Source organism: Falco rusticolus, chromosome 10 (assembly GCF_015220075.1).
Source record: "Falco rusticolus isolate bFalRus1 chromosome 10, bFalRus1.pri, whole genome shotgun sequence".
Taxonomy (NCBI): domain Eukaryota; kingdom Metazoa; phylum Chordata; class Aves; order Falconiformes; family Falconidae; genus Falco; species Falco rusticolus.
The window spans coordinates 21,442,114-21,577,434 of record NC_051196.1 but is presented as its reverse complement, the minus strand read 5'-3'; the positions used below and the strand labels follow the sequence as shown (position 1 = coordinate 21,577,434).

Below are 135,321 nucleotides of genomic sequence, written 5' to 3'. Positions count from 1 at the left end.
CCCAGCCGTGGTGGGCAGGAGGGCTGCAGCCCCCTGCCTGGATGCCCAGCCCTGGCCATGTGCACGCAACACCCAGCTCAGGGTGTGCAGAGACCTGTCTGCCAGCAAATACTACCTGTCGGCCTCTTCTTGGGGCCTGGACACAAAGTCGTGGGTGTCTCTTGGTCATCTTGAGGACCCCTCACACCATCACCTGCCCTTGGCTTTACTGGGGCTTTGTCCTGGCAGTGTTCGGGGGCTCAGGGTGATTCGCCCATCGATGCCTGTGAACTCCGCATGCACCACATTGTGTGTTTGTGCATCGGCTCTTTCCTACAATTCAGCTGCCTGCTGAAGCGGTGAAGCCTTTGCTGATGTAAAGCTCTGAAGCTGCCTATTGCTCCTGGGGTGAAAGAGAAGGCTGGGACGGCTGTAATGTTGCCACCTTTGAGACTTGTCCTGCCCCTATCCAGTCCAGATCCACCCTGAAAACCACCTAAAACCTCAGACTTGGGTTTTTCTGTCATCTTTCATGTTCCTTTTCCCTTCCCCTCTGTATCTATTTCCCCGTTTTCTTTTATTTGTTGTCTCTCAAGCCTCCTTTATACTGTCAAGATCTCTCTTGGAGGCACAAGCCATCTCCTGCTTACCTCTGGGTGACAGGCAGTTTTTGCAGTGCAGCTGGTGTACCGTAAATCCACACACTCTTTAGTTTGCGATAACTTTCTTTTGTAATCAACCTTGTGCTGTTTCTGTACATAATTAGCTCATTGGGAGGTAACTGCTCACCTCTCACTGCCCTCAGATTCTCATGCTCTGCTGAATGTGATGGAGCATCCCCTGGAGCAGAGCTTCCCCAAACAATCCCTGGGACCCCCTGCTCAGCCAGAGACCTGGGAGCATCCCCAGCCCCTGCCACATCCCTCTGCACCCCACTGAGGTTGTCTCCCAGGAACCATGGTGCTCAGGGATGCTCTGTGGTCTGCATGTCCTATGGAAATTCGGAGGTGTGGGGAGAACAAGGGATCACGGATTTCCACCTCTCTGCCTTGGCAGTGAGGGCTGCCGGGGGCCGGCCACTACTGCTGCTGTAGCTGTGAGTGGTACCCGCTGCTGTCTGCAAAGCACAGCGCCATCCTGCACCACAGCTGCGGTTCTGGTGGCTGCCCTTGTGGTGGGGTCTGCACCTTGCAGAGGGCTCAGGGGAGCGGGGAGGATTTGCAGCTGGGGGCTTTTGGGTGCCAGCACCCTCCTGCTCTGCTCTGAGCTGCTTTGGGAGAGCAAAACGAGAGAGACACTGAGCAGCTATGAGCAACAACCTGTGCCACAGCCTGTGTCCCTGTCACGGCCATGGCCAGCCACGTTGGGCCACATGCAAGGGCCACATGCAAGGCGCTGGGCTGATCCAGAGCATCCCTTGCCCAGGGACGTGAGCTCCTGCCCCAGCACCCAGGGGCTGCCTTGCTGGACCCCCAGTCCCGGCACAGCTGCCCCAGGCGTGCACTGTCTTGAAAGTCCAAGGGGGCAGGAGGGGAAAAGCCCTGGGGAGCAGGGGTGCAACATGTCCTGGCCCAGCAGGAGAGCTGGTGGGCACCTAGCCCCAGGGGAAGGGGCGAGCAGCCAGGCTTGCTGGGTGCTGCTGGCCATGGTCCAGCACTGCTACGTGAAGGATTTGGGGTCAGGCTGGTGCAAGGCTCACACTCCACAGCCAGTGACGAGGAACTAACTCTGCTTCATCTTTCCCTGGACTTTCCTTGTTCCTGCAATTCGGGTATATAAGAGCTGCTGCTGTCAGTCACCACTGAGAGGCCGTGGGCAGCTGCACCGCAACATCAAAGGGCTCCAGGTAAGTGGCATTAAGGTACCGTGGCCACCAAGCTCCTGCTCCCATTAGATGACCTACAGCAAAGTGTAACTCAGCTTTAAAAGCAAGAATTTTAATGATGTTTTCCTTTGATTTCTGTAGCAGCATTTAATCATTTATGAAAATTAATTTTTAAAGCTAGTGGAGCTCTTGCTTGTCAAATCCCATGTTTATTTTTGTTGTTGTTAGGTTTGTTATAATGACTAAGCTAGAGGAATTGACTAGGATTCTTTTCATGGTCTTGGTGACCAGAATTCAGAACAATTTTCAGCTTGTCAGATCTCATCCCAGCTGGTATAAAATAAACGTTTATCTGCAAAGCCACACATGCATTTTGCATGTGCAAGATGTTGAGCTCACTTAAATGCGTGTGACCAAGAAGGTAGCAACCCAATAGATATTGTTAATAACTGCATAGATAGTTGTCTGCTTTGTCACGCATTCTCTCTAAGAGCTCTTCTAAAAGACCTGCCAACCATTTTGGTATCCTTTTACAATGCTACACACGTCTTGCAGAGACCCTCCAACAAATCCTACTGATTTTATTTGACATGATTTTCAATAGGAGCTGCTCAAGCCTCTATCTTTCTCTCCTGTTCAATAATCACAGCTACAGGAGCTGTGCATCATTACATGCTGATCAAAGGGAAAATGTAAAAGACAGTCTAGTGAATTAAAGTCTAATTTAATTGTGCCAAGAACTGTCATAGAGGGATTTTTTTAAAGTATCTGGAACAGATAAAGAAGTTGTTCCATCTGACCTAAATAATATTATTTCTCAGTGCTGAACCCCTGTAATCTGCAGCCTGTACATTGTTTTTCTTGGGAGAAAAACAGAAAAAAAAAGGTGGAGTGTCCAGCCAGGGACATGGGCTGTGCAGGCAGGCACTCCCTTAAACCAAGACCTATGGTAGTGCTTCAGCCTCTTTTCACTCATTTGCAAACACCTTTCTGTGCATAGACAAACACTCCACAGCACTGGTTGCAACCTCAAGAAGCCCAGCTCACGCGGGAGCATAAGGTCCTTGAAAGTGTTTTCTATTGAGTAGGGGCAGTTCAAACACAGGGCAAATGGGCTCTTTTCATAGCCTGAATGGAGCAAGATGCGAAAAACAAACAACCTGCCCATGGAAAATTGAGTGTGATTTTGGCTGGGCTTTGAGCTTTAATAACACAAGGCATTCTTCATAATGGGAAGAAGGACTTGACTTTGACACATGCCAATTCTTATCCAGCTGTGCCTCTTAGAGCATTCTTCTTTCAGGGCCATTTTGGAGGAGTTGGAAGCCATCTGTGTCTCAGTACAAGGTCCTCCTGCCTCACCTCCATCCCTCTTGCTCTCTTTAAAATGGCATTTTCTCCCTCCAGCCTTCCCTGCGATGTCAGGCACCCAGCTCTGCAGCGCAGTAGCCCAGTTGGGCACGGAGCCATCAGTGACTCAAGCAGCACATCCCCATGCTTCAGTTGCTCCCTGATAACCAGAAGCAGTTTGACCTTTCTGAGTGGGAAAAACGTGCTGCGGGTCTGGGGTGGTCCCCTGGCACTGGGGGACAGTGCCTGGGGGCTGTATGTCCAGGGGCGACCTGTCCCACCACCCCAAGGTGGCGCATGTGAAGGATGGAAAGCTGGACTGGTTCCCAGGCTACCAATTCCCATGTGGTGAGACTGGTGTTTGGGCTGATGTGGGTCTCTCCACAGGTGCCAGGTCAGAAGATGCTGCTCTTCTTGTATCTCATCCTTCTTGGGGGCCTCCTTTCCCCCTCCCAGGGCTTCCTCAACCTGGACAGTGTCCTCGGGCTGAGCCCAGCACAACCCAAAAAAGGTAAGCTTGGAGGTTTTCCGTGTTTCCCAGGGGAGTGTCATGGCACAGGCAGCCATGTGCCCATCTCAGTCCCAGTGTGTCCTGTGCCACGTTGGGCTCATGAGGCATCCTTCTGCTCATCAGGGACCTGCCTCCTGGCAGGCTCGGCTCCATGGAGAGCCCAGCTTTGCGCAAGGGTCCTCAAAGGTCCCCGTGAGACCTCATGAGCAGGTCAGCCGAACGTAGCTGAACCAACTTCTCTTGTCAATGAAATCTTTCCAACAGTGGAAGTCTGATTAGTAACTTGGTTCAGGTCTGCTTGGAACTGGTCTTCTCGGCAGTGAAGGTCTCACCGGCGGAAAGGGAGGACTGCTTGGGACAGGCCTTCTTGGTGAAGGTGGGCTACTTGGCACCGGCCTCCTTGGCAGAGAAAGTCCAAGTGGAAAAGAAAGTGGAGGCTCCCTTGGTGCAGAAAATGCATCCAGCAGCTCTGGGGTCCTTGGCACAGGCCTTCTAGGTGAGGAAGGCCTGCTTGGCATAGGTGTGCTTGGGAGAGGAGGGCTTCTGGGAAGTGAAAGCAGGAACAGTAATGGAGTTGTGACTGTTGCAGGAGGACAACCTGGCAGCAGCGGTCTGCTTGGCACAGGCATCCTTGGTGGGGAAGGTCTTGGCGCAGGCATCCTTGGAGGGGAAGGTCTTGGCACAGGCATCCTTGGTGGGGAAGGTCTTGGCGCAGGCATCCTTGGAGGGGAAGGTCTTGGCAATGGCCTCCTTGGCAATAAAAGCCTTCTTGGAGAGAAAGGTCTGCTTGGCACAGGGCTGCTTGGAAATGGAGGTGTCCTAGGCAATGGAAGTCTACTTGGTCTCGACGGTGTGCTGGGTGGTGGAGGACTGCTGGGTGAAGGAGGACTGCTGGGTGGTGGAGGACTTCTGAGTGAAGGAGGACTGCTGGGTGGTGGAGGACTGCTGGGCGACGGACTCCCTCACAAGTCAACAGGCCTCACCTGGTAAGTCCGAGCAGAAGCACAGTGGTGGTGCTCACTGCAGGGTAACAACGCCCAGAGGATGGGCTTCCCCAAAGTGGTGCTCCAGGGGATCAGAGCCTCCCTGTTATACAAACCACCAGTCCTGGGATCGCAGCTCATGTGAAGAGCTGCAGCAGGGGAAATTCCAGCCAGAGACGGGAAAAGTTTTCCCCATGGGAGTGATGTGACACTGACATGGCACCCCAGGTGGTGGGGGAATCTCCACCCTTGGAGATGGTCAAGACTCAGTGGGACACAGCCCTGAGCAACCTCAGCCTGCTTTGAAGTTGGCTTTTCTTGGAGCAGGGGTTGACCCTTCCCCACCTTCACTTTTACCTGGGAGTACCCACACAGGTAACAGGTCAAATGATGAACAGGAAGAGATGGGACTGTAGGCTCTGCTCCTGCTGATCCTGTAGTTCAAGGTGGGTTTGCTTCGGTGTTGACCCCCAGGTGGAAGATGCTGAACCTTGAGAACATCCGGATGTCGTGGAAGGTCCTTCATGGACGCGAGCTGGTGCTGAACCTGTACTCGAAGCTGGTGCTTCGCTTGCCAGGGTGAGTAGGGCTGGTGAGCGAGACAGCAGCATCAGGCCATGGGGGCCTGAGGGTACTGGGGAAGACAGGACGTTCCCAGATCCTGGAGAAACATCCCCAAACGCTGAGCAAGCAGCTGGTGAGCAAGATCTGCACTGTGCTGCTGCCTCTCCCTGGGGACATTTCCAGCTGTTCTCATTCCAAAGGCATGATCTCAGTCTGTGGTAGCCAGCAGAGGCAGTGACCCTCCTGTGGACATGGTGTTGGAAGCAAAGTGCCGAGAAGGCTCCATGCTCCTTCATGTCAACTTGTCCTTCCTCCCCTGAAGTAAGAACTGGCCTGGAAAACCCTCTGTGCCTGTTTGCACCCTGGGACTTCAGTGGTCCGCTAACAATATCAGGAGCCTGACACAAGTCCTGAGACTAAAACTTTGTCCTGGTTGAGCCCAAGCTTGCGACTTGGCCACCGATACCACTCGTTTGTGCTGCTTTGGTTTCCTCCATAACCCTCCAAGCTACTTCCTTATTTTTCAGGATTTTTCACTTTCTGAGTGGATCCTCGGTAGAAACAAACATCACCACTCACATGGTGCTGATGCAAGACACCCCCGGTGACCTCAAGTTAGTGATGAAGGATTGCAGCAACCTGCTCGGGGGCTTCAGTGTCAACCTGCGGAAGGGGTGAGTGCAGGAGCGTCTACCACCACTGGGCTCACCTTGCCTTCCGAGCAGCTGCTCACGCAGAAGTCCCGAGGTGGTTTGCAACGACAGATCCATCACATGCAGGAGCTGAGCCTGGGCTCACCTGGGCTCAGCTGTGGCCCCCGCGTGGGGCTGCATTTTGCGCTGCAGACAGGTTTCTGCCCCCTGCGCTGCCCAGCCAGGCTCTGGGTTCCAGGCTTGAGACCACCCAGCACTTCACAGGCAAGGTTAATTCAGTGAAAATCTCTGAGGCAAACGGCAGCTCCATTATCCAGGCATGAGGGATTTTCTCATAGGAAAGCCAATTTTTTTTTGTTTGTTTGTTTTTGAGAAACCTGCAAGGGGATGGGGTATTTATATGTGCACGGGGAAATGGTTAATGTAACAGGTGGGACTAGCCGTGCGTCAGCTCTTTGTGTGTCTACGGTGGGGCAAAATTTCCATCTTGGATCTGGGCACAGATTTACACCTTAACAATCAGAGTTTGAGAACCAGGTAAGAGTCCTGAGCGTCTATAATTCCTGCTAAAGCCTGGGGGAGCTGTGAGCTTGCAGCATCTTTTAACCTCAGCTATAAGAGAAGACAATGGGCTCATCTTGGGCACTCATGGTGTTGCAGACCAGCAGAGGCGTTCAGGTTTGTCTTGATGCTGAGCTCTGGGTTTTGACAACTTCCCTGGTAATTTTTGTTCCAGCTTCTTCACCAACCTGGTGAGCAGATTGCTGAACTCTTCTCTTAAGTCTCTCGTGCCTGCGCTGGTGAGTGCCTGAAAGTCCTTTGCTGTAAGAAGCTGCATTTCAGCTGACATTAGTGCTCTTGCCATGACTGCCTCAGCAGATTTACACACATGTACATATATATATATATATGTGCATGCACAGACACACGCCCACGTCCCATAAGAGAATTCGGCAAACTTCCTTGATCTTTCTTACAGTCAGGATTTATTTGTTAGAAGTAATTCAAATTCCATCATGCAATGTTATGGGATAATTTGTGACCAATTGCTTTCTCAAACACCTTCTGGTACCGCCACGGTGCAGTAAGCAGAAGTGACAGCCTCACTTAGAGAAAAGGTGCTTGTTAGAAAATCTTTTATTCTGTTAAATAGAACCTGTGCCATTTTGAGAAGAGGGCTGAACAATTTATATTGCTCTCTTTCCATGGAGGAAACTATGTTCTAGGACCTGATTGTTCCAGCTTGATTTAGAGTCAGTGAAACACAAACGATGTTAGGGAAACGTGTTGCTACACCCACAATATTCTCACCAAGATTGTGCCACTTGTTACCGTTGCAGCTTTGCCCATTAGTGAATATTTGGGTCAGCATCATCAATATTAAGCTACAATTCCTCAACCGTAAGTCATTACATTTTCTTTTCTATGTTAATTTTTGCAGTGATACTTGAATTTTGTGTGTCTAGCTATCTTAACAGGCTGTGGGTGTCCTCAGGAGAGCTGGAGTCATGGGAGAAGGGGAGCAAGAGCAGCTCCGCTTGGCCGGCAAAGCTGCTGTGGGGGGCACAGTCCTGGCTCACCCTCTTGCTGCCTGACATCATTAAAGCATTACGATCCTGCTGTTCCCACGGTTGTTTTTCTAACTGGGGCCAAATCCAGGCTGCTGCCAAGAGAGGCGGCTCTGCCGGGACCCACCAGCTTGCAGCCCCACAGAACTGGGGGCATTCCCCTCTCAGGGGGAAGTCCCTCCCCAGCTGTGTTTACTTCAAGTCCCACACAGATGTAATTGCTGCTTCTTTGCAAGGAGTGTTGTCCCCATTTACCCAAAACATTTCCCGTATGATGCGACGTGCACCAGCTGGCTCCAGGACAGCAGCTTCCATGGGAGCCCTCGAGCCCTGGGAGGGGTGGGACCTGCAGGAGGGACGAGGGGTTTCTCCTGCTCTGGTGCTGGGGACGTGGCTGGGCAGGGGCTATGCCCGCCCAGCTTCCGCCAGATGCTCCACTTGCCAGCGCGGCTCTGGGTAGGCAGAGTGCTCCAGTAGCCAGCTCTGCCCAGCCCTGACGGCCTCCCCCTCTCCCCAGGTGTCATCTCCTTTGGGCTCCTTGGGAAAATCCACTCTGCCCTCTCCAGTCTGCCACTGGTGACCGGGCAGTTCGTCGAGCTGGATTTACAGGTACGGCCACGTCCCATCCCTGGTCCCCCAGCACTGCCTGCCCTCCTACCTGCTGCTGTCTCCACAGTCACATGCCTTAAACACCTTATTTTTTGCAGAATTCCTTGTTCCCAAATGCCTTCATCAACTGGCTCCTCCAGAGTAAGTCCAGCCCTGATGCCACGATGGGGATCCCCACTGGTGTCTGTGAGCCAGAAAGGGGCAGCAGGCATGGCAGCGGGGCTGCTGGGGGGGATGCAGCCCTGGTGCAGGTAGTGACCAAGAGCAGGGAGGGGGTCCCCGTTCGGGGTGCAGCCAGTGCCATGGGGTGCTGATGCAGCTCAGAGCAGCCCCACAAAGCATTTCACCCCACATGGCTCAGTGGTGCTGTGGGGCAGTCAGGGTCCCTGGTCCTTGGAGACATCCCCCAGCTCAGGTACGGGCAGGTTTACCCCTAAGCAGTGGCTGCACTTGGTGGCTCCAGGCATACGGTAGCAAGACAAAGTCTGTGCGCTCCTGCTTACGCCCTGCACAGCCCTGGAAAAGTCACTTCACCTCTCATAAAAGGATTTAATAATATTTACTTAATAGAAGTGAATAATGGTCCTCAGGATGCTGTGAGGATTAATTAGTATTTGCAGAGGTGATTGGGAGAGCTTTCAGCTTCATATGCAAGCAAAGTTAATATATAGCGGAGGGAAGGAAGAGCTGGAAGCCGTCCCAGCTTCCCCAGAGGTGTATTCCTCAGGGCACTAAATCACCTCTGCCCATAAAGCTGGGGCTCTCAGGCTGCCGGCACGTCGGGCACTGCGGAGCCTGGCCCCATGGGAGGGGGCTGCTGGGGCTCAGAGGGGCCGGGGCTGGGGTGCACTGACCTGGTCCCTCTTCCCCAGTCGCAGGCATCGACCCCAGGAGCACTGCATAGCCGCGGGGCCGGCAGCGCCGTGGGGTAAGGATGATTTGCTGGCTGGGAATCTGGCCTAGAGCTCTGCTGCCAGATGTGCCGGTGCCAGTGCCTGGGCTGGGCTGGGTAAGATGAGCCCACTAGGGCTGACCCTGCTGCCTGGTAGCGGGATGTGGTGGGGGGAGCACAGAGCTGCCACTCCAGGCTCCCGCGCTGCCCAAAACTTCAGCTCCGGCCTCCCCCCAGGTGCCCCCGCAGGTGATTTCCACCATTTTGCCCCGACAAAAAGGAGCGAGGGGAGGAAGATGACTCAATACACAGACAACAGACATGAAAATGGAGAAACCTATCCAAGAAAATACACTAAATACACTATTTCTTCTGCATTGTATTTCAGCCTTATCAGACTTTGGTGTCTCTGTCCAGCCCAGGGTTAGCTGTGCCAGTGGTTAACCACACCGATGGTTAGCAGCACCAATGGTTACCCATGCTGGTGGCTAGCTGTGCCAGTGGTTAGCCATGCTGATGGTTAGCCATGTCAATGGTTAGCCATGCTGCTGGTTAGCCATGCCGACGGTTAGCCATGTCAATGGTTAGCCATGCTGGTGGTTAGCCATGTCAATGGTTAGCCATGCTGGTGGTTAGCCATGCTGATGCTTAGCCATGCTGGTGGCTAGCCATGCTGATGCTTAGCCATGCTGGTGGCTAGCCTGCTGATGGTTACCTGTGCCAACAGTTAGCCGTGCTGCTGGCCCTGCTGGCAGTGGAGCCAGAGGCAGGAGCCCCAGGTGATGCCCACATGCCCTCCCGGCTGCCATGGCCGTGCGTGGCTCGTGGTGGCAGTCAGTGACAAAGGCACTGCCCTGGCCCTCCCGTCCTTCCTCACACACCCGTGTGCTGCCCAGAGCGGGGCTGTGCTTTGGGCCAGGTAATTGCTTGGCACAGAGGACACTTTCCTGGTGCTGGACCAAGGCAGCCCAGCTGGTGGCAGCGATTTGGCCCCCCACGCAGCCGCCCCATGGGAATTCTGTAAGTTTGCACCAACGGCACCAAATTCCTCTCAAGGGAAGAGAGAAAAGGGACAAATGCTGATGAAATTAAATGCCGTGTCTTTGCTCTTCTTCTACTTCTTGATTAGTTTACCATTTCAAAAGCAAATTTTGCTGTTTCCAGTGATTTCATACTGTTAAAAAGAAAGCAAAAAAGGCCTACAGTCTAATCCAGACGCACACTTAGCTTATTTGTTCCCCAACAGTTGTGCTTTGAACTGATCAGAGTAAATGCTATCCTGTCTTGTAATCTCCAAGTGGATTTGGATGTGTTGCATTGTGGGTGAGGTGGATTCACATCCCTTCTGTTACTCCTTACAATAAAAAGGACTTTTCTTCATCTGCATTCAGCACATGATTTGGTTTCTTTCCAAACTGCCGAAGGATTTTTGCATTTGCAAGGATTTTGTTATTTATCTCCCCAATCAGCTACAGGAGTAACTCACATGCAAAGAATATTTAATAGATAGGTCTGCTGGAAAGGTGGGGAGCCATGATGAGCTGTGGCCCCGGAGCAGAGCCTAAGCCCTGCCAGACCTGTGCCTCTCTCACAATTTAAAGTACCTACAGAAATGTGGTCAACACGAGAAATAAATATTCCCTTCGTTTGTATTTATGCAGATTTATTCTGCCCTTGTCCCTGAGCTGCTGGTTCTTTTATTCTCTGTTCCTGCTTCCTGCTTGTTGCCAGCAAGCTGGGAGCTGTTTGACATGAACAAACACGTCCCTCGTGCCCACCCAGGGCAGCCCCCCCAGGCTGGGGCCAGGACCCCTGGGACCCTGGGGGTGAGCAAGCGGCGATGGAGGCGCAGGAGGAGCTCACTCCAGCCATGGCAGCTGGCTGGCTGTGCACCACCTCCAAATGTGTCCTGGGGTCGGCTGTGCCGCAGCCCCCGCGCCCTGCACAGGAGAGCTGCTGGGGCCAGTGCCAGAGCCCTGAGCCCTGCAGCCTCCAAAGCCACCAGCACGGTACCACGTGCCGCCAGCCACTTCCCAGCACTCACGTTGGCTTTGCTGGGCATCCCTGCTGGAGTGCACCAGCACCCTCCTCTGCCTCTGCCCATCATGGGCCCCTCCACTCCCAGGGCCCCAGGCAGGGGTCCCGCAGGTGCAGGGGAGACCCAGCAGGTTTGCAGCCAGGGCTCCCAGGGCCAGGGCTCCTGCTCATGTCCCAGTGCCTGGGCCAGAGGACGGTACCTGCTTCTCACCTGACATTTATGCACAGCTTTGCAGTTTGTCTTTCCAGCCGGTGTCTGTGGCTGGCAGCAGTTGGCAGCGTCCGTGCCACCACACGGCCAGATGCCCCAGCCCCGGCTGCAGGCACCGCCTGCTCCTAATGAGCTACCTTCAGAAGGAAAGGTGAAGAGAAGCAGAACGGCTCAAGATGTTGGGAAGTGAGGAACGGTGGTAGCCAGCTGGTAGCCAGAAAAAGCAGCACATGCAGCTGTGGTGCCAGCTCAGGGTGAGTATTTCCAGCACAGACCCCAGCCCACACCACCGTTCCTTGGCTGTGGCTCACCCCCTACCTGTGCCCTGGGCTGGCTTCTTGTCCCCAAAGCACTGATCTGATCCCATCGGATGCAGGGCTGCTGAAGAGCCACCGGCTGGCACGTCTCTGGCCCCTGCAGCTGGCATTAGTGGTGTTCCAAAACTTCAAACCTGAACTGATTTTGACAGAAAATGTTTTTGGTTTTTTTATTAATTTGGCTCTGTGCAGAAACCACAGCTCTGCCAAGCAGCAGCAGCTCTGGGGAGGAAAGGCTCAACTGAGTGAAGAGCTCCTGGTGCAGTCGCTCCAAAAATCAAATTCCCCGTAGAACTATTTCAATTGTGAGCAAAAGCTGTCAGTTTTCTCTCTTTTTTTTTTTTTTCATGAAAGAACAAAATTTCCATTGTGGAAAGACCATTTTCCTGTAGCCTAACCTACAGCTCCTGCACATGTGGCTGAACATTCAGGAGTCTAAATGTTCCTCTAAACACCTCGGAGTCTCCTGCTGCCCTTTTCTCAAGTTGATGGGGTACCCGAGGTGCCCGGGGACTCTAACCCAGCCTCTCCTGCTGCTCCTCACTCCTTTTACCTGGCTGCTGCAGCCTGCGAGTGAGCGGTGCCCCTAGCAGCCTGACCTTGGTGGAGGGCCCAATGCCACCCCTACCCTGCCAATTAAACACAGAGATAACGATGCTATCGAGATGTGGTCATTAGGCACCGCTGGGCTGCAGCTGGTGCATCCCTCCTGCCTCTTGTGCTGGCTGCAATAAACACCGATGTGCTGAGTGCTCCAGGAAACTGAACTTTAAGCCAACGAGCTGTGTGTGCTCTGCGGCACAGAGACGATGAGCAGACGGCTGGGTGTCCTTTGATGGCCGCGGCAGAGCTGTGAGGGGAAGGACAAGGACTGATGGCATTGCCTTGGCCCAAGCTGTTTAATACGTAACACCTCGTTGGGCACGTTCGGTTTCCAATTCCTAAGGAAACAGAAGGAGCAGGATAAAAAAAGTGCCAAATCCCAACCCAGGCTCACTGGCTGTGAATAATTACAAAAAGACAGGTGTAAAGGTTTCCTTATTAATCCTAGAACCAAAATGCCAAGAAACCCAATCCTTCCAGCTGGCATGGTGCCATCAGGATGGTTCCCACCTCTGCTTTCGCAGAGCAAGGAGGTGGGCAGCCATTGGCCACCATGAGCCCTGCGGAGCCAGCAGCAGTACCTGCCTTGCCAGCCCGCACCAGTTTGCCATACCAGTATTGATGTGAAATGGTGCCACGGGGAACAACCCTGCCACTGGCACTGCCTGGCCCTGGTGTGCGAGTGTGGGCAACTCCAGGACAGCTCAGACCCCTGCGAGCCCCCCCAGCAAGGCCCCCAAGGTGGTTTTGTGCAGGATTTCCCCAGCTGGTGCCCAGGGGTGTCACTGAGGGTGAGGGGGACCCAGATCCCCCCACAGCAGCTGGGATGTGTGTGGGGAGGGGACACTGCACGGACAGTGCGTGGTGCCTGGCCGAGCATGGCTCTGAGTGCTGCCAGCTCCCCCCGCACCGTGTTTGCCTTCATGGGGTTTGCTCTGCCAGCGTGCCATCCCGCTCTCATCTGGCCCTGTTTGCACAACAGAAAAGCAGGAGGCTGGGGTTGCCGGGTCAGGGTTTACTTTGGCCCATCTCAATGCAAAACCGAAGCCCTGACAGCAAACAGCACCCTCGGCTTTTCCTGAGGCGCTGCTTTCCTCTTTCGTAAGCTGTTGTACAAGAGTGCCCAGCCCTATCCCAGCCCAACACGGGTGGGACAGCAGGAGGGGCAGGTCTGAGCCTCTCCCAGGATTTTCCACCCAACAAGGGGAGCAAAGAGCCCGGGGAGGGTGGGGAGAAGCCCATCACCTGTGGCCAGGGCTGGGAAGGTGCTTGGTGAGGAGGAACACTGGGGAAGCCAGCTGCCCAGCTGCCGGGGTTTGGTTTGTCCCCCGAGCCCCGGGGCATCTTCCTGCTGCCCACAGGATCCCGGGTCTGTGCCAGCAGGTACCGCTCCTTGCTCCCAGCAGGACTGTGCATGGAGTGGGGAACATTTTCCCACCAACAGTAAAAGGGTTTTTCAAAATGGCGTTTTGATAAGAAATCATGGGAAGAATCTTTTTTTTTAAATGCCAGAACATTTCCCTTAGCAAAACTATTTTTTGAAATACCTACTGTTTCGTTCTGATAGCTTCAAAGAAAGCCTCCTACTATTCTTTTTTAAACTTCCTGTAATTAAATAACTGAAAGATGACATTAAAAAAGAAAGAGGAAGCAAGTTAAAAGATGAGGCTAAATAATCCAAAGAGAATGAAGTATCTTCTTTAGGCTCAAACCCCCTCTATCAACTTGACCAAAGTGAACCTTGTTTTTGCTTCTGTGCTTCAGCCATTACCCTTGGCATCTTCATGGATGCAGAAAGGGGAGGAGGACAATTCTGTCTGGCTTTTCATTTTCACAGCAGTGTGCTGAATATTAATCAGCCTAAACCCAGTGCTGTAGGCACTGCTGCAAATTACCCATTCTGCAGTTGGTTGTAGTTTGCTGTGTAATTTTTGCATGCAAGCCAACAGCAGGGGCTGGGCAAGCTAATTCTCCTCTGTGACCTGACTTTGCAGATAGCAGACACACCATGAACAGGAGCATCCCTGAAGCACCCTGATAGCTCTATTAGAAGTGCCACTGTACATCAGGCTGTTGTCATAGCAGGGTTTCCTTTCAAGGAATTGGAACCTTTTTCCTCCTTGTTAATGCAAGAAGTATAGTTAGGGAAATGAGGTTTGTTCGTACATTAATCGCTTCCCCACACGGCCAACCCAGCCCCACTTCCCACCCCTGCCCTGCCTTGCTCCATGTAAGCAGTGCCTGAAAATGAAGCCCAGCGAATGCATTTTCCTGGTCTTAAGGAGACTTTAGAGATTTGACTGTTTTCAGCACCGATGGGCTTTGCTTTTGACACTGCTGAAGATACAAAAAGACAACCCCTGAAGCCAAGGGAAGCCAGCCAGACCAGCAGCCCTGCCTGTCCCCGCGCTTCTGCAGCAGCTCCCACCACTGGGGAAGGCAGGGGCCCCCTTGCAATAACATGAAATAATTTCCTTTTGCTTCCAGTTTCCTAGAGGAAGTTCTGCTAATAGGGATGAGAAGAGGCACACGAAGCCCTGCAGCCAGTACGCTGCAACATTCCACGCACACGGATCCCCACGCGTGGCACTGGGACCGAGGGTCCTGCTGCCAGGGCAGGAGAGCGCAGCTTTGGCCACGCTCTGATTTCCTCTCTGCGGGTCAGCAGCAGACGTCAGCTCAGCCAAATTACCGTGTGCAGTGCTGCACTCCCTGCCTTCTCCCCAGTGGAAAACAAGTTCCCGAATTTCCCTGTTGGCAGTGGTATTTGCAGGCAAAAGAGAAGCTGTGGTATCTCTTGCACAGCAAATGTAGCCAGGCCAGAAAGGGCCTGAGTGCTCCCCACAACACAGGGGGAGGCGTGGGGTGAGGGGGGGGCTCTGCACGGGGCAGCTGTGCTCCTGCTGCGTGCTGTGCACAGCGAAGGGCGGCCGCCCCCCGCCGAGGCCAGCTCAGCTCTCTGAACACTGGCATTCTAGGCAAAATGCTGGTTTGAATCCTACTTTGTTGTTTGATCTTGTGAGATCTCCAGGTAAAACATCAACATTCCTGTTAATGTCCACGCTGACCACTGAATTGTGGATCATGAGCTTGGCCCGCGTTCCCATGGTTTGCTGCTGCTCCAGCTCTCCCGGTGTCCCAGTGCCACCCTGCCCGGTCCCATCCCCGCTCGTGTGGCAGAGCAGCCCAGGGTACCGCTGCGAGGATGTCCCATATGTGCAGCACGTCCCTGGGGCGTAACCCAGACGAGATTTCTGAGTGGGAAGGAGGATGTAAGGGGATTGTATGGGGAATGGGAGCTGAGGGGTGCCCCGAGCCCTGGGGCTATTGCCAACGGGCCGGAGACAGTGCCTGGGCACAGGAGCGGGCAGGCGGGGGTTGGAGGGGAGGGAGCCTGCAGGAGGGGCACAGAAAGTCATCCTCTCTTTTTCCTGGAAAGTCCAATACAAATGAGTGGCAGCACCTTTGCCCCACAGAAGGCATTTTAATTACTCTGTTGACTTGTGCTCTTGAGAGCACCTGGTGCGGCACAGCCAGCCTGGGGTTAGAGGGATGCAGCGAGGGAGCGCGGAGCCAACCTTGCCAGCCCCATTGCAGCCCCATCCATCACCCTACCCTGCACATGCAGCCTGGGCCACTCCACGCATGCCTCTGACTGGCATCTGGCCATCCTCGCATCGCTGATCTGTGCCTGACTATGAAATAACTCATGCAGCAGGGGAAAAAAAAAATACTTGAAAAAATATCTGGAAGATATAGAGCCATTAATGAAAAACATCAGAAAATAGATATCAAGTAATGACACCACAATGAGAGCTTATTAATAGGAAAGTCTAAAGATAAAACTAATTTAAACCTGATGAGACAGGACATCTCATCTTCAGGAGAACGAGAAGTCAATAGTTAGCTGTCAGTAAAGGAAATAAATTGCTCACAAGGGAGGAGGGAAAGCTGCAGGACTCACAAGCCCCAGAGCACAGCAGCTACTGTGACAGGCTTGTGAGATACACTCGGAATTCACAAACCCCTGAAAAATGGGAGATGCCAGTCACCATCAGCGCCGCTGCCATTGACATGCAGCGCACAGCCCAGCGGCGCTCCAGGGAGGCGCATTGCTATGGGGAGGGTCTGGGGGCAGATGGAAATGCCAACCCCAGTGCTGCCAGCGGGAGGGGGTTCTGGGTGGGCTGCAGAGCAGCGTGAGGCTGGCCCAGGGAGGGGATATCCATGGGGGGAGGCAAGCAGGGCCTGGCAGTTGCCTGGTGGAGAGCCCAGTGCATTTCCAGCACAGCAGAGAGCTCGGCATCAGCTGCGAAGGAGCCCTTAGGGGCTGTCGTAACCTTCCAGCTGGAACCTGACCACAGCCAGTTCCAGAAAGGAGTGAACTAAAGCTATAACTGAGTTTAGCAATGGAAAAAAAAAAAAAGTTCTTTATGTTGCATTAAATCCCTAAGCTTTACGCAAAGAGCTGGCTTCAGCAATGATGATGACAATCTACAGAAGGAAACCTCCATGGACCCCAGCCCACAGCAGTAGTGGTGGAGGAAGAGGAGGCAGCCTGGGGGAAAATGGCTGGCAAGTACATGAAGCCTGCCGGCTGAAGCAAAAACCCACGAGAAGAGGGCAGGAAAGCATCTCAGCCCCGGTGCATCGCTCCGAGGCAGCACCTCTCATCACCTGCCACCACTTCAGCAGAGCTGAGGTCTTCAGCTGACCTGAAGCAAACTGTGCTTACAAGCTGCCGTCAGGGAAACCGTCCATCTTTCCTTCCAGCTTCACTGATATGCAGAGGGAAAACAGATTGCAGACCACTGGGGGTTCTGGGGAAGGACGCGACACTGCAGCCAGCTCTGGCACTGGGAAAAGCCCAAGTGCCCTGCCTTAGCTGCTTAGAGAGTCTTGGAGAAGGAGGCAAGGCTGGTGAGGGGTAGCGTCTATAACAGTGGGCGCCTGCTTTGAGACTGTCCTCAGGCCAACAACCGGCAGCGATGACCTGGTGAGTGCTGGCCGAGAGCGCCCACTGCCACCTGTCCCTCCTCCTGTAGGCACAGCCCAGACCTGAGGACAAGCAGGTTTGTTCTTCAGGGCTGTGTGATGGGGACCTAGAGAACAAACAGGCTCTTGTTCCCTCTGACAGCAGCCTTTCTACCATGTGGAGCTACTTTTGTGTTCACAGAGATGTCCAGCCTCACCCAATGCACATGCAAGCAGACAAGGAAAGCGTGCAGGCTGCATGTTATGAAATCCCAGTCAGGAGATGCCTCGGAGCACAGCTAGCACTTGAAATTAAATGTCATCCCAGTACCTTAGGCCTGCGCTCAGACAACCCAGCTGCCAAATGCCTTGTTAGGTGTTTGCCCATGGGTGTAACTGGGCCACTACAGGCTGCCTAGAGGCAAAAAAAAAGTTTGTGTGTTGTCCAGAGTGACCCTGGGAGAACTGTCTGGGAAGGAGGGAGCTGCTGGAGTGGTGAGGCTGGGCAGGGCTCTGCGCTCCCCAGAAGGACTGGCCGAGCCTTCAAGATGTTGATGTAACCACAGTTCAGCCCACCCAGCACAGGAGACAGGACACCACATAAATCCCGATGCTCTGCAGCAGTGGGACAGGCTGCAGGGGCCAAGGCACCTCCTGGCTCACGCAAGAGGCTGCGTGATGCCAGAGCACGGGCGCTGCCATTACCAGTTTGGTAGAATTGGGCCCAGAGTTGCTGCGTAGCACCAAGATCTGACACCACCTACAAGCCTGGCCCCATCCTGCTGTAAATCAGGGGGGACTTAAGGGAGTCAGAGAGGTGCGAAGGAGAACAGGTCCCCAGCGCTGCTTAGCTCTGACAGCAGGGGCTGCGCTCGGAGACTCCGCTTTAATAAGTGACAAGATTAAAACAAACCGAGCAGCGATGTTGCAGGGCAGGGGCTGCAGAGCCCGGCAGTGCTGTCCAGCACCTGAGGCAGGAACACTTGCTGTCGCTGCAGCCCAGCCACCCTGGGCATGGAGGACAGCACAGACCTGTTGTCAGCACCAAACCCCAGTTTTTACCACTATGCATTGGTAAGGCTGGACCAGGCCAGCGCCCCCGGGCACAGGTACCCACACCGCTGCAGCAGTGACCCCCTGGGGAGGGCTCCCAGGCAGTGCCACAGCCGAGGGCTGTTTTGTGTCTCATTTACGCACCTGACTGAAGTCCCCAGAGGCTGGCACAGGCTGGAGGCTGCCACCTTGCTTCTGAGCAAAGGGAGTTTAATCTGTTTTCCAGCAGGCTGGTTTGCTGGCCGATGGGCTGTCACCGTCCCCTGCAGTGCCCCCGCCACCCAGCCCTGCAGACAGCAAGCGAGGGTTGACTGCAGGCTCCTAATGAGCCTAGTCTCTCGTTTTGCAGGTAGCAAGAGTGGCTCTTGGGCTCCTCATTTTTATGCTTATGCTCCTCATATACGTGCATTTCACATACATCCCATTAATCTCTGGGCTCTCAGCTGAAGATCTGCCTCAGCAAAGGACTTGAACATAGATGGCTGCTGTGACTTTTTCTGTACCTTTTCCAGGGTGTCCCCTGAACACAGTATTTTGTGGGAATGGGTCAGGGCAGGATTGGTCTTCTTTATATATATCTGTATCTATATATATATAAGAAGACCAAAAGGTGGTTTGTCTCCTTATACTGGGAATATAAACATGGAACCACAGGAATATAACGAGCAGAAAGAGCAAGCAGATAACCCCAAACCCATGTGAGTTAATATTTCCATTGCTCTGACATGCTTTTTTTTTTTTTTTTTTTTTTTTTCCTTGCTGAGGCTGGTGACTTCTAGTCTGGTGATGTTATTGCCAGCAGTTTCCATCCCAAGCAAGTGGATACAGGAAGGCTGAGTGCACAGGACACCAATAGGGCTGTACATTGAGGAGAGATTTAGTTATGGGTCTGACTTGAGAAAGATGCTGGAGTCATCCCTAAAAGAAAATTGCACCCAGCATCCAACTAGTAGTGTTTTACCTCTGAGGAACACCTCCCAGAAGTAAGTGGAGCATGGCAGGTGCAGATTGCAGCTCTTTTGAAAGAGAGGATGAGTAGAATCCAGCTTTCAAATTGTAACAGGGCTGCTGTCTCCTGGGGCCCCTCAGGAACACACCAGAACTTGTTCCAAGAGTTTGGGATACTAGAGGTGAGGGCTGAGCTTCATTACAAAATGTGTCTCATGAGGACACTTACAAAATTGGTTGAAATTAAGGCTTGTAAACACTGCACTTTGGATAATAAAAATCTAGGAGGCCTCTTTAATGGTAACAAATCCCAGATAGTCATGTTCCTACCCAGCCTGAGTACAGATTCCTGGATCTGTGTTTCCCTACAGATCAGGGATACAGTGCATGCTTACATCAACCAGAATTTTGGTCTGGACCCACAGCTGCCTTACAGCAGCAATCCCAGCAAAACAAATCCCTTCCATCCCTGAGGTATGCCAAAATACCGCAACACTTGAGCTCAGTGTGGGAGATGCGAAGTCCTGTGGCATTGGCAACTCTTGTCCCTGCTCAGGCTAGGAAAAGAAACGTGCAAGAACGAGCACAAGGCAGAATGAACACATGACACAAGTTCAGCTTTCCCAACTGCCGAATTCAGGGAGCAAATCTTCTGACAAGCGATACAGAAACGACATCCCACATCTAGCCCCTAAGACAAAACCATTCCACCTCTAGCCCCTGAGACAAAAACATTCCTGCTTTCAGGCAGTGCCAAATGACTAACTCAGCCTCCAAGGTCACTGCAAGCACTTCCTAATGGATGCTTCGCTGCCTTAAAACTTCAGCCTTCATTCCCAAGGCCTATAAAAACTAAGGAGGCGAGGCAAATGGTAAGCACTATGGCTCCTTGGGGAGTCTGTGCAGTGAGCATTATCACCTTCTCATCAAAATGTAAAACCCAGCTCTCCTCCTCATTAGTCTCTTGCTCTTAAAATAATGATTGTAAAACGACTGCAGCTGGCCTCAAAGCTGGACGGAGTGGGGAGGGTGCACTGCGCTCTGCAGTTCTCACTTGCGATAGGTGTTTGCAATGAAGTCAAAATAAGCACTGAAAGGTGGGTGTCAGCCCTCTTCAGAGGGTCCTGGCTTGGGCCACAGTCTCAAGATGCATGGGAAACATGAGCTGCAAGAGACATTGCAGGGCAGTTAAATCTGGGCCACTCACCCAGATGTTTTAATTAGCAAGCACATGTTAGCTTCAACGCTTGTCACTTTTGAGGGATGATGCTTATACATCCTGCTGCTTCCTTCAGCATTTCAACCAGCTTCTCACTGCCTCTCGCTTAAAAACCCACTGGTCAAAGGCTTACACTCACTAGGCAGCAGAGAATTTGTGAATTTGGTTTGTGAATTTGGGCTTAAGATGCTTCCTCACTTGGAGGCAGGAGAGCAGGATGGCACTCTGTATTCCTTAGCACCTCAGAATCCACACTGACTAGCACGGATTGTGCAGATTCACTGCTATGAGAAGAGAATCAGCTCAGAAATAATAAGCAAAATGCATTTGTTTCTTAAACTAAGGTCCAATGAACATTCAGTGAACCATGATGGTTTTTTCGAAGAGATACAACTACATTGCAGAAAGAGCTGAGCAGGAGAGAAGGTTTTCTAGCAAAATCCTCTCGTGTTTATTTAAAAATTCTGCAAATTCATGTGGTGACTGCTCTATGACAAATTGATCAGCTATTCCTTCAAAATTTGTCACTGGATAGATACTTTTACAATGACTTCTTTTAACAACGTTATTAACTGTATTAAAACCAGTGAATATTTCTCACATCTCCTAAGAGAGAGTTTCCTTACAAGTGCAGGTTACAGATACCTGTTTGTATTTAGCAGACCAGGCTGGAATGTGACACAATGAAGCCAGGATTAGCTGCAGGCTGATAAAAACAAGGAACTGTAAGATGTGCTTAAATAACTTTTTGGCCGCTTAAATCAGCACAACCATTTCTCTCTGGTGAGCAAAGGGAAGGACACCCACAGACATATGGATTACAAAATTGCACCTAAAGTTTTAACAGGCTAGAGATCACCCTTGGCTGGCAGCCAGTCCTTACTATGCATCCCCTTAGGCGTGGACAGGGAAATCCTCTCTAACCTAGATCCAAATATCCTCAGTACAAGGGTGAGGCTGCATTCCCTGAGCCTTGGGTACAACAAATTAAGCATCACTCATGCACATTAAACATCATTTTATATTCCACAGTTCAGTGCCAAATTCCATTATACAGGCATGGCGCAGGTTCTTAGTTCCCCTTTCCAAGCATTTTGCAAATAGGGAAGTTACCGATATTTGGAAAGAATTCATCACAATCTTCTCCTGTTCTTTCAGTTCTTCGTCCCCTTTGGCAGTACTTCTGCCATTCTCCAGCAGTTACTGGAGCTGTATTTTGTAGGCACGACCAGTTTTTGCAGCTCCTAAACTCAGCTGAGCTAGTATGAATGACCTGCTCTGCAGACACACATTTCTCCAGCTGGGCTGCAGTACAGGACATGATCGCAGCCAGAGGACAGACCTGCAGCACTGCAAGGGTGGGCCAAGCCTGAGAGCAAGTGAAAATATAAGATCACACAGTCCCTGGGTTTGGCAAGTCCCTACACAGCTTCCATCCCTTTTGCCTACAAACTTGCACAGATCTATGAGGGATAGGTTGCTGCCAACACAGTATAGATCATTATTACTATTATTGCATATATATATTCTAATATACATACATCTCCCTGTTTCTACCCTGTCTCCACCTGACCAATTGTCCTTGTTTCTTCCTGGAGAAAATGTGCTGCTTCTGTCCACTGGCAGCAGGGACACCTCAACGACAAGCCGCAGAGCGGGAAAGGGTAGTACGACAGAGCAGAACTCCCTTCAAGGTCTGAGAGCTGGCAGAGGTTACCTGAAACAAACAGTACAACAGTCCTCAGGAACAGAAAGTCTGAGGAGGATCCATTCTAATTTATCTAGTGCTCTCTAGAGAAGAGCACTATGCAAGAAAAAGAGCCCAAGGAAACAAGCATTGCAGACAGGTCACCTTCACCAGGACATAGTCGCCTGGTTGGGCTCTGACCAGAGCCTTGCAGCCCGCAGCATCCTCTATCTCAGCATCAGGGAAGATCACCTTGATATTGCCGTCATTTCTCCCACACAACTCGGAGGCAGAGCGCTTGCTGGGCTGAAAGGAGGACAGGGAAAATTACCTGCATGGCAATAGCTCTGATCCCCTGCTGGGCTTTATTGACTCGGGAATTAATTGAGCACTATTGTTTTAAAATCCACATTCCACACTGTTAAGCATGCCATGTAACAAAGGGCTATGGCCAGTGCTGCTGTGGTGACATTCACACCAATGCCAATGTTTCAGTCTGCACTAACTCAGTGCTTGGCCAGAGACGCATCTCTAACCTATTCCACCCCCCTGTGCTCAGCTCAGTGCTCTGGAAAAATCAGGCTGGCTGCTTAAGTGTGAAGACAGTGTCTTGGAGTCCTAGGATTGTGAGAAGAGAAAGTAAGAGAGGAAGGTAGAAGCGATGATTGCTGTGTATGACCTAAGAGCCTTTTGGCCAGCAAGAGGGGAGAAGGACAACTCTGTTCCAGGCACACTCACCCCCTCCACCAGCACCAGCTGAGACTGGCCCACCATCGCCTTGTTTGCCCTTGCAGCCTCCTCTCGAAAGACAGCAATGAGCTCCTCCAGCCGCCTCTTTTTTATGGCTGCTGGCACATCGTCTTGCAGCCGGTGATATGCCCGGGTTTTCTGTAAACAGACAAAGCAAATGTGGCCTCTCAATAACCAGAGCCTGAGATCAGAACCTTGTCTGACCCCAGCCAGCTTGGGTGCTCTCAAGCAACAGCCTTGCACACATTACAGTTTATATTTACAATCTCAAGGAACATTCTGAGGTGGTAAGGACCAGAAATGTCTTTGAGTTCCTCACATTCTTTCGGCATCACCTGTTTGGCAGAAGGTCTGATGTAGGGCACTGTATTGGTGGCTTTGTGAAGCAGTTCTGCAGCTCCTGCGTGAGATGGGTCTGTTGCCTGTCTGTCCGTAAGGACAAGCAATGGATTCTACTACTTCCAGTCCCATGTGCTGAAAAGTGATCCATATTCCTTTCCTCCTTTATGTTTCCCAACCTCCTGTCCTTTCCCCCATCAGCATCGTACATTTTGGAGACCATTCTAATGGAGACTTGTCAACTATCCACTCTTCTCATGGAAACGCCTTCTGAAAATTCACCACTTCTCTCCAGACTCCATTGATAGAGTCTCTACAGCTGGGCTCCAGCCCAGCTACATCTGCACAATTTCTCATCAACAAGTACAAATATACCTGCAGCCAGGCCTCTGCAGACATGGCTGCTTCACTGCAATCACTCTGGAGCATCTGCACCAGGTCACCCGATCCGTAACCAACCCCGACACACAAGGGAGCTGGAAGCCTTTCAGGCACAAAGATGGCCCCTGCAGAACCACATACCCTAGAAGTGCTGCATACAAGCAAAGAAATCTACCCATATGCCAAGTCTTTAGGTATTATTTTCAAGAGCTTTTTTTTAAAAAAAATATCTTATTGTGAGAAACACCACTCAGGAGCTAGACGGGATGCCCAGAGAAAAGAGTCTTCTCCATCAGGTCCTGCACTCACCTGTCTCATGCTGTAGGCAAACAGGAAGCCTATGTTGTAGCGGACTTCCTGCAGCAAGGACACAGTCTGCTGGTGATCTTCTTCTGTCTCTCCACAGAAGCCAGCAATGAAATCGCTGCTTAAGCTCACTCCTGTAACAGTGACGCAGCTTTACACTTCCTCCAAGGAAGAGAGGAACACTTCACTCAATAAAGGACAGTGAGTCACAGCTGTGCTGAGCTGACACCAAGAACACCTACCTGGAATGGAGTCCCGCACGTGGTGTACAAGCTCTAAATATGCTTCTCTTGTGTATCTGCAATGAAAAACATATGGATTTGCTAATCAGAAAACCATAGCACCAGTGAGGAGAAACCAGCATCCTAAATCAGAGGGCAGGGCACAGGACACCCCGTGGCGGTTGCTCACCCTCGTCGCATGGCCTCCAGGACTCTTGTGCTTCCACTCTGAGCTGGGAGGTGAAGCTGTTTGCAGATGTTGGATCGCTCCTGGATAAGTTGCAGGACCTGTGATGAGCAATTAGGAGAGCAACATCACAGACAGCTCAACCCTACCAGGATGCCAAATGGAAGAGTCTTCCTCAGGTAAAAGCCAGCTAATTACAAACCTGCCAGATTTAGGACAGACACTCCCCCTCCCAGGAGCTACTGTCCCTATTCTGGGATTCCATGTTCCCTTTGGGAAGGAAGCACAGCTCACACCTAGCAGTTCAGAGCTGCCTGCAAGGAGAGGTCCAGGTGTTGATTTTACACTTGCCTCATCAGGAAAATCCTTGGGGTGTGGAGAGGTGAAACGGATCCTCATTTCTGGATCAATTCTAGAAACCTGGTCTAGAAGATGTGCAAAGCGCAAGCCTCCTGGTTTAGCTTTGTAGATTGTGCTAAAGCCACGACTGAGGACTGGGGCAGCAGCTGACTGAAACTGCACCACAGACATGTCTCGAAAGCTGTTGACGTTCTGACCCAAAAGGGTCACTTCTTTCACTCCCTACAAAAATAAACAGAGAGGAAAAAAAAAAAATATAACCCAATCAGGATGGCTAAGCTGCAAGGGCAGCCACAGTTTTACTCTTACTTCAAGGAGTCTCCAAGGGAAGCTCTCCCTTCCCTGTCTGTCTCAGAGTATTACAAGGGGAATCAAAAAGCCACTGTGGTAACCTCATCTCCACAGACAAAGGTGGTGTCATTAGTTAAAGGTATGACTGAAAACACTGTCACTGAGAACAATCGGGCCTCTCATGGTTTGGGACTGGTGGGAAGGAGGCTCTGCCTCACCTGATCTGAGAGCATCCTCACTTCCTGCAGGATGGACGCGATGGGGCGGCTCCTTTCACGGCCACGGGTGAAGGGCACAATGCAATAGCTGCACATGTTGTCACAGCCCCGCATGATAGATCTGCCAACAGGTAAAGCGCAGGTCATGCTGCAATCGCTCCTGAAGAATCATCCATGTTGCACCCTGTCCTGATTTGACCTGGCCCAGCACTGCTGCCTTCAGCCAACCCCCTCGGCCTGCGGCACACACAGCATCAGCTCTGAATGCAGCTCTGCAGCCTCCCTGTATGCACCATGCCAGCCAGAGCTGGCTTCTGCTTGCCCCTAGCTAACTCCTCCTAATTCTTCATGCACGTTTCCAAGAAACTTGGAAAGCAACTAATGAAGCATGGACTTGCACTGCAGTCTGGCAGTGATGAAAGATCCTTCTGCATCCTGTTCCCACAGAAGGTGATACTGTCCTTCTGTACCCTACAGCCACACTGAGCAGACTTCCGATTTCATGTTTGGGAATCTTATTATCAAAGCTAAACAAATGGAAACAAAACCAACAGAAGTTACAACGCATGGGAGCATTAAAAGAATTAAATATGGTAACCTGGGGCAGGACACAGCAGAAGGCAGAGGATGAGAGAGGCAGACTTTAGAAAGGCACAGATGTCAGTGGGACAGAAATCACTTGGTGCAGCATCAGGCTCAGACAATCAAGATTCTCAAAGGAGCGTAAGAGAAGCCCGCAGACAGCCAGAGCATGGGGCAGTCTCTCCAGGGCTCAGTCAGGCAGCAAAGCAGCAGTAAACACACAGTCTGGTAGGCTCATGCCTCTGGGCTGCCAGAAACAAGTGCAACCAGGCATTGCATCTCTTGGGTAGCTACTGTCACTGGCATGTCTGCTCTGCACAGCAGTATTTCCAAACCAGAACCACAGAAACATGCACAGAAAAAAAATGGTACTTACACAAATGCTGTCGTGCCACCTGCGCTAGTCTGGACAGGCAGAATATCTGCATAAGTCTCATCTAGCGATAGCAGAACATTAGCAGCTTGCTGGCCAGACTCTGCCACAGCCAGCAGCCGGGGAAGGTCACGATACGCATCAGGGCCTGCCACAATATCGACTAGCTTCTCCCTGTGCAGAATCTCCTCCTTAAGCCTCTCAGCCATGCATCCTGCCGCCAAAGGAGAAGGGTCCTTGTAAAGAAGTGCCCACCCTCATTACACCTCTGCACCCCTTCACTAGCTGCTTTTATCCTGCAGAAAAGGCTTGGTGCTGTCAGAGGGCAAGAGGAAACACAACAGGATGACATGTGGCACAACAGTGTGTGCTATCCCCTGCTGCGCATCCCACCAGGTACCTAGAATCCCGATGCGGAGAGGTAAGCGAGCCCGCTGCCGTTGGGCTTTCAGCGCCTTGAGATGCTGCAGGCGATTCCAGATAGCCTGCTCTGCCTTCTCCCTGGGAAGCCAGGAGAACAGAGATTATTCTGACTGCTGTGCTTTCACAGTCCCCCAGCCTGAAGCGGCCCAAGTCCTTTGAGAGAAGAATTCAACTAAAGACAGGGAATCGTCCACCTGATGGCACACGGAAGTGATTCACGGGGTGTAGGTTATGTCTTGACTCTATCTTATCTACTATCCTTTTGCTCACTTGGGAGCATCTGCACTGGGGAAACAACTTGGGGACTAAGCTCTTGTGGAGAAAAAGTCTGCCTTAGCCAGCCAATGTGAGCTACTTTGCAAGTGATAATGAGCATTCAGAATCTTCTGCACACAGAAAAAAACAAGTGAAGTTCCCTATATATTTATATCCCAAATTGCCCCTAAACGTATTTCCCAAATCTCTGAAGTACAGACCCTGACCTAGATGGACAGTCACATCAAGAGAAGACAAAAGAATATTTAAAAAAAAAACAAAACAAAAACAAAACCACAAAAAACCATAACAAAAATCATTCAAGCATAAATCTGTGATCTTTAACTGCCCATGGCTTATACACAGAGCTTACACTACCAAAGAACTTCTTCCTGCTATACAGAAAGGCAATTCACAGCACAATTTGTGTTACACATTGTAGCAGCCATTAGCTCTACTCTCCACTAAACAGGCAGTTTCACATCTGCATGCTCTTTTCCTCATACACTTACTGCCTTGGTTTTCAAAGGGCAATTCCTTAAAAACTGTTCAAGCCCAGCAATGACAAAAGTTTCCTTACCTCACAGAACAGGTGACAAGGAGAATCACATCTGCCTGAATTGAAAACAACAAAAAAGGAGGAATTTGTAAAAGCCAAACAGTAAGTCCTCATGCCCTGCACAGATAACCTGAAAAGGCAGACTATAAAACTCACTTAACTCAGTGAAAAAGATTTGCCCAAGTATGCAGTGGATTTCAACAAACAAAGATGCAAGAAAATAACACAGGACAAGCACAGTCTCCTGCTAAATGGCAGAACTAAACTCAAAGATGAGTCAGGAGCATCCTGCTGTGTCCAATCCCTCTCCCACTGAGAGCGATCCCAGCAGTTTAAAGAAAAAAAGGACAACCCACAGCTTTCTAGCACACTTGTTAAGTAGTTCCCCTTACTCCACAGAACTTAAGACTGCAAAAATCAAGTGTCCTGCAGGACTGTGCTCGAGACAAAAGCTGGGACTCACAGGCATGGCAGCAGTGTGATGCCCTCGCAGGCAGCACCAGAGCGCTGCCAAGGTGCCTCACCTCATCCAGCTCCTTTGTCCTCGTGTAGCCATTCTTCTGCAGGATGGCCCAGGCGACCTCCGTGTCATTGACGTTCATCTGGCAGCCATACGTCTCCAGGTACACTGCAACAAAGGCGTTTTGACAGGCGGTGTGACCCAGAAGCCTGCTTCGGCTCTCATCTACAACCCGTTTCTATGACCTTTCCCACAGGAAGGAAAACTGTCCGACCACTGGAGAGCACAGGGCCAGCAGCACAGAGACTACCCTCACTCCGGCCCGCACAGAGAGGACACACCAAAAAGGGACCCTGGGAGGCCCGAGCGCCTCGCTGCAACCCTCATCACTGCGACCCATGTCACTGCGACCGCCAGGTCTGGGCTGGGGCTCGCAGGGAAGCAGGGGCTGTGTTATTGCTGAGACGTGGCGGTTACCGCCGTGACCCCCCAGCACCGCAGCCCCAGGCCCTGGCGTAGCCCCAGGCCCTGGCACAGCCCCGGCCCCGGCCCTGCCGAGGGGTGCCCGGGCACCCGGCTCCGGCGCGGGGACAGGCCGCTGAGCCTGTGGCCTCCGGGCTGCCCTTCCCCCAGCCTCAGACCCCCCTCGGGGCCCCCACAGCACCGACCCACCCGCTACCCCCCTGCCCCGGCCCTCGCAGCGGGGCACGGCTGGCCCCCAGCCCCCGGCCGGCCCAGCCCCGCCGAGGGGGGAGGCACCACACACCCACAGACCTTTCCCGGTCCCGGGGAAAGAGCCCGGCTGCGACTCGGGCTGCGGCCCGGGCCCGGGCACCGCCGCGGCGGCCCCTCGCAGGAAGCGCGGCAGGTCCGGCCCGCAGGGCGCTCGGCGGGGGGCGGCCGAGCGGAGCAGCCCGGCCGCCCGCAGCGCTGGCCCCCACGGCAGCATGGCGCGGCCGGGCCGGGGGCGGCTCCAACGGGGAGGAGGGGGCGGCTCCGCCGTGCGCCGCCGAAGCGGTCCCGGCCGCCGGCCCGGCCCTGAGAGCAAGGTTCCGCGCTGCCGCCGTTCCGGTAGCGGGCGGAGCTCGGGGCCGGCGGGCGGGCGGCCGGGCCCGGCCCCGCCGCAGGGAGGTGGCATGGCGATAACGCAGCCGGTGCTGGGTGCTGCTACGCCGCCTCCGTAACGAGCCGCACACACGGGCGGTCCCGGACGCCTGCACCTCGCGGGGCGGGGGGGCCCGGCAGCCCCGGCGCAGGCCCCGGGCCGAGGGAAGGAGGCGCAGCCTCGACACAGACAACCCCGACACAGACAGCACCGCCATGGCCGCGACCCCAGCGCCTTTATTGCCGCCAGCTGCCCCGGCACACGGGGGAGGCGGGAGGGGAGGGGGGTAGGGTAGGGTAGGGTAGGGTAGGGTTGGGTTGGGTTGGGGGCCCAGGGACCCCCATCTCTCAGCAGGCCCGGTGGGGGCCATGGGGCTTGGACGAGGCAGGCGGTAAGGGCCGCAGCGGCAGGGCTTCAGCTCCGGGTGTTTGGCTCCAGCGGTGGGGCCGGGGGCAGAAGGAGCAGGAAGGGGCATTTTTGATGCTCGTGGCCCCTCTCTTGCCTTATCACCGTCCCCGGGGCTGGTAGTGGACGTCTGCTCCGAGCAGCAGGAAGTTCTGGGAGAAGGAAAGCTGGCGTGAGGCTGCAGCCGGCCCTGGCGGCACGCGCCGTGCCTCCCCGTCACTGGCCGCGTGCGGTTCCACCGTCCGCCGCCCTAACGCCAGCCCCGGAAGGGCTCTGAGGGCACCTCTGAGGGCACCTCACAGCCGCCCCTCGCAGTAACCCTGCAGCATGGCACGGTGTGGTGGCACCCTCCGGGGCTTCCCAGGGCCTCCCACACTGTGTGGGACAGCGGTGGCACCGGGCAGGCACTGCCACCCGGGGAGGGCTGGGGCTGGTGCTGCTGCGGAGCTGCATGCGCTTAAAAAAGCGTCGTGGGCAATTCAAGCCCCGGGTGTGAGAACTGGAGAAGGACACAGTGCTGCCCTAGAGGAGCGGAGCCCAGGCCCCAGCACTGCGCAGGCGGGCGAAGCGAGGCTCTGGTTTGCAGCTGTGCTGCGGAGATCCCGGACGAAAGCACCCTCCTGCCTGCTGCCCTCCAGCACGGGCTGGGGAAGGGGCTCTGCACGCCATGCTGGCAGGCGGGGGGCACAGGGGTGGCAGATCGGGCTCCGGCCAGGGCCAGGTGCTCCCCCTCACTCACCTGGTGAAACCTCACGAGGATATTGGAGAGCGTTATTCTGTCCGGCAGTGGCAGAGGGAAACCCTGTTCTAGCCTGGCTGGAAAAGACAACACATGTGGCCACATTGGGTTGGGAACGGGAGCAAAAGAGGGAGCACGGGCCATGCAAAGCAGGTGGCCACCTCCTCCTTCCAGCACTTTCTTTGCCCCTGCTGCTCCCGGGGTAGGTAGAGGGAATTCCTCCTCAGCTCCACAGAAGGGCTGGGGGCTGCGTGTGCTTTGCCACCCCTCCCCCGGTCCCTGGCAGCCACCAGCCCTGCTCTGGCCCAAATTGGTGGGGAGTCACGAGAAGCCCTGAGCAGGGGAGAGACTGGAAAGCATTAGGATATGCGTCGTGCTCATTTTTTCCATTGTGTTCACTGCTGGATGCATGTCACAGCACCAAAAGGCTCCCGCACGCTGCTGCCTGCGGCCTGCCTCCGCCAGATGCTTTTACTGCCTTCTCCTGCAGGCTTTACCCACCGATCAAGCTTGGGAACAGGGATTTAATTAGCAAGCTGGGCCTGCTTGGACCGAGCAACCTGGCCAGCAATGGCTCCAGCACCCCCATTCCCCCCAGCAGCTTCTCACCATTAAGACGTGGGAGCAGGATACTGGAAGTGAAGATGTTCATTATGGACTGCAGCATTCGCACCTGGGGAGTGGAGAGAGGGGGAAGGAAAAGGGCTTTAGCCTGCAGGAGAGCAGGTGACTAGGCACTGGAGGACAATTAGAAGAAGCAAAAGAGACAAGGAGTTAGGATAGGCACATGCTTCACCAGAGACCAGCGGCTTTGTCTGGTCACAATGGCAGCCTAGGAAGTGTAGGGCTGAGAGGCAATGGCATCTGGCTCTGCATCCTCTCCTAGTCTTGCAGGCTGAGGCAGCAGGTGTCTATGGGGACCTGAGTACACCCCCAGGTCCCATGTTGGAATGAGCCTTCTCCCTGCCCCCCCAGCAGGCTCTTTCCTTCATGCTCTGATCATGGTCCAGGATCACTCACCTGGAAAGTGCCAACATCTGAATTCTTCACAGAGAGCTTCATCCTGCACAGACAGAAGCGGTGCTGTCAAGGCCGTCCCAATGGAAGGAGCAGTTCCCACCACAGTGCCACCCATCGATGGCCACACAGATCCTGCTCCCTCCAGCCCCAGCTCATCCCCTCCATGCCAGATCCACATCCCTGGGACCCCCCCACCTCACCTCTGCCCCCAGGAGCCCACCCAGCCCCCTCACCCAGCAGCAGCTGCGCCTGGGGCACCGGGCGAGCCAAGCCCTGCGCGGCGCCCTCACCGTACCTGCCCACCTTCAAGCTCCCAACTATGTGGCCAGATTTCACGTCGACCACAGCAGACACGTTGCTTGTCTGGGGAAAGAGTGCAAGAGAGGTGAGTGCTCACCCCACCTCACCCCAAACCAGATGCCCAGGGGAATGGCTTTGATCCTCTGAAATGCAGCAGGACCACTGCCCATGTTTGCACGCAGCATTAAACCCAGCATTTGTCAGCTCAGGTGTTTTTCTGTTGGGGACACCCCCACCACACCAGGACTGGGCTGGTTTCAGGCAGCATGCAGCAACCTCCCCTGCCAGGAGCTTGGCAGCAGTGGCTCAGCTTTGCTGAATGCAGGAGGAGGATGGTGCACAGCTCATACTCCCATCTTTGCCCAGCTGAGATGCAGGGGAGAGCTCACCGACACACCATGTCAGCTGGAGCTGTGGCTGCACCCAGAGCTGCCCAGCCAGGAGCGCAGACATCGCTGCAGGCTGAGCACAAACTCACCAGGCTGAGGAGGAAGAGAGGAACCAGGCTGGTGTTGGGAAGGATGGCGTAAGCCTGGATATCCACAACAGGCTTGAGCGAGAGCCCCTCTGGTCCAATGTTCAGGAATGGGGCAGAGGGGGTGGACAGCCTGAGCTTCATCGGCATGTCTGGGTACATCTTCTCGAGCTGCAGAGGAGCAGGGTGAGTGTAGGGGCAGTGGCACAGACCCCCATTCCTGGGGGAGACCACCTTGCCCTGAGCAAAGGCTGTGCATGGCAGGAGCCCTGGGGAGGCAGAGCTGGACCACTCACCTGGGGAATAAAGGCTGAGAAGGTGGTGGTGTTCAAGTGGAGGTCAACGCCCTTCGGGATCTGTGGGAGGAGAACAGTCATGCCGGGGCAACGCAGCATGGCTGAGCCCCCGGCGAGATCAGCCCCAGCGCAGTGCCCGGGCTGACAGTGCTTTCCCCATCCCACAGGCCCCGGGCAGCTCGCTGGGGGAGTCCTCTGAGCCCACAGACTGTCACCAGGGCTCCTCTGCAAACGGACCCGCTGCCCAGGGGCACAGGGACAGCCCCTGTCCCACCTGCGCTGCTCACCGTGGAGTCCGTGATTTCGAAGACCAGTGCCCCGGCGGCATGGTAGGTGAAGCTGGCTGTGTTGAAAAAGTAGCTGGAGGCCCCAAAGTAAACCATGCGGTCGTGATCCGGGGGGAAGGCCAGCGGCAGCGGAGGGAAGGGGACAGCAGAGCGGTGGGCCAGGGAGAAGAATTCACCCTGGGAGAAGGGAGAGAGGTGAAGCAGGAGAGCAGAGGGTGGTGGGACTCCGACGCGGGCTGGCAAACAGTTGCAGGAGGTACCTAAACCTGGTTCCCCACCCACCTGTGGCAATGGCATCAGTCAAATCAAGCCTTCCCAGGGCAGCCTCTCACCTTCAAGTCCGCATCCAGGGACTGCGCGGTAGCAGTTGGGGGTGCCACCAAGGAGTAATCGATCCCAGCCATGGCATCTATTCTGGCTGTGACTGTAAAACACGAGACAGACAGATGAGCGAGAGGGAGGTGGCACAGGAGAGCCGGGAGTGATTGCCTCTGCCAACAGCCAGGCAGTGCTGTGCCCGGGCTTCCTGGTACAACAGCTCAGAACCAGCTTCATGTGTGCTTGCTTCTGTCACATTTCCCTCCTGACTGTGTCTCAGCTGTACAGACTAACTCCTGGACCCAAGGAACAGTCTGGATCCCCTGGCTAAGGCAGCCCGTGTCCCTGCCGGCACTGGGGCGCAGCTTGATGGAGGCCATGCAGATGAGTGGTCTCTGTGGCTGGACAGGGTGCACAGTGGCAAGTCTCTGCTGATGCTGTGTTCCCCAGCTCCCAACTTGAGTGCAGAAATACAAGGAAATGGGGAGCGGGTACAAAGTACCCCCCTGTCCTCATGGCTGGGAAATGCTGGGAAGAACTACTCCTAAAATCCCGGGCAATCCTTCTGGTACCTGGCAGGGTCTGGACGTAAGGGTGGAGATTGTTGCGCACAGACGTGGCCACCATCTCACAGACCTGCGGGAAAGAAAGGCAGTGAAGCTGAGCCAGGGCAGCTCTGCCAGGGGCAGCTGGTTCACATCCCCTGGGTCAAAGCCTCAGCCACGCTCTCTGCTTTGCTGCCTGGTGCCGTTTTTATTCCTTGCAAAAGCCTGCTTAAATAAAAGAGCACACGATGTTGGTCTCTATTCATCAGGCAGCACATTCATGAAGTGGCCAAGATACAAGTGCGGTTTATACCTGCAAACATCTGCTTGCAGCAAGCTCCCCATGCACAGTTCAGCTCCATGAGGCCCTTGGAAGGAATCTGTGTGTGCCCTCCGTCTTTTCCTATGACCCATGCTGGAACGAATTGTGCTGAGCTGCCAAAACTTAGTCAAAGCAGAGCAATTAAAAGAGAACCCACAGGGGCAGGAGCACTAACTGGACCCACAAAGCAGAGCCATCCTGAATGCCTACAGCTCTGTGCTGCCAGGACAGAAGAGCAAATCCCTCTGCCACTGTCATCTACTGGTGAAGCCTCAGCATTAGTGGGGGATTTCATTGCAGGCTAAACACTAGCCCAGGAAATTTACTGCAGGATGCAGTCCTGCAGACAACTGAGATAATCTGCACAAGCTCTCTTCCAGTGCTTTCCCCATAATGGCAGGGAAACCATCAGGCAGGATCAGGCCATCACCTGTCTGACCGGGCATCCCGCCTGCAGCAGCTGATGGCAAGGTGCAGAGCTCTGGAGGAACAGCAACCACGCTGACAGCAGTGCAGGCGTGCAGCACCAGGAGGGAAGAGCAGGGACAGAGCCTTGAGCATGGCCTTATCAACACAGGGCTGCTGCTCTTCCCTGTGCCCAGCCGATAGTCCTCTGTCTGTGCTGGAAACACCCCATCGCTGCCTGGGAGGGTGAAGCTGCAGATGTGCAAACATAGCCCCAGTCCCCATGGCTGGAATCTCCCCATGACTGGGATGAGAACTGCTCAAGCATGTGCAGCGAGAGCAGGAGGCAGACACGGGATGCCAGCGCTGGGTTGGGACCAGGCTGTGCCCCAGGTCCCTGGTGCAGTGCACCCCCAGCCCCTGCCCCCTCCTGCCCATCACCCCTCGCACCATTTCATACATGGAGAAAGTCACTAAGGAAACATGCGTGGGGCAAAGGGGGCTCGAAGGAGGCACAGAGGGCAGCAGAAGTCCCCTCAGAGTCCCAGAGCTGCTCTCCTTCCAGGAGGCAAACCAGCAGAAAAGGCCTTTGAGCCCCAGCTTCACTCCTGCTGCCAGACCATCTGCTGCCACAGCTCCCAGGAAAGCCATTACATGGCATCGGGAATAGCGCCCGGGCAGGATGGGATATGCCACGGGAGTGGGATTTGCCTGTTCTCCAACTGCCTCCTTCCTGAGCAAGGTTCACATCCAGGGAGGTTGTAACTCGTGCCAGTTAGCCTTGTAGTAATTATTGCTAACAGCTTGTTTCCATGTCTTGTTGCAGGTCTCCTGCATGTAGGCTTTTGTACCGGGTGGCCAGGACCAGGGCCTCCCTGATGTGCCCTGCTAGAACAAGGCAGCACGTGTCCGAAATCCAGAAATGTGAATTTCTCCCCCAGTGCTCCCCGAAGTGCACAGGATTGCAGCCATTTAAAGGACAGCTCTGATCAGGTTTCCTCTGTTAGAGTGAGTTTGGCCAAGGAATAAGATCTAATTAACTGGCCACATGGAAAGAAAAGTCTTTGTTAATTAGGAACCAATTACACTGGACTTTGGCAAAGGCTGCAGGTTTCAAATTCAGCCTGAGCCACATGACGCTATGGAGACTGCAAGTTAGCGATGCCCATTCCTCTGGTTTTCACCACATTGGCAACACACCTGTAAGATCTGGATCTAGCTAAATCCCTACATGTGCTCCAATCCTTCCAGCACAACAGCTACAAGTGACAGCTAAAGACCACTGGAAAAACCCGGAGCTCTGCCCTCCTTCACTCACATACCTTGCTCTCCAAGATCTTCCGGAATCTGGACTCAATAGCGCTGTGGAAGAGGTTGTAAAGCCATCTGCAGAGAAAATCGGAGAGGAGGCCTCTTTCTCTTGCTCAGAGGCTGCTGCAGAAGTGTTTGCCCAGGAAAGGGAGATACTAGAGATGCAGGACCCTGAGGAACATCATTCCTATACCAATTTGGCTTTGCCTCAGGATTTACATTTGCAAGCAGACCTGCTTGCAACCATGTGCACGCAAGTCTAGTGACTGCCTTAAATCTCCCTTAAATGTGCAGCCACAGCAGGATAAATTCAGGCCAGATTTAAGTTCATTCAGTTGCATTTCGGGATGAGAGGTACATCACAAGGGTCCAGAGCCAGCTGACCAGTGGTGTGCCAGTGCAGGCAGCCTGTGGGCAGAACGGGCAGCCTCCAAGGGACAGGAGATCTGCCACCAACAACTTGCTCCTTGCACCAGGGCCTGGAAGCCACGTTCCTGTGGCAAGTGGGCTAACACACAGCATTTCTAGGCCTCAGAGTGAAGTTACATACCCAAACTTGCCCGAGAAGTGTACCCGGACTTTGGAGATGCGGGTACTGCAGTCAGAGGTGTCAACGGTGGGTTTCCCAGCAGCGTCGCTACCCAGCTTCAGGCTGATCTTGATATAGACATTCTCCACCTTCAGGTCAAATGAGCCATGGTCCCGGCTGCAGGGAGAGGAGGGCGAGAAAGGGACATTTCTCAGTGCTGAGTCCTGGTGAAGGGATCCCAAATCAGCTTCAGGATGGATCTCTCTTGCTCAGACTCCCCCCTGTACTGAGCATCCAGAGGAGACTGGGAAAGTTTTCAAACTCAGGGAAACCAAATTTCTCTGGAACATAAACTAGGAGAGGTAACCTTTAAATAGAGAGGATCAAGAACAAGTAGGGGAGATGGAAGAGGGACGGGAGAGTTCACGCACAGCTCCTCCATCATCCACCTTTTCTTGCCTCCCACCTTGTTCTATCCACGTCAGTGGCTGTACGAGTGGCAGCGACACCTGCCCACCCCCTGTCCTGGCTCAGGTCTGTCCCTGTGGGTTCTCAGGAAGGTGCCCCCCATGCAAGCAAGTAGGAGTGGCTGTCCCTCGCCCCCACGTGCCACAAGAAGGGGTATGGCTTTCATGTTGTCTCCCCAACCACTGGCAAGCAGGATAAACGCTGCCTGGCCAGCTCTGAGGGCTCCTGGCATGGAGGGGGCCTAGCTGGGCTCCCCCAGGGTGCGGGGCTCCCAGGCATGCATCAAAAGACAAATCAGCACATCTGGAGAGAGCAAAGCATCAGCTGCCCAAAACATGAGGGAGAGGGAGAGGAGAAAAAACCAGTTCAGACCCAGAGAGGGAGATGCAGAGCAAAGCGCCTGAGCAGGGAGAGGGGAGCGGGGCACACACATGAAGTATAACTTGATCCGCCAGTTTCCATCCAGCTCAGCGAAGGCGTTGGAGATGGAGACCTGCAGACCCACGTTGGGGACCAGGGAAATGCGTGAGTATGGCAAGTTGAAACTGCGAAGGTCCAGCCTAAAAACAAACAAACAAACAAACAAACAAACAAACAAACAAATAAATAAATAAATAAAAAGAGAAAAGTCACATTCCAGGGGTGCCTTGCCCCTGAGCACATTGCTGGGGAGGAAGGGAGCAGGGCCACCACACCAGCAGCATCCCCAACTCCCATCCTGCCGCGGCAAAGTGATGCCTGGCAGGGATGCACAGAGCAAAGCGGTGCCTTCGGAAGCACAGTCCCTGCAGCCTGTGGGCAGGAGCATCTCTGCCTGCACCGAGGGCAAGGCCAACATCTCAGGGAGCTGTGGACAGGACAGGACAGCCCTTGCTGCTCCGGGGTATCCTCATCCTCCTCCACTCCTGCTCCTCGTGTGGGCTGGGGGTGCAGTGAGCTGTGCTGGGACACTGGCAGGGCTCACCTGGAGATCTCATAGTACACCTTTCCCACGTGCCGGATGCGAAAGTCACCCGAGATGTCCGGCAGCTTCAACTGGGCCAGCTCCTTCTCCAGGACCGTGATCCCATGCTGATGGGCTGCAGGGGCAGAGGGAGAGTATCACTTCCACGTGCTTCCCACAAGAGCTGGGAGCATGCACCAGGCACACAGCCAGAGGATTAAAGGAAACATGCAGGAGATACCCTGGCTGCTTTCCACCTCAAAGGCTATCTTTAAAGCTAATCTAGGTGCACAGAGCCCTGTGAGCACACAGGCAATGCTGCCTGATGCCTGCATGCTTGCAAGCTGCAGGGGAAGGTGGTGGCCAGCCATGGAAAGCAGGGAGAGGTCCCAGTCCTCGCTCTCTGGGCTGGGCATTGTATGAGGTGTGCAGGAGGTCCCCAGCACCACCCCATTCCATGCCCAGCAGCGGTAAGCAAAGCTGGATGGAGCACACATCCCAGGGAACAGCACGGCGTGAGTGGGTGCCGCATCCCTGCATCCATCTGGGAAGGGGAGTCACGTCCTCCTCTCCCACACGGCTGGCAGAGCTGTCGGGTAAATGAGCTGTTTCTCACACAGTGTATTTCAATCCATAACAGCGCTCCGCTGGAGCCGGGGCTCTGCCTGCTTCAATGAAACCAGCGCGGGGCCCATCCATCTCTGTCACTGCCCCCCTGCAGCTCCCCACCTCCTCTCTCCTCCACAGCTCACCCCTCCAGGGCTTACGGCTCAGCTGCCTGGACATGTGCCATAAGAGCAGGACCCTCCTGCCCTGCCAGCCCTGCACAGCCCCCCGAGACCCCACAGACCTTGGCCCACCTGCAGGGGCTCCATGAAGGTGTGGGGGGGTGGGGGTGGGGGCAGACAGGTGCATCAGTAGTGGGAAGCCCCAGGTGATGGTGCATTCGGTACCTGTGGCCAAGGTTACCCCTCATCCTGCCCCAGGACCCTGCGCTCTCTGAGTGGGCAGCTGGCTCCATGCCACAGCCACCAGCACGTCTGCAAGGAGAGAAATCAGAAGCCAAACCCACCATAGTCCAAGCCTGCCTGAGTGATCCTCACCACGAAGCCAGGGTTGGTGGCCCTGGTGAGTGCCAGGCACAAAGCCAGGACCCCGCAAGCCACCAACAGGCTCTGTGCTCCCATCCTGGCTGCTCTGCAGTGCCACGCTGCTGCTGGGTTCTCCCTGCCCACACTGCCTTTATATCCCTGACAAAACAGGAACCGCGGGCCAGGGAGGCGTGCAGAGCCACTGCCACAGCCCATGCGGGGCATCCCCGGGAGCCCCAAGGCTTCCTGCTTGGCCACCACCCCACTCCCCTGCAGCGGGGGCACCCGCACCTATGGCATGGCACGGCACACCTGCACCCAGCAGCACACCAGGCCTCTCCTCGCAGACAAGGAAGGGGGAGCAAAAACTGGAGGCAGTGTCCAGCTGTCCATCGGGTGGGAATGGTCCCTGCCTGCAGCAGCAGCAGGTGCTCGGTGAAGCACACCTGCTGTGGGCACGGGTTTGGCTCTGCCAGCTGTGTCCGATGGGGCTCTGCCTGCTCTGCCTTTGCTGAGCAAAGGCTGGGAACAGCCCGGGCTGCCCCTGAGCCATCTACCAGCCCCGATGCCCCCCACCCCTGTCCCACAGGGCTCTGGGTTGCTCTGTGCTCCTGGGTGTTAGCTGCTGCTGTCACAACACAGACCAGCCAAAGGCACTGGTTGTAACCAGAGCAGCCTTGGGGCACAAGGGCTAAAGAAAGCAAGTTATGGTTTCTCACCCCATGCAAGCAGACCCCAGAGTCCCCCCCAAACCTGCCCCAGGATGGCTGGCGACGGGGCACCTGCCTGAGCTGGGCAGCTGCAGCGGGGCACTGGGGGCAACTAAATCAGCAGGGTGCCCTGTGCCTCCAGCCCAGCTTGCTTGGCACCGGGCTCCATCACAGAGCAGCCGTGTATGGGAGCAGATGTCCAGCACACTGGGATCAAGCCCCAAAAGCAAAATTTCTGGGGCTCTGATGTGTCACAGTTCTTGGGCTCATGATGGCTGGAGCTGGGTGCAGCCAGGCAGGGGCAAGGGGGGAGCACCCCACAGCCCCCCAACAGGGACACGTGAGCCAGCTGGACCCTCTCCGCAAGCTGCAGGATGGAGGTAAGGGAAAAAGAAATTATTTAAGCTACTTTCATTTCCCATTGGGGAAGTGGCAGGACCAGGCACAGGAAACCCACTGGAGCTGATGCAGGCAGATCTCACGCTGCATCCAGGGAAGTCTTGGTTGCCAGAGGCAACATCCCTGAACCAAGCGCTTGTGAAATGCAGTTATTGCTCAAGCACAGCCACCAGGACGGCCATGCCCCGCAGCACTGCAGCCCCAGGAGGCCCTGAGGGACAGGGCGAGCAGAGAGCCTGGAGCCTGGTGCCTGTGCTGGAGGAACCTGGCACATGAAGGATTGGGGCCAGAGAGACCAGGGCTCTCAGTTCCACTTTTCCTTTCTTCCACCAAGTTTCAGACAGAGGCACTTGCAGGCGGCCTGGCAGGTGCACAGCAAACACCCATCAGACTTGCATGCATGGCTATGGCTTTGGAGAGCAGCACTGCAGTCATCATCAGCTCTCGGACCTAGAACAGGAAAACGAGGACACAGCAGCCCAGCAAAATCCCACTTGCAGCCTCTGCAGTGCCATGACCTTGCTGGCCTTTCATCAGTGCTTGCTGAGTCTTGCTTGGTACAGAGGAGAAGGTCCCAAAACCCTCCTATCCATGAAACCGCATCTCAGCAGAGCTGTTTCAAAACAATACTTAAGACACTCAGGACAAGCATTGAGGAACCAGAACCTCTTCCATGGGGAGAAACGAAATTTTATAGGGAGCAGCACAGAGAGGAAGCAAAACCAGAAAGTCATCCTTCTGGGTCTGAGTAAATTTTAAAGTTGAACTGTAAAACCCCTTCAAACAGCACAAACCTTGACCAAACACTCACGTGTTTGGCAAGCAACCGCTGAAACCACATCTAATGCTTGATACGTGGGCTGGTCCTGGTTGTGCTTGATGCAAGGGATGATAGCAGGGAACTGAGCGCGAAATCCTGCCCTGCCCAGCCCAACCCTTCAGATGGGAAAAGGCTTCACCTGATGGGACAGGCTGCTCTGCCAGTCCTGGGAGTGCAGGGGCTGCTGTGCTGGGGAGGAACTGGGCTCCCTGGGGATGTCAGAGCTGGGCTGGGGTTTGCTGGGCTGTATGTGCAGGAAAGGGTCATTGTCAGATGAGAGACAAGAGTCTAGGAGGGCAGGGAGTTGCAGGAGGTCCCTCTCCTGTGCTGCTGGCTGTCCCCTGCCCAGGGCTGCCGCTCCCTGCTGTCCCCAGGCCACCCCCTGCTCCCCAGCTCAGGGCTTCCTCTACCCTCACACACTCCTCAGCACGTGCAGGCAGTTCCCGATACTGCCCACAGCTCTTTCCGCATCTCTTGCGTGATACAATGGCCCAAGCCATGCTGCAATCGCATGCTCGGGCTCCCTGGGGGGACTGCAGGAGCTGGGCTGTGGCTCTGCTCCATCCCCAGCAGCCACCGGCTCGGGTCTACTGGGCTCACCATCACACCCAGACCCTTCCCAGCTGAGCACCTGCAGGGGGCCCAGGACAGCCTTTGGCAGATGCAGGGCAGGCAGGCATTATTGCTCTTTGGGCCATGAGCAAGGACAGCCATATGCATTCATCTTCTGCAAGGAAATCCGGCCACATCGATTTCCCGCAGTGCCACAACCGCCTCGGGAATTCCCCAGGGCCCAGGCAGCGCTTGCTGGTGCCAGAGGCATTGCTGCTGCCACGCGTTAGGCTTTCACTTGCATCTGTGGGGCAGAGCTGTGGGCTGGCAAACACCGCTGGGGAAAAGCAGGGGAAAACCCGGGCACTTGGCATGAAAAGCAAGAGCAGCCTGGCTGGTTTGGGGCAGAACTTGGAAAAAGAGAAGTCCATGGCCAGAAATAAAACCTCCCACTATCCATTTCCAGCCAGGACAAGTTCACTGCCACCAATAGAAGCAGGCTCTGACCAGGACCTGTGGCCACCACAGTTGTCCCCAGACCAACAGGGACTTCACCAGAGCTCTGTGAAATGCTGTCAGCGTCAAAGATGTGAGGGAGCTGTGGCTCCTGCCCTCTCCCGTGTGTGTGGGATTGCTGCCCATCGTCACCTGCAAGTCCCTGACGTTTGATCCAGCAGCATCTAAAAATACAGTTGGGGGACACACAGGGGGCTCCTCCAGTGTTGTTTTCCCAGCTGCAGGATCAACGTGACCCGGCCCCGGCTGTTCCTTGAGCCAGGAGGGCTCTCTGCCAGCACAGGGTCGCTGCTGACGCCAGCCCTGACCGCTGCATCAAACCCAGGCAGCTGGGAACACCCGGGGACCCGAGAGGTAATAAAGCAGGAGCCCTGCGGGGCACGGCGAGCAGCTGCACCCAGTGACGAGGACCCTGAGTGCAGGGGCATGGCCACAAGCAATGAAGCACCCAGCAGGAGCCCAGCCCCAGAGACCATCCCCGATGCTGGGCTCACCACCCTCGCCCTGCCTCCACCCCAACATCCCGGTGACACCCCGGGGGTCCCCCTGGGACCAGTGCTGCAGTCAGTGTGTCTTCTCCGCCCGCCAAGGGCTGCCATCGCCCCCAGACAGGCGGGCTCCTCTCACAGCACGCCAGCTGTGACACAAGGTCTGGGAGCCTGTGGGAGAAAAAAGAGGATGCAGAGAGCCGAGGGGGATGATTTTGCAGAGAAGTAAAAATAAAAATGCAGGAATGGTGACCTCCGGGCAGAGCCTGGGGGGATCTGAATGGTGGCTCTGTGCCGGCTGAGGGGCAGGGCAGGAGGCCACATGCAGCCTGTCCCAGCAGCTGCTTGGGACAAAGAGAACATGGAGAAATGGAGCAGAAAAGGAGGGTGAGCTCATGAGGTCAGGGGCCGCTGGGCACCCAGCAGGCCCCCAGGAGCTCTGTTTTTTGCTGGGCACGCTTGGCCCCCAGCACCCTCACTCCCACCTCCATGCCTTGCTGTCTCAGGGTGTCAGGAGGGCACAGGCAGCTGCTTTGGGGTGCTGCAGGGATGCAGGGTTGGATCCAGCTATGCTGGGTGCATTTGCAGGGTGGCCCAGTTGAGCACAGCTGATAAGGCATGGCAGGGAGCTGGTGGTGGGGTCCCTCTGGGCTCAGCTTCACATCCGTCCCCTCCTGCTTACCGGTGCCACTGCCACGGAGGGATCCAACCGGCCGGTGCTGGGACCCAGACAGTCACACTGCCTTCCTCCCTGCCCGCAGTCTCCTCACCCGGCGCCAGTGCCTGCCAGAAGGCGCATGAGCCAAAGCAAGTTCTTGGGCTCATTTCAGAGGTAACCACACCATTAAAGAAGGTCAGAGCATGATCTCATACTCCCCTCACACTCAGGGAAACTATAAAAAGGCTGAAGCAGAGTAAGAGAACTGACACAATTAAAGGAGCAACCAACCGCTCGTGGGGAAGGGAGAAGCTGGCCCAGTGGGCCCCAATTTGTGTCAGGGATCCCGGGCAGGCCGCTTGGACTGGGTTTGAGCCGAGGGGAGTCCTGCAGGGAGCTGCGGCAGTGCCTGCGTGTCCAGAGCTGCACGGTGGGCTCCAGCTGGGGGCTCCAGCCCTGCTCCCCCCAGCCAAGCCTCTGCCCACCCGGCACGCCTGCCAGTGCCTGAGCCCTTGCAGCACTTGCGATCTATACAGGCAGCGACAGGGCTCTCACTAGCTCCCAAGGAAATGGGAAGCAAACGCAAAGCGCCTGGCGCCGTCCTCGCTCCAAACAAGCCAGCAACCCAGCTGTACCTCCTCCCATCTCAGCTTGTTTTCACAGTGTGTCCTTTGGCCGCTCGCTAATCCCTGGACAATGTTCGTTATCGAGACTGCCCCGGCAGCCAGCGGCCCACGCTGCGGCCATCCTACCCATCCTGGTCCCGGCCCCCACCCCAGCCCCGGTCCCATCCTTGAGCCTGCGCCAGGACCACGGCAGTGGACATGACTGCAGCCCGAGCATGGAGCAAAGGGTCCGAGAGCGCCGGGTGCGGGGGAGGAAGAGCTGTGCCAAGCAGCAGTTTGCATTAGGATAGACCCAATCTGTGGCTTTGGCTTTTATGCTAATTGTTTTTGTATGACTTCTGGTTGCTAAATCACACAATTCTGCCTTCAGTTAGGTACTTTACATCCCTGAAACAGCCCAAAGACCCATCAGAGACACTTTTCTTCTGCTGTGCTTTTAGGCCGATTCAGAAAGAAGAGCCCTGAGCTGCGCAAAGTGCTCTGTTTTCAGTACAGACCCGTGCGGATGGTTTGTATCAACGCTGGCCTGCGTTTATTTAAAAAGGGGGAAGCTGCCACAAATACTGCATGCCTGCATGCATGCACATACATGCAGACTGGATGCCTGCACATGTACATGCACACATACATGCACATGCAGCTCTGTACTTCTCCCGGTGCTGTGAAGGATCCCGCAGCACCGAGCAGTACTGGCCCGGAGCTGCCCGGGGGGGCGGCGGGGGCCGGGGCAGGACCCTCCGGGGGCAGCCACCCCCCGTGGGGCTTTTTTTCTTCCGGGGGTCTCGCACCTCCCCCAGCCCACCCGGAGGGCAGGAGCCGGCACCGCCTCCAGTGCTGCCCGCCCGCCCGCCGCCGCCTGGGGGCATCGGCCGGGGGGGCACAGGGGGGTCCCCGGGAGGAGCCACCACCGCGTGGGGGGCCGGGAGGGGGTCCCCGGGAGGAGCCATCGCCCCGGGGACACCCGGTGGCGCGGCCCTCCGGCCCGGCCGCGTTCCCAGCCCCGGGAGCGGAGCCGGGCGCTCCCCGAGCCGCCCCCGCCAGCCCCCTCCCCCGGCCCGCCCCGCGCGCTCGCTCCTTCTTCGCCTTTTCTTTCTTTTCCCTTCTTTCTTTTTTTTGGGGGGGGATTTTTTGTTTTTGTTTTTTCCCCCAGAAGAGGCGCTGCGGGCGGAGAGAGCCGGGCCGGGGCCGAGGGGGCCGGGGCTGCCCGCCCCCAGCCCGGGGAGGCGGCGGCCGGGAAGAGCCGCCCGCGGAGCCGGAGCCGGAGCGCCGGGCGGTGGGACAGCGCTCGGCCCCGGGGCGAGAGGGAAGGGCGAGCTGTGCCGCGGGCTCCCGGCCCCCCTGCCACTTCCCAGTAAACATGGTAATTCCTTCTGCTTTCCTATCCTTTCTGCTGGCCTGCCCCGCTTGCCACCGGCCCCCGCGACCACCTATGGGCCCCGCACCCCCAGCTCTGCTGAGCACAGGGTGGGCGCTGGGGCGACGGCGAAGGTCGGGGGCGAAGGCGAAGGTCGGGGACGAAGGAGAAGGTCAGGTGCGAAGGCGGCGGCTATGGTCGTTGGCCACTCGGGCAGGCGCGTGTGGGGCTGCAGCCCGCGATGTCTGAAACTTCCCCGTGAAGTTTGGCAAGATGATGGGGCGCAGCAGAACGGGTGCTGCTGTGTGAACCGTGCCTGGCATGCAGGTACGGGACGCTCGGTGGCTCATCCCTGGGCTGGCCGGCTCGTTTGTCGCCAGAGCTGGCATGTGCAATTGCCCCGGGCTCCCGGGCGATGCTGTGCTGAGCCCTGGCCTCCCGCACCGCCAGGCTGGGGCAGCTTGTCAGTTCGCATCCTGCCCTGCCAAAGTTGCTGACAGTGAGAGCTGCAGGAGAGGGAGAGGAATTGCTATTCAGGGCTGGTCCCGGCACTCAAACCTTGCTCCTTCCTGAGCAGGAGGGAGAAAGGAGATGGAGCTGAGTCATCCTGTGGCTTTGGATACGAGTTAAACAACTTTACAGCACCAAAACACCAAAGCCCAACTCATCTTGTTGGTGTAAACCACTTTAAAAAATATGAGTATTTGGGGAGAAATATCAATCTCTATTTAACAGCACTTTGGCTTATTAAAATGGAAATAGCTTTGCAAATGTAAATCTCCTTATGCTCTCTAATGCCTTTTGTTTCGGGTTCTGCGCTCCCTCGCAGCTGGTGGAGAGACATGGGCTAATTGGTTGCTTTTGGATTTCTAACGGCTCCCTGGCTGCCCTGGCCTCAGCTTCTCCCACGAATGCGGAGCCGTGGCACCTTGGTTACCCTGAAAACCTCCCCTAGTAATGAAGTGCTTTGTGACACTCAGTGAAAACAGTTTTAGTCATTCCAGGCCAAAATACTCCCCAGCACAACCCAGGCTGTGTCTGGTGCCTCCATCAGTCAGTAGTTCACTCCCGATGTTGGCTCACACGGTCCCCAATGCTGGATGAAATCCTGGGCGTTTTTATTCCATTGACAGGAATGCGGCTTTGTTTAATTCAGTTGATCCATCCTCTGGCGCATTCCTTTGCTGTGGGGTTTTGGTGGTGGTTCGGAAGATTTTCCTTTTTCCCCTGCAGTGGGGCTGTCCTCCATCCCAGACAGCCCAAATTTATCCCAGACAATTTACCCCAGCTCCGGGCATTCCAGTTCCTCCCCAGTCACTGAGGCATGGGACCGGGAAGGCTGGGGAGCCTGGCTGCATGTGCTACAGCTGCCCCAGGGTTTGGGGGGACGGTGTCATGAGAGACGGTAGGTGTGGGATGGGGCTGCTGGAAGTGTGTGCCTTCACCCCGTTGGAGCGTGGTCTGCACCCCCTGCCCTGCAGAGCCCTCCCCAGCGGCGCAGCCAAGCTGGGAATGGCTGGGTTTGGGGCTGCCCCTTGCCCCGCGATGCAGCCTGCCCGGAGTCTGCCGGCAGCCCCAGTCTCAGGGGACCCGGCTTCTCTTTCTGTTTTCCTTTGCTTTTTTGTCAGTGCCGCACGAGCTCAGCCAGTTGAGGGCAGTTTGGTTTCCAGCGAGCTGGGTTTGGGATGTGCCAGGGCTGTGCAAGGGGGACTCTGGGCAGCGGGCTCTGGCGAAGGCAGGCGCAGGCAGGTCCGGCAGTGCTGGCTTACCTCTCGAGGCAGCATTAGGAGCTGGACGAATCCCCCTTTGCTGTTGCAGATGGCAGCTCCTCACCTCCGTGCTGGAACAGGGAAGGAGCTGAGCTCGGTGGTGCCAGGCAGGGAAGTGGCGGGCACAAGGTTCCCGCAAGGCAAAGCAGGGAGCTGGGCTTTACTCTGCAGTGGGGCTTTTCCAGAGCAAGGTCTCCAGTCCCTCCTAGGGACTGTGTGAAGACCAAGCATAAGAAGACAGGTGGTTCAACGGCAGAAAGCCTGGCAGGGGAACGCATTTGCAGACAGGGCACTAAGAAGGGACTGGCTCTCCTTGTGTTCTGCCCAGGCCCCACGGCTCTTCCTGCCAGGACAAAAGGCAGGAGATTCCTGTGTGGAGACACAGAGAAAAAGTCAAGAATTAACCAAAGCATGACTGCAAAATGCTTTAGCTAAAGCGCCTTAAAGCTAATTAAGCTGAATTAACCAAGGCCACTTTGTCTGTCTATAGGCTCCCAGACCATGGATTAGCTGTCTGAAACTAATGCTCACCTTCAGCTAATCACACCTTCACATAATCCCACCTTCAGATAAGCCCACTTGACTTCCCAGGTGCCCACACAGGAGCATGGGGACGATGGCGAGCCACAGCTGCCCAAGGCGCAGGACCCGGCTGCTGCCCCGGCTGCTGGGAGGATGCTTATCCCTGTGGCAGCTCCCACTGGCTGCCTGCAGCTCTGGGGTTCCCTTAAATCTGGAGCTCAGCCCCAGGTGACTGGCTTGGCTTTGCTGTGGGCTGCAGCCGGAGGCAGAGCTTGGGGTTCCCTGGTACGCGGCGGCTGGCAGAGGTAGCACACGCCATGCTCTGCGGGAGGAGGAGGAGAGCCACCCCGCTGCAGAGCGGCAGACCCCCAGCTGGCCAGGCTGGGCCTGACCCTGCACCACACTGAAACCTGCATCTCTCCTGCAGCAGCACCATTTCCAGTAGAAAGGGTGCCGTTTGGCCACCTGCCCCCAGACACCAGCCGCAGCCTCATTTATTGCTCGGCAGAGCCTCTCCCACAGAATTACACACACACACACACCCCGCCAAGGAGCTGGAGGTCTCTGTCTTTCCCGCTTGCCGATGGGCTCCTTTTGGCAGCCATGGCTGTAGTCAACCCCACGCTGTCTGTAACGCAGCTGGGACTCAGCGGGAGCCGCCTGAAGGCTTCCCTCCATGTACCTGGTGCACCAGTTGGGTCTGCACAGCTGATGTCTCCGGCAAAGCTGGGAGAACAAACTCAGAACCACCAGTTTACACATGACACAAAACTGGCGTCCTTGCACTGGTCTGGAAGTGATGCAGGGGAGGGGGCTGTAACCCGGCAAAGTGCTTCCCAGAAAATGCTTGGAGTACTAATTTTGAGTTTGGCATATTCAGTGATGGGTCTGAACCAAAACACCCTATCTATCTTAAGATGTTTGTCCTTCCTCCCATCTGCTGCATTCCTAAAGCGAGCTGCTGAGCCCAGCACATCCCCACGCTCCTCGCCTGGCTCAGCTTAACCCCTTGGCTGCTGCAGCCCCTCCGCCTCCGCATGGCCAGCGTTCCCAAGAAGGGCAGCAGGCTGCGCGCAGGGCTTGTCTCGGGCTCCTTAAACTGCAGCCCAATGCTGGGAACCAGACCCAGCTGTGCTCATGCTTCCCAGCTGCACGGAGCTTGGTGTGCTCTACACCCAGTTCCTCTTCAGTTTCCAGCCCAGGAAGGTTTGGAGCCTCCCGAGCTCATCAGCATTGCCAGTGTGGGCATACCAGGGACTCGGTAGAGGCACGGTGCAGCGTGGGATGTTGGGCACAGGCTCCGTGGGGGGTTATGGCATCCCATTGTGGGGCCACTCTCCCCACCAGTGACGCTTTCCTCCCGCAGGACGTTGGCTCGCTGGACACGGCTGTGCAGAGTGCCCTCCAGGCCCTCTACCCGCCCTTCGAAGCCACGGCCCCCACGGTCCTGGGCCAGGTGTTTCGGCTGCTGGAGACCAGCTACCGGGGAGACGGGCTCTGCTGTCTGCTCCAGTTCCTCATCCCAGCCAAGCGCCTCTTCGAGCACGTGCGGCAGGCAGCCTGCGTAAGCCCGCATGGCCCCGGTGCTGTGGACCCTTGCACCCCACTCCTGGCCATGGGGCGGTTGCCCTGATGTGGGATGACAGCACAGCCATGCCCTGTGCCGGGCTGCAGGCTCTCTCTCTGCATGTCCCTGTCTCTGTCCCCATGCCCTCCCTGCAGAGGGGACCATGGTGCAGCCAGCTCCCTGGGATGGCTCTGGCACAGAGCCTGACACGTATGGTCCCCGTGAAAAGGACAAGGGGACTCCAGAGTCACCCTGTGTTGCCTCTGGGGAGTCTCCAGTGAGGCTTTCCCCTCTGTTAGCACATGGGGAGCACACAGCACCCCAGGAGCGGCCATGGGCTTGGGGTGGGCTTGCAGGGCCCTTGTGTGGCTTGGTTCAGGGATATCCCATCAGGTCACCGGGTCTTCAGTCCCTATGGTGGGAGGTGCAGAGCAGGGCAGTGAGAGCACATGGGCTGGCTGGGAGGGTACGGAGCTGGCAGGGGCTCTTGCTTACATGCTGTGTTCTTCCTCCCTCCCAGGCTCCCTACTTTAACTGCATCTTTCTCCATGAAGGCTGGCCCTTGTGTCTTCATGAGAAAGTGGTCGTCCACCTTGCACCACTCAACCCCCTTCTGCTGCGCCCTGGGGACTTCTACCTGCAAGCGGAGCCCTGCGAGGAGCACTCAGCACGCATCACCGTCAAGCACCTCTCCCAGGACCTGCACACAGTGGAGGAGACACCGGTGCCTGAGGCTGCCTATGCGCTGCTCTTCACCAACGAGTGGCTGGAGGAGATCAACAGCAACCAGGCCAGAGCCCCCCTGCACACCTGCCTGGTGGCCACTGAGAACGGCATCACCCCGCTGCCATGGAGTAAGATTGCCACGCCGGAATTCATCGACAAGCCAAAGGCTGGGGCTGATGGCACGCCTGCAAGCACCCAGCATGGCCCCACTCCTGAAACTGCAGCCGAGCCAGCAGCACCCAGCGTGCTTGTGCCCCATGGCACAGCAGACATCCCGGAGCCCTATGGCAATGTCGTCGGCACCGTTCCGGGCTGCAAGGTCACCTCTTGGAAGTCAGGCCAGGGAAGATACCCGGGACTGATCAAGGTGGACCAGGCTGGGCTGCGGAAGAAGCCAGCCACGCTGGCTGTGCCCAGCCTCTGCGAGATTGTCAGCCAGAACTTGGAAGGGGAGTACGTGGACCTGCTGGAGCTCTCCCAGGAGCAGCTGGACCGCCTGGCCAGGTCCCTGCCACCCGCCTGCCCAGAGGGGCAGATGGGGACCAGGGCCAAGGTGACGCTCCCCTGGGCAAATGGGGGGCTGGGGGCAGATACTTGGCACTGCGGGGAGGTGCTGAGCTCGGAGGAGGGTCCCTGCACCCCGTGCATGGGGACGAAGCTGAACCGGGAGCCGGGGCCACATGGCCCACGGTGCCGTCAGCGCGATTCCTACCTTGCCGCGCTGCAGAACCCAGTGAGCTTCGGCCCCAGGCTGATGGCAGCCATCCTGGAGGAGCCAGATGGCCACAGCCCCCAGCCTCCCCGCCCCACGCCCCGTAAGACCCCTTCACAGCACGGGAGGGGGGCTGGCAGCCCCACACTCCTCACCCGCCGTCCCCGCCGAGAGAGTCCTGGGATGCAGGCGGAGGCACTGGTGCAGCAGGGCAGCTCCCGACTTCCCCCAGGATCCAGCCACAAGTTCTCCTTCTTGAAGGGCCCGTGGCTCGGGATGGCCCCCGGGGACGAAAGAGCCACCAACCAGCACGAAGGGGCCTGGAAGAAGATGTCTGCCATCTACTCGCCCAGGATGGGCAGAGCCAAACCAGCTGGGAAAGGTACCATCCGAGCAGGGCTGCGGCACCTGCCTGGGCTCTGCAGGGGCTTTTGCATTTCTCTGCCTCGTTGCGCCTTGCCAGCTCCTCTCTCCTCTGTCCCCATGGGCAGGTACAGATGTGGCAGCCGCTGCCCCCACAGAGGAACGGTCCCTGGAAGGTACCAGCTGCAAGAACAGTCCCTCTGTGTCTGGCGCTGGCACCCCTGGCCGGGAGCCGCCGGCCTGGCAGGACCTGCACGCCGGGCTGCTGTGCTCGGGCATCGTGTGCCTGCCAGGTACCGCTGGTGCTATGAGATCCTCAGGGGGATGTCAGGAGAGGCCTTGGAGGGAAAACGCCATGCTGCTGGAGAGGGTTTTCTGGAGGAAGGTTTCAGGGTTTTGCTGGAGGCCAGAAAGCCCTCAAGCAGAAAATTTCCTCTGAGCTGGGCAAAAATATTAAAAACATAAAAACAAGCAGTCTGCTGTGAGCAGCTGCCCTGTTCCCAGCTGCATCCGAGCCCTCCCACACCATTCCTCACCAATGAAGCCGTTCAGCTTTTAGCTGCCAAACACTAAACATTTGGCTTCTTCCTTTTCCCAAGAGCCGAAAAACAGTGACAAAAACCATCTTTTTTTCAGCAAAAACGTCCCCAGCAGCTCTGCCCTGGCATTTGCAGGGCTGGCGTTTGTGCTGAGAGCCCTCATGGTCTGGCACTGCCCCACCAGAGGGGCCAGGGGAGGCTGCACTGGGGTGGCCGCTGCATCACTACAGCTGCACGGTGTTAACCCAGGCTGAGCCCCCCAGCCAGGGCAGAGCCCACTCCCGCACCCCTCGGCAGTCGTTTGTGCTTGGCGAGCAGCAGAGCGAGGCCCATGGGAGCCCCAGGCCCACAGGTGGTTGCTCAGGGCTGGTGTTTGCGGCTGGTGGGTGGCTGCTGTAGGGGTCACTCACCCCTTTCCCCACAGGGAGCTCGGACAGGCTGGGCAGGGCCCTCCTCCAGGTGACCACCAGCGGCAGCGCCTGGGGGGCCACATGGTGCTCAGCTGCCGAGCTGGCAAGGCTCATCCTCTACCTCTGCTCCCTCCCCAGGTAAGGGCCAGGAGGACCTGCCAGGGACCCCCTGGCTGCTGCCCGGCTTGGAGGTCCCGGGCAGCCCCTGGGCAGTGCTGGGATGGATGCCCAGCATCCTGCACATGCTGGTTTGGGCACATCCCACATGTCCCCCCCACCCCGTGTCAGCAGTCTTGCCTGCAGCTACACCTGAGGACCCTGTGCCGTGCCTCTGCCAAAGGCACATGTTTCTGAAGGTCTGGCACTGTCTTTGGCTGGGGCATCCCCCAGGGACGGGGCTGCTGCCTGCAGCTGCCGGTTCCTGCCTGGGAGCACAGGACTGCGGGAGGGGGCTTTGAGTGGGTCCTGCCCATGGGGAGGGATCCCCCACTTCATGTGCCACTTTTAACCAGTGCAGTCTGCCTCCTACTTTATTCCCCTTGCTAGGCAAGAAGCAAAGGATGGCGGGCTCACTGTCGTCGTGGATGCCAGGAAGCAGCCACCTGCTCCCGTCCTCTTCTCAGCTCTCCGCTCTGTCCAGGTACACTGCAGTCCTTGTGCCTGTGCCATGGATGTGCCAGGAGGGGTCCCTGCCTGGGGGCAAGTGCTGCTGCCCTTTGGGGGTCCTTCAGAGCCTGCCGTGTGCCCACTGTGCCATGTGATCCCCCAGCTGGCAGCAGCTTCTCCGGCAGCCCCTGGTGCTGTTGTGCCTGGGGCCCCAGTTTTTATCTCGCTCATGGATTTTACCCATAAACTTCACGGTGTAGATTTACCAAGGCATCTCTCAGCTGCCTGTGGCTGCACCACAATGCACTGATCTACAAAGCCCACATCTCTCTTGCTGCTTCCTCCCCAGCAGCCAGTTCTGGCCCCCTGTAGGTCTGGCAGCACTTAAACAACTGCCACTCTGTTCCCAAAGTTGCTGATAAATCTAATTTCTGAGCACGTCTGCAGTGGTGCAGACCGTCCCCCATGGCACAAAGACCCTGTTTCCCCAGCCCCGAAATGAGCTCACACCTGGCACTTGCATCTCTCCAGCTCCTCGAGTGCCAGCTGTGAGGTGCTGGCTGTTTGGGACCAAAGGTCCCTTCCCAGCCCCGCAGGATCTGTCCTTGGCCTCAGCCCCACTGTCGCCTGGCACCGCAGTGTGACCCAAACCCCTTCAGCATCCCGCTAGCTGAGCTCACCTGGAAATCAGCTCTGCAGCGACAGTCAATTGTCCTGTCAGGGTTTCTGTGCCAGTGCTGAGGCAGTGCTGTGGGAGTGCTCTGTGCTGTCCTGGGGGCCATGGGGTCTTCCCTGCCACGGCACCCTTTGCCTCCGCATGCCCAGGGCTTCAGGACTTGGTTGCAGTCTGATAAGTCCTGTGCTGGCCCTGATGCTCTCCATGTGGAGAAGCATTACTGGTATGAGGAAAGGGATTTGCTTACAAGGCTCTTTCCGTGAGTTCGTTCTGCCAGGGAGCTGGTGCTTGGGACAGGGTTATGGCCTGAGCAACCCATTTCCATTGCCCATGCCAGCGAGCTTGGGAGCCTTTTTCTTCGTAATGAGCTCACCAGCCTCAGCTGACTTGGGAAACTGCCGCATCACCGTGGGGAACTTGGGGGCTGCACCATGGGGTTTGCCATGGTCACTCTTCCCTGTCTCCCACAGAGCGTCTCACCAGGCTGCATCCACACCATGCTGCTGCTAGCCGAGAAGGAGCTGGTCACCCACCGTGAGAAGCTGCCTGGGGTTCAGGTGAGCCTGTCCCTTCCTTGTGTCCCCGTGTTGTCTCCCGTGGGAAGAGCCCAGCTAGGGTGAAAGGAGCCTCCCGCCTTGGGGGACCCTCTGTCCTGTCACCTGGAGACCCCAGTTCCCCTGCTTGGGGACCCTGGGCAGAGCAGCACATTGCTGGGGCAGGTCACCCCTGCACCGGGTGCAGCGTGAAGCCACACTGGGACAGGCAGTTGCTGCCCTTGGGCTTGCGGGGCTGCACAGGTGGATGAAAGCTGCCCCAGGGCATCCAGCACTTTCCCAATTACTTGCAGTGGCCGGATACAGGCACTGGGATAATAAATCTAAACTTGAAAGAGTTTATTGCTCTTCTAGTGCTGCTCAGTTTAATTAATACAATGTGAAATATTAATGAACTTGATTAGCTGGCTTGGCTGTCATGGCAGATTATTGCAGTGCCAGCAATCTCCCGTGCATTTAAGCACTGCGGAGCCACTGGGTGATGCTCCAAGTTGGAGCTGCCACATGGTGTGCTCAGCCCTGCCGGCAGGCAGCACCATTAATGGGGCAGGGTGCTTAGGGCAGGAGGGGGTTATGGCCCCTGCTCCAGGTTGCCCCTGGGGATGTTTCTAGGGAGGGACCTGGCATGGTCTGGCAGCACTCATAAGCCCCATGCCCCACAGGTGGAGACCCTGACATCGTTGAAGGCTCTGGGCCGCTATGTTGACAGCTCCCAGCTGACACAGGAGCTGGACGGTGCCTTCCCCTACTGCCACGGCGAGTGGGTTCAATTCTTCCAGGTGTCTGTTATCACGCCATTAGCCATCACCTCACCTCCCCACAGTGCCCCTCCATCCCCACCACAGCTTCTATGTCTTGCAGACATCCCTGGAAAAGTGACAGGAAAGCCCAGGAGAGGGGAAGGAAAAGGAAAGCTCTGGGCACAGGAGGGCAACCCCCTGCTGCCTGCTGCTGACTGCTCCTACCTGCTTCTGACTGCTCCCGCCTGTAACTGCCCAGCCACCTCCACCTCCCCTTCCTCCTCATCTTTTACCTTGTGCCTCATGGTATTCCCTGCTCAGGCCTGGCACTGCTCCTCCTCCTTTTCCTCCTCCTCCTCACAGGCAGGCTGCCCTCGTGCCCCGCTGCTTGCCCAGCCACCCTGGCCCCACTGACCCTCTGTGTGTCCCACCTGCAGAAACTGCATCCCTTCACAGCCAGCCTCAGGCAGGCATCAGAGCTGCTGCAGAACTGCATCCAGGAGCTGCGAAGCGCCGATGCACTGGCAGGGATGCAGGTAACGGGGGCTGCGGCACCGTAAGTTGTAGACATTTCCAAAGAGCCTGTCCGCTCTTTGTTTAGCACACATTAACATTTCAGCCTGGTTGCCCAAAACTTGGTGCAGCCACTCCCAGACTGACCACTCCTGGCTGCAGGACTGTCCCCTGTCCCTTCACTTGTCCCTTGGGGCGCAGCCCCAGGTGCTTGGCCTGTGCTGGCCTGGGAACCACCCCGTGAGGCCCCAGGTGAGACACATGTCCGACCCTCCCTCCGCAGGATGCAGCTGTGTGCATCGGGAAGCACCAGGAGCTGATGCAGAGGGTGCTGAGCGACCCGCAGCTGGTGCATGTGCAGCGCGAGGGGGGGGCCGTGCTGGCCAGGCTGCGCAGGGAGGCGGCCCGGCTCGGCACCTCTGCTGATGTCAGGTAGGAGGGGGCAGCTTTGCTGGTAGAGGGGTCCCAGCACTGGGGACTCCTGGCCTGTGCTGGCCAACATGGCCTCCTCCCTGGGGACAGCCCCATCCCCCAGAGCATCAGCATGCCCGGAGCTGGTGCCTTGCTTCCTCCTGACCTGCCAACCCTCCGACCCTGGAGCTGGTGTCACAGACAGCCCTTTGCAGGGTTTCTTGTCACCCCAGCTGGGGAGAGTGCATGGGTCCCTGGGACAGTCCTCTGCCCGACACCAGGCTCCAGGGCTGCTCAGTGCAGCCCGCAGCGTGGCCCGCAGCGAGGCCCCCAGCAAGGCCTGCAGTGAGGCCCCCAGCGTGGCCCGCAGCGAGGCCCCCAGCAAGGCCTGCAGTGAGGCCCCCAGCGTGGCCTGCAGCGAGGCCCCCAGCGAGGCCTGCAGTGAGGCCCCCAGCGTGGCCCGCAGCGAGGCCCCCAGCGTGGCCCGCAGTGAGGCCTGCAGCGCGGCCTGTAGTGAGGCCTGCAGTGAGGCCTCCAGGCTGGTCTCAGGCAAAGCCACTAGATGGGGCCAAGCCCTGGCAATTCCGTGCTCGTCCAGCAATGCCACACTTGTCCGGCAGTGCCGCATGCATCCAGTGATGCCGTGCTTGTCCGGCAATGCTGCGCTTGTCCAGCAGTGCTGTGCTTGTCTGGTGATGCTGTGCTCGTCCAGCAGTCCGTGCATGCAGGTAGCATTAATCCCACTGCTCCCGTCTCTCAGCTGGGCTGCACCGACAGCCAATGCTTTCCCATCCCTTATTTGCCGGCATCCATCTTGCTCCATGGGACGGAGAGATGTAAGGGCACATGCGGGGCTCCCCTGCAGCATGCCTGGCATGCAGGGCCTGGAGCCCACTGCCCAGCACACCCCAGGGAGTGCCCTTGTGGCCCAAGGTGGGCTCTGAGGATGCACAGGGTGGGTGGGGAGGAGGTCTCTTGGTGGGCTCCTGACCTGGCCACCTACTGGGCTCTCGCCAGCCACCCATGCGGGGTCATTGCCCATCCTCTCCCTTGGCTCCTGGCTGCCTGCATGGCCACATGCCAGCACCTGCTTCCATGGAGCTGCCCCATCCAGAAGCTTCTTCCCACTGGAGAGCTGCCTTGGCCAGCATCTTCAGGAGGAGCTTGACCAGCAGCATCTGGCACTGATGGCCCCTCTCTCTCCTCCCCAACCACCACAACCAGCATGGAGTCAGCTGAGGGGCTGTACAGCCAGCTGGAGGAATTGCTTCACGACCTGGTGTCCCAGTCCAACAGCTGCCTGGAGCACCTGGAGTTCCTCCGAAAGGTCCAGGAGCTCAAGACTGAGTTCGGCAAAGTAAGTTGGGTGTCCCTGGGGTGCTGCTCCGGGTGCGGCAAGTTGAAGTTGTCCTCTGCGGTGTTCCCATGGCTGATCACCTTGGGTACATTTCCTTGGGTTTTGATAATGAAGGAAGCCCAGAGAATAACAGGATTGCCTGAGCTTTGAATTTCATTAAGGGGTGACTGTGCATAACCGCAGCTGGGACGGGATGCCCTGGTCAGGGAAGGAAGGGGAGGTGCTGCGGAAGAGCTGCTGCCAGCAGCCAGTCGCACCTGACCCTTGACCCTGCTCTCTTTTGCAGCTGGGGTGCTGGCTGGACGGGGAGGCGGCGGCACAGCTGTGGGAGATGGGCACCGAGGAGTGGAGCTCCGACAGCTTCCAGGGCTCTGACAAGCAGTTTAATGAGTTCCTCGTCCAGGCAACAGTATGTTTGGAGGAGGCTTTTCTGTAACATGCATCCTTAGGGTATGGCTGCCAGCAGTGCTATTAGGTGACTCCGTCCCCTGCCTGGCACTTAGCAGAAACTGAAAATGCCAAATTAGAAATATCTGAACATTGTTAACAAAGTTTGATACAATCAGCCCAAATCCCCCAGGTTTGGAATCAGGCTTCTGGGCAAAACTGTGTCCCCAGGCTGTCTGCATCAAGCTGCAGTTGCCAAGCCCAGGTTTGCAGGTGTCTTTGGGCAGCCTTGTGCCAGCAAGGGAGCAGTTGCACAGCTCCTTGGTGCACTTTGTGCTGGGGCTCCTGCTCCCAGCCTGCCTTGTGCTCTGTCCTTCGCAGCCCTCCTCCCACAGGGCTAGGCTGCAGAGCCTGGATGTCCATCAGACTGTTGTCTGTGGTGACAAGGATGGGTTCCTGCCATACCTCTGCATACAGAGGCCCTTTAGTTACATGCACTGCAGGGAGGATGAAGCAAGGTGACTCCACTTGGGAGAGGACAATACGTTTGCTGCATTTTTAGCCAAGCCAGGACAGAGCAGAGATATGGAGAATCCCCATTCTCTTTGTTTCTTCTCATTTGCCCAGAAGTAGTCCCTGTATAGCTCTGATAGAGCCTCACCCTGCACACACGTCCCAGTGCAGCAGGTCAGCACCATTCCCTGAGCGTGGAGCTTGTTCCTTCCTGCTGTCCCTGCAGGCTCAGTACCAGCATGGCCTGGCCCTGTGTCAGGAGGCGGCTGAGGTCCAAGATGCAGCTTTCCCCGAGGCAGACCCCTTCCAGGTGGCTGCAGCCCTTTTCCGGACAAAGCTGGTGAGCTTCTACAGGCAGGTGGAGCGGCGGCAGACTGAGCGGGAACTGCTGCAGGAGCTTGACCGGTTCTCCAGCAAGGTGGGTGCATGGGCTCTTCTCCTGCAGGACCTGGTGCCAGCTGGGCAGCCATGGAAACAGCTGCTCTTGCCTTCTCTAGATCACAGGGCTGAAGCTGGACTGCAGGCAGTGCTCAGCCCGGGGGAAGTGTGGGGAGGGCCAGGCGCTGCAGTGCCTGCAGACCTCCTTCCAGAAGCTGTCAGTGGAGTTCGCCCTGGAGAAGCTGCAGGACATGAAGGCTCAGGTGCGCATGATGCAGAGCAGCCGAGGGCTGGCAGCCTGGACGGAGGCTCGGCACAGGTACCAGGAGACCCGGCAGATCCTGGAGGAGATGCTGGCAGAGCTGCAGGAGGCCTGGGGAGCGCAAGCTGACAGGCAGGGAGACTCCTTCGTCCCTCCCAGCTCAGGGTCTGCAGCTCCTTTCAAGGAAGCCCCAGTCTGCAAAGCAGCCACCAGCCCCAAGCCAGTGGTGTCAGGGGGCCAGGGGCCAGTGGAGCAGCCAGAGCCCAGTGCCGGGGCGCCAGGGCAGCCCTGGGCCAGCAGCGTTCCTGAGCCTGCACAGCCCCGCTGCCAGCAGGGGCCAGAGGGTGACCGTGCCTTTCACCACCACGAGTCTGCTAACTCCTCCCTCCCAAAACCTGAGAGCGGAGCCTGCTTGGGAGCTGCAGGACACCTTGCCCAGGAGCGCAGCCATCCACTTCAGAGGAATCCCTCAACCCTGCCTCCACGAGTGCGTTTTCCAGGTGCTGACCCATTGTATCCCACCACTGTGTCCCAGGGGACTGTCTCAGCCTCTAGCACACACCATCCACCTGCAGATAAGCAGGCAGAAGCCACCCAGTACTTCCAGGTTTCCAGCCAGAGCAGTTTCTCCTCAGAAGACTCAGACTCACAGAACTCCACTGAAGAAGTCCCAGCAGCACGCCTGGCTTTGCCCCGGGACCTCCAGAGTCCCAGACCACCTTACCCCTCTGAAAAGCCCCCCCCGATTGTTTACCTGGAGAACCACCACACCGAGAGTCCCGCTAAAGCAAATGCCAAGTAAAACCAGTCCTTTCCAGCTGGGGCTGTTTCTGTCCAGTTGTGGAAGTCTAGGTCACTGACTGGATGGAATGTCCCATGCTCGGAGGTGGGACACTGGGACCTGTTGCCTAACCCTCGGTCCCAGAATCCTTCAGTTCCCTGTACTTAGCACTTGCCCTGCTGTGGAATGGCAGTAACCCCATCACCAGCCTCATGAGGTTCATTAATAATCTACTAGGTGTGTAGCAATCCTTGTATAAAGTGCATTTATCCCTACAAGCGCCAGGTTTATCTCAGAACATCAGTGAGGGTTGCCTGCCGTCAGCAGCCATGCTTGGAGTGTCCCAGGGCAGCACAAACCTGTGATGAGGTGTTTCTGCCTGCTGGCCCCACCACGTTCCCTGCTCTGCTGCTTGATTCTACTGACCAAGCGACAGCGACAGGAATTTTGTTCATGTGCACTCATTAACATGGGACTAACATTATTAATGTTAATAAACGTGAAGAGAAGCTCCCAGTGTGGTCCTCATGGAGCAGAATGAAAAGCCATGTCCTACCAAGAGCCAGGCACTGGGCTGCTTGCCAGGGCTCCCTGCTGCTGCCCCAGCCCAGCACCAACAGGCAGCCAGCACCACCATGAAAGCCTCCTATGCCCCCTGCACGGGCTGTGGCTGCAGCCTGGCTTTCCTGCCCACTGCCAGCATCTTGTTGCTGGTAGGGTGGTCCTGCTCAAACTGCTGCTGGCTTGTCCCTGCTGTGCCCTGCCCTGCTGCCGGGCTGCAGCCATTTGCAGAATGAGTCCCTCCCCCTTTTGTAAGGGTTAAATGCCTCTGTCTCTGGTTCTCACTCCCATCCGACCTCCTCCCCAGTACATGGGCAATGATGGTGTCATCCTGCCCAGCCTCCCCACTCGCTGGGAACATGCTGTCCCAAAGTCCTGGGGATCTGGCTGAGCTGGGCACGACCTTGCTGATCGCCATCCGAAACAGCCTGGGGTCCCCAGAGACCCCATCCCTGCAGGTGCATCCTGCCAAGCTACACCGCCTGTTTGGGCACCTGGGAGCAAGCAAAGCCAGGTGGGGAATGGGCTGTCTGGGCCAGGGCGCTGTGCTGCCCACCACCCCAGGCAGCCACATCATGAGCTAATTAAGAGACATCATAGAAAAAGCAGCATCTCACGTAGAGGTTGTTCCAGAAAAGCACTTTCCTCCTCCCAGCCACAGTGCAGTCATGGCTCGCAGCCCTGTGTGATGCTGTGCCTAGGCAAAGGACACTTGCCCATCCGAGTGTTTGTGAGCATCACTCACACCCCCCTCAGCCTTGTTTTTGCCAAATCCCCAAGCCAAGCCCCACTGAGCTCCTCTTTGGAGCCTGCGGTCCCAGCTACCCTGCGTGGCACTGTGCTCCTCCTGCCCAGGTCGTTAATGGAGTGTTAATGAAGACCAATCCCAGCCTGCTCCCCAGACACTGCCCTGGGGCCTCCTGCCCGTTTCTTCTCCTGGTCCCACCCATTGTCTTTTAAACAGTTCTTTTAAATTCCATCTTCTCCAGCTCAGACGCTAACTTCCCTAGTAGCACTTCTAGCACTGCTTCACTGAAATCCCAGCAGCTGAGTCTACCCCACTCCTTTTGGCTTAAAAGTAATTATCACAGAGAGACAGCGGGGGAGGTCTGCACAATCCACCCTGAGCGAACCCAGCCAGCTTCTCCAATTAACGCCACGTCCTGAATGTCACTGAGGTCACCCCAGTCAGGACACTCTACAATACTTGTGGCCAAGTGTCTGGCCCTGCACCAAGTTAAAGGGCTCCAGAAATCCGCTGGCTGTGGAGCTGATATAGCACATAAATCCAGAGAAAGAGCAGACGGACGTGCCTCCCCCTACCTCAATATCCCTGTGAGCTGCCCAGCACTGGCTCCCCTTGCGCCAGCCGGCTGAGCATGCCCACTCCCCATCCCCACAGCAGCCAGCTGAGCATGCCCACTCCCCATGCCCACACCGGCCAGCCGGGCATGCCTGCCCCCCATTCCCACAGCTGCACATGCCCGCTTCCCAGTCCCATGCCGGCCAGCTGAGTGTGCCTGCTGCCTATGCCTACACATGCAGTTGGTGAAAGCTGTGCCCGCCTGGATGGCACCCAGCTCATCATGAGAGCCAAAAATCTTTTCTACTTCCAAAAACATTTCAAGCCTGGCTTGACAGTTCCCTCAGTTGATTTTCTGCTCTACCAACAGCTGATTTGTTGTATCATCCCGTTACACACTCGCCTCTGCAGTGCACTGAAGAAGCATCACACCTTCCAAATTCCTCTTTGGATACCAATTTTTGCCTGCCATTTCACAGAAACCCGTGGCTTCAGAAGACCTTGTTATCAGCATGTGGCCACCTGCAGCTGAGCTAAGCCTCCTGTGACCGGCACAGCACACACAGTCCCACCCTGGGCTTGTGCTGGTGCCTTGGCAGGCTGGACACGCCGTCCACATTACTCATCTCCCTTGGGAAAGGCAGACCGCACGCGGGTGATGAGCCCTGCACACCCTGTCGCCATCACAGGCACGCCAGCTCCTGCGCAGGGAGGCCTCTGCAGGGACCTGTGCTACAGCACGGCAGCTCCCGGCGTGGCGAGGGCTGGCGGGGATGGCTGGGACCAGCTGGCATCTGCCGGGGCCGAGCTGCCCAAAACCTGGGCAGCTGCCTGCATCGGCCCCCCCAGCATTGGCGGGGCAGGGGGTCCCAGCATCAGCGGGGGCAGAGGGTCCCCTCCCCGCCACTTCTGCTCTCTTACCATGTCCAGGAAAGTAGTAAATAGACAGGAATTAAAAATGAACGGCTGTGTAAATGAACGAGAGCAAGGAAGAGGGATGAGATTATTATTACTGAAATCATATTGTGTGGAAGCGTTTGGGTGATGCCATTGTTGCATATAAACCGCTCGCTGCTCCGCTGTCATGCGGTGTCACTGGATAAGCATCTCCCATCCACAGCTGAGGCTGCTTTTTATTGCTCTGCAATGCTCCCAGAGTCACAGCACTTCCAGGCTGTGAAGAAACAAAAATGCTAATCAATACTTTTGTCATTTTTGGGATTGATTATTCTAATTAATTCTGGGAGCCGTTCAGCCAGGCTGTGAACAGATAGCTGCTGGCACACAGGGTGGCAGGCGGATTGGGATCTCGTTTATCCCATCATATAATTCAGGAGATGAAATCTCTCTAGTGGCAATGAGTAAAACTTCTTATTGATTCTGAAGTGCTTTGCTTGTTTATAGGAATAACACCTCCCATGCTCCACAAGATGTTTTATGCTTTGCTGTTCTCATGCACCATTTCCAGTGGTGACACAAGGTCAGAGGCTGAAATGGCCCAAATCTGCCAAGGATAGAAGTGGCCAGGACCAAACCTTGGCTTGATGGCCCTGTGTTGGGAAGTTGCCTCTTTGCTTAACTGGGGCAAGCAAAACCTATTTTAGCTTCCAGATTGAAATGAAAGAGGAGCTTACCATTTTTCTTTTATTTTACTTGTGTTTAACTAGCCAGTTTCCTAGGAGCCCTTTCAAAAGGTGCTCAGATCCATGCTGCTGTTCTCTATCACCATCACGCACAGAGCAATGTCAGTTTGAGTCTCAGCATCCCCAAACCTCACCTGGAAAGATTCTGGCACCTGGTCCCAGGCTGTGCAGGAGAGCACCCCCTTACCCCATCCCACAGGCTCTGGGGACTCCGACCCTGCCCTGCCCACGACAGCCAGGTCTCAGCTCCGGGACAGGCTGGGAGGGGATGGGCTGCCCAAAGGTTGTGAGGAGCCAGAGGTAAATCTCAGAAGAACTGGATGTGGCATTTAAGAAAGAAACCCAGGCAAAGCAAACACCCAGAGGCTGGGAAGAAAAGAGACTAGTCAAGACAAGACTGAAAGTCACCAATGCCACAGCAGAATGGACGCCCGGGGCCATACCGAGCCCCTCTTCTGCTGCACACCGAGACAGGGGTCTGATGGCATCGAACTGGAGCAAAACCAGTGAGCTGGGGGCATTTTCTAATTTGCCATTTTTGAGCAGCAGCAGTATGGCAGCAGTAACAGGGATGTCTGCGGTGTGGTTTTGAGATGCCTCGTATTAACATTCTATTCCTCAATAAAATGCTGGGGAGAATCAGGGAAGAAATAATTACTAACATGAATAATAAATGCTTCACATCTGCAACACCATTCCCTGCCCGCGCTGGGTGCTTGGCCAGAAGTGCTGGTGGATCTCTGGGGCTGGGGCCAGGGGAGTCCCTGGGCTGTCAGGGACCTCTGGACTGGGCCAGTGCTCGCCAGCGTTTGCGTTTACTCAAGCCCACGTGGTGTGGGAGCACCCAAGGTGGTGGGATGCCTGAACCAGCCAGAGTCCCTGGGGTGGAAAGTTGCTGCCATCAGTCTCTCCCCCCTGCCCTGCTGGGAAGAGCCTTTTTCTCCATCCTCCACTGCCTTCCTTGGCTAGGAAAACGTTGGGACTTCTTAAATTTTAGGTTTTAGTTTGGAGGGAATAGCATTTCTCATGGAGAAACAGAATCAGCTTCCAAAACAGACGGAATTGAGACTCTTCTGAATAAAGCAAACAATGGCTTTCCTGTTGTTTTTCTTCTTCCAAAAGAAAGAAAAAAAAAAAAAAGTATTTTGCAAATCCTGAGATTAACTGATAACAGAAGAGAGAATTTCCGGCCCCTAGCTGGAGGGTGAATCGTTTCCTTGGAGGAGCTGCGCTCTCAGCTGCCCTCAGCCCCCACAGCTGGATGGGCACAGCTGGGTGCCTCCTACCAAAAAGTGTTTTGCAACATTCTGCAAAAATTTTCTTATCTCTACTGATCCTTCATTTCATGATTTATGACTCCAACTCTGACCAATTAAGCTATAACCTTTCCAGAAAGGCAAGCACAGGAGTTAATCAATGTCTTTTTTCTACCCATGAAATGGCAAAATCATTTGTCATGGGCTGGCGGGGGGTGTCCGGCAGGGCCGGGCTGGCAGGGGTCTGGCTGTGCTGGGGCGCAGGGCACAGCAGCAGCCCAGCTCGTGGAGGGGAGCTCTCGCAAGGCTCCAGGGAAATAAATTTTTTTTTGAAGGAAAAAAAGTAGTAAGTATTAGCCTGGAGATGGAGATGGCCCATGTGTCAGGCAAAGATGCCAGCCCCAGGGGCACTGCCTTCCCTTCCCCACGGCCGCTCTCAGGGGCGGCTGGCCCCCCCGTGGCTTCTTGCCTCCTGCTCCGGTGTGATAGCTGGTACCCAGGTGGGCACTGAGCAGGGAGCTCTGGCCGAGGTTGGCGCTGCACTCTTCCTCCTCCTCACTGCCACGCTCCCGTCAAGCCCTGTCCTGCAGACCATGGGGCAGGAGGGACACTGAGGGACCAACCATAGCAAGATGGAGAGAAGAGGAAGGAAGAAACAAACAGGGCAAGAGGCACCAGGGCTGCAATGCTCCTGGCCAGAGCTGCATCCATGCCCTTGCCCTGGGCCAGGAGGAAATTATGTGCAGCAAGGCAAAGGCACAGGGACAACTGCAAGCGGGGCAACACAGACCCCTGGAGGGACCCCCAGCAGTGCTGGTGTCAGCAGAGCTGCCACGGGCCCATTCCCCTCACAGCAGCCCCCATGCCAGGGCTCAGCCACCAGCAGCTGCGGATGTTTTGAAGCACAGGATGGGGACTTGGCCTGTGTGGCAGCCAAAATGCAGTCGTGCCTGGATTTGTCCTCCTGGGGGGCAACCAAGACACCCGGTCTGGCTTCAGCAGGTAAACACAGAGGGAGCCTTTAATCCAAAAGGAAGCTGATACACAAAAAACCCAATGCAGCACCATCCTTGGCTTCACAAGGGCTTTGAAAGGGGCTGCGAGCAGAGATGTCCCGAAGCAGCTTCATTATCTCCAAGCTCCTGCTCTAACAGAGCAAACTTGTGTCTCGCCTGTCATCAGGCTGAGGTGCCTGCTGCTCCTGGGGCAGAGTGGCCATGAAAAAAAAGACAAACCAAAGAAACAAGTAATACCAAAGGAAAGCAGGAAGGGTGAAAGGTAACGCCAAAGGGTCGAACTCTGACAGCTGAACGTAAACTCCTTTGGTCTGAGCTGGCTGGGGCAGGGCCAGCCCAGATGTTTTACAAAATCCCAGCTGTGCCCTGTCCTGCTGGAAAACACAAGTGTGCCAGTGCTCACCTGGGGGCCTGGTGGACGCCCACCCCTGGGAAGCTGCTGACGGGACTGACAGGCGCAGGTGACCCACTGCATGGGGAAGCACATCACTCGCGTTCGAGTCCTGGGGCAATCATGCACCCTCGGCATTTAAATGTGGACACGTGCACTCACAGAGGAACACAAGGATGCTACACACACCAAAGCTGTGGCCGGCGAGTGCAGACCTCTCTTGGTTTTCTTCCACAAACCCCGTCGGAGCCTGCCTGCAATGAGGGAGGAGGATTACTGGGGAGAGGTGCCTCGGAGGAACAGGCAACCTGGGGGCTGGAGGGCTTGGGGGATTTCCAGCAAACTGCTGGGAAATGACACTGGGAGACTGGAATTCAGCTTACACCAGGTTCAACAAGTTTAGTTTACAAAACACTGTATCTCTGCTGACAGCTCCCCTGGCAGCACACGAGTCCATCCTGTGCAGCACCACAGCCCACCCTCCTGCGCTGCAGAACTGCGCCAGCAGCGGGACCGGCCTCGTGCCCATCCTGGGGCCACCAGCACGGAACAGAGAGACAGCTGGAGAATCCACCTCCCCTGCACACATCGCTGCTGCCTGCCCGCAGCTGCCATTGCCCTGGGGTAGTGGGACTGGGGTGCCCCATCCCAGGGGAGCCCTTCCCGAGCGAGCGGCGGCACAGCAGGCAGCAGGGAAACCCTGCCCCAGCCCTCCTGCCCCACGATTGAGCTCCGAGACCAAATAAAACAAGAGACATGCCAGAGGTTTGTGTTTCTTCTTTCTTTTAAATAACAACATGGACTCGGCCTAAGAACAAAGATGGTGACATAACAAATTCCTCCTCAATCCCCCCTTTAGGAGCCAGTTGGAGTGACTTGCCCCAAGGCTTTCCAGAGAAAAGCCTTATCAGCTGGCCAGCTCAGCACTCCAGGAGATGCTGGTTTGGCGCTCTGCACTTCTTGGTAACAGCCTCTGGCTCGGTGTGTGCTGAGAGCCATGAGCCAAAGCCCAGGACTGCGTCTGATGACGACAGCACATCCCTCCTCCTGTCTTGTGAGCAGAGAACACTCTGACCCTGCGAGGCCATGTCTACTGCACACCCCCTCCGTGGCTGGGGCACCAGAGCATGCCATTTTCCCTGGGCCTGGCTGCAGGGCCAGGTGGAAAAACAATCTGCTTTTCCTTGGAAAAGCCAATTCTCCTCCCAAAGGAAAGGCCACCCGTTTGCTGCGCTGCGCTGCCTGGCCTGGCAGGTAGCTGCCCTCTCCTGCCCCACCGGCACTGCCCGCTGCACACGCCAGGAACAAGAGCCCCTTTGTGCCTGCTCCCGAGGCCACCACGGAGCCCCGGTGCAGTGCCCAGCTTGTCTTGCTCAACCACTCACCCAGCACCACAGCTGCCTGCAGCAACCAAAAGCCCTGAAGCAGGATTGGTGCCTGTACAGAGCCAGCTGCTGGCCCAGCCCTGAACAGTGGCATTTGCCCGTGCTGCAGTCACCGACCCCAGCTTCTCCCATCTGCTGCCCGGTCCTCCCTCTGCCCAGGCTATGGTGCCTTACAGACCCTGTCTGCCAGCACTGCCCAGCCCTCCGCTCGGTTCCTACCGGGCACAGAGCAGCTACAGGTTCCCCTCCCTTTTTGAAGTATTTTTCCATGCTCCTCTGCGGCCCCAGCATACAAGGAGTAACTGCTGTGTCCTACGTGCCAGGATCCCTACAGTCAGCCATGAACACTCCCCGCCGGCTCCGTCATCATAAGCAAAAACCACTTTCTCACCCTTTAACCTTTTCCCAAAGTCACATCCCAGCCCTGCTTCCTCCTTTCCAGACCCACCACCCCAGCACGGCCGGGGCAGGGACTGGATGATGCTGGGCTCCCCGCCGACAGGCTCTGGCTGCTGGGGTCCCTGCGCAAGGCAAGGAGCGGACCAGTCCCCGGCTGCGGCTGCGGGAGGCACCGGCTCATGGCTCTGCCAGGGCTCACGCTTTGGGGAACACCCAGGGCAGGAGGCAAATGGGCAGATCTGTTAAAAGTCAGTTCACAACTTCAGGGCGACTCAGAGGAAGACACTGTCCCTTTTTACGGCTTGTTTATCTGCCTGCACAAGAGACTGAGTCAGGATGTGTGGGTGCAGCTGGGGGCTGCCAGCCTCCCCGGCACACACCCAGCAGAGCAAACAGAGGCTTTGCCTGCGCAGGACCAGGGAAGGTGCTTTGAAGCAGCGCCAGGACTGGGGTGGGTGGGAGGGAAGTCACAGTCCTCTGCTGAACACCTTGAGCAAAGAGGAGTTATTTTGGGCATTCAGCAGCACAAACACCCTCTTAATGCAACCTTGTCTTGCTAAGGAGAGTAAAAATAATGCCATCAGTGTGGTTGGCCTTCCATGTGCAGCATTTTCCAGTGCCTGGGCAGACAGATGCCTCTGCAAGACGTGGTGGTGAGCAAAGTGGGCACTACAGGCAGAAACAAGGGAGGTTTCCTCTTGCTGAGATGATGGGACCAAGGCTGGGGTTTCCTGGGCAGTCCCATGGGTCTCAGCTCCTGCCACTTCTGACAGAGGTGCCAGCGCAGCAGGGATAGACGCTGTCAGTCATTCCTGCTCTGTGCTTGGCCAGAAAACCAGACAGAAATTAGTCCCTGCAGCCTGACCAGCACCAGGCACCCCAAACACACCAAGAGCCCTCACAGCAACAAACTGCTCCTGCCTCTTGAGCTGAGCAAGTGGAGTCTGTTCCGCTTGCTCTGCGGCTGACAGTGCCATTATGGGCTGTCTGTCACATGTTACCAGGAGCAAATTAAACACATCCCGAGCACGGGACCTCAGGCTGCTGGGTGCATCCAGAGTTTGCGTGGGGTACAGGCTTGTACAGGCAGAGTAGGACCCTGCACCCTGCAGCAAGAGCACAAACACTGCACTGTCACTGCCGATGGTGAAGGCTCCTGTGCCCAGGAAGCAGCGCTGGGAGCGGGGCCAGCTCGGGGCAGGTGAAAACAGCTGCCAGTGGGGTTTTGGGTTCCCCCTGCCGCCAGCCTTTCCTCAGCCCTGCCACTGCAGTGGCTTGGCAGAGGAGGGGGATTCCTGCACCCCTAATGCTTGGAGAGCTGGGCAGCCCCCTGGCCCCACACCCACAGTGAGCCTTTCATGCATCCATGAGAATGGCTTGACCCAGCTCTGCCCACGCTGCTGGCACTGAGGGGTCTGGGAGGAGGAAGAGGGTGAGAGCTCTGGGAGGAGGAAGAGGATGACATTTTCAGAGGCTACTCCTGACTCTGAGCAAGGAGAGCGGGACCCCATGGCAGTAATGGCACAGATACAGGCAGTACCTGCACAGTTCATCCCACGATGAGGTGAGCACAGCTCTGGGTTAGCAGCTGCAGGGGTGAGAAGGGCTGTGCCAGCACTGGTGGTCCCCCCCAGCACTGCCACTGCACACCCCCAGCCTGTGCACACACGTGGTGGAGCAGTGCATGGACAGCTTTCACTAAAACCACCTGCCCTGAGATGTCCCTCAGCAAGGATTTGCTGCACTCGCTCCAGCCTTCCTCCCAACCTTCCTGGCAGATGGTAACGAAGGATGGGGCTCCCCCAGCCATGGCTGCAGTGCTGGTACCAGCTCAGCTCCTTCACCGGGACGCTGCCTTTCCAGCCCCTCTGCCTACTACCTTGCTGGGTAACACTGCTGCAAAATCGGCCGTGTGCCCACCACAGCGGGGCCGGGGCCCAGCCACACCAGCAGTCCCCAGCTCGCGGGGCTTCTCCTGGGTCTCTGCTCTTGGCATGCTCAGATCTTACCGTGACACTGTCTGTACCAAAAAGGCCCTTGTGGAGCTGGAGGAATTGCACATCTCACTGCAAACCCTCCCGGCGCAGTGCTCCAGCATGCCCGAGCAGGAAGCATCGCTGGTGGCTGGGGGCCCCTCGCAGGGACCACCCTGAGCGCGGGGGGAGCAGATCCAGCTGCAGGACTGGGACAGGGCACACCAGGACACGGGACAGCCCAGGACAGCAGGCCTTTACCTGGGCACAGCCCCGTGCATGGGCCCTGTGGGACAACCCTGAGCACACCAAGCAATGGACCCCAGCCGCTTTCAGACGTTGCCATCCACAAGAAGGTTCTTGTTACCCGCAGCAGCCCTGGAGTGATGCACCATCCACCAGAGCTCCTGGGCGCTGGGAAGGGAGTGGGTCGAGGGGTCTGGGGGGACAGGGGGGGACCTGCTGCGCTGAGAAGGGTTCCCAGTATGCAGCTACCTCTGGCACAGGGGCTGCAGCGTCCTGCACCCGGCCAAGGGCCACACAAAGAGGGTTGGTATGGGGCTGCACCAGGGACAAACCCGTCCTTGGTCCCAGCCCTGGTCAGCTGAAATCCCATGAAGAAAAAGCAGTAACTGAACAAAGTCTGCTCCAGAGGTGAAACTTCTCAAGACCTTACTCATGACAAGCCAGGCCTTTGCTCAGGTACCGAGGGCACCCCAAGACCCCAAGGCCCCATGGAGGTGTGGGGTCTCTGCCCTCTGCCCCTGCAAGGTGGTCCCAGGTGTGTTGGGTCATGCTTGGGGTGCACAGGGAGGGACAGCCCAGGCCAGGCAGCCCCAGGGGGTACCGCTGGCGGTGCCGCGGGGCCAGAGATCCCGGGCCAGGAGCAGGACAGCCAGTGTGTGGGGTGAGGGCTGCCAGGGAAAGCGGTGGTCCCTGCTCCCCATGGCACCGTGTCCCGGAGAGGTTTCCAGCATGTTCCCTCTGGTCACAACGCCCCCCAGGGCCGCCTTTACGGGAAGGGAGACTGGCAGTGCCGAGCAGCCAGAGATGTCCGGGTATGGAGATAAGGCACGGGGGAAGAAAACTTTATAAGGAGAAAACATTCCCCAAGTTACTGGCACCTCGGTGTGAACTGCACAGCCCCTCTCCTCCCCCTATTTTTTTTTTTGTCCCCTCCCCTGAGCTGGCAGCGCTCCCAGCCCCAGCTGGAGGGGGGAGTGGGGGGGGCCGAGGGGCTGCGCAGGGCGGGCAGGGGGAGCCGAGCCCCCGGAGGCTTGGGTTTGTTTTTTTGTTGGGGAGGTGGTTTTTTAAATAGGTGGGACCGAAACCACGCCGTTTCTTGGAAACTTGTGTTTTCCCTTTTTTCCCTCGCCATCCCGGCCGCGGGGGTGTGCACGGCGGCAGCGGGCGCCTATAAACGGGGCGGGCGGCGGGGCAGAGTGGCGGGCGCTGAGGGGCAGCTCCCGGCACCGGGACCAGTACCGGGACCAGCACCGGGACCCCAGCGCAGGGCACCATGGCCGAAGGTAAGACCACAGGGTGACCCCCTCCCGCAGCGCCCGGGGTTTCCGGCCCACGGGAGCCCCCCACCCCCGGGCGCCCTCCCCCCGCCCCCCCCCGCCGCCGCCCCGGCACCTGCCCGGCAGCGCAGCGCTCCCGCAGCCGGGGCTCGGCCGCACCGGCAGCCGCTGGCCGCTCGCCCACTGCCCGGCAAAAGAGCCGCTCGCCGCCCTGCCGGCTCTCGCCAAGGGCCATAGGGAACGGGACAGACCGAAACAGCGGACGGCGACGACCAGAAAGGCGCGGTGCTGTGCGGGGTCCACACCTTCCCTCCCGCTGCAGCTACAGGGCTCTGCGGCCGGAGCGGTGCCACTATTTGCAGCACGAAGTTCGGTGCTATTTAAAGCTTTCACTGCTCTTGGAGAAGAGCGTTGACAGCCGGACTAGGGGCATGCACCTACGTTCCACCCTAGTTTAAGGAGGATTTCTGGAGGCTCCGTTATGTAATGCTTCTGGCCTTCAGAAATCGCTCCACGGGGGTGGCTTTTCAGAGCTTGTGTGAGGGGGCAAGGACAACCCCCTGCCTCCCACAGAGCCATCTGCAACATCCCAGGGAACGGGACTGTGCCATACCGACGGGCACGCCAGGTGAGACGGCATCACTGCTCCAGTGCTGCAGGCTGTCCTGGCTCCGTGGGCTCCCGGCACCACAGCAGCGGTGCCAGCGTGGGTCCTTCTGGTCAGGTACTGACACAGGCACCACTGGTGCCTGGCACAGAGCTGAGCAGCTACACACCAGGCAGCTCTTGTTCCTGTGTGCTGGTGCCTGGGACCCCACTGCTACCTGCACACCCTGGCAGCACTGGAGCCCCCTCCCCGCCCACCTCTTGGCACCGATCAGTTCGGGAAGAGGCACCTGTGCTTTGAAAAATCTGCTTTTTGCTAAATCCACTGAGGATGATAAGCCTGGGTGACTGGGACAAGGAGGAGCCCCGGTGCTGCTCTGTTAATATGCTTATTTGCAACAAGTTTGGCTCCGTGGCAGTGAGGTTTGCACTCATGCAGTTCACGTGCTGTAGCATGGAACCATGTTTCTGCTTACAAAGGGGGATGTGGCAAAGAAAAGGACCTTTCTGTGCTCTGTCCCTGCTCCAGGGACTTTGCTCTTACTTATGGACAGTCCCAGCTCTCAGTAGTGTGGTGGGAACCAGTGATGAGCCAGAAGCACGCTGTGGGGTCCCCATGCACAGAGAGCTAGGAGCAGGGTTTCCATTTAGCTCGGGGAACAGTGAGCTCAGGGCCAGCTGTTTCCATTGGGCCTTGGTCTCTGGAGGGCTTGGTGACAACCACGTGCTGGCACCGGGAAGGGGACAGCCAGGGAGAGCTGTGGCACAGGGGCAACGAACAGAGCATCGCCCCTCCAAGCCGTCCTGGTCCCTGGCTGGTGCTGAGCTCGCTGTATGCTCTCCCGCACTCAACGCTTTTGCTTATTCTGGCAACTAACGCATCTGCTGGCGGAGCATTCGGGGGTCACTGGCCTTGAGCGATGATGAACAATATCGCATGCTCCAGCGCAGCGCCTGGGGCGGCGGGGATGCAGCCGTTGTCTGCTCGGGGCTGGGCTGGGAGGCAGAGCAGGGCAGAGCGCCTGAGGCTGGGTAATCAGACACCCTCTTTGTCATGGACTTTACAGTCAGTCACACCAATTTGTCAGCAGTCACAGAACAGTAAAGCTGGTGGAGAGCTGCCCTCAGCCTGGCTGAGGCACAGAGCCATCCCTAACATTCCCTGGGCTCAGCGGCTCTCATTTGGGGTGGGGGCACGCATACAGCAATCCCCAGCCGACGGGCCCCAAGCTTCCCAGAAAGCGGAGGTGGGCACTGGGCTTTGCTCCAGTGCTGGCTGCTGTGAGCCATGTACCTGGTGCAGCTCTGGCAGCACATGGTGCCCCTCCTCTGTGGTGATACTGCGGAGAGCAGCACCACAGCACAAGAAATATGGCACAGAGCTTGGTTGCCAGCTGGCTGCAGGACCTCTGCCCCTGCCCTGGCAAGGTCGCAGCATATGATGTGAGCCCAGCCTGCAGAGCCCTCCAGGAGGGATGCTTAGAGCCCAGCATGGCCGTGGTGCCCAGGGCTATGCCGGACGTACCAGGGGCAGACAGGGCAGCTTGGGCAGAGGAGGCTGCTAAACCCTGTCACCAAGGTCCACAAATGCAGGGCTGACAGCAACCCCTTCTGCCCAGGTGCAGGGGCTGCGTGTGCAGGGCACAGCTGAGCCCTGAGGCCAGCAGCACGGCAGAGGGGATGGCTGTACACACTCTGCCTTTGCAGATCTGGTGCTGGAGACATGGGACCTGCAGTGCGAGCGCAACGGCCGGGAGCACCGGACAGCAGAGATGGGCTGCCAGCAGCTGGTGGTGCGGCGGGGACAGCCCTTCATCATCACCCTGCACTTCTCAGGCAGGGGCTACGAGGAGGGGGTGGATAAACTCGCCTTCAACGTCGAGACAGGTGAGTGCCACCATGCCCTACGTCGTGAGTGAGCATCTGCTGCAGGGCAAGCTGCCCTCTGCCCCAGGTTTGCCCCGTGCTCATGTGGGTGCTGTGCCGAGGCCCCCGACCCATCTCACACAGTCCCAGTCCCCTCCCGACAGAAGCTGGTGCCATGCACAGCTTTTATACTGAGAGAGAAAAGGTGGAAACTTGGCTCCTTAACAAGAGCCAAAGGGAAGCAATAAAGAAATAAAACAAAAAACCTGCCACTTCCTCCTCCTCCTCCCACGGCTGAGCCAGACTTGGGGCCATGCCAGAGCTGATGGCTCACTGGGAAGTGCCTTGGCTGAGGCCGGGGAACCCACCCAAGTCTCTTGCCCTTCTGAGAAACACCAGCAAAAGCCAAACTTTTCAGCCAGAGGGTTTCTCAGCACTTCTGCTGATGGTCCTTTTACCCAGCCACCCCGTCACTCAGGCATCCCCAGAGTGGGGTTTGCTCAGGAAACACAAACCCTGGAGGAAAGGAAACATTCCCACTGAGCCTCCCCGAGCAGTACCGGAGATGGTATGTGGGAACAGCATCCAGCAGGTCCCTGGGGTTCCACGCTGGGGGCTTCTTCTGTGGCTGCTGCTGCAGCCCTGGCCAGAGCCTGCTGAGGGTGGCAGGGACACGGTGCAGCCACCGGGCAGGGGCTTGGCCCCTGCCAGCTCGGAGCAAAGGGAGAGGAAACTTTCTTGGGCAAGAATTATTTTGGAGCAACAGTGTCCTGCTGCATCAACCAGGCCAGAATTCAAAGTGAAACTGCACCCGGGTTTCCTTGCAGTGCAAACACTCTACTTCTTTCCCCAAAAAAGCTCCAGTCCTGCCATGGGGTCACAAACATGAACCCAGCACCACCCAGCTTCAACCTAAACCAGCAGCTCCCCTGTTGCTTCCCAGTCCCAAGGCAGCTGTGGCAGGGGTCTGTCCACCCACCGGCTCTTTATGATGCCATGCCGCATCCCGGGCAATCCCCAGCTGGTTTTGCAAGCGAGGAGGAGCCCCCGCGGCGCAGCCTCCTAGGGTGAAGGCAGAGGCTGACGGCAGCTGCCATGGGGCTGGAGTGCAGCCCGGACGCTTGCAGAAAAAGGGCAAAGGTGCTCTGGGTCTTACAAAGGCATGTGGTGACGCTGCATCCCCAGAGGTGGCCCCGGCACGTCCATCACTGCATCGGGACCCGCAGCCCTGGTGGGGCAGGGGCTGCCACACGTGAACCCCACCTCACCCTGGGACAGCAGAGCTGAGGACATGTGCCATGGCAGGAAGGAGGGGAATGGCTCCGTGCACAGTTAGAGCCTGTATTTCTAAAGCAGCCGTGTTTGAAGAGCCCTGCTCAGGTGCCTGCGGGGATGCTGTGGGCTTTGCAGGCAGGGAGGAGGAAGAAGAAGAGGAGGAGGCAGGCTCCTGTGGCTGCTCATCCCCACAGCAGCGCCAGGCTGACCCTTGCCAAAAGGACACGGTTACCTCAATCCGGCCTCCCCGAAAGGACAGAGAGGAGAAACTGTGTCACTCTCATGAGTTCATGAGTATTTTTGGTGACTCGCCTAGTGTCCTGCCCATGCCGTGGGTGAAGGCTGGCAGGGCACCCAGGGCTGCACGCCTGGCACGGGGGAGTGGACAGTGGTGGCACCACCAACCTGGCTGCCGGCCAGCCCTGCACAGGCACTGGCATTGCCACCACACCGTGCTCGGCTGGGCTGGCTGTCACCGGTCCCCAGTGGAGCAGTGCTGGGAGCCGGCCCAATGCAGGTGGCGTGGGTGCAGCTGCTGCTCAGAGGGGCCAGCCGGGATCACGCTGTCCTCGGCTCCAGCGCTGCAGCCACTGATGTAATCGCTAATCATGGGATGTTTGCAGCAACGCCTGAGGCTGCGCACATGTAGTGGGGCTCCTGCCAGGAGCACCCCGGTGGTGATGGGGGCGCTGGGGTTTGCAGCCGGGACTCCCACACGTGGGGCTGCAGCAGGACCGGGCTGCAGTGGGACTTGGCGGCCCCGGTGCAGCCTCGGGAAGGAGGCATGGCTCTGTGAGAAGGGGGGGCACCCCCTCTGCTCTCTTGGCCCTGGGGCACATGTGGGGTGAGTCCCCCTCCCTGCTGCCCCTTCCCAGACAGCAAGGGATGTGCCTGAGCTTCCTGCGGCTGGGCTGCCCTGTGGCCCCAGCACCCAACAAACCAGTGACCATTCCTGTATTGCGAGAGCCAAGGTCTGGGCAGCCACCACAGGGCAGGGGGCACAGGAGCACCACGGGGCAGGTCCCCTTGGCACAAGCACTGGGAGAGCTGTTGTGCTGCTTCTTGGCAGGGCCCTGCCCCATCGAGACGTCGGGAACCAAATCCCACTTTGCCGTGACCGACTTCCCAGAAGAATCGGGCTGGAGCGCCGTGGTCCAGCAGCAGGATGGGGACTCGCTCTCCATCTCGCTCTGCTCCCCTGCCAGCGCCTGCATCGGCCGCTACAGCCTGACGCTGGAGACCTCCACCGGCTACCAGGGCACCAGCTGCCACATAGGCCACTTCGTTCTGCTCTTTAATGCCTGGCACCCAGGTGAGGCTCTCACCTTCCTGAGACCTGGGGCTCCCGGGTAAGGAGAGCACAAGCCACCCCCCAGCTCTGCTGGGGCAGCGCATCCCCATGGGTCTCACACCACTGCAGACCCCAAGTGCCCCAGGCCCTGCCCTGAGCTTATGTCTAAGCAGAAATCCCTACTTTGCTTCCACCTCCACATGGTCCCCACAGCAGGTCAGGGCCATGAGCACAGTCCCCTACCCCAGGACACACACAGCCCCTTTGCCAGCCCCCCAAACACCCTACCCGAGCTGCCCCATCGGAGCTCACCACTGCAGTGCTGGTGTGAAGCCCTGAACAGCTCCCAGCTGGGCACTGGGCAGAAGAAAAGCCCCTAATTGCCCCCGATTGCCCCCACCTGGCCCTGCCTGCCTGCCTCACCCCCAGCCCCAGGACCAGCACCCCGCTGTGGGCTCGGGGACCAGCCCTGGGTGTTCCTGTCCCGGTGAAACTCAGGCAGCCTGACACAGAAGGGAGGCTCCGTGCTGCAGGGTGGAATGACCCTGTGCAAACAACAGCCGGGATTTTCATCTATCCACGTCCTTCCTCTGCCCCGAGGAGCAGCCCCCTGCCCCGCTCTCGGCTCCCCCGGCAGACCTGGCTGACACGGCGTTTCCTGAATCCCCAATGCTCCGTGTCGGCTCTGCCGAGATAAGGAGCTTTAGGAAGCTTCGCTCACCCAGCACTGTGCCAAGCATTGGTGCTGGGGATGTTATGTGTTGGGTTTTTTTCTGAAAATATTTCCAGTAAATAGTGATTTTTCCAGCAGTAACTGCTGTGCAAGCAAAATGGCTTCAGCAGTGATCTCAGCCAGTGCTCCCAGTTCCCACTGCTTGCTTCTCCCACCAGGGAGGTCTCCCCTCCTGGGAAAAGACCCAACTCCATAAAATAAAAGGGAGGAAGGAGAAATGAGGAAGAATGGAGAAGGAATCACAAGCCTGCTGACAATTTCCCATCAGCTCAAATCAAGCTGCGTTGAAATCCTCCAGCAGCTTTTTCAGACGGGAGCAGTTCCAGCCCTGTTGCCTCATTTCCCACCAGACACATCCCCTGTTACTGCCGGGCATGTCCCTGGGGAGGGGGGAGCCCTGAGGCGGGGGGGGACAGAGCCTGCTCCCCATCTCTTGCTCTCCCCGCAGAGGACACGGTTTTCCTCCGAGACGAGGATGAGCGCTGTGAGTACGTGCTGTCCCAGCAGGGTCTCATCTACCAGGGCACCTGTGACTACATCACCTCTGTCCCCTGGAACTTTGGCCAGGTGAGTGGGGCATGGCCCCCGGGAGCCCCGGGACCCCCGGCCAAGCCCAGCTCCGTGCAGCCCTGGCACTGCAGGGCAGAGGGGCTGGTGCCACATGTGTGCCCCGAACATGGCCAGCACCTTGGGGATGATCTGGCCCCGCCATGCAGCCGTGGGACAAACAAGCCAAGCTCTCATTTCCAAGAAGGGAACGTGCTGACTTCAAAGCGTGGCAGGGTGAGGGGAGCGTTCCTGCATGGCTCCTGGGGGCCCTGGGGCCGCACGCTCCTAATCGGGGTGGCCACGCTGCACCGGGAGCCAGCACCCGATAACACGCTCCCTGGTGCCATGCTGGCCATGCCGATAAGGCAGCAGCCGTGCCCCAAGATGCAGCGCCCCCCCCCCACTGGGCCCCAGCACAGGGGACCCCCAGCCGCCCCCCCAAGCCCGGGGCTCTCCCAGAGGGTCTGCGGGGCTGGCAGGAGCAGGACAAGCACTCGGTTCAGGGCAGGGCTGTGAGTCACCCGGTGATGGGAAATCGGTGGTTTTCCCCAAGGTCAGCTCCGTGCCTGACGCTGGTGCAGGGGTGGCTGCAGGGAGCAGGATCTGGCCCCAGCGCGAGGGCAGGAGCTCGCCCTTGGGCTTCACAGCCTGAGCCCCACCAGCTGCAGCGCCAACCCCTTGTCACGGTGGCACAAATGGGGGATGTCACTTAGCAGGCACTGGCTCGGGGAGAGGACCCTGGAGATGCGTGACCCCTGTGTGCCAGGCAGCTCTGCTTGCAGGGGCATCGTGGTGAGCCAGGGCGTGAGGCGGGAGAGCCTCCGTGTGCCAGGGGGGCCTCACACACCTTGTCTCCCCTCTCTGCACCAGTTTGAGGATGACGTCTTGTCCATCTGCCTCAAGCTGCTAGACACAAACCCCAAATTCCTGAGGGACCAGAACCAGGACTGCTCCCACCGCAATGACCCCGTGTACATCGGCAGGGTGATGAGTGCCATGGTGAGTCCTGTAGAGCTCTGGCCACCAGCGCACCCAGAGGGGTGGCCCCATGTCCCCTGGGGCGCAAACCTCCCTCTTGCTGTCCCCCCAGCTACAGCCTGCAACTACAACTGTGACCGAGGTGGCATTTGCCATTCCCCACTCTGGTCACACCATTTTCCCTCCCTGGGGTGTTTCACATCCCCTTTCCAACCTTTCCTGCTATTGCTCTTATATCACATACACGTGTAAGAGCTTTCTAAGAGAAGAGAGATAGCAGAGGTGGGCACACACCACCCCAGGAGCAGCCTTTGCTCCTTGCTGGCTGCTGCAGGTGATAATCACACCCAAACTCCCAGGCAGGAGGACATGCTTCTCAAATCCATCCCCAGTTAGCACATCCCCACTCTCCCACCCTGTGCCTCCCCAGCAACTCGGGATGTAGGCGGAGGCGGTGGCGGTGTAAGACCACACTGGGATGCACACAGATGCTCTTGCACCACATCGCCTGCATCCCGGTGAGCTCTTGCACAGCTCCAGGTTGGCGAGGTGGTGACGGCATGTGTGAGCTGGGGGAAGGCACTTTCCCTCCCTCACCAGCCTGCTCCTGCCCCATCCATCGCAGCCCCTCTTGTCGTGCCACAGATAAATTGTAATGATGAGGACCTGGGGGTGCTGGCGGGGCGGTGGGACAACCATTACGAAGATGGGACGAGCCCGATGGCCTGGATCGGGAGCGTGGATATTCTCAAGAGGTGGAAGAAGTTTGGGTGCCAGCCCGTCAAATATGGCCAGTGCTGGGTCTTCGCTGCTGTGGCGTGTACTGGTGAGATCAGCCATCTCCTGTCTCCCCTTCCCTGCAGGTTGGGGTCACCCATGTCCCCCCTGTCTCCCTGCCCTCCACCTGCTCCCTGTGCTGCAGCAGGAGGGAACCGCTAGGGCTGATTACAATTAGCCTGCAATGATTGCTTAGCAATTAAGCTCTCTGTTATTCTAAGTTCTCAGGAAACGGAGGGAAAAAAATTATAGAAAAGAGCTCTGGCTTTTCAATTAGCAGAGAGGGAGGAGCTGGATGTACTGCACAGAAGAAAAGCAGCTTTAAGGTCAAGTTTACAATAGTCATGAATCCACTGAAATAAAAATAATTTCACTGCCATCAGGGCAGTCGGGCTGGGGCAAAAGAGAAGAAAAATTCCAGGCTCGCTTCTGTTGTGAAATGCATGCACACACTTGTGCAATTTTGCCCCGAGAAAAGCGCTGTACTTGCAGGGATGCATGAGCGCGTGTGTGCATTTATGTATCGCAGATATACGAGATCCTTTTTAGAGGAGAGAAATAGCAAAAAACTAAAGTGGATCTTCTGCAACTCACAGAAGTTTATAGCTTTCCTTTGAAGCATTGTAACTACCTCCTGTTCCCCAGGGAGCTCCGCTCGCAGTAAAAGGCAGCTGTGAGATTAAACAAGAGGTTGCCGTGCGCTGCTGCCCGTGCACTCCCTCAAAAGCGCTCACAGCCGCTTTTTTGCCTTTTTTCTACTGCAATATCAAAACCCAGCAGACTGTCGGTGCCGCGTGCCACCCATCTTGCCCACGGCACACTGAGCCCCATGATGACTGCAGGAACTGGCTCGTCCTGGGGATCAGTCCCCAGGCACCTCTCCAAGGGGGAAAGGGAAGGGCAGGAGCTGCGCAGACCCAGGGCTCCTTGGGGCAGGAGCTGTGCAAACCTGGGGCTCTATGGGATGGGAGCCGTGCAAACCCAGGGCTGCCCAGGACAGGAGCTGTGCAAGCCATGGGCTGTGCAAACGTGGAGCTCCATGGGGTGGGAGCTGTGCAAATCCAAGGCTGTGCAAACCCGGGACCCCACCTCACCCTGCCCTGCCTCCCTGCAGTCATGCGGTGCCTGGGGATCCCCAGCCGGGTGGTGACCAACTACAGCTCAGCCCACGACACCAATGGCAACCTGGTCATTGACCGCTACCTCAACGAGTCAGGGGACTTGCAGCAGTCCAAGGAGAAGATTTGGTGAGTAGCATGGTGGGACCCCAGCTTGCCCACCCCCAGGGCAGTGTTGACTCTTCCCCAGTACTTCCCCAGAGCCCGGCGGGTGCTGGGGGAGGCTGAGGCCCCTTTGTCCTGGCTTCCCTTGCAGGAACTTCCACTGCTGGATAGAGTCCTGGATGGCCCGTCCAGACCTGGCACCCGGCTACGATGGGTGGCAGGTGCTGGACCCAACACCCCAGGAGAAGAGCGAAGGTACGGCACACCCCACGCTGGCACTGCATCCCGCCCCACACCTCTGACATGGCGGGGTCTCCCCCCACCGCAGCCATGTCCCACCACGCTGGTGGCCAAACCCTGGGCGGTCGGTGATGGCGGCTCCGCTCCCTACAGGGGTTTTCTGCTGCGGGCCGGCCCCGGTCCGAGCCATCAAGGAGGGCGACCTGCAGCTGAAGTACGACATTCCCTTCGTCTTCGCGGAGGTGAACGCTGACCTGGTGTACTGGGTGGTGAAGCACGATGGGTCGCAGAAGAAAAGCACCCAGTCCTCGCTCGTGGGGAAGAACATCAGCACCAAGAGTGTAGGCAGGGACAGCAGAGAGGACATCACCCACAACTACAAGTACCCAGAGGGTACGGGGCAGCAGTGGGGGCAGAGACGGGTGGGGGTGGCTGCTGGGACACAGCGGGGAAACAATTAATTAATGCAACTGCACCAGGAGAGCAGAAGCAGCCTGGACCATGCTCCCCCGGACCCCCCTGGGAATGATGTGTTTTCTCATGCACGACAGGGTCTGAAAAGGAAAGAGAAGTGTTTGCGAAGGCAGAGCATGAGAGGAGCTCTCTCGGGGAGGACGACGAGGGGCTGCACGTCAGGATCAAGCTGTCGGAGGGTGCAAACAACGGCTGCGACTTCAATGTCTTCGCTGCCATCAGCAACAACACAGACACAGAGCGAGTCTGCAGGCTCATGCTGTGCGCCCGGACTGCCAGCTACAACGGCACTGTTGGGCCCCAGTGTGGCATGAAGGACCTGCTGAACGTCACCCTTGCGCCCCGGGCAGGTAAGAGATCTGCTGGCAGTGAGGACAGGAGGCTTCGGTGAGGGCTGGGTCAGGTCAGCAATTTTTCCATGTTCAGCTCCCAGGGTCTGCAGTGAAGCTGTGGTTCTGGGGTGGGGGCCGGGGCCAGGTCCCCCCAGCAAAGCAGCGCTGCCACTGGGTTTGGGCTCTGCGCCGACAGCTTTCCAGAGAGGAAACCTGGTCACAGCCGCCCACTCCGTGCACACGACAGCTGAGCGACAATAAGCGCTGGGTACGTCCCGTTGGTGTGGGGAGCCACGAGCAGCAGGACAGGCTTCAGGCTCGCACAGAGTCCCCCAGCCCCGCTCAGGACCTGAGGGCCAGCACCAGCTCCCCAAAAACATGGTGTGAGCCAAGGGCAGGTTTTGCTGGCAGCCTTCTCCATCCTTGTTTCTCCAGCCTGGCATGAGAACTGCCGGTGCCACAGGGGCGATGGTACCCCCTCCCTCTGCCTGTATCCCCTTGTTTGTACCACCACCACCGGTTCGCCAGGTCGGCATGCTCTAGGCTGGCACAGGGCAGCGACTGGAAGAGTTTGTTTAATCCCATGGAAAAACAGCAGCATTAAAGCATGGGCAGGGGCTGGGCAGCACGGACAGCCAGCACCCAGAGATGGTGCTGGGGCACTTCTCCATCTGACAGCCCCATGCCATGTCACCCCCATTTGCCAGCGACTGCCTCGGCAGGCAAAGCCCCAGGCTGGTGGGGGCTTGTGCAAGCTGCAGCTCCAGCACAAGGCTGCTCAGTGAACGATGCCTCCTTCGGGGTCTTCCTCCTTATTTATCTACTACTGTGGATTTTTAATCTTTGATGAAAGGATACGGAACATTGCTCAGGCAGGGCGCAGGAAAGGCATTTAGAGCAGGACTAAAGTCACTGCCATTACATCCATCATGCCCAGGGAGCAAGCTGCATGCATCCCAAGGCTGCTGTCCCAGAGAGCTCTGTTGCACTTGTCTGCATCCCTCTCTTGCTCTTCCATACACCTCTGCTTTGCAAGCTGGAGCCGGGCCAGGCTGGTCTCTGAACAGGATTTTCCCACAAGGCAGGGAGAGCGGGACTGACCTCAGGTCAGCTCCAAGAGCACGGTCCCAGGCTGGGGGGAAGCAGAGGGTGCTGGGTTTTGACAGCCACAGCAGCACTGGAGCTCTCGGCATCTCCTCCTTGTGTGGGCGCAACGTTTCAGTCCTGGTGCAGGCCAGCTGAACTTTCCTTTGACTTTGTTACAAATTACCATTACCGCCTGGTAATTAAACCAGAGTTTTGATTTATGTCAAGTTTTCCACAGACCCTTCAGGGTTTAGAAACGTAATACATCTGCTGTCCTGGAACAGCCTAATTTTTAATCTACACCAAAATCTGCTCTCCTAACCAGGCCCGTAACAAATGTAGCGCTCGGCTCTCTGCTATTTATTGAGATCCATTAAGGGAATAACAAATGTGCCTGCTTTTGCTGCTGCGGAGCAGGATGCTGCCTTTGCTCCTGCTGGCAAAGCCCTCCCCGTGGCGTCGGCGCTGGCAGGTACCAGCACCTGTAGAGCTGCTCCAGAACCTTCTGCTGGGCTGGATGGGGACAGCAGGGGCCACATGGTGCCCAGCCCACCAGAGGGGCCCTGCTGGCCTTTAGAGTCTTTAATGTTCCCATCCACAAGTTAATCTAACATCATTTTCTCTGAAGCTTTAACTATGAGCTCCTGAAGCTTCTTCCCCCAGCATGTGCTTGGGAACGCAGACCCCAGGACTCCCAGACCACAGCCTTTCGGGAGCCCCTCCGCTCCATGCTGGCACGGGGAGCCCAGCTGGAGCGGTGCTGGGCCCGTCCCTCTCCCCGCAGCCTCAGCCCTTTATGTCCTGCCCCGGGAACGCCAAGCTTCACTTCCAGTGGTCACGGCCTCCCCAGGGTCCTTCCCCAAGACAGCTCCGCAGCTGGCTGCCATCTGCCTCTCCCGCTCAGCACAAGACCACCCAGTCCCCAAAGGGCTTTGGGATAAACAGGGCTCCGAGCTGAGCAAGGGCAGCTGCCAGGGAGCTGGGCTGTCTCCCGCCACCGGCTGTGAGGGCTGGCAAAGCCCCTCCAGGGCCCTGGCGCAGGCGCATCCCTGCGTGGGTGGCAGCAGCACCAGCACCCCAGGGACCCAGCTGCGCACTTGACTGGCTGCAAGTGTCAATGGCTCATTTGGGAAACGTCAGTGATCTGGGGCTTGATGACAGCTAGCTAAATATAACCTATTTTCTTTTGGAAATGATAAGGATTGACATCCCCCAGCACAGGCTTGTTTGTGGGCTCATGGTGCTGTGCTCACCTCATGATGCCCCTTCCCCACATAGGGACCCAAGTGCTGCGGGGACCCCAGTTCCCCCATCCTTGCAAGGCACCTGGAGAAGCTCCTGGGGAGCCCACAGCATCCCAGCAGCAGCTGGGTGCCAGTGCAGGGCCGTGGGTGCTGGGCTGGGAAGGGGGTGAGTCCTGACCCCACTCTGCTTCCCCTTCCAGAGAAGACCGTGCCCCTGTGCATCCTGTACGAGAAGTACAGGGAGAGCCTGACCCAGGACAATCTCATCAAGGTGGTGGCTCTCCTAACAGAGTACCAGACTGGCAACATTGCCGTGGCCATGAGGGATGTCTACATCCAGAATCCAGAGATCAAGATCAGGGTAAGGGCCCCAGACCCTGTCCCAGGTAGGTCTGGGGGGAACACTTCCCCTTGACGGGGGTTGCTGCGATCACCATGGGGGGTTGCTCTCAGTGACCCAAGCCCTAGGGCAACCCCACAGTGGTGGGGCTTCAGCAGCATCCCCGGGGACCTGCCTCAGCCCCACCAGGCTCGGGGTGGCAGGGGGAGCACCATGGCCCCCAGGCATGGCAGTGCTGGGGGTCCAACCCCTCCTGCTTGCAGGTTTTAGGGGAGCCGATGCAGAAGCGGAAGCTGGTGGCAGAGATCAGCCTGGTGAACCCCCTCACAGACCCCCTGAACAACTGCGTGTTCGTGGTGGAAGGTACCGGCCTCACCGACGGGCAGCGGATCAAGGAGCTGTAAGAGCTTTTCCCGTTGGGAATGGGGTGGAATTTTGTGCCTGGAGCCCTCCAGGGAGGGCAGCCCTGGGGCCTGGCTCCGCTATGGGCACAGTGGGAGCTGGGGCTACGCTGGTTGCTGCAGGGCACAGGGGCTTTGAGCATCTGTGCGTCACTGGGGAGGGGGGCTTGGCCACACCACAGGGGGGTCCCTGCTTCCCAGGGTCCCAGCTCCCTTCGGCAGCATGGTGGGCACAGGGAGGGTGATGGATTGTGGGGAGGGAGAGGGGCCACCCTGCTGACCCCTGCCCTCCTGCAGTGAGGAGCCCGTGCAGCCGCAGGCTGAGGTCAAGTTCAGGCTGGATTTCGTGCCATACCAGGCGGGGCTGCGCAAGCTGATGGTGGACTTCGAGAGTGACAAGCTGATGGGGGTGAAGGGCTACCGCAATGTCATCATTGCGCCCCAGCCCAAGTGAGCGGCCACCTCCGCCCCTGCTGCCCCAGAGACCCTGCCTCTCCTCCTGCTCAGGGGCTCACCAGCTCCCCGCTCGCTTTAGCCCAAGATGGTCCCAGAGACGCATGGAAGGATGACTGCCAAAGCCTAGCGCGACCCCAGCGCAGTGGCTGCGGTGCCATGCTCTTCCCCAGGGCACTGGGTGCTGCAGGGAGAGAAGCAATGGGGCCTTCGGGGGCTCCCTGAGGCAGCTGCTCGATTCATCACCTTTCCCTCACCCTGTGGGGTGGAAATGTCCCTGTCCCACCTGTCCCCCAGCCTGGCTGCAGCAGGGACCCCTGGAGCCCAGCACGGCCAGGCCATGGCCAGCCCCCTCCTCCTCCTGCAGCACTGGCAGCCCCAGGCTGCAGAGCAGATTTCATAACCAAACCGCAGAACAACTTTCTCCAGCACTGACTGCACCTCAGCCATGCCCACGCGTGCCATTGCCATTCGGTAGAGAAAAGATTGTATACTGTGAGCACAAAGCTGTTTATATGCTACCGACATATACAACAAATCTGTTTATAGCTATATAAATATATACTGCATATAAGCCTACTGCACAGGTAGAGCAGGGTATTCGCTTTAACAACCGTTCCTGTTGCTGCAAACAGCATGCAGTGTGGGATGGGACATTACCTTGACATGAGTTAACTAAGCCAGCACTGAATAAAAACTCTATTTTTCACTTTTAAAGCCAGACCCGGCTCTTCCTGAGCATCCTCCCGGAACAGAGGCACCCAGCAGCTCCTCGCCCAATGCCCAAGCGGGTGCACCCCCAGCCCAGCACTGAGGCTTTGGGTTTATTGCTGTGGCCAGCACTTTGCTGCAGTAAAGCCACGCTGTCAGCCCTGGTTTAGCCACCTCCTCTGCCCTGAGCCACAGAGCCAGCACACCCTGGCATTCCTGGGGTGCTCTGCAGCTCGGGGGTTGTACCCGGAAAAAGCCGTGACCCCTGCGACTTGGCAGCACCCACAGCGTGGGGTAAACCCGTGCTCAGCCTCCACGGCAGCATGGCCCCAGAGGCCAAGGCAGATGCCACATGTTTCTGGCGCGTTTCTCCGGTAGCAGAAACAGCACAGTGCTGCAACTGCACAAGGAAGAAGAGAGAAAATTCATACAGGAAATCAGAACAGGTTTTGCACGCCCAGGTTCTCAGGGTTACCTACGGGCAGCTGCCAGCACAGCCGAAGAAAGCGCAGGCCAGCAGCCAAAGGATGAAAACCCATCCTGGGAGCGAGGGAAAAGGGGTGGCTCAGTGCAGGGTTGCAGGAGGAACGGGGGTCAAGCACTTCCCAGAGCACAACCCTCCCACTTTCTCCCCACAAACATCGTGAGAGCCTCCCTGCCTGTTACACAAACGCCATAAAAAAACATTACAGAACTGATGGCCTCCAGCTGCAGCCAGGGGCTCCCGCACCCGCAGCGGCCCCAGGCTGAGGGGACGCACCAGCCCAGGCACTGCCTGCCCGAACTGGGGGACAGTCTGTAGCAGCCGGGGTCCCCGCTCGGTGGGCATGCACCCGGCTGGGGCTGGGCCCCCTGTCCCGGCCACAATCCGGGGTGGATGGGGGCTGGGAGCATTCCCTACCCAGCACAACCTATCCTCCAGCTTCCCCTTCTGTTTAAGATGAGCTAACATCTCCACGTGCAGCTGCTGGCCTCTCCCAGGGCCGGCTGGGTGCCCATGGCCAGACACCCCAGCGCCCGGCTCTGCTCAGCCCGGGGCAGCCCCAGCCTCAGCTTCTGCCCCAGGCAAGTGGCTGGGGTGGGCACTGCCAGGTCAAGGATTTGTGCGTGGCAGCAGGTTATTTGGCTGACAAAATCTTTCAAGATGACCCTCTTCCAGGATGGCCCTGTGGTCCTTCTCCCCCTACCCTGGGGAGGTTTAACCACCACCGCTCTCCATCCTGCTTTCTCGAACGCAACCAGAGCGCGCAGCTGGGACCACCATGGGCTGCAGTGGGGATGCCTCCCAGGTCTGGCCCACGGGAGGGCTGAGGAGCTGCCACAAGCAGTTCTGAGGGACAGAAACCCAGAGTGCTCAGCCTGTGGCCTGGGAAGGGGACAGGAACTCCAGGAGAGATGAGGATGGGGGTTCTCTCCTGCAGCCGGGAGCAGGAGCGGTGGGGCCGCACCAGCCCCCAGCTCGGGCAGCATCAACCCCTGAGACACAAGTCCCAAGAGCACAGACAGCCCCGAAGGAGCAGCGGGGCCCGAAGGAGTTAATAGCATGAACCCAGCGCTGCCTTCCCTTGTCAGGAACATTCCTCAGAGCCAGCGATGATGCACAGCCTTACTTTAAAGAGCATTTGTTACACACAGCTCTGCTGAGCCAGGCTTCAAGCTGCTCAATGCCTGGTTTAAAAATAACCAGCAGCTCCTCTGGTTCGAAGCTGGGTCCTGATAAAATAAACATTAGCACAGCTATTTCTGAAGGTCACTCCCATCCATCTGAGGCTCAGCAGAGCAAGGCTGCCTTGAGAAATAAACTCGTAAGAGACTCCAAATGCTGCATTTATGGTTTGGCTCTGGGGTTTGGCTCTCTTTAGGGCTCGTTTCTCCCCCATCATCCACAAACCACCACCCCCTTCCAGACTGTTTGCAGAGCTTAATTAATTCCTTAAGGCACCTCTGTCAAGCCCGTAAGTGTTCGCCCCACACACTTTCTTAGTTGCCCTTTAAGGACTGTGGAGAACAGCATGACTGGTCCTGCAGCCTCTGCGGGGCCTTGCCTGGGCAGAACAGGCACCGTTGGCTGCCATGGCTTGGAGACAGCTGCCCTGCACCATCCCTGGATCACCAAACGCTGTACTGTGCTACATCCATAAGACTCTTTGGCACTCTAACCATGCAAGTGGTAAATTATCAATTAAACATTTACAACATCCATTCCATGGGAGATTTTGTAATTCAGCATTAGCCTGAGTGCCAAAGCAATGTAAGATTGTTTATGTGTAGAGGAGATGTTATTAATACATCTCAGCTCACCAGAGATGCTGACTTGTCAGGAAGTAACTGCAAACTCATTTTAGACTTGAGGACCTTTAACTTACCTTCATTGATGGATTGAGACTAGAACAAACTACCATAAATCAGAGTGCATGCAAGTGCAATTCTGTGGGACTTTCAGATCCCACCACCTCTCCAAAGTTCTCCCTCCTCTGCAAACACAGATGCGTTTTTACACTCGCTGAACCAAGTGGACACACGAGGCACCGGCAAGCCAAGAGAAAAAAAAACCCACAATAAAACCCAGACGGCAAGAGCTCCCACATGAAGCCATCCCCCTTTTTCCAAGGCCATGGGAGGTGCAAGAGACTCCATGGAGTGACACTTCTTTCAGTGTGGCTATCAAGTATAGATAGAACTCAACCTTTCTATCCCTGCCTGAATCCTTCACGCAGCCCCCAGGAGGGGAACAGCCCACCAGCCCAGCCCTGCAGTTTTGGTCCTGGCTCTCCTCTGCTCTGCAGAGGTCCCCGTTCTGCTCCTCACATCATTCCTGCCTGGGCTGGACTTGCATAGACAAACCAGTAAGGAGACTGGTGAAAGCCGGCCAGGCGCTTGCAGCAGACAGGCATACTTTCACTCAGCCGCTTGTCTCTTCCCAGAAAAAGACAAGACCCTAAATCTGCTGATTTATTATTAGTTCTCACACTGATTCATTTCAGCAGCAGCATGACACTGGACCATAGTGAGGCAGCCAGGCTGCAACACCACATCGAATCCCCGAGCAAAGGAAAGCTTTAAGGCATGCATTTGCAACCACTTTCAAGGGTGCAGGTCTGAAGGGGCTGCAAAATGCCTGCCCCTCACGCTGCCACACGCTTGGTGGGTATTTCTGTGCCCAGACTGCTTATTTGCCCTAAACATCTCCTCCTCCTGGGGCTGCACGGCTCGCACCCGTGCTGGCTGGTCCCATGGAACCTCCCTGCCCACTCCCCGATAGCTTCCTACCTGCTTGGGGATGGAAGGGAAGCAGCCCCAGGAGCTTGCTGCCACGGCAGGTGCCACATCTGGGCAGGGGCATCCTCAGCGCTTCACCACCGCGTTCCTCTGCAAGCCCCAGAACAGCCGCAGCGACGCAGCCCGAGGGAAGCAGAGAGGAGATTTTGCGTTTTCCTTGCTGCTGCCAGCAGTTTGGCTGATCAAAACAAAATAGAAGAACTACTTGAAGCCATTCAATCTCCCAAGACAAGTATTAAGCTTCCCTCACCCAGAGTGTCAGAAAAACTGTGAAGACACTTAAACAGTTTTAGGTGAAGAAAAAATGTTTCATAGTTAACTCTGTGCCAGAAAACACATGAGGCAGATGCAAGGAGAATGCAACTGAGTGTCCTATATTAATACACATTTTTGCCTCCATTCCCTGGACAGCACACAAAACATCTCAAAACCCGAATTTGACGACTGCAGCAGAGTAAATGATTGTCATCTGCTGTGGCAATTAGAGTGGCAGATGTCCCGTCATCTCACTGGAATGGCTGCTTCATTGATTCGCGTGGCAGAAGCTGGGCAGTTTAGTAACAAGAACGAGGGGATGCCAACCATAGGATTCAGGGCATGCTCCCAGTGCTGCCACTCTCTTTCCAGGTGAAGCCCACCTCCACGCCTCATCTCCCACCCTTCGCATCGCTGTGCTGCCTACTGGTGCTGGGCATTTTACAGCCAGGAGCACTGATCCCCTCCGTAAGGGCCTCGGGTGCTCCCGCATTAAAAGCCTCCCTGCATTCTGGACCAGCACAACCATGAAGTTTCATCTGCTGCAGCATATGTGGAGGCTTGGTAGGGTATTAGCCTTTATTAAACTTCTTGCTAAACGGTGCTGTGTGAAGCCCCTACTGAAAATACAGATAAAGAAACAACTTTCTACCTACTGTTGCCTTCCAGCAGACTTTTCACACCATTCCTGCAAGTGGAAAACGGGAAGGAAAGAGAAGGCAAAGGCTGCATCAGCTCTCTAGAAGACATGAAGGCATTTACGTTGTAATTCGCACCCATTTCTTTTCAATCCTCTTTCCACAAGACCTTACTTTTCACAATATAATCCCTTAAAGAAGCTTATTTGCTTCTTGGGCTTGCCAGAGCAGCCCCGATCTGGGCACACCAAGCCCCCCCCAGGCTCAGCGTGCCGCCTGGCACCAGCCCCCCCCTCCCCCCCCTCCTCCTGCCACAAGCCTAAAGCTGTGAAATCCAAGCCTGCAGGTATGTGAAACCTCGATCTTTGATTCTTCCTTTCCAAATCAGGTGCTGCTTCACCGAGCCAGCTTCCTCCACCCCCAGCCCTCCCCACTGCCCACCCGCACCCCAGACCAGCCCCGGCATTCCCTGTACCTCCAGCCTTTCCATCTGACACTTTTTACTTGCTATATTGTAACAGGAACATTTTTATCCCTCCTTGACAAACCACTGATTCAAACTTCAGTTTCATTTTACTTGCCTACGGAGACAAGCATTTACTTTCTAAGATGGTACAAAAATAATGCTTTTAGCGCTACAGCAAAACCCTTTATCTTTGTACTACAGCAACGTTGAGCCTCCAAAGCTTCCCTGGTTCTTCTGGTTCATTTTCCTTGCTTATCCAAAAATGTCCCAAAATAACAGCTAACCCTAGGAAAGGTGGTGGGCCCCAACCTTACAAACCACGGCAACGTTCAAAGAGGAAAAAGGCCGCAGATGCCTGCAGCACTTCCCTAAAAGCAAGTGAACTCCCTGGCCAGCACCTGCCCCAGCCCCAGCACGCTCACAGACCTTCTCACCTGCTGCAGACGCACAAGCCGGTGTTCGCTCCTACGCAGCAACCGTGGTGAGCACGCAGAGCGAAGGGAACACCCGCCAGCGCACTGAAGGAGTGAACCACACAGAAAGCTGCATGGCAGTCAAATATTTTTGGAGGTACTTGATTCACCTCTTAAAAAAACCAACCAAACAAAAAAACCCACAAACCCCCAAAGTCTCAAAGGCAAGGAAGGACGTCCGGTACAGAGTCATGTTTTATGCCTCTGAAAACCCCACTCTTGTTCCTACAAACATGCCACAAAGGTGGCTTTTCACTGGGAGGAATCACGTCAGACTCTCCCCCTCCCAGACAGCTGCATATCAAACTTCTGCAGGCCTTTTAGGAAAGCGGTACTAAACATAGTCTTTTTAATGGAAGATTTGTAAATTGGTATAAAATCGTGAGCATCTTTACAGATACTCCCCAAGGCTTATGAAACAATTACTGCGTTCATCCAAAGAGACCATTGCAGAGCAGTTAATTGAGGAACTCCTACGTCCCCCCAAACCTCTAAGAGAATTAACACCCAACACGATGCGAAGACCCCCTCACCCTAAAGCAGTATTCGATTACGCGGTATTGCAGATCCTGCTGCGACAGCAGCTCTCGACGCCTGCACAGGAAAGCCAGTTTCCCAGCTTCCAGGTTTGGCTTTCGTTCATTCCTTTGTATTTTTTTCAAAAGTAATTATTTACATGTCCTCCATATAACCTAAATTAATTATGAATTAAGAAGCTAGTCTTCTGTATCTGATGCCTCTCGAATCAGAGGTCAGCGCAGGGGAGCATATTTCATTTTTGTTCATTGCAGTAATCGCCCGAGACACCTGCATATTGATTTGGCTCATAAGCTGTCAGAAAGCGTAACTGGGACTTGACGCACTCCAGCGATCCTCCACATCTACAAACTCTGGTGTAAGGACTGTTCAGCAGCGACAGCTTCTGACTTTAGAGGACAAAACCCCCGAAACAAAGCCCATGGTGTGCCAGGGCAACACCTGCACTGGGGGGGGGGGGGGGGGGAGGGGTGGGGGGGGGGAAGTAAAACCACTACTATTCAACGACACCCTCTTTATTCAAAAATAGATATCTATATGACATTTCAGAATATACTGCTGTCACAAATGGCAGCCTATATGTCTAAATTAATTCCTAAATCAATTCATATACAGATTTAAGCTTCTGTTAAAAAAAGACACACCTTGGGGAAATCTGTTTAACCTTGAGAGAACATCACCCAGTTCACCACATGCCCTTTGCCCAAAAAGCAAAACAAAATTAAAAACCACAGGACTTCATTTAAATTAAGCAAAATAAAACACACATACATATATTTGGAAAAAAAAATATCAACATTTCAATTAAAAAAAAAGACATACAACTCTCTCACAGAAAATCTGCCCAAAACAACAGCGTGAGATGTCAACACATTTGCCTAAATAATATTTTTTATGACAGCTTTTTTGTCCTATAATGGATATACATTCAGTCAATGGTCAAAATTAGTATTGGTTCAAACAGCCTCAGGGTAACTCCATAAGCTGAGGCAGGATAGCAATGAGTCTTTTGGTTTGGGTTTTCAAGGTTTTGGGGGTATGTGTGTGGGGGTTTGTTTTTCATTTTTGGCAAAAGCAGAGAGAATGTACAGTGCTTTATCTAAATAATGTTTGGACCATAAATGGCTGTACAATCAAACCAATTCATGGAAAGAATAGTTCTGCCACTGGAAAATTTCCTGTAAACTAAAACCATATTTCTTGCCTGGGCAGGAAGGGTACAAGGAGTTTTACAAAAAGGACAAAACGAAGTGTCAGTAAGAAAAGGAAGTGAGCTTCTTAACAGCTTAATGACCAAAAAATGCTGTATTATTTAACTGAAAAGGCTACCGGATACCCTGTAAAATAAATTAATGAGGACGCAGAACAAGCTTTGCACTTCTGTAGGTTTCCTCTCAGGTCTTTGACAACAGCAGCTTAAGACTATAGGGAGACACAAACACAGCACACCAACTAATTACAGCCTCTGTGTTAGAAAACCTGTATTACCAGATCAAGTGTTTCCAGAAACATAAAACGTTTTATAGTGAGAAGTGCTAAATTTAAACAGAATTGTTATCCAAATTGGAATGGTTTTCAGTGATCAGAGTCAAATTGGTTAGACTGAACACACAAACTGAAGTGTAACTACATCCATGGCAGCTAAAACATTAGCTAGCAACATAATGCAATTAAGAGTATTTTAAATTTGCCTTCCCCACCCCCACCCCTTTTCCCAATTATAAAAATCAACTCACAATAATCTGCGACACAAAATTAAGTACATCTTCCTAATATCTACACGCTTGAACATGGTAGATGTGTATACAGGATATGTGCATATATATATGGGTCTATTTTCTAAATAAATAAATATTTATACCACATTTAACTTCTGCGCATCAAATAACTTCACTAAAGCTATAGAGAGGATTTATAGAATAGTATTTTCAATGTAACCATCCTGAGAGTAAATCAGACTGACTGTCACAGGGATATCAACAGTTGCAATACACCATTCTAACCTCTCAGTTCATTAAACCAAAGCTTCTGTGACCATCTAATTTTGTATAATGAAGAGGAAAAATGTGGTATAAATCTAAGGCAGCTAGAACAAAATTTACTTCCACTCATTTAGGTAATATCCAGTTCTGCATTGCTCAGCAGAGTGTAAATTATGAAGCTATCTCTAATTCACAAAGAAAAGCTCTTATTTTTATTGCCTGTGGTGAGTTTCAATTTTATGTACATGCCAAATAGGAACTATGTTCATGTCAGTCCCACAGCAGCATGAGGAACTGTAGACTTAAGAAAAATATTTCTCTGGACCATTGCTCAGTAGATGCCTTCTACTTACAACGACATGGTACGGTACCTGCACATACACACACATCCCTACAAAGCCCACTAGCCACTACTGCTCTCAGAGATGAGGTTCAGAAACCCAGCTAAAACAGGCAAGACTTATTCAGAAATTATACAATTCTTTTACAGAGGAAAAGTATTATATGGTCAAACTTTCGTTGAAAACTTTCCAGGTAAGTATGTACATGATTCTCATGACTTTTTTTTTTTTTTTTTTTTTTGGGGGGGGGGGCGGGGGATGGTAACAAGTGCTAAGAGCAAACAGCAACTAAAAAGTACAGAAAATGAGAAAAGTTTGCCTATATGGACTATCCCTGCTCCCTTTAGAGCTCACAAAAACTCACTCTTCTTCCTCCCCTCAACGTGAGCGAGTGTACACAGAGGGTGAGCATGAGCAGTCAAGAGGCTGAAAGCAGGGTCTGCAAGTTCCTTCCTACTGTAGGTCTTGGAAGACTGGATTTCCAGTCAACACCAGAGTCTTCTTACTTCTGCTGGTAATAATGGAAACTGGGGGACACCGTTTGTTCTAGTCTGTTGAAAACAGGTCACCAGCAGACGGCAGAGGTGCCAGACCTCCTGTGACATTGGGCAGCAGTGACAGATCTGGAAGGCTCTGGATGTGGGATTTCAGCTCCTTGCGGACCTGGGTTACCCGAGCAAGCTTCTGTTTATATTCCTGAGGGAAAGAGACAAGAGAATGAAGATTAAGCACAGGTTAATTAACAGTGCTTTTAGCTAAGCCAGGAGTATTTTCCAGGTGAGGATTCTGAAAGAAGGTGACAAGGTACTGTTTTTCTGAGCAACTGCTGGCATTACTGAAGACTCTGTCATCTGCACCCAAATTCACAGCCTGTCCCCAGGCTTCGGCATCCCTAAACCACTACTCCTGCCCTGTGTTACTTTTAACAGAAGCTATGTAAAATACCCCCAAACCTACACCCACTGGGGCCCGTTGGAGTATTTGAGAGAAGTGCCATTATGTAGTTGCTCCATTCCTGTGTTCTTCCCCAGGCTACTGACTTCCACCCGCTGCCAGGGCGTTCCTCACACCTCTACCCAGAGAGGCAGCACAGAGCTATTACTACTACTGTGCTGCCAAGTATTTTTTTTTCTCCACACTGGATTAATTTTGAATATTTAGATAATCCAATTTTCCCTTTCAAGTCATTAAATCAAACCTAAATTTTGGTTGTGAAACCAGAGAGGTTGGTCTCCTCTCTGAGCTGTTAGACAACTGGTGTCAGCAACCACAATAAATGTACCATGAGACTGGCATGTTAGCGAACAATACAGAAATACGTGTACGATCACTAAATGTCAACCAGAGAAAGACATATCCACACTGGGTTGAAACAAGCAAAATACATACACTAAAATTTTCAGAATTTTATTACAAAGGGAAAAAACCAGTACATTCTAAAATCCCTGACGAGGAAATTTTCAAGCAGTTTTTCCACAAATGAGGTCTGGACTGAGCATTAGAAGCCAAGTAAGAAATATCTATCCATCTTCAGAAACCTCCACAATCTAAGAGACACCAGATAACAGTGAATAGTATTTCATAAGGAGAAGACAAGAGGAAAAGTTTGCACCCTGAAAATGCAAGAAAGAACCGTACCTTGTCAAATTACATTTAAAGGCCATCTAAGAGTACACCAACACACATCTAAGTTATCCAACACAAAAGATCAATTAAAATTTGATGTTTATGTAATTTTCAAAGCTTTGTGATTCTAAAGATCTAAGCAACAGTCACAGAAGACAGCTATTGAATTAACCAAAAACCAGTATCACATAATTTCTTTTGAAATGCACCAGTCTTTACCCAACTATCCAGAGCATATTTTTCGTGGCATCTCTAGCATGCAGGAAAAGAAAACAATGAGCTTAAGAAAAATCATACACAGAATAGGCTTCCATACAGCCAGTTGTAACATTAACTTTTCATTTCTTAATTACCTGGCAAAGAGAACAGTTTACTAGAGAATCTAAGTTCATCTTTGAAGATCAAATAAAACCAGGCACACATTTAATCAAAACATCTTTCTGAAGTTTACAACTTTAATCCAGTCTTTCTAACCTCCTCAGTGATGGAAATTCTCTTTACCTTCTCTAAATATCAAAGTACAGCAGTTCCTGCAGGGTTACAAGCAATGAGTTTACACTCTCTGTGTTTCATTTGTTTGAATTAGAACAGTGAAAGCAGCAGTCAGTTGCAACAGCTCAGAACAGCCCTATGCCTGGAATGGCTACATAAACATATTCCATGAACTTCCTGCCAGCACCAAATAATGTCCTCTAACAGCCCATTTCAAACTTCAATCCTTTTATGAGGCTCAGTGAGTTAACACACCATCATAACCAAACACTTCTGTTAATGTACATAGGATATATACCGAAATAATCAAGTTCAAACAAAGCCCTAGCAGCTTCATAAACTGAAAGGTACTGCTCTGAAGCCTAGAGGAGAACAGCAACAAAAGAAACCCTCAGGGAAGATACACCTATTAATTTAGGATCTTGAGGATTTGTTTTGTTTTAATGGAAGACAAAGAATCAGGATCAAAATAACAATGCACCCCATATCCCTAGTCATACCATTTTGGGAATACAAGGAAATATATAGGGAAAGAAGTCAAAGTCACATTATGAAGACAGAGAACAAAACCAGGAAGACACCCCAGATTAAGCATGAATCCAGAATAAAAGCAGATAAAGAGGCAAGCCATGGAAGTACTGTATTCCGACATGTGGCGTACTTCTCCAAGAGAAGATGGAAGCCAACGCTGGGGAAAGAGAGTGATGGTAAATGGAGTGCTCTGCTCAAGGCTGGCACGTCACGAGTAACATGAGGCAGGGAGACCGCAGAACACCAGCTCCTGCGTACATGGGATAGAGACGACTGCAAAACTATTTATTGTATTATTGCATTCCAAATGCTTACAGACAGAAGGTGAAAGAGACAGAAGGATTCAGAGGCTGCTTTTCGCCACTGCAGAAGACTGTCTTACAAATAAATAAATAATTAATAATTCAGGACATTGTCAGGGAGTGATGAGTATCGAGCCAGGAAAGAAAAATGAAGTGCTTTCTCAAGAATGCCAAACTCTGTCAAGAGTGAGTATCTGCAGGGTTGTTTGGGGTTTTTTTTTTTTGCTGTAGAAATTCTTTGTAAACATAGGAAAGAAATCAAGAAGGGCAAGGCACCTGGCAAGTCCAAGTCTGATAAATGGGTAGAAGGTGCAAATTCCAAGCATAAGCCAAAAAAAACCACTCTTAAATACTGCTTGAATTGCCAAGATCCATGCACAAGAATCCTGTAAAGAACAGGTACAATGCCATGTTTACCTCTACAGGAACACTAATGTCCTGCCACTTGCAGAGCAAAACCGACAAGAGGACCAGGATGTGCTATTGCTAGTGAATCATCAGTGCTAGGACATTATGTTTTTTTAGCTGAAGACAATTTCTGTGACTATTACAATTGTATAAGATGTAAACAGTATTTCTTTCCTGATAGAACTATTTAGGGGAGTGAGAATCTTTCCAATGCCTTGCTTGATAGCCCACTGCTGAGAAATCACACCAACAAATGAGGAACCACTAAGATATATGCAAACCATACTTCTGTTTCGGTTTTTATGCTATGGCAAACATACAGACTTAGAACCAATTCCCCTGCATATTAACAGCAGCAACCTGTTCCCAGATTTACAAGAGCTCTGAATGTTTAGGAAAATACTGTTCTCAACATATGCTCAGTTTTTAGGGATACTCCACACTGAGAGCTACATGGAGTACTGATCTATCAGAAATACCCTCTCCATTTTAACAGCCTTTTGTACATATATGATGACAAAGTAAAAACCAATCAGGTCACTCTGAGAACCACATCTGTTCAATTCTAAGCAAGTTTACCTTACTAATAGGTTAATGCAGGCATTAACTAGTCCACAAAAAAGTTTTTATTAAAGCAGTGAGGCCTAAATCCTGTCTGTTAAATAAAAAAAAAAAAAAAAAAAAAGACAGAGAGGAAAGAGAGATACTTACAAGGAAAAGGCAGCAACAGCCACAAAACCATTAAAAACTCTGGCTCAGAAAAACATCACTAAATTCAGGAATGCAAACAACGTTTTAAGGGAGTAATCCAGGAACTGAGACTTCCTAGAAGAGATGAACACTTGCAGACAGATTTGATAGACAACGCAGACTATGTTAGAGAACTGTCTCCTGCATACTTAATGCTTTCCATCTGCTCTGGTACCAAACCGTACTGATTCATGGCACAGCAGTAAAGAATGCGAGGGACCGGATGCCAGAGCTAGGACAGGGAGTGCTGCCTGCACTAAGGCACCTGGCAGGAACACCCACCAAGAACAAGGCAACCATCCGAAGACAGGCGATTGAAGACAGAGCCCGGAGGCAGCTTGTCACTTCTGGGTGGCTGCTCCCAGAGGTGGAGAATTCTGAAGTCCTGCTGCAACATGGAAGAAGCGCCTACCAGGGAGACTTAATCTGTTGTATGAAGTGCAAGGCACATTTATTTGTACTTGCCATTTGCACTATTCGGGAATACACCTCAGCTCTGCTCAGGAATATGCACAAGCACAGAAACGTAATCCCCTCCCAGGCTCAGGGGCTTTTCTTTTTCCACAGAGTTGTGGCCATATCCTGCAACAGAAGACTCCAGATGCAGGTTTTATGGGAAACCATGTTTTTCATGTAGCCCTTCACATGCTTTGAAACTGCATCTTGTAGATTTTTGCATAAGGTCCCTCTGTTCTATAAAACCAAAAAAATACAAAGTGCACTTAAAATAAACCACTGCAGTCTGAGGTCTTAGTTTGTAGTCCATGTGTCTAGCTAATTGCCTGGCTGAATAGTAGGCTTTCATTAAGATTAATAGTATTTGGATGCTATCTGCTTTTTTTAGACAAAATAATGAGATCTTTACTGTAAGCAGGAGTTTTAGGATGACACAGAAAAACCTGGCGCTGTGCCACACAAACGCTTTTGCTAATCAACATTCCCTTTCAGTATGCAGCATTCTACATCCACAGTGGCCAAGTGAGTTAGACACGTAGTCCTTGAAACAAATGCAAAATCAGAATTAACACCACTGAACGAATCTGGCAGCAGTGTTTCATTCAAAAGAAGCCTTGCCTGAACATGATAAAACTGACTGTAATCAATATGACAGGAAATACATTCTGAGAACTGCTGCATGGCTCAGTTCACCTTGTCAAGTTACACATCACAGACCTCATTTTATTTTAGCTTAGAATTTGTACTGGACACTTCCATTCCTGTGCTGGGTCAAGCATTAACATGCTGTAAGTCATCACAGCAATTGCATCTACTGAAAAACATCCAGTTAAGCATTAAACAGAATGTAGAAAGTGAACAGGAAGAGCAGACGGTCTCAGTTTGGATATGCTGTAGCTTGAGCCAGATGTATGGAAGCAAAAGACAGCAGAAACTGGGGGAAAACATGCACCAGAGGCTTGACTGAAATTTGAAAAGAACATGTACTGAAGTGGCAGGTTTGACAGTAATATGTTTATATGGTCATGTAAAATCTGTTTTAAAATATTAAATACACAACACTACTATAGCAGGTTGATTAGGCATTCCTTAGCTTTTGCTTCTTCCCACTTAACCTATGCAGTCCTCATACAAACATGTTAATAAGAATGCCACAATGACAACATATTTATAAGAAATTACCAATATGAAGGGTGTTGGGAGAAAATTATCAAAAATCAAAAGCTTCCTAAAGCAAGGAGAATCGAGTTCTTGCTCAGCGAATATGTGACCACCACACATAAGCCCTCATCTTATATCCTGACAGAACATTTAGACGTAGCACATCAAAATTAGAACATTAAGAGTTTTTTTGTTTCTTGGTTTTGGGGTATCCTCCCCGCAATGTTGCTCTTTATTATTTAAGCAAGCAAGGATTATTATTATTCAGCATTTCCAGTATATATACACCTAGAGGACCACCCAGCACATTTTTTTTTAAGCATAGATGATTTCTTAGATAACTTATAAAAAAGCCTACCGTTTGATTTCAGTTTTGTGAACAACTCCATAGAAAAGATGCCCAGCTTGCATGCTACATAGATGTTCAACTCTGCCTCCTACCAGGCTATTCTTTCTGGCCTTTTCAAAAGTAGTTCAAAATTCCCCTTCTCTAACATAAAGCATGCCAAGCGTATCAGCACTTTTCTCCTGCCTTCAAACCCACCTCCTTCCACATTCTCCGAAGTGTCACGTTTGAATAAACCCAGTTTTAAAACTATATTCTATCCTGTATTTCATATCATATAAGCATAAATCAATCTTCCCTGCATGACAGAAGGCGGCACTGGTCAGTGTGCCAGGCAGAATTACTAACAGTTCAATTGGTGAGGGGGGAACAGCTTTCTCCACATCAGTTACAACCACGCAAACCTGATAGAAAGCAAATTTTAAAGAGTCTGTTTGCAAAACAGATGTGAATTTGCTTTGTAAAGAAACCCTGGAGTTGTAGAAATAAAAGTAGTCTTGGTCAGAAGGCAGCTGACAAACATTCACACAAAACTCAAGAACCAGAAACAGAACACGGACTTACTATATAAATAAATATCCACAAACTTGCTTCTTTCCATGCAAATTCAACTGAACACAAGTGAGAAATCAGATACATTTAAGGCCTGATCCAGAACCCAAAGTCCTCTGAAATAGTTTGTCTGGAGACTGGCTGGACTAGGACATATGTGCTACTTTGAAGATGACCTGCACGTGCTCTGGGGCAGTTAGGCAGCTGCACCAGGCTGGCAGCCAGGCTGCCCTGCCCTCCTTTGCCAAGCAAACCAGTGCAAGCCCAGCACTGCACAGAAACGGCTTCTTGGCAAGGCAGCCAAAAACCTGCCAAGAAGAGGGTAGAAAAGTCCACAGCTGCACAGTGCATCATCTGTGTCCTGACCTCCTGACTGCAGGAGCGTGTGTTTTAGTGCCAAGGGGACAGAATATTCTCCAGCACCTGGCAGAACTCAAAAGCAGTGGTGCAGTCAGCACAGCAAATTCCTGGAGGGGTTCTTAACAACCACATAATCAATTTGCCCCTGCAAGATATCAGTCAACAGAGATGGAAACACCTTCCATTTTACAAGTTCAGTACAACACAACTCCCCTCAAAAGCAAAGTGAAAACAAATGCTAGCGATGAAGTCAGTTCTCTATTTTGCAGCAGCACTAAACCAACAAACCTGAGGTTTTTATTCAATGCATCTGAAAGATGCAGTCCATAAATCAATGCTTGAATAATACTATTTTCCTAAAGAGCTTCAGTTCATTTTCATACCTTAAATTTGTTCACAGTCTTCCTCTTTTAAATTTGACATGGCTTCTTTTGCAGCATTGCTCATCATGCTTCACCAGAAATGCTGTTTCTGCTTCTGGCACAACTACATGGTCTGAAACCGTAACTTGCCTCCTTGGTCTTCTCTGCTTAGGACAACTTGAAGTTATCCAATGGAAAAGTTGGCAAGAGGTCTCTACAGAGCATGCCTCCAGCTGCTGGAGATGCCTCCTCCTCATGTACCAGCCTTTGTGACATTGAAAAGCTCTCTCAGAACTGGCCCAGGCTGCCACTGTACAACAGGGATGAAACCTCACTTCATTTGCAACATATCCTTCCCACACTGGGGGGGTGGGGGACGGAACGCGACACAGTAGCATTTGCTTGATGTTCACAACAAAAATCAACATTTAGGGCACAAGCAAACAGCTCCATATTCACCTCTCCAAGCACCTTAGTGCTTTTGATTGCTATATACTGGTTCACTTCAGTAAAATGCACAAAGACATATATTCAAATTGGATTATTTTTATTTGGTTTTTTTTTAGTATGATTTCTCTTGCAATACTACTGTAATTATGAATGCCTGCAAGTACCTACAGAGTGAAAAAATTACACCCTTGCACTGTGCAAAGAAACAGAGCTGTGTCTTGAGCCAGACGCTGCACAACAGAACCAGATTCACTATAACGTTAGTTTATTGTATTGCTATGGAACAGCCTCCGCTCCTGTCCCACACCAGAGGCCAGGACTGGCTCACAGCTGGAAACACTGATGTACAGTTAGTCACTTTTTGCCGTGTTAATCAGTGGTTCAGTTTCACAGACCTGAGCACACTTTGCCTGGGTGTTCCTGTTCAGGATCCTCTTGCCCTGCCCAGGGTGTGGAGCAGGAGATCTCTCTCTGCTGCCTCATCCCCACAGCTGTATCTCCTGGTGCTTCCATGCATGTAAAACATTGACATTTTTGTTTCCTGGCAGAAAACCTAAAACTTCATCTCTTGTTCCCTACTAAACCACTGAAAGGAACATACCATAACCCAAGAATTCTCTTCCGAGAGGAAAGCAGCAGCCAGAAAGTCATACCAACTGTGACATGCAACAAAAAACTAAGCAGTGGAAGCAACACAGCAATAAATTGCAAATTAACCCACTGAACTAAGTGTATTTCAAGAAAATGCGTAGCGCCGGGCAGTCCAGAAAACCTCAAGAGAGACTGTACTTCATCCTTCAGAGACGCATTATAAAAGAGGGTTTGCAAATTTATAAGGGCACAGCTTTAACACCTTATTAAAGGTGACTTGAAGTGATGAATATTAAAAGCCACCAACATCTAAAAACCCCCACAGCTCTCAGCAGGATTCTAAGTCACAATTTTTCAGGTGCAGTCAATAATCAGAAATTCTTCCCTAAACTGAATCTTAAATACAACATGTTCTTTATATATATATATACACACACACACATATTTGTATGTATATATACATATCCCCACATACAGACCCTATATACTTTAGCATGTTCCTCATGTCACCTTTTACAAACGCAGGTACAGAAAACATTTGGAGGTTATGGGGAAGAACTCAGCATCACTGACTGCAAGCCAAAACAGAAATTCTGAATGCACATTCTCCTCTTCCCGCCCTCCCCCACCTTCTCCCCATTTGATTAAAATAACCCTCCCTCCACTTACTCCAAATTTTCTATTGTCAGTAGTTATCTCAGATACCCACACAGCTTCCACACAAGTTGCCATTTTCTAGCTGTACTTTCACTTAGTTCTTCCAGTCCCACCTACTCAGTTGACTTCATTTTACAGTCAGCTGATATACCAAGATGGGAATGTTCTCCCAGTTACCTCCTCTCTAAGTTTTAGTTTTCACATGAACCGATTCCCTGGATTTTTCTACTTGCCTGCCATGTATGCTGGAAGAGTGCACTGACTTCAAAAGACAATCCTTCCCCTTGAAGTTCTGCAGACTCAGGTGCTGAAGGACAAAAACCCTCCCCAGCTGATTGTAATTGTAACGGGTAGCAATGGCCAAATGTTAACACAAATCAGAGGATTTTCACTGGAAGTTAAAAACTGTCATATCTCACATGAGCATATCTCATTTTTATAGAAACACCAGTTCTTGTTTCTATGCTGGTCTCAAAACAGATTTTATTTCCTGACACACACTATTATGAAAGTCTAGACCAACCTCTGATCCAGTCCAGGCCATGGAAGATCATACAACGGCAGCAGTATCAAGCCCACAACTTCTGACCGAGATGAAGCACCATTAAAAGTCCAGCATTCAGACACTGAACAGCAGAATCCACCATACCTTTCAGTAAGTTCACCTAAGGAACATTTACCCTTAGAAATGTATGCCTTGCTACACGCTGTTCAGCATCAGCTTTGGTCCAGCTGATTTAGCCCTGCAGCAAACTGCTAGAATTAAAGGAATTCTGCCTTCTCCTTCCAAGTGCTTTTAGACTACAATCAAATTATCACAATCTTCTTCTCACACACAGACACACACCCTCATAAAATAATCCTAATTATTACACTGATTTTTTTCAATTGCTACCCTATAAGCAGAGTTTGTCCAACGTTATGACATCCAGGCTCTGGGCTAGCTTTCTCCCTTCAAGTTACCAGTGCTCTTAGCTCTATGTTGTTCCAGTCCTTACGCCAGCCTGTATCAATGCTGAAGTGTAATTCATTGTCCAAAGCCACCTTCCTCAGCATATTGCCGCTTAATTTAACAGCTTTTCTGCAACTGATGACAAGAGCTCTGTGTCACAGGGTTTTGACATTGCAAAATACTTTGAGCATTAGCCCACTCGACATAAATACACTGAGTTTATTATGTTTTGACAATCTGCTGTGTTTCATGGCTGATAGTATTAACAGGATTAGTGAACAACCATAGCTCTTTAGACCGCAAAAGCTGCTTTTCAACAGATGCAGATTAGCTACTTTCACTGCCATCATACTGAAAGACTTTGAGTAAATAAAATACAAAAAATATCCAGAATTATTTCCAAATCAGACATTTCCATTAAAATAAAGCCCTGAGTCATATTACTATCAGAAACCCCCTTCCCCAACTAGTAGCCTCGGTTAGCTTAGGATAGTGAAGGAAACGATCCATCTTCTATCTAAAAATGACATCTCATCTGAGAGTCAGGCACCTTACTTCACAAGAGAAAAAGCTTACTTTCAATAGTACCAAAGAGTCTCAAAAGATACCTTGAGACAGCAAAGCATACAACAAGATGACATGTAAAATTAGATTGGTTTAAGTTATTTTCTTATTTTGGTCTTTGCCTGAGTAAATGTTTTGTTTTTTAATACTTTCTTAATTGCTACAAGGATTTCAGATCCTTTTATTAAAATACTTATTAGCACTACAAAGAAAAATCTAAGTTTATCAATAATGTTACTGTGAGAACATCAAAGGCTCAAACAAACCTGATAAGCAGATATGGCCTGCCATATCTGTAACCAATGTCTTCCACTATTTATTAACCCTCTACAACTCAAGAACAATGGAATGCTTTAATCAGGCAATACCCCTCAGCCAAGATTTCACATTAATACTTAACATGAAGGCATAATTCATATTAAAGAGTGGCATTTCCTGCAACTAATTTTAGACTTCTACAGTACTAACACGACCTTGTTTCAGCAGAATGACAAAGATGCTAACCTAAACAGATACTTAATAGGATCCATGTATTTAATAAGGTCATTCTCTAGTTTCCAATATATTAAAGAATGTATTTACACTTGAAAAGTGAGCAAGCAACCTGTCCTGTTGCTATCAGCCGGATTATTCCCATTAAAGTAGCTCAGCCAGTGAACCACTTAATTTTGATTACACTTCTGCCTCTGCCACAGCTACAATTTTCAAGTAACATTCCTTACCAAAAGGATATTTTCCAAAACAAAAACCACCACCATTTTCACATTTCAGCTAGTGCATCAGACATTTAACATTGTCGTTATAAATTTCCTAATTTCACAGTCTCAAACCAGGCTTTTTAAAACACTGCTCTGCAGCATTTTGCTACACCTATTTATTGCCTTTTTTAAAAAAGTAAACAGCAATACATCTATCATTTTTATATATATATACATACAGAGAGAGCGAGAGAGAGACATATGTATTTCTGCTAGACAGGTGCCCTTTTTTTCAGCAAGGAAAAAAACCCACCAAAAACCCTGACTCAAGATTTCCACTAGTGTTCAGAAAATAAATCGGGGGCCAAACAAGAATTGGGTTTATGGCATCTTTCATTATCAATGTCTGAAAGTGCCTTTTAATAACTCAGTCATAAGACAGACACTATGCTTGAGGAAGTTAAAACGTTAAAGCTAAACAACGTAACAGAATTATTAACTATCCACTCTAACTTGGAATGCAGAATGAGCATTTGTCTCACTGATTTGGAAAAAGGATTGCTCTGGAAAAGCAACATGTTCACAGTCACAAGACACTGAGAAACTCTAACATAAACACACATGACAAAGAAAACACTCAAAGTGAAATTTACCTCAGAACAATGTTGCCTAGCTGTCAAAGAATTAGGTTTGTCATGACAGTAAACAGACCCTGCAATTGCTACAGCACAGTCTCCTTCCAGAAGATTTTGTCCTCTACAGCAACTCATGTCCCACCCAGCAACAGCTGCTCATAATAACCAGCAGCCGACAGCAGAGGAAGCCCTTAATGTGCCGCCGAGGGGCCGTTTAACAGATGGCAGAGTGACATACAACCACAATCATTAATTAAACTTCCACACGAGTCCCAAGATGCAGTGCTGAAAGAACTTCCACTGAGAAAGAACGCTTCAGATAAACGGCTGGCTGCTGCAGCCTCTGCACACACTCTAGGACGTGCAGCTGGTGCTTGTGTCCAGGCAGTGCAGCCTCATTTTAGTGTCCTGCCCTTCTTGTTCGAGGGAGCTATGGCAGGAAACGCAAGTCATCGTCTTTCAGTATCAGCCCAGTCTACACCCCACCACAGAAGCCGTAGATAAGAGTGGCTGAAGGATGGATACCAGAAGATCTTGTTTACACTGCATCCCCTCATCAAGCAGGGGCTGGGAAGGCAGACGAGGGGCACCCAACCATAAGGAAAAGAACAACAAAAAAAATCCAACCAATCAAAAAAAATCTCCAGCTAATTATGGCAAAGGGAGGCTGATTTTTTGGAAACTGAGATTTCCTAAAAAAAAAAAATAGGGTAAGTCTGAAGAAACTGTTAGGTGAGCCTATTTTTAAGGAGTACGGAGTTCCGGGCCTTCCATGTTCACATGTATTAAAACACACTAGACTGAACATCAGAACAGATTTGCTTTCTCCAAACTGTTTACACTGCTTTCTTACCTCTGTTTTACTCCAAATGTAAACACCTAGTATCATCTCTCTTGAGAGAAACACATAGATAAGGAGTCAAGTGGCAGCATTTGGCGAGACAACTGGCTTTCTGGCACTGGTGTAATCAGTACTCACTTCTAGCTTCTTCTCCTTCTCTGTTAATACATCCTTCTGATTCTGGGTGTACTCGATCAGCATGCGTGCCAGCTGGCGACGGTCCTCCAGCTCTGCTGCCAGCCGGCCATTGTACTCTGCTAGTAACAGGCATGCTTCGTCCACAGTCTTCGAAAGACGTTCGGCTGCCTCTTTGTCTACACACAAAAGCGTTGGGTAATTTACAGGACAAAGTTTATAACTTTCTGTCTTTGACAGAAGGGCTACAACTCACCAGCCACACACAGAGTAATATCTCATTCATAAATACACTTCTACCTTGACAGCAAAGTAAGAGTTCTTATCACAGGGATATAAAGGAAAGAGGCAGGACTAACAACCCAGCAACAGTGTTTCTTAGGCACTGACAGGACTTACTGCATTTTATCCTTGCAGAGATGTCAATGATTGGGGGGCAATACAAATCTGTGAAGTTAGCCTCTATGAACAAATGAAACTAACATTAGGCTGTATTTTCAGCTAAATAAATCAGGCAGTTTTCACATTTAAACATTGTGTGCACTTTTAAATTCCTATTTTTGCTGAGTAACTCCTGATGTATCAATACAAGCAAACACGAATTGCACACTAGTCTCCACAGCCAGGATACCGTAAGAGTATTTTATAAAGGACTGACAGGTCATAACGAGCTCCAAATTAAAACTACTTCCAGGAACATGAGGCAAATCAGTTAACCTTTAAATGCTTCTATTAAGATTACTCTTCAAGTACAATTCAAAAGTCCATTTAAGCAAAGACTGACAAACTAATGGGGGGTAGCCAAGTTTCCTTGTCCTGTAGCAATCAAGGGGCATGTACTTAGCACAGTCTGATAAAACCCAAAAACATCAAACAGTCAAGGTGCTCAAAACCAAACACACCCATCTGAGAACTCTGGCCCTCTTTCCTTCACATTCCTGCAAAATGTTGTTAATGCTCTCCAAGTACAAATGCCTTGCTCCAAGCCAAAAAAATGGAAGCTATGCGAGTTTCATCTTCAATTCTCCTTCATAGGATTGATATCTATTAATTACACAAGAGCTACAAAACAAGGACACAAAAGCAGGAATTCACTCCACCATACATTGTGATTAAAGAAAAAGAACACTTCGATTTCTAAGTTATTCTTTCACTCTAATTCATCTTACAGTTTCATACCTGTAATTTTCTCCAGTAATGAAACATCTTGAACTTCCTGAGGCAGGGAGGCAATTTTTTGCCGCACTGTTGCATCTCCTGATGCTGCATTTTCCAGGTCTTGTAGGGCTTTGATCAAATCCTCAGTCTACGAGACAAGTTAGCCAACATTAAAACCAGGGAGCTTTTATGCCATTTCCTGTGGATGTGGCCTCTTCATATGAGGTCACCCACCTTTGAAAGCAACCATTTTTAGAATATTTTCTTCAAGAGATTTTTAAACTGTTACTTCCTAACACAGGGATTAAGATTACAATATCCCAGTGTTTAGGAACTTATGCATAATTACAGTAGGATCATCATTTTCAAGACTCTACAGTGGAAGAATTCTCATTCCAATTAAGAGAAGTGACCATTTAAGACAAAGCTGAAAAGTACACAACCACACAAGTCTGAGAAACAGCCATCAGCTCTTTGTGTTGCATCAAGTGGGACTGTATCTTTTAGCTGAGCATCGCTGACACTGTCTTAGACAAGCAGAAGTGTACGTGCACCTTTTTGTTCTTTTCCAGAAATGCATTCTGACACAGGAAAAACAAACCCCAAACTAAACTTGTATCAGTCCAAACAAAACTGTGTCAGATTTCCATCTTTGTAAGATTTAGAATTTTGTAACTGGTTACACCTACCATAAACTTTGATGACAGTGAAAGCTGTCCCTGTTAAAGCAAACTTTATATTGTTCTGATCTTGCAAAGCCATTGCTCTCCTCGCTTAGCTCAGCTGGCTCTTTGGAAGCACACTGCAACTAAAATGGACTCCACTGCATCCCCTCAACTTCATCTCTCAGCTGGTTTTAGTACATTGAGGAAAAACGTGTCAGTTTAATTGAATACATTCAAAATGTATCCTAGCTTAAAAAGGATGTGGGTGAGGACAGCCTTAAGAGGACCTCCCCTGACACATGGTATTTCCCCCTGCTAAAAAAAAAAAAAAAAATTAAAAAAAAAATAAATAAAAAGAGACTCCTTGGTCTCCAGGAAGAAAAAAATGTTGTTTCTTTGTTTTAAAAAACACTGAGGTTTTAATGGGAGGTTTTTGAAACTGGAATACTAGCCCTGGAAAAACCATCACTGATGTTTAAACTACATTCCAATAGTTTGAAAACTAATAAAAACACTGGAAAAGTTTTAAATATTTTTTTAATCTGAAAAATAAAAAAGTCCATTACATAATATTTACTACTATTTTGCAAACTGCTAATGATTTCCAACAGCAACAAAGACAACGCTTATCATCAAGAGAAACCATAAGCTGTAAGGCATCTGGAGGTAAAAACAACAAAAAAAACCCCTCACTAATTTCCCTAACAACTTATTTTTATTTTTCAATGTTTACAGTCTACCAGATGGATGGTGTATTTTTTTATCCATTTTCAATAGACAATGGTTTAACATATGCGCATTCTGTAGCCTCAAAATGGTCAGAATGATCCTCTATTTCATTCCTGCTATTTCCATGCAACTAATGCATCAGCCTCAAAATAAAGTCTTCAGAACTGATTTTCCTAACCAGCTCCAGACAAATCTATCAAAGGTTGAGCTCTTTAATAGCTCACGGAAAGAGATGTCCTACAAAAAATAATTAAGTTTTAACAGTGTTACAACTTTGGGTTTGAGAGATTACACACTGATCTTAAAAAATTTAAAATATGGTCTGTTCTTCTAACAGTCCTTTAAGATTCGTTACAGGTAGTACTACTCAGACCTTGGTTTAGACTACCTGAAATCACAGTGGCTCAACACAAAAAAAAAAGAATCTGTTCCATTTCCCATGGACTTCTCCACCCCCAACTGAATTGCTCCATTAAAGCATTTCACTTGTTGGCAGCTCCATCTTGTGGCTGTACCACACAGGAGGGGGCTTCCAGAACTCCCAAAACCTGCCCCACATACCAGCAGCGGCCCAGCACTAGGGTCTTGGGGTGAGTAGCTCCCAGGGTAATCATCATCTTCCTCCTCCTGTATTTGCTGAAAAGTCCTCTTTAAAGACTTCTTCTCCTCTGCAACTAAAGACACATATAAGGAACTCATTTGGATGCTAGATCTGCCCACCTTAACTACCTCTACTTCAAAAAAATTGTACCAGATACTCTGATGATTAAGAGAGGGATCTCTAAAGAGAGGGATGACCACAGATGGATATCATATTCCAAACACTCAAATGCAAAACAGCAATAAAAGGTTGATTTTGCCCACACATGTATCTCTGTACACACAAGTACAAGGACAGAGTCCTCTTACCAGCAGTGTGCACTGTATACATACCACGTGTCCTGCACTAGAAGTGGGAAAGGCAAGTGAACATCCTATTTGTCAATAAATGGCAGGTCTTCAACCCTGCTCAGGCTCTCTGGTTAATACCATGTATGCAGGTGAGGGTTTCTACCAGTGGAAATGAACCACTGGTGCCAAGATACACATGGACAGAAGAATTTCAAGTATCTTTCTGCACCACGTATATGCTCACTGTGGTCCCACAATCAGCTGAACTGCTAGGTATTCAATCTTCCACTCTTCCATCAAAATAAAGTTTCACAGAGCTGTCCAGAAGTCTAAAACTCTAAGATGTAACAGCAACAACAGCTATGAGCACAGCATGATCCAATCCACAAGCAGGTAACCTAAAACACTTCAGAAATAAGGACTTCAGAAAGCAAGACAGTGTTGGTTAAATGAACCTTAGCATAGCATACTTTAGCTTGAAAGGAAAGAGACAAGTTTATTTAATGAGTCAGAAGTCTCAATGCAGCCTTTGACCCAGTTACAGAACCTTCAGAAGAAGACAGATCATTCTTCAGACTCTCCACCAAAATTAAGAGCAGCCAGGGAAATTTATAAGAAAGCTTTGGGCAGAGCCTTGAGAACATCTCTTCAAGGGAATCAAGTCTTGCCAAGATAATCATGGAGTTCAAGGGAAAAAGCCTGTATACACATTGATTCACAGGAAAATCCAAGATTACTCTTGATTTTAAATGAAATCAGTCTGCCCAACTCTAATGAGGAAGCAAACGGAAAGGCCTGTCCTTAAATGCTGAAACTTGCCTGCCTTGTCAGAGGGCACATATATCAGAAAAAAAATAAAAATTTAATGGAGAGAAAGTGAGAGATGCTGGATATCCTGATTGTCTACCTTGACAAGGTAGACACAAATGCATCTGTTAGAGAACAGATTTACTCGGGAGAAGACAAAGAAGCACAGAAAGTTACCCTAAACCAAATGAACTTTTGAGGTATGCTAGAGCAAAGCTATCTAGGCTAGAAAAAGGAACAGTCTAAGTATTGTATATATACGACTGATGCAACAAAAGTGCTTGATAATCTGACTGACAAGCCAGTAAGACACGAGATCAACAAAAGAAGTGGCTGCTGTCCACTGAGGTCTGCAAAAGACACAAGCTGAGTTGAACCAGAGATGTGCAGATGACAAAATGGCCAAAGAGAGCATTTAAAGTTACACAGCCCAATACAGTGTGCCATCAATATTTATCACTTGTGTGTACTTGTAATTAACCAAAGCTAAACACAAGATCATCAATAGAAGAATGCATGGCCACAGCGTGCACACAAGGGAAAACAAGAACTGGGATTCAAACTGCTGAAGAGCTATTCCTGCTGTGCTGCCAACTGGTCTACCACAAGACACAGTATTACGCTTGCTTACTGCTCTAATGTAGAGCATTCAGAATTCATTGAATTTTCCATCTGAACAAGACCAACTGAATTTGATTGAAAAAACTCTGAAGATAGGTCCATGAACATCTGCAGTCTTAAGCAAGAGTCACTAGCTGGCCTGCCTGGCAAGAGGCACTCCCTGAGCATAGGAATGGCCGCTGATGAGGCAAAGTGGCCAGCATAAAAAGGAGCACAGACGAAAGAGTCAGCTTTGAAGTAGGATTTTGGGCATGAACAGTGTGACAAATGTGGACTGTTACACTTTTCTCCTTGGCACTGGTCAACAGGGTCAGCAAAAAAACTTAGTTGAAGAATCCTAGAAACACCATCTCCATTTCATCAAAACAGAAGAAAAAAAAACATACACATTTTCAAACTCAAGAACATATGGTAGAAAAGGGCCCCTGAAAGGAAGCAAGGCATAACTAACACACCCTGACTGCGCAGCTTTCAAAATCTCCTAGCCAGAAGTAATTTAACCATCGCAACCATTCTGAAAAAGCCCATCAAACCCAACAAGAGATGAGGAACGCAAGCATAAAGAGCATCTAAAACTGATCAGAATTCAACAATGGCACGTAACACACACCTTCTGAAACAATCCAGATATGCTTGAAGAACATGGACAGCTTCCAGGTAAACCAAGAACCCATTCCTGACATGGACATAAAAACAACAGAGAAGCCACTACCAGAGATGAAGTCAGCTTCATCTTCAGCCAGCTCTTCACAGTTCAGAAATTGAACTACACCCTAAAAGCCTTCAAAGACCAAAGCACTTTTGTTTCTCAAAAATGACAGACAATTGCTGTCCTAACAGCTTTGCAGCAAAACTCCAGGTTGCCGTTATCTTGTTGCAGTGTCCAGAGAGACTTGGAACAAGTATTTCCTCACCACCTTTCCAGTCTTCAACACATTGGTTGTGGTCTGAGGTAGCTTACAGTGCCAAAGGCCTTAGTGATAAAGTATGAGTTTTTCCTGTAAGCTGACAACACAGGCGATCTTCCATCTAGGGTGTTCACCTTTTTGTTCTCATCTCCAGGCGACTGCTTTTGGAGGTGAACAGGCCTCTCTGATTCAACTCCAGGCTCATAGGCACAGTAAAGAAAAAACAACTGTGGAATCTGCATACATACATTCCAAAGGATAACTAGAAGTTTAAAACTTTGCTCTGTTAAAACCAGTGGGTTTGTGTGGGCTTTTTTCTTTAATCTCAAGGCAATATAAAATTATCTTCTCTCATGAGAATTTGGTTACATTAATCTCCTCATTCAAGAAGCTGCCATGACATGGTAAGGAACTTCCCATGTTTGGGATAAAAAAAAAGGCAGATAATGCCTTTCACTGGAGGGAACTGTTCCGACTTTTCTAAAAATAGTCCTTAATTCACATGAGGATTTATCAGTCTTGGTGCAGCTACGTCATGTGCCTTTCCTGACAATTAAGCATACAGTTGTACAAGTTGCATGAACAGAAACTTCTGTCTATAGGGAAACATGCAAACAAATACCATTTAACAGCTACTGTAATTCTAGAGTAACTGGCAAACCTGTAAAACAGGGGGTTCTATTTCTGAAATTATATAGGTACCTGTTCACTTGAATGGCACACCAGCTAAATTTAAGTAGGTTTTTTATGTGTTGGCAGGGCTATCATCCTCAATCAGGATAACAAAAAATAAACCTCCCAAAACTGTAACTAAAACTCAACTTTTGTAGGCTGCAGGTTCCAACCACCAGGAATTTAGCAGCTTGTGCAAGATCCAAACAAATTTATATGAAAGACACTTTTGGAAAGTGATTTAGGACAAAATACTGAAAACAACAACAAAATAGACAGTTTTCCCACAGAAAACAGAAGACCATCAGAAAACATCAGAAGACACAGAAGAACAAAATAAGACAAACTTAATTGCCCAGTGTACTCCCCAACTGTTCTAACCCTTTGTGTCTTTAGGGGTAGATTACCGATGGTTAAGTTCTCATTACAACACACATTTCTTAGTAGCCCCTTCTAGGTCAAGCATAATTGGAGTTGGTCTGCTCCAAAATTATACCTAGTCCTGTCCCCAGGTGCCTTTATTTCACTTATCCTTGGAAGCATCCCTGTCTGCTCTTGTCTCTTGGTTATGTGTATGAGTCTGACAATGTGGCCAGGGCAGAGGAAAAGCCCTCCCAGATGTTTTTCTCCATATTTTAATATGGGTCTGACTTCCTGTGCCAGAATTTGCAATATGAACACACCAGAACAGATCAGTAGCAGTTCAGTTCTGTGTTCTAGTGTGATACTCCTACATCAGAGCACACTCAAGGACTTCCTTCAACTGCTTACTACAAAGATAATGAAAAGAAAACATGTCAGCTACATAGCTTATATTACCTAAAGGATTTTACATCAAACTTCTACAGACCTAAGCTTTCCCAGGTTTTAAGATAAATGGGTCGTTCTTCTCTTCCCTACTGCTTGCAAAAAGAAACATTCTAATAAAAATGAGATTAATGAGAAAGCAAATGCAAGTTTAATGAATACATTTAGAGTTAAACCAATACAAGATACCCATATTCAAAAGCTTATTTCAGGTATATGCATATTTCTTTAAGGAACCCAAGAGTCTGTAACATGGTAGCAAGCTGCACCACTGAGGAAGTCAAAACCAGGGAATATAATGCTTGGAAAGGGCTGGTATGCTTTCCCCTCTGCCTCTCTGAAGGGAAAGCTTCATTATCTGTGCAATCAACTCCGCTCCACAGCAGGAGCTTAGCATGTGCCACCGACTGAATTATTATACATTTACCCAAGGCCTTGCTACAAATGAAACAAGAAATAAGTTGCGCTGTTGAAACATGCACCAATAAGTTTTAAAGATGTCTGTCTTCACTGATACAGGACTACCGTGGTTACAGTGGGTTAGAATTAATTTTCTTCTTAGTAGCCGGTGCAGTGCTGTGTTTTGGATTCGATGTGAGAACAAAGTTGATAGCACACTGGTGTTCTTGGTTGTTGCTGGGTAGTGTTTATACTGCATCAAGGGCTTCCCAATTTCTCAGGCCCTGCCAGCAAGAGGGCTGGGGGCAAAAAATTGGGAGGGGACACAGCCAGGGCAGCTGACCCGAACTAGCTAAAGGGATAGTCCATACCAGGGGTCCTCAAACTTTTTAAACAGGGGGCCGGTGCATGGATTAAGTGGCAGGAACTCATCTGTGGCTGCTTGGTTTCCCCCCCAACCCCTGGGGGGGGGGGGGGGGTGGTGGGTCTGTAAATACCGGGGGCCGGATTGAGGACCCTGGGGTGTGTGTGCATCCAGCCCGTGGGCTGTAGTTTGAGGACCCCCTGGTCCATACCATATGACATCATACTGAATGTATATATAAGCTGCGGGAAGGAGAAGGGGGAGGGGGACATCAACACCAGCACAGGACATTGGGCATTAATAGCATTTTGTCTTCCCAAGTAACCATTATGAGTGATGGAGCTCTGCTTTCCTGGAGATGGCTGAACACCTGCCTGCTGATGGGAAGCAGTGGATGGATTCTTTGTTTTGCTTTGCTTGCGTGTGTGGCTTTTCCTTTACTCATTAAATTGTTTTTATCTCAACCCACTAGTTTTCTCACTTCTACTCTTCAATCCTCTCTCCCATTCCACTGTGGGGGGAGTAAGCAAGTGGCTATGTGGGGCTTAGTCGCCAGCCAGGGTTAAAACATGACAAGGACTCTGCTTTATTTTGGAAAGTTTCACAACTCTACATGTAAAGCGGTACTCTGCCACACAAGCAAAGCCATCCTTTTCAGAAAGCAGCATCTACCAGCCCAGAAATTTAAGACACTGCAATATGAAAAAGCTATAGAGAACAACCTGCGTAGATTTGTTGCAATTCCTTAGGCTGAAGAAAAGAATACTCATCATCACAGCACCAGACACTTAAGGAACTTTAAAATTTTGTTTTAATGGCACATCCTTGCACCAATCTACAGACACTAGTACTACCTGTTTCTCAGCTGGATCTACCTTGGGTGTACACAAACCCAGGAAGTCAGAGTGGTTTTGGAGGAGTGGTGTACTACAGTTTTCCACATTTATGATACACATTATATCTGTAAAACACAATACATTGTCGATCTCGCTTATGTTCACCTGTTTGAAAACAGAATAGAGTAACTACAACAAAACCTTCTGCAATAGTTGCCCACCAGAAACTGGACAAAAAAATTTATTTTAGAAATCCACAAAAACCCGATGTGAAACTAGCATTTACCATTAAGAAGCTGACTGGAAAACAAGTCAGACAAAACAAGGAGAAAAACCTCAGGAGAACTCCGCAGAGTTTTTCAATTGTCTTTTTCTCTTAGTTTAAAACCAGCAAATTTCTTTCTCACAATGAACTGACAAGAAGGCAGCAACATTCACCCTCATAAAAAGGCCTGAACCATTCTCTCAAATAAGACACTACATTAATATCCCCAATTACCCAGACAAAAAGCGAGTTTCTCACCAAGTGAGGACAGACACACATGCCGCAGTTATTAAAACATTTGTATTTCTTCATTCTGTTTCCCACAAAGGCCTGTTACATGGAAGGCTCTGATTTTGTATAAAAGTTTTTAAGTGGAGAAGGTAACAGTAGCAGGACTGATTGACACCACCACCAACCAAAGCAAGGAGGACAGTGAGCAACAGTTGGTTGCCAATTCACCAGGAAATCACAGCTGTGTTTCCCGGACACAGAATCATTTTGTTTAGAATAAAAGTGATACACTTAAATAGGTACCTTAAATAACAGTTTCAAATCCTCAGTTAATCAGCTCAACAGCAATTCAGGCGTATGAATTCTGTCCTTTCATGTCAAATAAGTGTCTTATACATTGCACTCTGACAACAGCAAAACCGCAACATGAGCTATTTCATGTAGAGACTGTACACCTTCCACTCTCCCCTCTCCCAGCACTCAGACCAGAGACCCCCTCTGTCCAACACAGAAGAGACAACCCCTTTGGTCAGGGCAGTTGGTCGCCCAGCATTTGGGGAAAAAACCCAGCAATACTACCTCCATGTCATACTTAAATTACGGTAAGCTGGAAGGCCTCTGTTGTAAGCTGCTAAAGCACCCATTCGGTAATTTTGCCTGAAGAAACATGAAAAATCACAAAGTTACAGCCATAGATGTATGTCTTCATATGCATTCTCATATTAATGTTCATGTCTTTCTATCAATTCTGCATTAATTAAAAAATGGCATAAGAGCACTTTACTAACGACTGAGCCAACTTTCTCACAAAGTATCACACCTCTGCTGGGAACAGAACAAAATTCAGTCAAAGCAGCAATGCTAATTTGAAGACACTGACACTTCCTTTAGCTGCAAAATGGACAAATATTCCCTTGACCAGAACACTCTTGATTTTTAATGACCTTCACCTTTGATAGGTCAGACATCCTACTGCTGACCTCTTTTCATTACAGTACTACCAGTTAAATACTTTCAGGTGTTATAGAAGAGGCAGTACCTGCCAAAGCAGTATAAAAGCACAGTAAACACAAGCAGCTTATACTCAGTTTCTCACATCTCACGCAGTAATAAGGTTATAAACGTGATTTCTAACAATGCTAAATGATGCAAAGTTATTGCTTTCCCCAAATCATGTCAGCTGGCATAGGAAATAAAAAAAAGAGACCAGACAAGCTTCTGGGCATATATTCCAGCCTTCAATTATTAAAAAGTCCTTGCTGAATTATAACAAAATAGAGTAACTACACAAAATAAAACTGTAGGAGAATGAAAGCACAAACAATTCTGAACAAACTATTGTAACAAGCCAGCTGACCACTCTCAGAGACATGGAGTGGGACAATTTTAACTCTCAGGGCAGAAGCAAGAGTACCCTGCACCCTACTTGTCTTCACATCAAAGGCAGCCCTGGAGTATTCTGTCTGCATGAGCAGAAAAGTAGGTTACCTTAACCTTACTGCTGGCCCCAAGTCACAAGGCAACACACCTGCAAACTGGAACTGTGGGTTTAACGAAAACCAGTTCTCTCAAGACAGTCCTGAACAATCTCCCAGACCAGCTCTGCAGCAACTCAACTACAGCAACTCAACTACAGGAGCCCAGAGCTCAACTCCTCATAGTACTTTCAGCGAAACATGTATCAATTTGAAAAAAAACAAAGCAAAGCACACAACAAAAGCAATATGCATTTACCTTTAGTTTGTGGGCTATTGGAGTCTTCCATAGAAAGTTTCAGTTGCTGTATGAACTCACTGCCATACACACTCCTTTCTTGCCAGATATTAAGCAGTCGTTCCAAGGGCTTTTTACAGCCCTCATCTGCTTCTCTGTTCAAAGATCAGAAAATAATTATAGTTCAGCTGAAAGAAATCCTTACATTTTAAGAAAGCATCTTCCAAACTAGCAGCTGCATCCATTGCAATATATGCATATTTGGAGAGAACTTTTCTCATCTTGTCTGAGACTAACTGTGCAAAACACATTTGTGGCCAATTTTCCTCTTTTACTGGAACCAAAGTTTGCCTGAAAGTGCCCCACATTCCCACCCAAAGTAAGAGCAGGAAAAGTTTTGGAGGGAGAAGCTTTCTATCATTCAGAATCTGCAAGAAGAGTTATAAAATACCCCCAAAGTTGACATGTTTACAATTCAGGGCATTAACTTTAAACAGTTGTTTCAGTCAATAACATACCAATTAAAAAGCAGGTTGTTTGGATCATTAGACACTTAAATGTACTCGTATAGCGCACTGAAAGTTAGACAGCCATCCAGAGCAGCATACCACTAAACACACAAACGTTAAAGTTGCTTAGTAGAGATAAAAGGAATTCTTATGCTACTTAGAGAAAATCTTAACTAAATGATAGTCCATTTTTGATAGGATGGTAGCTGCATCACTTCTTCCCTTTTATGAATAAAATTCTTCTTTCCTCTAGCAAGGAGACTAATGAACAGATAAGCATTGAAACGAGCAATACAAAAAGAAGCCATGCTCAAACCAGAAGACCAACGAGAATCCAGTGACCCAAAATATCAGCTCTTTTTAAGTCTTCTGACAATGGGGAAGAGCCATTCATTATGTGGCTTTAAACACACGCATGCAACTACTCAGTTTCACTACCCACGAACAGATCTGCAAGATCTTTTGGTAACAATTAAAATAAAGTACATAGAAGGTGCATGCAGAGAACAAATGTGTAAAGCTGTGAGGGGCCGATTCACATACAAATAAGTTTGCCCAAAGAGAAATACTACTGCTGAAAAGTTTCTAGCTGCAAAGTATTTACAGTCCAATCTCTACTAAAAAGAGGGTACAAGCATCCCTGAGACTTAGGAAAAAAAAACCAACACCAAAAAAACCCACAAAGCAAAAAAACCCCAACAAAATCCAGCTGAATTAAACTTTGTATAATAAGAATGCACATCTCTAGAGAGAAAAGTTGAAGAAACACGTAACACAGCAACATACCTGGCAACATGAGAAAAAGCATCCACAAGAACAGATTCAAATTCCCTAGTAAATTCAGGTCCTTTCCTCTTACTGTTCTGGATGACATCGTTTGCTAAATATAGGAAAGTAAGTTTCCTACTCGATTTTGCTGGGAGAGGGAAAAAAAAAAAGGGGGGGGGGGGCGCAGAGGAAAAGAGAGAGAGAGAGAGTTTGCATTTATTTCTTATTTCTTTCACCTGGAATCATTAACATGGGTTTCAAAGTTACTTACAGCTTTTCAGTCTAAAAACAAAAAGTTCAAAATACTTCCCTATTCCCAAGGCAAACCTGAAGCCTTCAAGGCAAGTAGTTCTTGACCTCCTTACTTCTGCTCAGGTTTTTTTCTAATTTATAAATGAAACATGAGCTTAATACTTTTTGTGTGCAGTGACACCTCAACTGTGAAGAAAGCTGCGTAAGAAATAAATTTTCTTGATTAAAACTGTTCTAAACTACCAGCAAATTAATATAACAATAGACTCATTTTTCATTAACTTCAGAACAAAAAACTTGGTACAGAACCACTTAATTCAGAACAGAGTAAAACTGTAGAAAGCTGTTGTAGAGACTCAAATATTTTCCAGACAACAGTGTGACAAAGCAACATGAAATTTCTTCCATACGTCATAACTTTCCCCATCTTGACGCCATCAGTTTCTATTTTACTACAGCCAGAATCAGTGGGAAACACTGTTCTCCGGAGTGCAACAGCCATAGATATACACGCACCAGGCAGCAAACAAAAGCACTTACTTCCACAGGAGGCTGAACCTAGATCTTTCAAAAATTCAGGCCTAATATACTATAAATGGCAACAACTAGCAATTACATAAAAAAAAATACTCCAGCTAGGGCTTCGTACAGCATCATCTGCTCCAAGGGGCTAATGCTGCTGGCTGCCCAGGATGCGAAAGGTGACACTGGCTGTTTTCACAGCTGCCCCTGGGGACAAAGCATCACCACTGACACCGGCAGCCTCCCCGACTTCACTAGGAAGCAATCTGAGAAGTTCCAAAAGCTAACTTTTAAAAGTTAATCTGCAAGGAAAAAAAAAAAAGCACAAAATATTTCTGGACGATGCTACCCGTTTTTATAAATAGTGATAGCACAAGTTTTCACAGATTTTACAACCACTTTTGTTCTACTTGCCCCCTAATCCCTTAGTACAATTCCAGAATGGATAAGTAGCATAAATCCCAAACCAAACTTTAAAAGCAAAATCTAAAAGTTAAACAGCCAAAGCAGCACTTCGCAGTTAACTCGAGCACTCCCAGGGGAGACCACCGAGCACATCTCTGCCTACAGCCCGGCTGCCCGGCCCGGAGCGGCCGAGAACAGCCCCCCGCGCCCCGAGGCGGGTTGAACCAGCCCCGCCACCGGCCGCCCCGCCGACCGCCGCCGCCACCCGCACGCCCCGCACGGCGCACCCCGCGCGGGTATCTCCTACAAAGTTTAATAAAGCAAGAAAACGCCGGCCGGGCCCCGGCTCCGCTGCCGCCTCGCAGGGCTCCGCCGTGCCGACCCGCAGCGACCGCCGTGAGAAAGAACCGGCCCCTCGGGTGGTCACCCGGGGCGGCGAGTAACGGGGCCGCGTCCCGCCGGGATGCCCCAGACCCGCGGCGCCCTCGGGAGCGGAACGGCGGCGGCCGCCGGACCCGCGCCCCGCACCGGGCGCCCCACGTACCTTTGCGAAGCTCCCGGTGCCAGACGGAGACGATGGGCCCTGCGTGTTTGCGGTGGTGGATGAGCCACAGCGAGAGCGTCTGCACGCTCTGCTGGGAGTTGCTCAGCTCCGACAGCTTCTTCTCCAGCGCCGACTCCGAGAAGGAGGACATGGCGCCCGGCCGGCCCGCGCCGGGCCTGCTCCGCCCGCGGGGGAGGGCGCGACGCAGCCTCACCGACGACAAACCGCCGCCACCGCCACAAGATGGCCGCCCGACCTCTCACCCCGCCGCGGCGGGTCGAAGGGCAGCATCGTACGGATCGCCGGAGGGAGCAGGGCAGACCCGCTACCCTGGGCACGGGCGGCGGAGGGGGGCACAGCGCATGCGCGGCCGCCCCAGGGAGCCCGCCAAGGGAGGCGCATGCGCATTGCGGGTGCCCGGGACTTTTCTCACAGCGCTTTCCCCACGGCGCCCCGGCGGGGGCTCTTTGTCGCGCTGACGGTCCCGGTTACCGTACCGTCACTTCCGGCATGTGGCAGCTCCACTACGGGAGCAGGTAGGCGCGCCGGCCCCCCGGGGCCGCCCCGGGCCCGGCCCCGAGCACGGCGGGCCCAGTCCCGGCTACGAGCCTGCGACGCCGCCCCGGGACCCGGGCTGCAGGCCGCTGCCGCCCGGCCCAGCGCTGGAACGGCCCCCGGCGGCCTGCCTGCCCTGCCGCGGCCCTTCAGCCGCTGCTGACCGAGCATGGCCGTCTTCGACACCCCCCAGGAGGCCTTCGGGGCCCTGCGCCCCGTCTGCGTGCAGCTGACGAGGGCCCAGACCATGGAGAACGTGGCGAGCCTGCAGGCCCACCTGGCAACAGTCAGTGCCTCGGCCCTGCAGGAGCTGCAGGAGTACGTCCTCTTCCCCCTGCGCTTTGCCCTGAAGGTGCCGGGGCCCAAGCAGGAGCGCCTGGTGCAGAGTGTCGTGCAGTGCATGTCCTCCATCCTCGCAGCAACGTGTGTGAAGAAGCAGGAGCTCCTGCAGGAGCTTTTTTCTGAGCTCTGTACATGCCTCTCTCCCCCTTCTGGCTCAAGCAAGCCAGCCTCACTGTCAGAGGAGTTAAAGCTGGCTGTAATCCAGGCACTCCACACCCTGATGCATTCAGCTTATGGGGATGTTATCTGGTCTCTCTATCAGCCTTCCACACTTCCTCTCTTAGGATTTGCTGTATCTTTGCTTCTGGGCCTAGCAGAGCAAGAAAAAGCAAAGCAAATTAAGATCTCTGCTTTGAAGTGCTTACAGGTCCTAGTCCTGCAGTGTGACTGCCAGGAGCATCAACACCTAGAGGAGGACGAGGCACAGCAATGTGGGGATTTGTTTGCTTCTTTTCTGCCTGGGATTTCCATTACACTGTCTCGGGTTATTACCGGAGACATCAAACAAGGTCACAAAACCACTGTTTCTGCCATCAGACTCTTTTATCAGATCGTGGGCTTGGTAATGGCTGATGCACAGCTAGCCAGAATCCCAAAGAATAAAGAAAACCTGCCAGTGGAACAAAGCAGAATATCAGAACTAATGGTCCACAGAGGACCTGACTGGAGTAAAAGTACCGCTGAAAAACTTGCTCTCCTCCTGCATAAAATGGTTGAATTTTCTTCAGTTCACCCCCACTGGAAAGTGAGACTGGAGCTGGTGGAACTGGTCTACCACTTACTGAAGAGCTGCAGTCGATCACTGGTGGACTCATTCAGCCATCTTTTAAAGGCCCTGGTTGGGCTGGTTAATGATGAAAATAGTGAAGTCCAGAGCAGGTGTAACGAGGTTCTGCGAGGCATTGCAGAGCAGCAGATTGTAGCACAGAACAGGGCTCTTGCCGATGTCCTCTCTGAGAACCTCCATTCCCTTGCCGCAGCTCTTCCTCGCCTGATGAACTCTCAGGATGACATGGGCAAGGTTTCCACTTTGAGCTTGTTGCTCGGCTATCTGAAGCTGCTGGGTCCCAAAATTAACATTGTTCTCAACTCTGTATCCCACCTCCACCGACTGTCCAAAGCACTGATGCAAGTTCTGGAGTTGGACGTGACAGATGTGAAGATAGTGGAAGACAGACGCTGGGGCTGTGAGGGTATGTGTGGACCTCCAGGCTCCTTGCAGCATGGTATGCAGAAAGGCAGATGTCAGAAGAAATACTTCCGCTTCTTCACGGAGGAGAAAGTTTTCCAGCTCCTTCAGCAAGTTTGTCGTGTTCTTGGCTACTACGGGAACCTCTATTTGCTCGTGGATCATTTCATGGGGCTGTACGGTGAATCTGGCATGTACCGAAAACAGGCAGCGATGGTCCTCAATGAGCTGATTGTGGGAGCTGCTGGAGTGGGAGTGGATGTCCTTCAGGAACGGGAAGTTTCGCTGAACGTGGACGATCTCAAAGGGTCCATAATGTCCATTCTGGATGAGTACACAGACCAGGCAAACTGGTATTTGATCACTAGCATTGATACAGAAGAAATCGGCCATGATCACTCGGTGCAACATTTGGGACTTACTGCCCGTCCAGGAGGTGCATGCAGCAGCATCCTCCTTCCATCCCCAGAGCTGCTCATAACGACCTGCACCATGAACAGCAACATCTGGCAGATATGCATCCAGCTGGAAGGTATCGGCTGCTTTGCTGCTGTCCTCGGGAAGGAGTTCCGGTTGCTTCTGCTGTCAGCTCTCTACCCTGTGTTGGAAAAGGCTGGTGACAAGACTCTGCTCATCAGTGAGACGGCACTGGGGACACTGGTAGACATATGCGAGGCCTGCAGTTATGACTCAGTGCAGTGTTTGATTAATGAGAATTCTGATTATCTGGTGAATGGGATTTCCCTGAATTTGCGCCAGCTGGCACATCAGCCACATGCTTCCCAGGTCCTGGACACTATGCTGAGGCATTCAGATGCCAGCTTGCTGCCACTGGTAGAAGATGTTATCCAAGATGTCCTGTCCGCGCTAGATCAGTCTTACAATAACCAGGCTTGCACTTTCCTCGGGGTCCTCCACTCAGTAATGACAGCTTTAGGTATCTAAATGATGTTTAGTTTGCATAATTCAGTCTTACTGTAACTAAGGGTACTTGTCTTTGACTTTTAGAGTTGCCACGGGAGATTATGAGTAGCTGAGGTACTGCAGCATGATGGCATCTTTGCTTGGTGGGCCAGCACTCAAGCAAAGATTGCCAATAGCTTTGCCTCCCCACGACCAGTTTCTGGTTGTCTGGCCTACAGACTTGTGGCCTTTAGTGGCTGAAAAAGGGTGGATTTACTGCTTTCATAAATTTTCTGTAGAAGCACATGGAGCATGTTCCTGTCAGGGAACCTGTTTATGTCAGGGTTTTAACACTCTCATACTATCAGGGAGGTCATGGTGATGTGACAGCAGGTGCCTGAATCTGTAGTTCAGCACCACAGGACTTGAAAGTCACGTTTGTCTCTCAAGGAATCTGGTACCTTGCTGACTTGGAGGAGGGGATTGTGATTGCTCGGTGACGTATCAGTTCCTCTTTTGCAGTCCAGTGGTTTGGATCGTCCTGCAGCGAGGAACACCAACAAAGGCAGACCGCTGAATGGCGGAGTGGAACTTTGTCCCAGGGGCAGCAGGTGGTGACAAGGCAAGAAGTGGAACGATTCTTCCTTGACTATGTCAGACAGAAGCAGGTCGCAGAGGGCAATCTTCCTGACACAGGGAATGAGGAGGCAGGTAAGTACATGACTGGAGAAGAGTATGTTCAACTTGGAGAAATATAGTGACCTCTGAGGTTTCCTTTTGTCAGATGGGGGACTTGGAACCAGGCTGGAAGCCTAGCATACTCCTGACAGTCTCAGGAGTGTCTTACTCTTAGCTCTTGTAAGGTGCGGGTGCTGCTGGGTGTTCTTGCTTTGTTCTGTGCAGGGGAGTGAAATGTTTGCAGATCAAGGCTTGTCTAGCTTTAAGACACAAGACTATGTTTTTCCTTACCTCATAACAGGCCATTTGGGTTCAGGACCCAAAGTTTCCTCTCTGCAGGATCCTACTGCATTTTCCTCACCCTCCCTTGGGAATCCCTGTACCATTTTCTCCTGGCTAATGATGCCACCGCTCTCTTCTCACTCGGCCGTGGCAGGCCCTGCAGACATTCATACAGGGAACTTTTTAGTCTTTACTGGGCTATGCTGCAATCCTGACCTTTAAATACTTCATCTTTAAATACCCAGGCTTTTCACTTTTAATAAAAATCAATGAGAAATAAGTCCATGGTGAGGAGAGACTGCAAATGTCAGACCAACTGCATCGTCCAGTAAAGAAAGCAGACCTTCTCTAGTCCCACACTCTTAACTGAATCTCACGCTTGACTCGCAGACTGTGAGCATAGCCTTGACTAGATCTAAATATATTTAAAAATGCCAAAGGCCTCACTTGGGAATTTGCAGAGTAGTTGTGGAGTGGGTATTTATGATTTCCCAGAACTTTCAAGTCATTTTCATGGCTTCAGTAATGCTTTTGTCTTTCAGATGAAGTTCCCCCGCTTACTAAGCCGGAGCCAAACAATTCTGACACAGAAGGAGAAACTCCACTGCCAAGCCATGCTCAGCTGGGCAAAGATGTGATGGAGCGGTGCATCCACTTGCTGTCTGATGGGAACCTCCGAGTGCGGCTGAAGGTTAGTAAACGCCAGCTTTGAGGGGACAGGTGGTGCCCATGAAGGGGGCTGGTAGTTCGTCAGCATGTGCACAGTGTGTGTTAGGCTTCCTGCCACGATGAGGTTAGTGCTTCCGCATGCTTATTCGGGACAGATCCTCCCAAGTCTGGCAAGAGAAAGGGAGACAATTTTCTGGGAGAAGTCTGATTTAGAAATGGCAGCCAGGCTGATCAGAATCTTAAAGGTGGCTTTGTATCAGGCACCTTCCCTTGATGCTCCTGATAGGCAAGCCTTGTGCCTCAGCCTTTGGTGGAGGAAGCAGAAGCATCTTTCTCCCATCTAGGCCTCCCATCCCCCTTCCTTAGACTGTAGTGCGCAGACTGATGAACATTTTTGAAGTTGCTGAGGTGATGATAAGCAGGGCTAGAAGCCTGGGGTTTTTTTAATTATGAAAATCCTTTGAAGGTGGCCTCCTTTTAGACTGCAAAGTGAGACAGAAAATGCATCAGTGAGGCATAACCCAGATTCTTACCACAGAGGCCCCAGCCCTACCAGGTGATCCTGCGGCAGCAGTGGTAGGGTCCTAGTGCAGAATTCAGCTTGCAGGATCTGGCCAGGAATCATGCCCTGTTTCCAGCCCAGCTCTGTAGCCCAGCATGGGTTATGGCACTGTGCTGCTTGTCGCTTTTGGAACAAGCCTGTGCTCTGCACATTGTTCAGTTATCCTAATTCATGCTGGTAAAAACATACCCTTTTGTGTTAAAACCCTTCTTCTGGCTCCCCAGCATGACACTGGGGGTCCACCTGAATTCTTGCACTTCAGCGCTCTGAAAGTCTGTTACCTACCCCTCCTGCCCAGGTCCTGGATGTGCTGGAGCTCTGTATAACTGTGCTGCATCCTCACGGAAACCATCTGCTTCCCATGGCTCATCGTGTCTGGCCAGCTCTCGTCACCCGGCTGATTAGTGATGACCCTCTGGCGGTGCTCAGAGCCTTCAAGGTACAGCAGCGAATCTCTGCCAACAGCCTTCAAGCTGGTGCTTAGAAGGCAAGTGGCTCAGGCATCACTGTGGCGCATGAGAGAAGCACTAAGCTTGTGGAGCGATTTTTCTGTGTGGTTCTGAACACAGGGGTCACCACCCTGCAGTGGGTAGGCTTGTACCACTCCCACTGCAGCTTGTTCGCAGATAAAACCTTGACACTGTTCCTGGGGGAAACAGCAGTATTAGTGGTTATTGGAGAGAAGAGAAAAATAGTTCTTTTACAGCTTAAGCAGCTGTCAGAGGCACCATATAATGCTACTTGCCCTTGCTGGAGCCATAGTCTCAGCACCCCCCTTTGGAAGTTTTAGACTGAAGAGAAGGGATCATTTCGTGACTGAGGCTTTGGCAGGGGAGCAGAGAGGTTAAGCAAAGACTCAGCCTCATAACATTATTAAAGAGCTCCTGACCACGTCAGTCAACTGACTGCGTTCTCTTCCTGACTCACAAGTTGCGCAATAAAACATGTTCCCAGAGGTTGTCAGCCCCGGGGTTTCACAGAGCTTCCTCTGCTGTGCAGAATGAGATTAATTTTAAAATCCTTTGGTGTGAATAAAAGGAGAGTTTTGATTCCCCAAATCCAAGAAGCCATGCACTAGCATTTCAGAGTAGCCATACCTCACATGTGCCTGCCCTAAAAGAAGGTTAACTCTTGAAAAGTTCAAGGGATCATTACAATTAGCACTGAGCTTGGGGTTTGTTGTAGGAAGATGCTCCTGGGGGGTTTCTTAAATCTCAGGGCAGGAAGCGTAGTATCAGTGTAAGCCAAACACAACATAACCAGTGCTTCAGTCCTGCACACTAAGACCACAAGCTTAGTGAAGTTCCAAGAGAGAACAGTGTTCCTGCCATGTGAGTTGGCCTGTTGGATCCCCCCTTCATTTTTGCATGTATTTAAGGCCATTCTGTAGGCCAGTTTGTGGGTTTTTTTATCCTTGGCACACACCAGTAGTGCTGGGTGCCCTATGCTATAGCCAGTTGGCCTTTCTGTTCACTGATGTGCTTGTAAAGATGGGCTGTTTCCACCACAAAGGGGATTTATATTTTAATGGCATTTTCCATCAGAGGCTCCTCAAGCAATTCTGAATAAGACTTCACAAGCTGCTCTTAACCTTTACTATGCTAATGAGAAAAGGGCAGTCCCAGGAGGTTAGCCATGTGAAACTGAAGAGCAGGGTGCAGGTCACTCGGCCTCTCAGTCCAGCATGCGTCTTCTGCTCATTATGGGAAACCATGGCAAGTGCAGTCACATTGCTCTCAACTGCAAAAAAACTACCAAGGGAGAATGAATGCCTGATCCCCCAAGCTGGTGTGGATCCCTGAGCTCCTCCCCAACCCATATGCACACTTACCCTCCAGTAACTGATGTTTCTCCACTAGGTGCTGTGTACCCTGGCTCAAAAGTGTGGGGACTTTCTGAGGCAGAGATTCTCCAAAGATGTCCTGCCTAAGCTGACCAGTTCCCTTCTCAGCCAAGCCCCAGCAAGTGCCAGAGCTGGGCCTGTGTACAGCCACACGCTTGCCTTCAAGTTGCAGCTGGCTGTGTTGCAGGGACTGGGTTCTCTGTGCAAGAAGTTGGACATGGGTGAGTACCAGGGAAAGTGTAGCTTGTGTGAGATCTCTGCCGGAGTTACCTCTTCTCTTTTCATCTCAGCTGACCAGGCCTGCATTTGCTTCTTAGCCTTCTGCTGCCCCATGAGACTGATTCCTTGACCTTCTCCGGCCTCATCCCATTCAGGTCCTGCTGGGCCTAAATCTGTCCTCTCTGAGTGCTCTGTAAAGGAGGGCTGGTTGCTCTTTACTCCCAAGAGATAAACGGGAGAGAAGATTCCCAGCACCTTGCAGAATCTTGACTGCTCATCTCACTTGTGCATGAGAAGTGGGTATGAAGTGGAGTGCCTGGGTTGCTACAGCTAGGCATGTTGGGCCATGCTTTGTTCTTAACTGACTGAAGAACTGGAGCCCAGATTCAACTTCTGGCTAACTTGCCTGGTTTCATTTTGGGGCATCTCTCTGGGTGACCCTTTAAATGCAGCACATCACATTCCTCTACTGTGAACTCTCTGAAATTCTCCTAGGTTAAATTTCTGGAGCTGACTTTGATGAAGGAGAAGGTTTGGTTAGTTGCTCTTTTCCTCTCTCAATGCCCTTGATTGCTTTCCTAGCTTTGCAGCAAGATGCTTAAGAGGTCAGGTCAGAAGAGCTCTGGGTCAGACAGTTCAAAGGCTCGGAAGCCTCTTGCTGCCAATTTAGAGCTGATTCTGTTAGGCAGCAGCCACTGAGTAGGTTACCTCCTACCCTTCTTTTCTGTTCCATTTCTGCAGGCGAGAGTGACCTGAATAAAGTGGCAGATGCCTGCCTGATTTACCTCAGTGTGAAGCAACCCATGAAATTGCAAGAAGCTGCCCAGAGGTAATGTCTCTTAAATGCAGGTGTATCAGGTGTACAAATAATGTGGGACCAAGGGAGCATGGTAACCCCTTTCCTTTTGCACCTTTCCCATTCCTCTGGCATGTTGGAGTTCTGTACAACAGGGTCTCTCAGGGAAGTTAACCCCTTTCCCTGGTGAAGCATATTTACTGCCCAAAATAAGCTGGGGAGGTTAGCTTGCCCACAGGTTACAGTTGACTTTCAGATTACCTTGCAGTGCATTTGGGGACAGAGGGGGATAGATGTGCTGCTTGCTTTTTTCTAACCGCCTCCTATACTAGAATACTTAGAGCTCTTGGCCCAGTGGTGGCATAAAACCGCAGAGGGGAAGACAGCTATGCAAAAGGATGTGCCAGGCATTCCTGTGTAGTTTATCACTTAATACCTTCTGCAGGCTCAGGGATTTACTTCTGTTTTCCTTCCGTTTTCCCTGGGCTCCTGTGATCACGTCAGCCCAGGCTCTGCCAGGTGGACCAGAGTTTGTTTGGGAAGCTGTCAGTCTTGGCAGCAGTCTTGCTCTTGAGAAGGGTGGGAGAGGTTGAAAGTGCACAGATAGGTCAGGTGAACACACATCAGCTCTGTGAAGTGTTGACAGACATACTTTGCTGTTCAGTGTACAAAATCCTACTCAGCATGTTTCCGCTGTCAGGATAAGAAATCACTGTTGTCATATGTTGTCACCTGGAAACAAGGCCAGAGATTTCAGCAGACAAAAGGAGTCCAGTTACGGAACATGGGAAGTAAATAGGAAAGCCATGTACCTGTGTCTCCGCTAAAGGACAGGGTAAAGCCTCCCCTCTTTCTGTGGCCAGCCTTGCCCTCGCCGAAGGGGAGAGGAAGCCAGCGGTGAGCAGGTTCGGCAGGCACTGCGGATTTCAGAGGGCAGGCTGTTGAAAAGGGAAGGGCTGCTGGTTCCCGTTCACCTGAGCACAGGCCTCCCAGGGGCCTTGCAGGGTGTGAAGGGCTTTTGTGTGGCTGGGCAGCAGTTTAGAGGGAGAGCACACTCAGAAGCCGTAGCTGTACCTTTGTTTGTATTCCTGTGCTGGTGAGAGTAGGTTTATTTTTACCTTAGTGGCTTTTATTGCATCGCAGCAGGCTTCAGCAGCATTTGTTCTGCAAAGGGGTTCTTTGCTGTAGGCTTGCATACCCTTAATACAATGAAGTGTTCATCTGTGTAAGCAGTGCTGGAATGGAAAGTAGAACACCAGGATTTATCTAGATACTTGGAATCTTAAGCTTTTAAATCATTAACAAAGCAGTCTGAAAAGCTGTGCAATTTCCCCCCACAGCAGGGGCAGGGGGAAGATACTGAATTAGCCCTATGATGTGATAGGGTCATTAGAAACTATATCGTGAAGCAAGCTCACTGTTGTTGGAGAAAAAAGGCAGCAAAGTTCAGAGCAAATAACGTTTTTCTCCTGTATATTATTTTTATTCTATTTTAAGGGAAAAATTCCACATGTTACAATGTTACAGTGCTCTCCCCCATGCCTTTGATGCACCATACATTACATATTTCATCAAACAAAGCAAGGCCGCCTGTGAACACCTATCTCATGTGTAGCTCTGTTGGCCAGATGCATGTATGCATGGAGGCATGCATCATGTCTGGCCTGCTACTAACCGTGCACATGGCAGTACTTGTTTTCTTTTTTTCTTCTTTTTTTCCTTCTTCAGTCTAGTCCTGCCTGATCCCTGCTCTTGGAGCTATCACAGTCACTTTTAACTATAGGATGCACAATATGAGGTTTCAGCTTGGAAGAGTCAAAATTAGTTTGCACTGTAACAATCAGCTCCAGTGCCAGGATAAGAATCACTTCTCAGCCATGCTTCAATTTCCTTTCTCCAGCTGCTTAACCACCAGATTCCTGTAAGCTCCGGTCCTTTGCCTTGCTCTCCAAGTGCCTGAAAGTAATCCTGCAAGCTGACACAGGTTGTCATATGTAAAAGGCCCTTTCCATCTAGGCAAGGGCAATGTTATCAGCCTGATACATGAAGAATTCTGCATTTTAAATGCTTCTAAAAACAGATAGACCAGAACTAATCTTAGCGGCAGCCTGAGTGCCAACATACGTCACATAATTCAGCTTTATCACGGTAGAAATCATACAAGGTAAAAAGATGTTTGGAATCAGCTTGCCGTATTGATTTATACTAACTGGCCTTTGTTCAGCTTTTTGGATTTTTACTCATCTCATGAGTTGTGACCTGCCAAGAACAAGGTCAGGTTTACAGTCAGTTGTAGCTCCAATAACTTCCTGCGCTAACTAAGTGAGGATTCTGTAGGTATGTGAAGGGCTAAGCAGGAACTTTTGGCCAAGATGCTGGAGTCACACACACAAAAAAAGTGTTTTGGCTGTCATCCAGGGATGTTATCATGCCCCAAGGAGGCTGTTTAATCCCATTTATGGGACCCTGCAGTTTTATTGGGTGAATCAGTGGGAGTAAGTGAATTTTGTAACTGCAGCTTCATGCAATGCTCAACAGGTAAAAATAGACACTGGGGAAAAAAAAAAAACAGTTCCAGCATATCTGAGGAAGAGAAAATGGGACAATAGGCTTTATTACAAGATGACTGCTGAGAGTATTCCAGGAAAGGAATATTACCTAAAGCTTTAAAAAAAAAAAAACAAACCACAAACCAAAAAAACAAAAAAAAGAAACTCGCCAATAAAACCCCTAAACTTACTGAAGAAGACTTTGGCAAAACCAGGGAACACTAGATGGGTCTCAGCTGCTCTGGCGTTTCTGGTCACTTTACCTGTGATTGCAATGGCTTATTTTCAGTGAAAGAAAAGCAGGGGGGTTGTGGGGCCCAAGCATAGGGAGCAAGGTGCGGGAAAGGTGTAAGCTGAAAGTCACAACACGTACATCTGAGCTTCTCATCAGTTTATTAAGTTGCATCATCCTTGACAAGCTTTTCACTCCAGGGGAAAAAAAAAAAACGACAAAAAAACTTCGAATGAAAAGATTAAGACATTGCCATTGGCCTATGTCAACACTTCACAAATAGATCTGATTATTCAGTTTGAACTACCTGTTTTGAAATTTGCACTTAATTCCTAATAAATGTTTACAGCCTGTGAAGTTTACCATTTGACCTTTCAGTCAACAGTCTGGATAGGAATTTTTTTTTTTTCCAGGATGCAGAAATAATTTCCCCAGTTCCTGCTGAAGTCTGTGGTAAACTATCACTAGCTAAACAATCAGCAGAGATGCAAAAGTGAGAAAGACTTGTCCTCTTGCCAGCCTGTTTGCTGTGCCATGGCTTTGCTTAGAGCTTGGGAAAAGACAAGTCAACAGAATAGCCAAACTCTGGGCTAGCAGAATAAGTTGTTTAGCACAAATGGAACAAATATGAGCTATTTTTGGACCTTTTTAGATACTAAAGTGGATTATGCAGCATACCTGTTTTGGTTTGATTGTGTAGCTTATCAGATACTTATTGACAGCTGTCATTTGCAAGCTGGGCCTGAAGTACATTAAAACAGCCACCTGCACAAGGCAAAATTCAATACAATTATATTTAAGTGAAAAAAAAAAAGCAACAACTGAAAACAAACTTGGATTAACCCCAGGATTCTTTGCCATGGAAACAGGTTGCTTAGAAACTACCCCAGAGTTAGTTTGAAAATGTAAAAGTCAAGTTGTTCTCTAAGCTCCACAGCACTCCAGGTTATCAGGAGATAATCACACGCCTCAGGCCATTACGGGCACTAGAGGCAGTGGAGTTCTCCAGGGAGCAGTTGTTCTCTGGAGGGTTGCTCTCTCCAGAGCAGCTGGTTGGGAAGAAGTGGGAGAGCAGAGTATCTTTGCTGTGAATATAAGAGGTAAAGTTGTGCATCTGCTGGAGAAGCAGGAAACAGCTGAATAGTATTCCCTGTTCCCATGTTTACTTCACAGTGATTCATCTTGCTTGCCCGGTCCTATCCACCCCAGCCATGAGGACTGAGGGTTGTTTCTATGCAGCAGCCCACCATAAGCTTGGGGAAGCCACTGGGACCTGCTGTTTGCTGGCAGGCAGGCAGCCGCACGCTCACACTGTCATGGCCAAATGAGCACCAGGAGAGCCAGGAGAGCACTGGCAGCTGGCAGGGCTTAGAGGGCTGCTGCAGGGATGTTGGCAGGTGCAAGCGCTAGACCCTGCCCCAGCGAGCCTGCCTGCACTTTACTCTATCTGGCACTCGGGTCAGGACAGTCCCCCCTTTCCCAGTCAGGAGAGCTGCAATATCAAAGCCAGGGGAACAGAGAGCCTCACAAGCTCACCTGCACCTGGCCATCCCCCAGAAAGAAGGCACATTGCCGATGCAGTTATTGCCAAGCACAGCTATCACTTTGGAGCAAGTTCACGCTGGGTTCCTCTGGAGCAGACAGATAGCACTACAGGCACCTTCAGGAGGGGACACTGCCAACAGCTTGCAATGATAACACCTTCCCTCATTGCTGTTCAGAGACCTGCACTGAGAGACAGGCAAGTGGTTGATGGCAAACAAGCAAAAGCAACAACTTTGGCTGCTCATGGAGTAACAAGTCATACAGCCACGAGATTATTGTGAAGGTATGAGGGAGCTTTCTTGTGCCTTCATCTCATTTCTGTGCTTTTTCAGGTTACCCGTGGCACTGTACTCTTTCAGAGGAGAGCTTCTTTAAGGGGTTTCTGCCTGCTTTGCATAGGAAGCAAGTTCACTTTAGCGATAAAAGTCCTTAGGGAGAAGTTTTGACAGCAGTCAGGCCTGGATTTTGTGTGGCTTTTTTAGCAGGTGATTTTGGATTTTGGAGAGGGGTGTTCTGTCCTGGGGGAACAGAGACAAACCTACCCTCAGATTTCTTTTCCCATTATCTTACCCAGCTGATGTTCTTCTCATGACTCCATGATTTCAGTGGCAGCTAGAGACCTGAAGATGTGTGTCTGGGTGTTTACTGAGGTCTTGGAAAGCTGACCCATAAGTTTTGGGAGCGCTGAGTACCCTTGGTGCTCACAGTCTCTGTGGGAGGAGGGAGTACTTGGCGCCATGCAGGAAGAGTCCTTGCAGTGCTGGCAGGGCAGCCCGCAAATTCTAGTTTAGATTTATATGTGGCACAGCCAGAGAACTTAATACCAGTTAAACCCGATACACCTTCCGTGCATTAAACCCTGACACAGACCTAGCTAAGCCCAAAGGTTACAGTGAGAACTGGCAGGAGGAAATGAGTAAGTGTATGTCACACAAATCAGCCATTTGCTCTTTTGCTCCTAGGAACTTCCTGCTTTCTGGCAGGACTGTCTGCAGTCTTTGTTACAGCAGCTCACAGCTGGAATCACAAGTGTGAAGTGCATACTCAAAAGTCAGATCCCTCATCTTACCTGGGGTGTTGAAATTCGAAGTGACAACCATCAACGCAGCAGTAAGGCATTAGAGGAAGTTGTCAGTCCTCTCTTCCTCCACTCTATTGTTAATGAAAGTTGTCGGTGGTGGTGGTTGCTTCTTTGAAGAAAATCCCACTTTGCAAAAGGTGCTGTGCAGAAGATAGAAAATTTTGGGGCAGCTAATAAGGGCTTGGGATGAGGAGAGACCTCACATAAGCAAGAAGCCCTCAATACAGCATTCAACTTCACTGACAACACAGCCTGGAGAGCTGTCCAGAAATCCCCTTTTTGCCACCTCTGAAAAGGGAGAGGCGTCCAGATGGGTTGACCCTCCTCACACCCAAAAACCAGAGAGGGTGGTGAACAACATATACAACTTATTTTAAGAGCTGTGCAGGAGCGATTGTCCAAAACGTACTAGATGTAAACAGCACATGCAGTACTCTGCGGTCACCTCCCCAGCCCTGGGACAGGCTGCTTTAGAAAGGCTTTTGCCAGCAGCAGCCCATGATGCTGAGACCAAAGCCTGGGTCAGTTATTCACCAGCTGCTTGTTTGATGTCAATAACTTACAGTGTAGCATAATAACTTTTTCTCCTAGTTGCCAGTAGATGTGAAGCCACTGAACTGTCATCTTCTAGGCACAGGAGCCATTTTAAAGGCTCTGTCTCTAATGAGCCTCCAAGTCTGTTCAGCTGTCGGAGGTTGCAGACAACATTAAAGCTTTCCATAGCTCTCAATGACCCAGTTGGGTGCCAATCAGAAGGCCTTCTCCTTACTCTTCTTTCCTTTCTTCCCACTGTTTTCCAAAGTGTATTCCTCCACTTGATGCACGTGGACCCTGACAGCACCTGGCTCCTCCTGAATGAGGTCTGCTGCCCTAACCAGTACGAACCCCCCCACATCAGCCTGCAGCCTGTGAAGCTAAGCGGGATGGGGAAGCAGCGGAATGAGTTAACCAACAACGTGCTACTTCTACTGGAGAAGCTGCAGCAGCAGGAGAGTGTGACTCCATGGGCTAGCACACCAGAGGCATCTCCTCCCTGACAGCAGCTGGAAGGGGAAAGAGGTGCCTCCAGGATAAAGCTTACCTGGGAAAGTGCCATCATTTAGGCCCTGAATCCTTCTGGGAGCAAAGGAAGGATTGCCTGGTCCGGGGCACTGGCTGAGATACCCTCCCCATGGGCAGGAGTTGTTTGTTTGTTTTAAAGTGTTTGAGGATGAGGTGGGTACGTTGCCCTGATTCCTCCTGACTTGTACTTCTCTGCATGTGATGCAGGAGTGAAGTCAAGGGTCATAGCACCTCTATTTCAAATTCTTCAGCACAAAGAGAGAGTGATTTTCCAGAAATTAATTCCCAACATTGGATCCTTGGGTGGTGCCCCTTCAGCACCCCCCACACCCCTCTGACCTCCTCACAGTTGTGCTATTCCCTCCTGTTCCCAGCTGGACAATGATTGCCAACTCAAAACAAAAGCTTTTTCTGGCCACAGCCCTTCCCAGGGAGAGAATCTGGTTTGGGGTGCATTGAAAACCTTTTCTTTTTAGAGCCATTTGATACCAGAAAAAGTTAAAATGCATTTCCAATAGATTCCTCACCAGTATTACTGGCAAGAACAACATGCCCTCTTAGAAACATCAAGGCTGTTCCACTTGCAGTTTGCTAAGACTGGCTGCTGAGACCAGTGGAAAGCATCGTGCTTCCTGATTCTCAGCACCAAGTGCAAGAGATTCTTTAGGAATATGGCTAGCCCTGATTTACAGCTTGCAAGTGATTTAAGACTTGTCCTCGTTCCCAGATTGCCTGCCATTCTTGCAGGCCATTCCCTAGACCTCTCTGATTTCTAACACCCACCCCAAGGAGAATTAGATGAAGTAGCTGCCTGCGCCCTGGTACAGCCTCCCAGGTGGGCACATAGGTACTCAGACGGTGCAGGCGGTGACACTAGGCCCCAGCATGGCGATGCTGCAGTACTGCTACAGTTTGAGCAGCTACAGGGCAACGCAGGGAGGAGGACAATTTGTCTTTGGGGTCTGGTTGCTGCCCCGGCAAAGGGCCTCCCCTCCAGAGCACAGCCTGGGCTCACTGCTTGCCTGGAGGCAGCTGTAGCTTACTCCAGCTCCCAAGTTCCCCAGGGACTGTCAGCAGTCACTGCTTTCCTTGGCTGCTCACAGACCATGCCGGCTCCTGGATTCATCAGCTTCACCCAGAGCTATGTCTGGCAGCAGCCTGCCTCCCCACACTGGCAAAAGTTTTATGCTAGTGAAGCAAAAGGACAGATCTTGACTGTAAATTTGGAAGCAAGCTCAGAAATGCAAAAACCAAAGCAATAAACTGATTGTTACATGGAACAGGCTTTGTGCATCACTGTTGGGGATCCCAGGTGAGCATCTGAAGTGTGTCTCAGCTGCTGGGACCAAGGGGACTGCTGCTGATTCCCACCCCTGCCTCAGCTGAGATTACCTCCCCTTGTCTCCCCAGGTTTGTTCAGCCTTTACTCCTGGTTGCTTCTCCAGGAAAAACACAAGTCAGCAGCTTTTTACTAGGTAGGACAGGGCTGCAGTTCAGCTTTTATCTCTTTTTTAATATATATTCAGTGCTTAACACTGGGTTGGATTTTGTGAGTTGATCTGACAGGGAAAGACGGGAGAGGCAGAAAGGTGAAATATTACCTTTGGTCTCCAAAGTGCCCTTGGGGTTGGTGCAGAATTTTCTGGATTGTTGTAGCACTTGATAAAACTCATCCATCAGGTGCACATGCTGCATCCAACCTGTCTCTGCCTTGCCTTCAGCG

At 52.4% G+C, this 135,321-nt stretch overlaps 6 protein-coding genes across 7 annotated transcripts; 3 read left to right on the top strand and 3 right to left on the bottom strand.

The window, feature by feature from the left end:
• Positions 1 to 21,297: 21,297 nt before the first annotated feature.
• On the bottom strand, positions 21,298 to 28,796 carry CDK5RAP1 (CDK5 regulatory subunit associated protein 1). The gene is made up of 13 exons (XM_037402268.1): positions 28,463 to 28,796; positions 27,753 to 27,856; positions 27,250 to 27,284; positions 26,392 to 26,492; positions 25,995 to 26,205; positions 25,037 to 25,157; positions 24,519 to 24,749; positions 24,171 to 24,268; positions 24,002 to 24,057; positions 23,763 to 23,893; positions 22,722 to 22,871; positions 22,149 to 22,289; positions 21,298 to 22,013 (listed from the first exon to the last, which is right to left on the bottom strand). Exons 1-13 carry the CDS (start codon positions 28,635 to 28,637, stop codon positions 21,933 to 21,935), a joined length of 1,635 nt encoding a protein of 544 aa, XP_037258165.1. The 5' UTR covers positions 28,638 to 28,796; the 3' UTR covers positions 21,298 to 21,932.
• Positions 28,797 to 29,000: 204 nt separating this feature from the next.
• On the bottom strand, positions 29,001 to 38,383 carry BPI (bactericidal permeability increasing protein). The gene is made up of 15 exons (XM_037402266.1): positions 38,229 to 38,383; positions 37,178 to 37,292; positions 36,645 to 36,773; positions 35,767 to 35,922; positions 35,228 to 35,291; positions 33,206 to 33,269; positions 32,648 to 32,739; positions 32,316 to 32,492; positions 32,029 to 32,088; positions 31,736 to 31,903; positions 31,253 to 31,320; positions 30,958 to 31,000; positions 30,547 to 30,610; positions 29,938 to 30,014; positions 29,001 to 29,350 (listed from the first exon to the last, which is right to left on the bottom strand). Exons 1-15 carry the CDS (start codon positions 38,341 to 38,343, stop codon positions 29,300 to 29,302), a joined length of 1,443 nt encoding a protein of 480 aa, XP_037258163.1. The 5' UTR covers positions 38,344 to 38,383; the 3' UTR covers positions 29,001 to 29,299.
• Positions 38,384 to 44,201: 5,818 nt separating this feature from the next.
• KIAA1755 (KIAA1755 ortholog) lies at positions 44,202 to 58,669 on the top strand. The gene is made up of 14 exons (XM_037402989.1): positions 44,202 to 44,376; positions 48,028 to 48,225; positions 48,749 to 50,048; positions 50,158 to 50,322; positions 50,993 to 51,116; positions 51,525 to 51,618; positions 52,731 to 52,817; positions 53,477 to 53,593; positions 53,992 to 54,090; positions 54,351 to 54,499; positions 55,703 to 55,835; positions 56,122 to 56,244; positions 56,962 to 57,153; positions 57,233 to 58,669. The coding sequence occupies exons 1-14, from the start codon at positions 44,374 to 44,376 to the stop codon at positions 58,175 to 58,177; spliced, it is 3,729 nt and encodes a 1,242-aa protein (XP_037258886.1). The 5' UTR covers positions 44,202 to 44,373; the 3' UTR covers positions 58,178 to 58,669.
• A 10,666-nt stretch (positions 58,670 to 69,335) lies between these two features.
• On the top strand, positions 69,336 to 84,191 carry TGM2 (transglutaminase 2). Its single transcript, XM_037402556.1, has 13 exons — positions 69,336 to 69,612; positions 71,920 to 72,099; positions 74,423 to 74,665; positions 75,826 to 75,944; positions 76,797 to 76,925; positions 77,550 to 77,730; positions 78,796 to 78,928; positions 79,056 to 79,159; positions 79,298 to 79,537; positions 79,696 to 79,968; positions 82,481 to 82,641; positions 82,884 to 83,020; positions 83,319 to 84,191. Exons 1-13 carry the CDS (start codon positions 69,603 to 69,605, stop codon positions 83,473 to 83,475), a joined length of 2,067 nt encoding a protein of 688 aa, XP_037258453.1. The 5' UTR covers positions 69,336 to 69,602; the 3' UTR covers positions 83,476 to 84,191.
• Positions 84,192 to 90,332: 6,141 nt separating this feature from the next.
• On the bottom strand, positions 90,333 to 119,371 carry RPRD1B (regulation of nuclear pre-mRNA domain containing 1B). The gene is made up of 7 exons (XM_037402121.1): positions 119,092 to 119,371; positions 117,387 to 117,516; positions 116,113 to 116,246; positions 108,139 to 108,251; positions 106,205 to 106,331; positions 105,029 to 105,204; positions 90,333 to 92,852 (listed from the first exon to the last, which is right to left on the bottom strand). The coding sequence occupies exons 1-7, from the start codon at positions 119,240 to 119,242 to the stop codon at positions 92,703 to 92,705; spliced, it is 981 nt and encodes a 326-aa protein (XP_037258018.1). The 5' UTR covers positions 119,243 to 119,371; the 3' UTR covers positions 90,333 to 92,702.
• Positions 119,372 to 119,634: 263 nt separating this feature from the next.
• Positions 119,635 to 134,878, top strand: TTI1 (TELO2 interacting protein 1). 2 transcript variants are annotated; one of them, XM_037402093.1, is made up of 7 exons: positions 119,635 to 121,709; positions 122,603 to 122,791; positions 123,583 to 123,731; positions 124,570 to 124,710; positions 126,131 to 126,335; positions 127,075 to 127,162; positions 133,339 to 134,878. In XM_037402093.1, exons 1-7 carry the CDS (start codon positions 119,816 to 119,818, stop codon positions 133,571 to 133,573), a joined length of 2,901 nt encoding a protein of 966 aa, XP_037257990.1. In that variant the 5' UTR covers positions 119,635 to 119,815; the 3' UTR covers positions 133,574 to 134,878. The 2 variants fall into 2 exon arrangements, with proteins under 2 accessions (XP_037257990.1, XP_037257989.1); XM_037402092.1 differs by having other exon boundaries at positions 119,635 to 122,114.
• The last annotated feature ends 443 nt before the right edge of the window (positions 134,879 to 135,321 follow it).

What these genes read in the sequence shown, in the direction of transcription:
- KIAA1755 (XM_037402989.1), top strand. An exon ending in GGGCATCGTGTGCCTGCCAG is followed by an intron (nt 50,323 to 50,992) that starts GTACCGCTGGTG and finishes CTTTCCCCACAG; the next exon opens with GGAGCTCGGACAGGCTGGGC. An exon ending in ATGCACTGGCAGGGATGCAG is followed by an intron (nt 54,091 to 54,350) that starts GTAACGGGGGCT and finishes CTCCCTCCGCAG; the next exon opens with GATGCAGCTGTGTGCATCGG.
- TTI1 (XM_037402092.1), top strand. Translation starts at nt 119,816, where the DNA reads ATGGCCGTCTTCGACACCCCCCAGGAGGCCTTCGGGGCCCTGCGCCCC. An exon ending in CACAGGGAATGAGGAGGCAG is followed by an intron (nt 122,792 to 123,582) that starts GTAAGTACATGA and finishes TTTGTCTTTCAG; the next exon opens with ATGAAGTTCCCCCGCTTACT. An exon ending in ACCTCCGAGTGCGGCTGAAG is followed by an intron (nt 123,732 to 124,569) that starts GTTAGTAAACGC and finishes CCTCCTGCCCAG; the next exon opens with GTCCTGGATGTGCTGGAGCT.
- TGM2 (XM_037402556.1), top strand. An exon ending in CTTTAATGCCTGGCACCCAG is followed by an intron (nt 74,666 to 75,825) that starts GTGAGGCTCTCA and finishes CTCTCCCCGCAG; the next exon opens with AGGACACGGTTTTCCTCCGA. An exon ending in ACCCCAGGAGAAGAGCGAAG is followed by an intron (nt 79,160 to 79,297) that starts GTACGGCACACC and finishes CGCTCCCTACAG; the next exon opens with GGGTTTTCTGCTGCGGGCCG.
- BPI (XM_037402266.1), bottom strand. Translation starts at nt 38,343, where the DNA reads ATGGGAGCACAGAGCCTGTTGGTGGCTTGCGGGGTCCTGGCTTTGTGC. An exon ending in GGGAGCTTGAAGGTGGGCAG is followed by an intron (nt 31,001 to 31,252) that starts GTACGGTGAGGG and finishes CTGTCTGTGCAG; the next exon opens with GATGAAGCTCTCTGTGAAGA. An exon ending in CCTGCTCCCACGTCTTAATG is followed by an intron (nt 30,015 to 30,546) that starts GTGAGAAGCTGC and finishes TGTCTTTTCCAG; the next exon opens with CCAGGCTAGAACAGGGTTTC.
- CDK5RAP1 (XM_037402268.1), bottom strand. Translation starts at nt 28,637, where the DNA reads ATGCTGCCGTGGGGGCCAGCGCTGCGGGCGGCCGGGCTGCTCCGCTCG. An exon ending in CTTGTCACCTGTTCTGTGAG is followed by an intron (nt 26,493 to 27,249) that starts GTAAGGAAACTT and finishes CTGGCTTCCCAG; the next exon opens with GGAGAAGGCAGAGCAGGCTA. An exon ending in GGTGGCACGACAGCATTTGT is followed by an intron (nt 25,158 to 25,994) that starts GTAAGTACCATT and finishes ACCTGTTGGCAG; the next exon opens with ATCTATCATGCGGGGCTGTG.
- RPRD1B (XM_037402121.1), bottom strand. Translation starts at nt 119,242, where the DNA reads ATGTCCTCCTTCTCGGAGTCGGCGCTGGAGAAGAAGCTGTCGGAGCTG. An exon ending in GCTTTTTCTCATGTTGCCAG is followed by an intron (nt 116,247 to 117,386) that starts GTATGTTGCTGT and finishes ATCTTTGAACAG; the next exon opens with AGAAGCAGATGAGGGCTGTA. An exon ending in AGAAGGAGAAGAAGCTAGAA is followed by an intron (nt 92,853 to 105,028) that starts GTGAGTACTGAT and finishes TCTTTCCCTCAG; the next exon opens with GAATATAAACAGAAGCTTGC.